Raw genomic sequence first — 144179 nt, 5'->3', positions numbered from 1 at the left:
TCTCTCCATTAACTGCTGGCAACTGCTCATCTTTTTAATACCTCTATAAAAGTAAAAAAAAAGTTTTACCATTTCTAGAACATATATTTGGGATTACACTCTATGTAACCTTTTCAGGTTGGCTTCTTTTACTTACTAATATGCTTTTGAGAGTCCTCCATGTCTTTCATGGCTAGATACTAATTTCATTTTAGCCCTGAATAATATGCCATTGTCTGGATATACCATAGTTTATTTACTCATTTGACTATTGAAAGACATCTTGGTTACTTCCAGTTAGAGAAATTATAAATAAAGCTGCTATAAACATCTGTGTGCAGGTGTTTGTATGGACATAAGTTCTTAACTCCTTTGGGTAAATAGCAAGGGGCATGATTGCTGAATTGTATGGTAGGAGTATGTTTAGTTTTGTAAGAAACCACCAAGCTGTCTTCCACAGTGGCTATATGGTTTTTCATTCCTGTCAGCAATGAATGAGAGTTCCTGTTGCTCTACATCCTTGTCAGCATTTGGCATTGTCAGTGTTCTGGATTTTGGCCATCCTAGTAGGTGTGTGTGGGATCTCTTTGTTGGTTTAATTTGTATTACCCTGATGACATACAATGTTGAATATCTTCTCATATGCTTATTTGCCACCTGTATATCTTGTTTGGTGAGGTATTTGTTAAGATCTTTGGCTCAGTTTTTAATTGGGTTGTTTGTTTTCTTATTGTTGAGTTTTAAGAGTTTTTTCGTGTTTGGAATAAAAGTCCTTCATCAGGTATTTTTTTTTGCGAATATTTTCTCCTAGGCTGTGGCTTGTCTTCTCATTCTCTTGACAGGGTCTTTTGCAGAGCAGAAGTTTTTAGTTTTAATAAAGTCTAGCTTATTATTTCTTTTACGGCTTATGCCATTTGTTATGTATCTGAGAAGTCATCACCATACCCAAGGTTACCTACGTGACCTTGGCTTTCTCCTATGTGGGAGTTTTATAATTTTATATTTTACATTTAGGGCTGTGATCCATTTTGAGTTAATTTTTGTGGTAGGTGTAAGGTCTTAATTTATTTTTGCTTGGAAGTGTTTTAAAAATAATTCTACTTCTAGGCAGATAAAATTGAAAAAAAAGTGTTTCCCCACATATATTTGTAGAGTTTCTTTTCCTTAATTTGAATTAAATTCGACGTACAAAATTGATTTCTTGTCTGATAAAACACAAGCCACACAATTATGACAAAATATTATAGCTAAAGGTCTGTCATTTGGATAAAGGATTCCTGGCTGTCACTTGCTTGAGTTGGATTGGTAACAATCAATGAGACCCACTCCGAAAGGGCAAGTAGCAACAGTCCTGACCCCTGTCTTATACATTGTATTTATGGGTCCTCTGACCAAATTCATTTACTGGGGTTGCATATGGGAGCCAAGTGGTCTGATCACATGCTGTTGATATCATCTTGCATTCCTGTACTCACTCTTATGAGAAGTCACTTGTTTCTTCCAAACTGCTCCAGCTGCCAAGAGAGACTGCCATAAGCAGTCCCAAGGCTTTGGGGCATGAAATGGAGGGAAAATATTTTAATTTGTTTTGAAAATTAAACATGTGATAAATCACAAACTAATCAAAACCTCTGTCCGCCCCAACTTGGAGCCACTCTCTATCTGGAGCCTCTTGCTTAGTGCTTCTTCCTTATTAGACCAGTATTTTCAGAGACTTATCTCCAATCTCAGAAAGAAGCTAGAATGCTAAACATGACAAATGCATTCCTAGAAAACCATATATCTAAGAGACTCTGCAATATACAATTCCAAATATATGCATTACTACCTTGTGGAACTTCTTTATTTGAACTCTGGGGCTGACTAGCAGGAGTGTTCACCCTGCTTTTTAAAAAAATATTGCCTTTTGAAAATCTACTCCAAAATAATTGGTTGATTTCTCCACTTTCAGATTTGCATGGTACTCTCGATTTTTCAGATGAGATCACTGAAGCCCAGAGACAGAGACTTCTAGGGTGTGGGGTGGCCCCAGTTTACCTGCCTAACCTCAGGGCTGTCCTTGTGACACTTTCCTGAGCACTTCAAGAAATGGCTTCCAAATCATGTGTCCCAGGCCTGAGCCAACTCCTTGAATAATGGTGGGGTCAAACTAGTTATTCCTTATTGTTTATTTATTTTAGTTGAGATGTGGCTGCCTATAATAGACCACACTTTTCAGGCTCCCTTGAAACTCCATATGGCTACAAGGTACCATGAGATTTAGCATCCTGAAGGTCATGAGGACCTTAACAATAGTAGTTTCGGTGGAATGGTGGAGGGGAAAGCTGGATTTGCAGAAGATCCATAGAAAGTGAGAGATGAACAATTAGAACAGGAAGTAGAGACAAGTCTTTTCAGGAGATTTTGGAAAATAACTTATTAAGATGAAATTTATATAAGATACAATTAACCATTTTAGAGTGAACAATTCAGTGGCACTTGGTACATTTACAATGTTGTGTAGACGTCTCCAGTTAGTCCCCAAACATTTCAGTCACTTCAGAATAAAACCTCATATACCATTAAGCCATTTTTCCCCAATCCCCACTCCCCTGGCCCCTTGGCAACCACCAATCTACTTCCGTCTCTATGGATTTAACTATTCTGGATATTTCATCTAAATGGAATTGAGGAATAGGTTTGTTTCTCTTAAAGGGAACAGAGCAATGAGGTCGTAGTGGAGAGGAATGTGGGGCACCACAACTAAAACTCAAGTCCTGTGCTCTTTTCATTTGAAGGTGAAATCTCTGCACTTCCCAGAGCAGGAACTGCTTAAATAGGATACTGGGGTGACTTCTAATTTAAGTACTTCCTGCTCTTCCCTAGTTGTACTTCTGAGGTGGCAGACAGGGATGGACATGGGGGAAGAAATCTCTACTCTTTCTGGTTTCCAGAAGCCTTCATCTAGGTGGTTATTGAAATTAAATTTGCAATGCTTTTGAAGACTCTTGTTCTGTCTTTCATAGCCCAAAAATGGATGGAAACAGACCAGTGTAGAGATGAAAGCTGTTAGGCCTAGCTTACTCTTCTTGTCACAGTGACACAGTAAGGGAGCACTTGGGGAGACTCAGGGGTGACGTTGGGCATTCTCAGCTGGAGGAACTGAGATCTTTGAAGGCCATACTGGGATTTGGTTCTTGGCTGGAAAGCAATGCTCACATATTAATTATAGCCACTATATAGCAGGCACTTATTTTTGCTAGTACTACGGCTGAGTGCTCTCTATGCTAATTGTCATATAGCTTCATAATCCCTTTGTGAGATAGGTGCTATTAATACTTGCATTCTCATTTTTACAGACGAGGAAACTGAGGCTCCCAGCAGGAGTAACTGGCTCAAGATAATACAGCTGGAATAGATGGAGGCACATGTCACTTTGATTTGAAAGCCTGGCCTGAGGCTTGAATGTGCAAAATTGCTTAAATTTTAGCTTAACTTTAAAAGCATCTGTGGAATGATGGAGGGACCATGACCACAGGAGAGCCTGGCAAGAGAACCCTGCAAATGTCCCTTGAGGGAGTCACTCATATTTTGTACTCTCCTATTCAAATCAACCTCCGTGACTCAATGTTTCCTTGCATTTTGTGCATTTTGCTTTGCAGTTAGAATTGGCTGAATGTTACCCGTGACACTGAGCCAGTGCCTTTTTATTTTCTCACATTTGCATTCAGCCATTTGAGGGCTGCATTTTGTCCCCGTTTGCTCCCAAGATCTGGTTTGTCTGCCATGGCCCATCCATTGCTGTTGACTTACTATTTCCTCACTTGACATTTCAGCAGCTTCGCTTCTCACTTTCTACCTTCAGCATGAATGTTCAAGGGAAGTTTTTCACACCCCCATTCACACTTGTTCTCTCTCCCCCTGCTTCTTAAAGCTTGTGAGCCCAGCTCAGATGTCAGTTTTAGGCCCAGAGAGCCTTCTCCTGCATGGGCTCCTCAGCCTGAGGCTGTGCCATGCAGATTGTGGTGCACCTGACCACATGTGCCTCTCTGAAGGCCATTCCAAAGGAGGATGAGTGTGTGGTTGCAAAATGTACCTTTTATGGGCATCAGAGACAAACTCAGGGATTTCAAGCAGTGTTCAGTTTACGGTACTGGTGGTGAAGGAGGTTTTGTCCTATTTTGGCAAATTTGGAGACAGGGACAAAACAGATGGGAGACTCTTAACCACAAAGAAATGTCTTACAAAAAAACGGGAGAAGAACTCTCAGAAGTGGTTGAAAAACCTGTGTCTGTATGTATAAGGCACTGTGGATATATAAGGTATCATCATGGTAGGGGGCTAGGAGAAAGGTATAGGGGAAGACTCTTGTACTATTTCTGCAACTTCTTGTGAGCCAACCACTTCAATATAGAAAGTTATAGTAGTCATAGTAATTTAAAATATTTAAAAAACCTGTGTCTACTTTTGTACCTGTATCCATATCTATATCTCAAGAAATTTTACTGCAGATTTACAATTGGAAATTGAGAAGAGCCAACTTTGTTATGCCTCTGCCCTGTGGCTTTGAATTTCTCACATGCCACAGTCCCTCTTTTAAAAATAGGTGTTATAACAGCTTTTTGAGACAGAATTCACATATCATATAATTCACCCAGTTAAAGTGTACAGAGTTGGTCAACCATCAGTCTGAAGTCTCACACCCACTAGCAGTCACTCCTTATTCCTCTCATACACCTCCCTCAAGTCCTAGGTGACTATGAATCTGCCTTCTGTCAATATGGATTTGCCTATTCTAGAAATTTGATGTAAGTGGATCATACAACACGCGGTCTTTAGTGACTGGCTTGTTCACTTAGCAAACTTTCTTCACAGTTAGTCCGCGTTGTAGCATGGATCAGCACTTCAGTCCTCTTTATTGCTGAATTATATTTCGTTATATAAATATATAGAAATTTTGGCCGAGCACGGTGGCTCACACCTGTAATCCCAGCACTTTGGGAGGCTGAGGCAGGTGGATCAGGAGGTCAGGAGATAGAGACCATCCTGGCTAATGCGGTGAAATCCTGTCTCTTCTAAAAATACAAAAAATTAACCGGGTGTGGTGGCGGGCGCCTATAGTCCCAGCTACTCGGGAGGTGGAGGCAGGATAATCGCTTGAATTTGGGAGGTGGAGGTTGCAGTGAGCCGAGGTCACGCCACTGCACTCCAGCCTGGGCAACAGAGTGAGACTCCATCTCAAAAGTAAATAAATAAATAAATAGCATTTATTTAGCCATTCATGAGCTGATAGACATTTGGGTTGTTTCCACTTTTTGACTAATGTGAGTAATGCTTCTATGAACACTCATGAGCAAGTTTTGTGTGTTCATATGTTTCCAACTCTCTTGGGTACATATCTGGATCATATGGTAACTCTATGTTTAACATTTCAAGGAAGTGTAAAACTGTTTACAAAAGCAGCTGCACCATTTGGCATTTCTACCAGTAGGGTTTGAGGGCACTAGTTTTTCCACATCCTCGACAATACTTGTTATTTTCTCTCCTTTTGATTATAGCTCTCCTTGTGGGTATACAGTAGTATCTCACTATGGTTCTAATTTGCATTTCCCTGATAATTAATGACACTGAACATCTTTTCATGTGTTTATTGGCCATTTGCACATGTTCTTTGGAGAAATTTAGAACCTTTGTCCATTTTTAACTTGGATAATTTATCTTTTTATCATTGAGTTGTAAGAGTTCTTTATATATTCTAGATACAAATCACTTATCAGATATATAATTTGCAAATATTTTCTCCAATTTTGTAGATTGTCTTTTTACTCTCGATGGCATCATTTGTAGACACATCTCCTCCTGAAGTCTCAAAATCTTTATGAATATATAGTCATGTACTGCAAAATGATGTTTCAGTTGATGACAGACTGCATAGATGACAGTGGTCTCATAAGTTTATGGTATCATATATTTTACTGTACCTTTTCTATGTTTAGATATGTTTAGATACACAAACACTCACCATTGTGTTACAATTACCTACAGTATTCAGCAGTGACACTCTACAGGTTTGCAGCCTAGGAGCAACAGGCTATACCGTAGTGCCTAGAGTGTGTAGCAGGCTAATCCACCTAGGTTTGGGTAAGTACATTCTATGTGGTTCACACAATGACAAAAATCGCCTCTGGATGCATTTGTCAGAATGTGGTCTCAACCTTACATGATGCATGACCACGTATCACGATACGCTGAATAAAAGTCAACCCCACAATTTTTTTAAGGTACTATGGGTAGAAGCTAAAACATTGCAGTTAAAAGTTGCAGGGCGGGCGTGGTGGCTCACGCCTGTAATCCTAGCTCTTTGGGAGGCTGAGGCAGGCAGATCACGAGGTCAGGAGATTAAGATTATCCTGGTTAACACGGTGAAACCCCATTTCTACTAAAAATACAAAAAAATCAGCCAGGCATGGTGGCAGGTGCCTGTAGTCCTAGCTACTCGGGAGGCTGAGGCAGGAGAACGACATGAACCTGGGAGGCAGATGTTGCAGAGAGCCGAGATCGTGCTCCAGCCTGGGTGACAGAGTGAGACTCTGTCTCAAAAAAAAAAAAAAAAAAAAAAAAAAAAAAAAAATTGCCAGAAGTTGTCTGTCTTGCTAAAAGTGACATTCAGTACTTCTTGGGGACACCCTTGCTCTTGCAGAATCAACTGAATAGGCCCTTTAGCTGCACAAATATAAGCCAAGTCCCAACTTATTGCACTGATCACAGTTTTCTTCATGATGAGGCTTTAAACAGAGAAGGTGCGTTCTTTTGGTTAGTGTAAACTCCTGGGAATGTTTTAGTCAAAGCAACAATTTTGCAGATTTGCTTTTGTTTATTTAGTGGTGGAATGGGTGGGGAAAAAGTGTTTCTTGGCAGTCTGTGCACCGTGCCTGCCCTGTGGCTCATTCTGACAGAGATGGATGGTGTTTGTGTGTTTATCTTACAGTTATGTAGGAGAGATGAGCACAGAGAAAAGAAGTCATAGGGACTGCTTTCCAAAGGAGCCTTCTGCAATTCTGGGCTTACCCAGTGTGACTTTGGGGCCCAGGTTGCAAAGTGTAGCACTGAATTAAACAGAGAGTGATTCTCCCCTCTGTGCAGACTGAAAGTGGTGTGTTGAGGGTGCTGGGGTAGCACCCTTGGAATAGATATAGATGTTTCTGCAAAGGCATCATTGGTATTCGATACAATGAGGCTCTTCACACAGCTTTAAGATTAGCAGCCCAAGAGGAGATAGAGCAGGAGAGGATGGGAAAGAGCAGAAAAGAAGCACATGGTGTCTGAATCACAAAGTTGTGATGCATCCAGGAACAACTGAGGTTCATCTGGACAGGGGAAGTTTGAAGTTTAACCATCAAGCTGAGACATTGTAATGTGGGGTCCTGTAACTGCAGTAGTACCCACAGGTTGCCTTTATAATGAAGTGGGGCTGGATCAGAAGTCACACGCTGGCAGCCTGGTGGCCAAATGTGATTGTGGACATATTTGATTTGATCAACACAACTTTCAATTAGATTTGAATTTAAATATCTATGGTGCACATGTGTTCCTTCTTTAGTTTACCACAGACCCTACCACTCCCTATTATCTCATACCATCCTCATTCGCACATTCATGCTACCCACCAGTCCTCTGTGGCTATCTAAGTTACTGATTCCTTGATTAGTCTCTAAAATGTCCTTTCTTTTTTGACATACTGTGGTTCAGCCTGGCTTTGGTAAGAGGGTTTTGAATATCCCAGCCCAGTCTGTGGACCTACAGACTCGACCAGCAGTCCCCAATATGGGGGTGGGATACCCATTGTGGTCAATCATCAACTGTGATTCTGGGAGGTGATTGCTATTTTACCATCTTTTAATGCCATTTTGAAATGAACTGATGAACCAAGAGTGAGAAACTGTCTGGAGGAAGCCAAACTTCACACGCTTTATGAGACTTGAATACCAAGCAAGCATTGCCTGACTCCGTAACATCCAAATCTGCTCCTAGGATGGGTTCTAGAACCAGTTCTTAATTTTTGCCATACACTTGAATAAATCTATGTCAGCGTGTTTTTCCTTCATGAGGTTTTAGTCACTAACCATTAAATGTATCTTTGGTGATTGATTGTATTTTAAATATCAGTGAGCAGGTGGCAATGTCATCTTTTGGGTCAAGGATGTTTTCCAAATCTCTTGGAATTTCACCACACAGAAACTGTCTATTCTGTTGGATATAGTTTGGATGTTTGTCCCCTCCAAACCTCATGTTGCAATGTGATACCAGTGTTAGAGGCAGGGCCTGGTGGGCAGTGTTCGGGTCATGGGTGTGGACCCCTCATGAATGGCTTGGTGTCATCCTTGTGGTAATGAGGGATTCTCACTCTGTGAGTTCATGTGAGAGCTGGTTGTTTAAAGGGAGCTGGCACCTCATCCTCTCTCTCGGTCCCCTTCTCACCGTGTGACACACTTACTCCCACTTCACCTTCTGCCTTGAGGAAAAGCTTCCTGAGTCCCTCACCAGAAGCCAAGCAGATGCTGGTGCCATGTTTGTTTAGCCTACAGAACTGCAAGCCAAATAAACCTCTTTTCTTTATAAAGTGCCCAATCTCAGGTATTCCTTTATAGCAACACAAAACAGATTAACACGCTGCTTATCAGAAGGCCAATCCTGAGAGTTAAGGGAACTCATTTAGTAAGAAAATGACTTCTTTCTCTAGACATGTTAGTTCTATTCTTCTAGTGACAATATTATCAAATTACAGGTGAGTAATGCCTTATATATTTTAAAATCAACTCATGGGATTATCTCACAGGATCCTGACTTCTAGGAGATGACAGGGCAGACAGGATTGTTCTGACTTTATGCAGAAGGGAGTTGAAACACAGAGAAATTAAGAGCCTGCTCAAAGACATACAAGTAGATAAGTGTTTGAAACATAAAACTCCATGAGTTCTGTTACATAGTACTTTCAAATACTTTTTTATAAAGAAAATAGCATGTACTCTAGATGCTTCTTTGTAAACAATATTTACACAAGACTCCTAATTCCTCATTGTGTGCTTTTTCTCCCTTCCTCTTTCTTCTCCTGATCTGGAAGCCCGCAGACTAGAGCAACAATTGTGATCAAGACAAAGCTGACTGAAGATACCCAAGCTCAGGTCAGTGTGCAATTTTATGATAAATTACTGAAAGGATGTTCTTAGAGAAAAGGTTAAGTGTGGCGGTGTTGAGAACCACTGGCATGTAAAAAGCATAACAAAATCAGTGTAGCATAGAAAGAAAAGACAGTCTACCATGAACTTGATCTAATAGAATCAAATCAAATAATGCCCATGGTCACACAAGCAGGATATAAGAACAGCAATCTCTGATCAAGACATTCCTGTGCAGATAAAACCTGCCCAAGGGGCTGACCATGGTTTGCATTAGCAAGGCTACACTCCCCGGGAAAGAAGTGATTTCAGGAAGTGCATCAGCTAAAAGCGTGTGAAGTTCAGAGCCAAGAGTAAGAAAACAATTAGAAACAGACATCTTCTGCTTTACCACAGCTTGACCAGAGAAAAGTGGAGATGGTTTATATAAGCAACAGGGATCCTCAAAAGAAAGAAATCTAGCTTATGAGAAAATGTTTAGGGAAAATTCAATTTTCCTAGGAAAAAGAGACTGTAGTATTTGAATGAGTCCTGTGGGTAGGCACCTTGGAAGAATCACAGCACTCTTAACAGTCTGCGCAATTACACTGGGGTTTGTCCCTCCTGCAAATGTCTACTTGAGGGAATGCGCATGAGGCAGTAGTTTGTAGACTTGAGCTTGTGTTACTGTTGTGAAACCCAGTCACTAACTCTAAATAAGGCCCTGAGAAACATTGAGAACTTGATTCTGTGGAAATATTAGCTGTTTACAGTCATGAGAGAATTGAATTCTAAGAGATTGTGCAATAAATAAACTGTCCATTACTGACAGTCACTAAGAACTATAATTAAGAGAAAAAGCTCTCATTCAGAAGAAACAAATGGCTGGACAAATAAACAGGATTCTCTTTAGTAAATTTTCTAATTTATTTTCTTAATGGCAGCTCATCGATTGAGAACCACTGTGTTAGGCCATATATATCTAAAGGGTATTGTCAAGAGGTTTCTTTTTCTGGGCAGATGTCCCCATTTTTGGTCACTCGTTTTTGCCTAGGTTTTCTCCTGTACTCTTTAGTGGATTTTTTGGCATAATGGGAGAACTGGCAGGGTAAGCCTGCCAGAGGTCTGTTTACATGAGAGGAGAACTCATTCTAACGAAGGGAGAGCTGAGAAGCAAGGGCTTAACTCAAGAACATTCTGGGTGAGTACAGGAGGGGAAGAGTGATACTAAATGCAGCCCAGGGGTTTATCACTCAGCTGTCCAATGATTCAGCAACTCTGGATTCATATCTGAGTCCTGGGTTCAGGTAGCTCTGGTAAAAAACAGAGAAAAACCAATGAAAGATTGGTTTGCTAAAATCTCCATGGGCTACCGAGAGCTGAAGATGTCAGCAGAATTGGTGCCAGTGGAAATAGGAGAGAGTGCCCTTGTCGCTGACAGCAGTGTCTCTATAGTGGTGTGCGTGTGGTGTGGCATGGAGACTGACAGCAGATGCAGCGGGGACATTGATGGAATCAGCTCTTTCTGCTGGCATCAGCAGTGTCTTCCATGGTCAAGGACAGAGAATGAGGAATCCAGATGAGCCTTGCTCAGTTGGCAGCCTTAGCAGAGGCACTGGCAGGGCTGGCGGGAACCATAGCACAGCTGCTCCTTTGTCATCTGCAGCAACGGAAGTCATTATTACGGTGATCCAGGGCAGAAGAGAAAAGTCGGGGGGACGTGGGGACAGGCATGTGCCAGCCAAAGCATGAGCTTATGCCTTCCCAGAATTATTTGGGAAGAATTTCAAGGGCCTGAGCTTTCTTGAAGACTGTGAGTGAGTAGATTCTAAGAAATTCTGTTTTGTGGCTACATTCCCATTTTAGCCACAGAGAGGTATGTGCTGGGGGACCACAGATGATACAATGAAAAGGAGAGCCTGTGTTCTCTGAGTTACAAGCCTAATTTTAGGGGTAGGATGGACCAATCGGTTCTGCAAAGGGAAGGGATGAGTGGATTTCTTAGGTTCAGGTGGTGAGCAATTTCTCCCTTCTGCTGACTGTAGGAAAGAAACAAGAGAAAAGAAGTCTGGTATAATCATTACACCAAAAAGATACATGAATTCAAATGTTTACTACAATAGCCAAGATATGAAATCAACCTAAGTGCCCATCAATGGATGATTAGATAAAGAAAATGTGGTGTATATATACCGTGAAATAATCTTAAGCCATAAATAAGAAATGAAATCCTGTCTTTGCAGCAACATGGATGAAGCTGGAGGCCACTATTTTAAGTGAAACAACTCAGAAACAGAAAAATACCACATCTTATTACTTATGAGTGAGAGTTAAATAACATATACACATGAACATAGATACACAATAATAAACAAAGGAGACTCAGAAAAGTAGGGGCGTGGGGGGGCATGATAAGACATTACTTAAAGGGTGTATTAGTTATTCGGATGATGGATACACTAAAAGCCTGGACTTCACCACTATGTAGTCTATCTATGTAGCAAAATTACACTTGTAACCCTTACATTTATACAAATAAAAAAATTTTTAAAAGAAGTCTGTAAGATATGGAATATGCAGTAATTTCAAAGCTGGGTAAGAAAAAAAAAAGGAAGGATTTGGAGTTGGGAATGGAAATAGAAATCCAAGTCACCTAAGAGCCCATTAGCTTTAGGTTCATGGAGTCAGCAAAAGGGACATGAGAAGGAGGAAGTCTGATGGGGAAGGGCAGTAAATTAAAGAGAAGACAGTCATGAAGAGAGGAAAGTCAGGCAAAGGACCTGAAGAAGGAAGTTAGGTGAAGGACTGGAAGAAGGTCTGGAGAGGAAGTAGAATGCCACAGGTAACATACTAGGCACAAGAACACATGACCTTTGTAAATTTGAATCAAGTGTGAAGAGCTCCTCAACCTGGCATACAAACTAACTGCAATTACCCAAATAAGAAGTGATTGGCCAGGCGTGGTGGCTCAAGCCTGTAATTCCAGCACTTTCAGAGGCCAAGGTGCTAGATCACTTGAGCCAGGAGTTTGAGACCAGCCTGGCCAACATGGTAAAACCCTGTTTCTCCAAAAAAATTAAATAAATAAATAAATAAATAAATAAAATAATAAAATAAATAAATAAAAATTTTTCTGTTTCTGAGTTGTTTCACTTAAAATAGTGGCCTCCAGTTTCATCCATGTTGCTGCAAAGACAGGATTTCATTTCTTATTTATGGCTTAAGATTATTTCACATGGTGGCATATGCCTGTAATCCCAGCTACTTGGGAGGCTGAGGCACAAGAATCACTGAAACCCAGGAGGCAGAGGTTGCAGTGAACCAAGATCACAGATCACACCACTGCACTCCAGCTTGGGTGACAGAGTGAGACTGTGTCTCCAAAAATACAAATAATACATAAAAGAAATGGTTGAGGCTTAAATGGGAACATAACAGAATATGGGAGGAGGAAGAGTTGAATTTGGGGAATAGGGGAAGAAGTGGCTATTGGCTGTAATGAGAACTAGGAGTCAGGAGAACTGTGTGTAATCATTGCAGGAGCTCGTTGAAGGCAGAGTTCCCATCTCAGTGATCTTTCTCATCTTAGGACTTAGCACAGAGCACATAGTAGGTGCTAAATAAATATTGTTCAACTGAAAGCTTTTTATAAGGTTATATGCTTGAAATAGTATCGCCAAAGGGTGTTTGCATGTTACTTGTTTATTCTTCCTCTTTCTTTCTCTCTCTCTCTCTCTCTCTCTCTTTCTTTCTTTTCTTGCCAGACTCTCGCTCTGTTGCCAGGCTAGAGTGCAGTGGCATGATCTCAGCTCACTGCAACCTCCGCCTCCGGGGTTCAAGCAATTCCCCTGCCTCAGCCTCCCGAGTAGTTGGGACTACAGGCGTGTGCCACCACGCCTGGCTAATTTTTTTGTTTGTTTGTATTTTAGCAGAGACAGGGTTTCACCACATTGGCCAGGATGTTCTCGATCTCCTGACCTCGTGATCCACCTGCCTGGGTCTCCCAAAGAGCTGGGATTACAGGCATGAGCCACCACACCCAGCCGTTTCCTCCTTTTTCTAAATACATTTTTTAAAAACTTTTTAGTTCCAAGGTGTATGTTTCTTATTGTGTCATGAACAGATAAACATTTTGATTCTTCATACTTCTCTAGTTTTTAAAAAATACATGCTGAGGCACTTCAGCTTCCTGGTTAAATAGGCATTCCAAAATATCTGGACCTCATTGCAGAGACTGCGCTATTGGCCGATTAGCTTCCTTTTTGATATATTGTTTAGAGTTGGGGTTGGCGCGTCAATGGAATCGGCTGATGGGGCAGAAGAAATGAGTTTTGTTAATAACCTAAGATCCTTATCAATGGCCCTTCTGATCGTGGTATTGACTTCAAACTTAACCCACTTCATTACTATAGATGGAAAGCTGAGCTGGGTTAAGCACAATGAGAGACTTTTATAGATAGGATCACAACAAATGTTATTTTCCTGAGTTCTGCATGTCCTGACCTGGGGCCTGCATGGGCAAATGCATAAGGAGAGCTTTTGGAAAACTGTCTATACCTAAAATAACTGGATGGGATAGTGGGCATTGTGAAGAGAGTAGCGCTATCATGAGGAAATCTCTGGGGTGGAACTTGAGTTCTAGTTCCAACAATGCCAGTTGACCTTGAGAAAGTCACCTAACTTCCCTAGGTATCAGTTTCCTCCTCTGTCAGTGCAGTTGAAATAGATGAATCCTGAGATTCTGTTCCACTCTAAGCAGCTATTATATTTCTTGCTGCTCTCCAAATTTAGAAGACATAGTGCATTTTTATTGTTGGCTACTTACTGTTGCATTTAGCTTTATTCTAAAATGTGGGTTGACTCTAGTGAGTACTCTCAGTCAGAGGTTAGGAAGCATCAGGAAGGGGCTAGAGATGAAGAGAGAGGCTCTCTATTAAGAAGAACCCTTTCCGCAATCAATATTCTGTGTAGTATGGGAACGGGAAAAAAGATAAATGCTTTCACATGTATTTTTTTACTTATCTACATATTAAAGGATTTTAGCTAATTTAATAAAAAAGCATACATGCATATATTTTTGTTTTATTTTATTTTTAATGGAAAATAATGCTCTTTATGGGGTATAAGGCGATGTTTTGATATATGTATACATTGTGGAATGATCAAATCAGGTGAATTCGCAGATCTATGCAATAATTTATTATTTATTTGTGGTGAGAACGTTTAACATCCTCTCTTTTAGCTATTTTGAAATATACAATATATTATTATTAACTATATAGTCACCTTGCTGTGCAACAGATCACAGAACTTATTCTTCTTGTCCTACTGAAACTTTGTAACCATTGACCAACATCTCTTCTTTCCTGGTCCTCTCCCCTCCCCCAGTGTCTGGTAACCACCAGTCTACTCTCCACTTCTGTGAGTTCAACTTTTTAAGATTCCACGTATAAGTGAGATCATATAGTATTTGTCTATGTCTGGCTCATTTCACTTAACATAATGACCTCTAGGTTCATCTGTGTTATGGCAGATGACAGAATTTTCTGATTTTTAAAGGCTGAATAGTATTGCGTTGTGTATATGTAACCCATTTTAAAAACCCATTTGCTTGTTGATAGACAGGTTGTTTCCAACAGAAGCGAATAATGCTGCAATTAACATGGGCATACAGACATCTCTTCTATTTCAATTTGGGGTGGGGTATACACCCAGTAGTGGCCTTGCTTTATCATATATAATAATTCAATTTTTAGTTTTCTGAGAAAGCGCCATACTGTTTTCCAAAATGGCTGTACTAATTACTAATACCACTGACAGTATACACATACAGGTTTATATGTGTGTTCATATATACATATATATGAGATACATATATATTCCACATATATATGAGATATATATGCCATATATATATATATATTTACTAGGTGGATTATATTTAGATAAAAGAAAGAATCATTTATTCATTAAAAAATATATCCTGAGCATCAACCACATAGCAGATGCTGTGCCAGGTCTTGGGTTATAAAGTTCAAAGAGTTTCTAAAATACAAAAGAGAAAAAGTCTTCATTCTATATTTATAGTATAATAATTATACTGCAGTTGTTACTAGTTGCTAATAACCCTTATAAATAGAAGAATTAAAAAAAAAAGATGACTTTGATTTGGTTAGTGAGTTATCCTGCAAGTCTTCTGCTGAATATAAAGAAGAGAGAATGAGAAGGAGGCTTGAAGAGGGTAGAGAAAGTTTTAAACAGCCATTTATAGAAGAGGAGAGAAAACAGAGGATGTGAAACAATTTAATGAAAAGAATTAATCATACATGTTTATATGTATGTGTGTATATGCGATACATACATTCCATGTGTGTGTGTGTTATAAAGAGTGATTATGAGGTGGTGTTGAGGACAGCAATTAATTTAGAGGACTATGAATTTAGAGCAGGATTTTTATTTAATCATATTAGAAGTGGAGAAGTTAAATGGTAAGACAGGTAGAGGAGAATTAATTAGGACTGGTTGCAAGTAAAAGAAAAGCCAACCCAATTTAGCTTAAATAGGGGATACATTAGCTAAAGAACTGAAACATCCAAGAGTCCAGATGTCTAAATAAAATTTGGTACAGGTGTTCAAATGATGTCATTAGGACTGATTTTGCTCATCTGCCTTTTCTGGATTAGTTCCATTCTGAAACAGGCAGTAATAAGACGCCTTACTCTTCCTGGTCACTCAAGCAAAAGTCCTGGCATTTGCTCTGACTGGGCCTGATGGCTTGAGTTATTCCTGTACCTATCTCTGTGGCAACATATTGATAGTCTTGAGCCCCATCACATGTTCTACCTGTGGCATCATGGACTAGGTGGTAGAAAGAGTGGCTCCAAGGAGAATTTGAAGAACTGTCATTACGGGAAAGGTAAATAGGCACTACGCAGCAAAAACCACAGAGCCTTTCTCCGAGATTTTTCAATGTGACGGTGCTTTAAGGAAAGACCCAGGGGTTAGGGTTTCCAAGAAATGGATAATTCGATGATTAATGTGGGGGGTTATGGGTCTGTCTCGGATGGGAAACAAAGTGAGAGAAGGTGAGGTGACATTGAGATGTGAAGCCAGCTGACCTTCTGGGTCGGGAGGGGACTTTGAGAACTTTTCTGTCTAGCTAAAGGATTATAAATGCACCAATCAGTGCTCTGTGTCTAGCTAAAGGATTGTAAATGCACCAATCAGCGCTCTGTGTCTAGTTAATCTGGTGGAGACTTGGTGAACTTTTCTGTCTAGCTAAAGGATTGTAAATGTACCAATCAGCACTCTGTCTAGCTAAAGGTTTGTAAATGCACTAATCAGCACTCTGTCAAAACGGACCAATCAACACTCTGTAAAACGGACCAATCAGCACTCTGTAAAATGGACCAATCAGCAGGATGTGGGTGGGGCCAAATAAGGGAATAAAAGCAGGCCACCGGAACCAGCAGCGGCAACTGGGTCGCATCCCCTTTGTGGAAGGTTTGTGCTTTTGCTCTTTACATTAAATCTTGCTGCTGCTGCTCACTCTTTGGGTCTACACTACCTTTATGAGCCGAAACACTCACCAGCTAAGGACTGCAGCTTCACTCCTGAAGCCAGCCAGACCACGAACCCACCCTGGAGGAACGAACAACTCCGGACGCCACTTTCCGCCACCTTTAAGAGCTGTAACACTTACTGCGCCAAGGTCTGCAGCTTCACTCTTGAAGTCAGCGAGACCACGAACCCCCCGTGAGGAATGAACAACTCTGGATGCACCACCTTTAAGAACTGTAACACTCACTGCAAAGGTCTGCACCTTCACTCCTGGAGTCAGCCAGACCACGAACATCTGAAGGAAAAAACTCCGAACACACCATCTTTAAGAACTGTAACACTCACCGCGAGGGTCCACGGCTTCATTCTCAAAGTTAGCGAGACCAAGAACCCACTGGAAGGTACCAGTTCTGGACACAATGTCAAGATGGGCGGTCCCTGTGATGCTGAAGAATGCTCATATTGGAATTAAGAGAGTAAGGATGGTGTGACTATTGGAGGTAAAATTATAAAGGAGAGGCAGTTTTTCAAGAATGTGATTGTGGGTGTAGTCTAACCCGTGATGGTTCTAGAAATCAGTGCCTGAAACAAGGGCTTGTGTTTAGATGGTTTATTTGGGGATGTGATCCTAGGGAATTGGAGTGAGAGGCTGGGGAGAGTTAACAGGAGAGGTGGGAAATCAATGCAAGAGTATTTTAGTAAACTAGTTATTACCGTGGTGCTTGAACCTTCTGGGATCTTCTAAGGAGCGTGTACCCTGTGTCTCAAAATAGGTCCAGCTGAAGAACAAAAGAGAGAAGAATTAATCCAAAAGGTACAACTCCTATTTGTCAAGTGGTTGCCAAATGAAGTGTTAACTCCTCTTCATTTCTGGATTGTGCATGAATGGAGCCAGTAGTATTTCCTGAGGTATCCTTCAAAGAAGCCTGTGGTGCTTATTTGAGGGAAGGCATTGTCAATGAAAAGTGGGTTAAAGCCTATCTGGAACTGATTGTTATACCTGTGCCTAGAATCAAAGGTAAGAACAAGAGCAGGTTAAGACCATGAACAAAAGGCAATCGAGAATAGTCTACACCCTTACACTGTTCACCATACAGATTTCTTAGCCTTCCACTAAGCCCAATTCATTGGTGGCCAGTTCACAATCTCTACAAATAATTTAATGTAGGTGAATCAGTGGAACCAGCTTAATTCCAACAAGTGCTAAGGCTGTATTACAGGGTCTCCTCCAATGTCAATCTTACCCCTCAGCCAGTGGTTCAGCTGGGGGAGTTTGCTTGCCAGATGGGACAACCCAGACCTCCATCTCCAAGATGTCTGAGTCCTTAGGTTGCTTTGGCACTTTGGGGCTTTGGATGCTGTAATTGTCTGTTTATTACTATTGCTGGGTATGGAATACTGGGCACGGATTCACCATAAACAGTCTCTTGAGTTCTCTGCCTCTGTTGTGTTGTAGAATCCTAGCTTCTCAAGGTAACCAGAGTTGACGACCTTCACCTCAATATTCTTTACTTTGCATATTGATCCACCAGTATGAGGAGCCCAAAGAGAACAGGTGGGGGTCATAACTTGGGATCTTTAAACATCTGTTAGTGGAAAGGTCCCTTCCCATCTCACCCCCTGACCCCATCAACCAGGACATCTAGTCTAGCAGAATCCAAGTGTGTGGATATAGGAAGCAATCCCCTAAGTGGGTCTATGGCAGCGATGATAGAAAGGGTTAATCTTACATTCGTCTCTTGGTTTTGTCGCATGTGCATTCCAGCTGTTGGGTACTCAGCACCATACACAAACTATTATGCTATACGTACATCATCTTGGAGAAGAGCACTCAAACACCGCCAGTAACCATCCTAGAGCCAATGTCTTAGCTAAGCCTATAATAGGCTATTTCACTATTCTAGGCTAGCTGTGGACTAGTTGTGAACTAGTTGCATTCCTAGTTTCAGGTATTTCTTTATAGCAATGCAAGAATGGCGTAACACAGGATCCGTATTTCTATGTCACCTACCTCTGTTCACTTCATACCTATGTCCTTACAGGGGGTTCTCTATGACCATCTCCTCAAAAATATTAGGGCTTATTATGTAGGTGCTAGCCCAAAGTGAACTGCTACTACAGTTTAGCTGGACTCAGAGGTGACCCACATAGGTAGTACCAGAGGAAAATCCTGTCAAGGGGCATAGTTGCAAGCAGTGAATTTGATCGTTTACTTTGTGTTGAGGGTTAAGTGATCTGAGGTTGGGATGAACACAGAAAACTACTTTTTTTGGGTGATTAGAGTCTGGAAGAAGCAAGATTAAAATATAAAAGACGTGGAATTCTGGGGGTGAGACATGGATGAGCAATGGGAGGGAGAACAAAGCAGGCATGTCTGTGTTGCCTCACATTAATGCCCACCAGAGAAGAGGCACTCAACAACAAGGCAAAGAGGGCAACGTGTCATGCGGATATCAGGCAGGCTCTCTCCTCAGCCACCCCAGTGCTTGAAAAATGAGCCATTTATGGATGGAGGCTATGCCCAACAGCATAGACTCCCTCTTACCAAGGCTGGTCTAGCCACTGCCACAGCTGAGTGCCCAAACTGTCAGCAGGAGAGACTCTACTAAACTCTTCACGTGGCATCATCACATGAGGAAACCAATCAGCCACTGGGAGCAGGTTGATTACATCATAGCCCTTTTACCCTACAAAGGGGTAGTAATTACTCCTTATGGAACTGATAACACCTACTCTGGATATGGGTTCACACTGCCTGCCCTCCATAGCTCTCCCAGCACTACACCTAAGGACTTGCAGGATGCCTAACTTACCAGCATGGGATCTTGCATAACATTGGTTCAGACCAATGGACCTAATTTTTGGCAAAGAGTGTATAACAATGGGTGTGTGATCATGGGATACTGTTTTACCATGAACCGCATCACCATCAAAACAGAATGGTATGAGCATAAGGACAGATATATAAACCAATGGAACAGATGTGTGAGCCCAGAAATAAAATCATCAATATTCAGTAAATGGATTTTCAGCATGGATTTCAAGAATACACAACGAGGAAAGAACAGTCCCTTCAACAAATGATCTGAGGGACACTGTATATATACATGCAAAAGAATAAAACTGTAGCCTTATCTTACACTATACACAAATGTCAACTCAAAATCGATTGAAGACTTAAAGGTAAGACTTGAAACTGGATTGGTGATTACCAGGGGTAATTTATGTAGAAAAGAGGTTTAATTAGCTCATGACTCTGCAGGCTATACAGGAAACATGGCACCGGCATCTGCTCAGTTTATGGGGTGGCTTCAGGGAACTTTTATTCAGGGAGGAAGGTGAAGCAAGAGTATGCGTGGCACATGGTGAGAGAGGGAGCAAGGAGGTTGGTGTTGGGGGGATGCCATACACTTTCAAACCACCAGATCTCATGAGAGCCCACTCGCTATTGCAAGGACAGCAGCAAACCGGGAGGAATCTGCCCCATGACCCAACACCTCCCACCAGGCCCCACCTCCAACATTGGGGATTACATTTCAACCTGAGATATGGGGAGGGACAAATATCTAAACTGTATCAGGTCTACTCGCTTGAAATTCTTAATTTGTGCTTCTTGGACTGCTGCTATGGTTTGGCTGTGTCCCCACCCAAATCTCATCTTGAATTTTAGTTCCTATAATCCCCATGTGTTGTGGGAGGGACCCAGTGGGGGGGTAATTGAATAATGGGGGCAGTTATCTCTATGTTGTTTTCAGGATAGTGAGTTCTCATGAGATCTGATGGTTTTATAAGGAGCTTTCCCCACCTTTTGCTCTGTACTTCTCTCACCTGCTGCCAGGTGAAGAAGGACGTGTTAGTTTCCCATTCCACCATGATTGTAAGTTTCCTGAGGCCTCCCCAGCTGAATTGTGAGTCAATTAAATCTCTTTCCTTTATAAATTACCCAGTCTTGGATATGTTTTTATTAGCAGCATGAAAACAGACTAATACAACTGCCCAGGCCCCATCCTGAGTTGATCATTTCCATTGGGTATGATGTATTACTACTGTCCACACTCACCCTTCTGACATGGTGGATCTGATAATGCCCACATAATGATGTGTAACTCCAAATACACTAGGGCCCTGGAGCCTGGCAGACTCTGCTACTTCTCTGACAGAGAAGGATGGCCTGGTTCCAGACACTGAGGGTTCTGGGATTATTCTAGTTGTGACAGAGGCTAAAACCAGCATCATATGCACCACAGTATCTTTAGCATTGTCAGATCTGCTGGCTCATGGTCCCAAATCATAAGTTTATAACTCCATGAATTTTCACAAGCAAACACAGCCATGAAACAAGCACCAATATCAAGAAATAAAACATCATCAACTGGCAGTACACTTTAAGATTTGTCAGACAGTGTCTTATATGAGGAAACTAGGCAGCAATATTCTCAGTGGAAGTGTTAGAAAAATCATAGAATATCTCTTTATATGACTCTTTTTACATTGAATAAACACCAAGGATGTAGTACTCCATTATGAAGCTATGTTATGGTGAGCAAACAGATATAGCATAGTCCCTGCCTTTACAGAACTTTTATCTAATGGGGGAGAAAAATATTAATCAAGTTATTATGCAAATGACTATAAAATTGCTTCTTCTCCCTCAGCTTCCTGGCCTTCTGCCATTTTGATCTCATCTTCTTAGCCCAGTCATTTAGGACCAATATTCCAGACTTGTTTCCTATCTCTGGTTTCTTTGGTCTTGGCCTCCAGTGTTGATCTTCGTGGTGTATGGTAATTGGACTCCTGCATTCATGTACAGGCTCTGACTAGACCTATCCATGACCCCAGAATCTTTTAAAGTCTTGGGAAGGAACTGCCTGATTCATCCTAGGTCGTGGTAGAGCTCTGTTCCTACCTCAAGCCACTGAGCTCCTGGTGGTGGAATGGAAGCATGGGGCAACAATGCTCCAGTGGCTATCCTGACGCAGAAGGGACCTCTCTGTCAGGCTGAGTCAAGCTATGAACTAGTTGTGCTCCTCTCAAGCTGGTCCTGCCACAGGGAAATCCTCCTGGAAGCTTGGCCTCAAAGCTGTTTCTCAAGCCTCCGCTTAAAGTCTGTGCATTACTGAAGATTTTTCATTAATTCCTTTTTTTTAAAAAAGTATTTTATTATAGTGAGAACATTTAATATGAGATCGATCCTCTTAACAAATTTTTAAGTGTACAATACAGTATTAATTACTATAGGTACAAGGTACAGGTACAGATATATATAGGTACAGATCTCTAGAACTTATTCATCTTATTTAACTGAAATTTTATGCCCATTTCCCTATTTCCCTTCCCCTAGCCCCTGGGAATCACCATTCCAGTTTCAGGTCTTACCTTTAAGTCTTTAATCGATTTTGAGTTTATTTTTGTCTATAGTGTAAGATAAGGCTACAATTTTATCTTTTGCATGTGCATATACAGTGTCCCCCAGACCATTTGTTGAAGAGACTGTTCTTTTTCCATTGTGTATTCTTGAAACCAATGTTGAAGATCAGTTTGTTGAATATTGATGATTTTGTTTCTGGGATTGCAAATCTGTTCCATTGGTTTATACAGCTGTCTTTATGCCAATACCATTCTGTTTTGATTACTGTAGTTTTATAATATATTTTGAAATCAGGAAGTGTCTTAATTGGAAAGTACTCTTATACATTAGATAGACTAACTGCTCTTCACCCAGCTAGCTTTCCTGATCCATTTTAGCTCTTCCCATTCATTTTCTGCAGCATGGACAGAGAGATTTCTTAAAACTTTGAATCAGATCATGTAACTTGTAAATACTGTTTAAAATCCTAGAATAAAATCAAAAGTCTTTAACATGACTACAAAACCTCGTATAATCTAGCCCTGCTGACGTCTTTACCTGTGTTCCCTACCACATGGCAGTCTTCCTTCCTGATACATGAGCATGCCAAACACAGTCCTGCCTCAGTCTTTGACTTTTCTATTCTTTGTAACTGAAATGCTCTTCCCAAAGTCCTTGCATAGCTAATATCTCATTCAAATATCAGCTCTTCAGAATGGCCTCCCCTGACCATCTTTTCTTAAGTAATCCCCTCATTATTCACTAGCTTGTTACCATTTTATATTCTTTATTGCCCTGCCATTTCTTTTTAAAAATATTTTTCATTTCAATAACTTTAGGGGTACAAGTGGCTTTTGGTTACATGAATGAATTGTATAGTGGTGAAGTCTAGGATTATAGTGTACCCATCACCCGAGTAGTATATACTGTACCTAATAGGCAGCCTTTTAATCCCTTATTCCTCTCCCACCCTCCCCATTTTGCAGCTCCAAAGTCCATTGCACCGTGCTATATGTCTGTATACCCGTAGCTTAGCTCTCACTTGTAAGTGAGAACATGCAGGATCTGGTTTTCGATTCCTGAGTTACTTCACTTAGAATAATGGCCTCCAGTTCCATCAAAGTTACTGGAAAATACATTATTTTATTCTTTTTATGGCTGAGTAATGTTCCATGGTATATGTTTATGTGTGTGTGTGTGTGTGTGTATATATATATATATAGAGAGAGAGAGTCACATTTTCTTTATCCACTCATTGGTTGATGGGCACTTAGGTTGATTCTGTATCTTTGCAATTGTGAATTGTGTTGTGACAAACATATGTGTACAGGTGTCTTTTTTAATAAAGTGACTTCTTTTCCTTTGTGTAGGTCCTCAATAGTGGGGTTGCTAAATTGAATGGTAGATCTACTTTTAATTCTTTGAGAAATCTCCATACTGTTTTCCATAAAGGTTGTACTAATTTACTTTCCCATCAGCAGTGTATAAGTATTCCCTCTGTATTGCATTCATGGCAATATCTTTGTTGTTTGACTTTTTAATAATGGCCATTTGGTCTGGGGTAAGGTGGTAACTCATTGTGGTTTTGATTTTCATTTCCCTGATGATTGGTGATGTTGAACATTTTTTCATATGTTTGTTGGCCACTTATATATCTTCTTTTGAGAAATGTTTATCCATGTCGTTTGCCCACTTTTTAATGGGATTATTTGTTTTTTTCTTGCTAATTTGTTTGCATTTCTTGTAGATTCTGAATATTAGTCCTTTGTCAGAAAAATAATTTGCAAATATTTTCTCTCATTCTGTAGGTTGTCTTTTTATTCTATTATTTCTTTTGAGGTGCAGAAACTTCTTAGTTTAGCTGGGTCCAATTTATTATTTTTGTTGTTGTTGCATTTGCTTTCTAGGTCTTAGTTATAAATTCTTCACCTAGGCCAATATCCACAAGAATTTTACTAAGTTTTCTTTTATAATTTTTATGATTTAGCTCTTAGATTTAGGTCTTTAACCTACCTGAAGTTAATTTTTGCACATGGCGAGAGATACGAATGCAGTTTCATTCTTCCACATGTAGCTATTCAATTTTCCCATCACAATTTATTGAAGAGAGTGTCCTTTCTCCAAATTACGTTTTTGTATGCCTTGTCAAAGATCAATTGCTTGCAAATATTTGGGTTTATTTCTGGATTCTGTATTCTGTTCCATTTGGTCTATGCATCTACTTTTATACCAGTACCATGCTGTTCTGGTTAATGTAGCCTTGTAGTATAATTTGAAGTTGGGTAATGTGATGCCTCCAAATTTATTCTTTTTGCTTAGGATTGCTTTGCTACTTGGGCTTTTTGGGTTTTAGAATTGAATTTTATGAATTTTAGAATTGTTTTTTCTAATTATGTGAAAAATTATATTCGTATTTTGATAGAAGTAGCTTTCAATTTGTAGGTTACTTTGAAAAGTATGGCCATTTTTATAATATCAATTCTTGAAATCCATGAGCATGGAATGTATTTCCATTTGTTTCTGTCATCCATGATTTCTTTCATCAGTGTTTTGTAGTTCTCCTTTTAGAGATCTTTCATCTCTTTGGCTAAGTATATTCCTGGATTTTTTTTTTTTTTGTAGCTATTGTAAAAGGGACTGAGTTCTTGATTTGATTCTCAACTTGGTCACTGATGGTATATAGCAGTGCTACTGATTTGTGTATATTGATTTTGTAACCTGAGACTTTACTGAATTCATTCATCAGATCTAGGCGTCTTTTGGAAGAGTCTTCAGGGTTTTCTAGGTACAAGATCATATTATCAGCAAGTAGAAATAGTTTGACTTCTTCTTTTCCAATTTGGGTGTTCTTTATTTCTTTCTCTTACCTGATTGCTCTGGTTAGGACTTCCAGTACTATGTTGAATAGAAGTGGTGAAAGTGTGCATCCTTGTCTGGTTTCAGTTCTTAGGGGGAATGCTTTTGACTTTTCACTGTTCAATATGAAATTAGCTGTGGGTTGGTGATATATGGATTTTATTATTATTATTATTTAACTTTTAAATTCAGGGGTTCATGTACAGGTTTGTCATTGTATTTTCACACTGCTCTAAAGAAACACCTGAGACTTGGTAATTTATGAAGGAAAGAGGTTTAATTGACTCGCAGTTCCACATGGCTGGGGAGGCCTCAGGTAACTTACAATCATGGTGGAAGGGCAAGAGGCATGTATTACATGGCAGTAGGCGGAGAGAGAGAGAAGAGTGAGGAATGATGGAGGAGGAGCCCCTTATAAAACCATCAGATCTCATGAGAGCTCCCCCACTATCATGAAAACAGCATGGGGGAAATGCTCCCATGATCCAATCACCTCCCACCGGATCTCTCCCTAGACACATAGGGATTATAGGGATTATAATTCAAGATAAAATTTGGGTTGGGACACAGCCAAACCATATCAGTTATATAGGTAAACTCATGTCATGGGGATTTGTTGTACAGATTATTTCATCACTTAGGTAGGTATTAAACGTAGCACCAAGTAGTTATTTTTTCTGATCCTCTCCCTTCTTCTACCCTTTGTCCTCCAGTAGGCCCCCAGGTCTATTGTCCTCTGCCTTGTGTCCATGTGTTCTCATCATTGAGCTCCCACTTATAAGTGAGAACATGCAGTATTTGGTTTTCTGTTTGTGTGTTAGTTTGCTAAGGAAAATAGCCTCCAGCTGCATTATGTTCCTGCAAAGGACATTATCTTGTTCTTTTTAATGGCTGCATAGTATTTCATAGTGTATATGTACCACATTTTCTTTATCCAGTCTACCATTGATGGGCATTTAGGTTGATTCCATGTCTTTGCTATTGTGAATAGAGCTGCAATGAACATATGTGTGCATATGTCGTTGTAATAGAATGATTTATATTCCCTTGGATATGTAGCTAGTAATGGGAATTCTGGGTTGAATGGTGTTTATGTTTTTAGGTCTCTGATGAATCACCACACTGTCTTTCACTGTTTTTGAACTAATTTACACTCCAATCAACAGTGTATAAGTGGTCCTTTTTCTCCACAACCTTGCCAGTATCTGTTATTTTTGACTTTTTAATAAAGTATATTCCTTCTATGATATGCCTAGGTTGTTGAGGGTTTTAGTCATTAAATGCTGAATTTTAGTGAATGCTTGTCCTGCATTTATTGAGATGGTAATATGGTTTTTGTTTTTAATTATGTTTGTGTGATGAATCACATTTATTGACTTGTGTATGTTGAACCATCCATGCATACCTAGAATGAAACCCACTTGATCATGGTGATGTTTTTTTTATGTGCTATTGGATTCGGTTTGCTAGTACTTTGTTGAGGATTTTTGCATCTATATTCATACAGGATATTGGTGCATAGTTTTCTTTTTTTATGTCCTTTCCTGGCTTAGGTATCAGGGTGATTCTGGCTTCATAGGATGAGTTTGGCAGGAGTCCCTCCTCAATCTTTTGAAATAGTTTCAGTAAAATTGGTAGCAATTCTTCTTTGAATGTCTGGTAGAATTTATCTGTGAAGTAGTCCAGCACTAGGCTTTTCTTTTTTTTCTTTTTTCTTTTTTTTTTTTTTTTTTTTTGAGTTTTTAAAGGAATTACTTATTCAACCTCACTGCTTGCTATTGGTCTGTTCAAGATTTCTATTTCTTCCTGATTGAAACTAGGGTTGTTATATGTTTCCAGGAATTTATCCATTTCCTCCATATTTTCTAGTTTTTGTGCAGAGCTGTGTTTATAGTAGTCTTAAATGATATTTTGTATTTCTGTGGTTTCAGTTGTAATGTCTCCATTTTCATTTCAGCTTTTTTGGATCTTCTTTCTTCTTTCTTCTTCTTTCTTGGTTAATCTAGCTAGTGATCTGTCAAATTTATTTATGTTTTCAAAGAACCAGCATTTTGCTTCATTGATCTTTAGATTCAATTTCATTTACTTCTGCTCTGATCTTTTCTTATTTTGTTTTATTTTATTTTATTTTTTTGCCAGCTTTGGTTTTGGTGTGTTCTGATTTCCCTTGTTCCTTGAAGTGTGATATAAGGTTGTCAATTTGTGATGTTTCATACTTTTTGATGTAGGCATTTAGCACTATAAACTTTCCTTTTAGCATTGCTTTTGCTATATCCCAGAGGTTTTGATAACTTGTGTCATTGTTATCATTCATTCAGAATAATGTTTAATTTTTATCTTGATTTCATTGTTAACTCAAAAATCATTCAGGAGTAGATTGTTTAATTCCAATGCATTTGTAGTTTTGAGAGTTCCTTTTGGAACTAATTTCTAGTTTTATTCTGCTGTGGTCTGAGAAGGTACTTGACATGATTTTAATTTTTAAAAATGTATTGAGACTCATTTTGTGGCCTATCATGTGGTCTATCTTGGAGAATGTTACATGTGTTGATAAGAAGAGTGTATATTCTGCAACTCTTGGGTAGATTGTTTTGTAAATATCTGTTAGGTCCATTTGTTCTAGAGTGCAGTTTAGGTTCAGTATTTCTTTGTTGACTTTGTTTTGATAGTCTGTTCAGTGCTGTCAGTGGAATGTTGAAGTTCTCCACTATTATTGTATTGCTGTCTATCTCTTTTCTTATTCTAGTAGTAATTGCTTTATGAATCCGGGAGCTATGGCTTTAGGTGCATATATATTTAGGATTATTATATCTTCTTTTTGAATTGATCGTTTTATCATTGTATAATGACCTTCTTTGTCTTTCTTTTGCTGTTTTGCTTTAAAGTCTATCATATCTGATATAAGAATAGCTACTCCTGCTTGCTTTTGGTTTCCATTTGCATGAAATATGTTTTCTCCCTCTTTACCTTGAGTTTGTAAGAATCCTTACATGTTAGGTGTGATCTCCTAAAGACAGCAACTGTTTGGTTTGTGACTTTTTTATCCATTCTGCCAATCTGTATTTTTAAATACACCCTTTAGAACACTTACATTCAACATTAATTTTGTTCCAGTCATTGTGAGATTTTTACCTACTGACTTTGTTTTCTTCATTGTGTTATTGTTTTATAGGCCTTGTGAATATTATGCTTTCAGAAGCTTCTATTCTGGTGCATATTGACCTTTTCTTTCAAGATTTAGAACTCCTTTTAGCATTTCTTATAGAACTGATCTCATATTGACAAATTCCCTCAGCAGTTGCTTGTCTGAGAAAGACTTTATCTCTCCTTCATTTATGAAATAGTTTTGCTGGATACCAAATTCTTGGCTGACAGTTTCTCTGTTTAAAGAGACTAAAGGTAGGACTCCAGTCTCTTCTGGCTTGTAAGATTTCTGCTGAGAAGTCAGCTGTTAGTCTAATAGGTTTTCCTTAATAAGTTAGCTCATTTGTCTCACTGCTCTCAGAATTCTTTTCTTTACATTGACTTTAGATAGCCTGATGACTCTTTGCCTTGGTGATGTCCATTTTGCAATGAGTCTTCTAGAAGTTCTTTGAGCTTCTTAAATTTGGATGTCTAAATCTCTAGCAAAGTCCGGAGAGTCAGGAAGTTTTCCTCAATTATTCCCTCAAATACGTTTTCCAAAATTTTTGCTTTTTCTTCTCCTTTAGGAACACCTGTAATTCTTAGGTTTGGTCATTTCACACAATCCCATATTTCCTGGAGACTTAATTTCTTTTAGTTCTTTTCTCTTTATTTTGTTTGATTAGGTTAACTCAAAAGCCTCGCCTTTGGGTTCTGAAGTTAGTTCTTCTACTTGGTCTAGTCTATTAAAACTTTCCACTGCATTTTGTAATTCCCTAAATGAGTCTGTTCTTTCCAGAAGTTCTGATTGGCATTTTAAAAAAAATATCTATCTCTTCAGAAAATTTTTCATTCACGTCTTAAATTGTTTTTTAAATTTTTAAAAATTTATTTATGTTGGTTTTCTTTCTTTTGTATCTCCTTCAGTAAATTGATAATAAACTTTACTAATTATTTGAGATTTCAAAGATTTCATCTTGGTTTGGATCCACTGCTGGAAAGCTGGTGTGATATTTGGTGGTACTATGGAACCCTGTTTTTTCCATATTGCCAGAATTAGTTTTCTGGTTCCTTTTCCTATGAGTACACTACTTCTTCTAATTATTTTTAAGTTAATTTTGATTCAACTGGGTTTAAATTTTTTTTCCTTTTGAGTATGTGAGTTTAATGTGTCTAGTTTATTGTCTCCTTGCTTCAGCTCTGGATGCTTTCAGTGGCAAAGACTCTGTATGGTTCCTGGGTTATAGACAATCTTTGTGGGATAGGTTTCTCAGATACTGGTGGTAGTAGCAATGTGCTGGGTGTGTGAGCAGGTTCACTGTCTCCTGTGGAACTGGAAGGGCAGAGGTGTCGTGGAACTGGAAGGGCAGAGGTGTCATGGAACTTATCTCATTCCCTAGTGATGTGCACTTTAAAACTTTGTTTCACTGGTATTTTATTCACTGGATTGGACAGTTCCAGCTTCAGACTAGTAGGAGGTACCCATGAGTAAAAAACAGCTGTCGCTAAAGCCATGGGTAAATGCAATACCCCAGTGGTGGGCAGAAGTCCCAGTCCCAAAAAGGTGGCTGGGGAAGCTCTCAGTGAAATTCACTGAGGTCTTTTGAGGAGGAAGCAAGAGAGCCATCACAGCTCTCCTTACAGGCCAGCAGGCAAGTGATCTGACTCCCAGTCAAACTCCTAATCCAGTGTTCTGACTATTCAGAACAGACAGGCACCTCTCTTCCTCTGCAGAAATGCTGATGTTCCATGTATAGAGAGGTTGGGATCTATTTCTTGTGCAAATCTGAACTAAGGGGGCATTCCTGTGGGGATGCAGTCACCCTGAAGTGTTCCAGAAAGCTGGGTTTCTTTCATGCGAGTTCAGTGTGAGTGTGCCTGTAGAGGGAGAGAGGGAGAAGAAATCCACTTCTCCAAGACCCTTCATGAGCACCAGAGCTGACTGACTGACTGTTAAGGTAGAATCCTTATGATTTCTATTATATAACAATTTGTTCATCTGTGTATCATCTTTCTATGAGAAAGCAACCTTGCTCATCTTTGCCCATTGTTCCCTGTTGTGTATTCCTGGTGTATAGATGAGACCCTGGCAGATGATAAGTGCTCAAATAATATTTGGAGAGTATATGAATAAGTCATCAGGGAAATAGTCATGGAGAGCTTGAGGTGTGATTTGGGCTTCAAAAGGTGGCAAATTATAAGGAAGGAAGTGAGAAGTAGAAGCACTCAAGTGAAAGACATAACACACAGCACTCCTGTCATGCATGCTCAGAGGTGCCAGATTTAAAGAGCACAGTCACACTGCAGATAGCATCATTTGTAGGTTATTACGATAATTTTCTGGAAGATGATAATAAAATGTTTTGTTCTAACAAAATTAGTATATTCTGAACAATCATCTTGATTGTTGATGAAAAAAAATTCAGGAAGAAACACTTGTTTCTAATTTGTACAAAGGTACCATATGGACTAGCAATGACCCTGACATGAAAGGAAATACAGAAGGCTGGGAGGAGCTTGTGTTAAAGAAAACCAGAGCCTGACAGAAGTTAAAATGGTGTTTGCAAATTTTATTCAGGAACTATTGCAATAGGGGGAAAGACACCTCAGCATAGAACTGAACTCCATTCCAAATACAAGGACAAATGGAGACTTAGAGCCAAGAAACAGGGTGGGAGGTCACTGGATAGAAAATTGTTAAGGGAAAATAACAAAGATAGGAGGGAGGTTCAGGCTAAACGGACTTTCGATAGGATTCTTGCGGAAGGTAGGGCAAGATGATAAGATATTGAGCATGGGGGATGGGGAATTTGATCAGATATTAAGGGTGGGCGATGTTCATGAAACTGATTCAGCAGGATTTTTGCTAAAACTGGACTAAATGGGCCAAGGAGAGAACATGAGTTTGGAGTCTTGAGGGCCTAGGGGAGCCCGACTAGAATTAGGTCAAGGAGAGAGTCTGTCACTTGTCACATTTGTGGGGCAAGGGAGGATGGTACTACTGAATGATAAATATCTTGAAAGTCAGGCAAAAATATCTTAATTTTATGTGTTAGTAAATTAGAAGCCATTGTAGATCCTGCTCCCAGTGCACTCAAGGGTTCTTCCTCCAGAGGTGCTGGGAAGAAGTTCAGAATGTTGTAAATGAGCAAAGGGCCACTGGGAAACATAACCTTCTGCCACAAACTTCTGTCTTCCATGGTACTGTTGTGCAGGAGGGGAGGGGAAATAATGCACAGTGCCAGATACATGGTAAACAATTAAGAAATAATTACAAAATGAATGTGTGAAGCCAAAACCTGCATAAGCCATAGCATGGTTGCTAGCTGACTGTAGACTACCATGTCAGCATAGTCTTGGGGAAGATTGGCAGGGGTCATAGAGAAGATGTGCTTGTCCGTGGAAGAATGATGACCCCCACCATCTCCTTGGTAAATTTATGCCCCAGAGGATAGAGTGCAACTCACAGACCCCGTAAAGCACAGTAAGAGTCTTTTCAAAAGAAAATCTCTGTGTTATCCCCATGAAAGCTCCTGAGGTGGGCATAGCTCATGGAGAGAAAGCAAGCCAAGAATTCCTATTGAAAACGCCTCTGGTTAGAGTCAACTCCCAGTCTTCATTTTCCCCTGTTTCTTGGCAGTTTTTCTGAACACAAACCAAGTATTTTTATAACTGTTCTTCATTAAAGTCATCAAGGGTTGAAAGCAGGAGAGCAGGCTGCTGAGGGATCTCACTTCTTTGCCTTGCCAGAAGGTCCAGGAACAGAGACAAGACCAGGCTTTAATCCTTGGTCAGGATTAAAGATGTAGGTCCTTCTCCTGACTCTGTCCCTCTCTCCTCCTTTCTTCTTTTCTTTCTTCCCTCCTCCCTTCCATCTTTCCCACTTTTTTCTTCATCTACTTTAAGTTCTAAGTATGTTACAGGTATCACACTGATGCTGAAAAGAAAGAAATTAATGAGAGATCCCATCTTTGAGCAGTCTACATCTTAGCCTTTCCTTTCATTCTTTGAAGATTTGGATCAAACTCAGGTGTAGGAGTAAAACTTGGTTTGGCTTTCAAGGCTGCTGAAGCTTAAATATTGCTGAGTTCCTATCTGAATTACTAAGAGGCGAGCAGTAAATTGAGTCATGGGAGCTTGAGAGGGACCTGTTCTCCATCTGTCTTGGTATTGGCTAGGTTGGGCAGACAAATAGGACTGAAGGAGTCTGTGCCATGGTGTAGGTTTTAGGAAGAATAATTGGCTGTTCATCGAAGACCTTAAGTATCTGTGAAAAGAAAGCACAGCTTATATCACAGAAATGTTATTTGTACCCCTTTTGCTTCATTCAAAGGAAGAGGGTGATGGAACATGTATGTAGGTATTCTTAGGTTTTCAAACACAAGTTATTAGAAGAGTCTTCTCTAATTTTTGAAGCTATTCTTGATGTTATATCCAATATACTAATAAAGACTGCTAAAATTGCTAGAATAATTTCTTTGTAGAAAATATCTCAGAATGTAAATGTCTTTGTTGATAATGAGGATAGAAAAGTAGTTGATAGTTAAATTCAAAAGTTGAAGCCAACAGATCGAAGTTCTAGCAGTCATGGTTTAGCCACTAATAAGTTGAGTGACCTTGGGTAATTGATTAGTCAACAAATTTGTTTGAATCTTGGCCTTCTTACTATCAAATAGGTTTCATAACATTACCTACCCCACTCACATCACAAGGGTGTTGTGGGCATTCATTGAAACAAGGATATAAAAGTCCTTTGAACAATGGGAATTAGTGCTAAATTAGATTTGAGCATAATGAACTGAGTGTCTCAGAATACGTGAGAATACACATGAATACACTCAGAATACACGTGAGATACTTAGCCCAGATGCCAGTGACTATCATGTGGTAGACTAAGATTTGTTCTGCTTTTCTTTGCATGTGCTGACTATGTTAACCTTTCTTCCTCTCTCACCTCTTTCACTTAAGGTTGGCCCTTGAAATGAGAGTTCCTGATGTTTCTTTCCATAGTAATCTGATCTGTACTAAACAAGGAAGCAGGAGTTCTCTGACTTTTAGCCCCTATTCCCCTTTGCTGCTGCTGCTTTTTTTTCTTTTTTTCTTTTTTTGTGGATGCTTGCTCTGTTGCCCAGGCTGGAGTGCTGTGGCACAATATCAGCTCACTGCAACCTCTGCCTCCCAAGTTCAAGTGATTCTCCTGCCTCAGCCTCCCAACTATCTGGGATTACAGCTCCCCACCACCATGCCTGGCTAATTTTTGAGTTTTTAGTAGTGACAGGGTTTCGCCCTGTTGGCCAGGCTGGTCTTGAAATCCTGACCTCAAGTGATCCACCCACTTCAGCCTCCCAAAGTGCTGGGATTATAGGCATGAGCCACCGCACCCAGCCTCCCCTTTGCTTCTCAGAAGCTTAATTCAAGTTCTTCTTGGCCACACCTAAGCTTGTCCTCCCGTGGCTTTTACAGCTTCCCCTCGCTGTGGTCCTCCTACCTCCATGTTATCCTTCCCCTCAGAAGGACAGAGTCTCTTCCTTCAAAAGTGACCTCCTCTTTTCAATGGCTTTCTAGGCATATTTTTCCAATGTCTGATGTTTAGGATTTGATGATGTCTTTCTAGTCAATTCAGAAACCTCGTGAGAAGGATCATCAGTCTCGTATTTTGAATAGTGATCTGGTATCAGACCAAAGCCCACATTTCCCAGTTTAATCATTCATCTTAGTCAACAACTTTGTTTTTCTATTTCCAAAAATTAAACCCCTCATCCCAAATGTGAATCTGCCATCATTTTAAAGATGGGAAAATGGTATCATAGATATTAGTGGCAATTCCTGAGAAGGAGCCATTCAAGATTTTTGGAATATTTATCATTGAGATGTATGTTTAGGCTCTGGAGGTTTAAGTCATCATTTGAATTCAAGCATTCTAGTATGTTTGACTTTTTAAAAAAGTAACTGTTTTTAAATTAGGGCTGTGTCCATCCAACAGCTAGTAGCCAGCCCATTTACAGACCCTGGATTTGTAGTTTATCTGCTTTCAGAAGGTTATTAAATTGATTCCAACAAACGTTGCTGTAATAGAGGTTCTAAAATAGGAAATTGAAAACCATGAAAAAATTGGGGGAATAAAATATTCATGAAACAGAGTTACTGTTAATGAATGTTAAGTTGAAATGCCCAAGAGGCAAAAGGAAAAAAAAAAAAAAAAGCATGAGAGGCCAACACTCAGTCTTTCTGTCATTCAAAAGGGAAGATTTCAGGTTTTTAAGAGAAGCAGGAAAATGTAGCTGATGATCCTTTGTCATCCATTCAGCAACTCCTAAGAGCTTTCACCTACATCACCTTTGCGCCCCCCCCCCTCCCCAATTAGCTGGTAGATTCCAGGTAATTTACTTAATGCAATGCAGGTGATCCCTTATCTGTACACTTGGAAAGCAAATGGGGTGGGGATAATAATCCCTGGCTCATAAGTTCACTGTAAGAATTTAGTGAGGTGCTTATAAAGCTCTAGCAGGGTGCATTGCACATTGTAAACATCCAGTGAATTCTGCAATTCCTGTGATACCCTTCCAGGAAGATGTTACTATCTCCATTAAGAAACACGATTCCTCCATTTGTCAGAGTGTCACTAGTTTATGGAAAGCCAGGAATCCAATCCAGGTCCCTAGTCACAAAACCTATGGCCTTTCTACTGTATCTGTTAACTCTAAAAGGCATTTGCCAGATGAGAGTTGTTTTACTTTTTTAAAAGAATATTAAATGACGTAATGATCAGTGTAGGAAGCAGACTCTCTGGGGTTTTTCTTAGGCTCTTAGTAAGAGCCTTGAGATTAACATTGGACCATAACTCAGGAAAATTGGTTCTGTAAGGGGCCAGGCTATGAAGTCCAGCTTTGCAAGGAGCTAACTTAACGTAGATAGAGGATGAGCCCCTCCACCTATTCAAATGCACCTAACCCTGGCTGATCATATAAGGTACTTTGTAATATTCATGATAGCTTAATGGGCCTGATTATGATGACATGAGAGGTGCTTCTCTAACAGAAACAGCCCTCAGCAACCTCCTTCCTCTGCTTGATCTGCTTCTGGATAAGCTAAAAAAAAGCATTTTCTTGACTCCATAGCGGCCCATCCCCTGGCTGTCTCTTTGTTTTGGTTCTAGTTTTCACGCCTTTGGCAACAGGCTCCTGCTAGGTATTATGGACCCTCAGCCTACCAGGATTCCAGGACATGTTTCTGGAAGGTACCATGAGAGGCATGGTGTCCGCTGGCCTGCCTCTTTGACTAGTTTACTTTGTCTACATTCTCAGCTGGAGCTGGCACATGGTCAGCTGTGAATCAGAGGTTCCACCCCTGCCCTGGCTCCTTAGGCCTTAGGTTCTGGGGCTGATGGAATGGAGAACATGAATGAACCAAGGTGCCAGTCTAACTTCTGCTCACTTCTGACTTTCACCAACTTCTGCTTTAGTCTATTGCTGATCACAATGGCTCTTGATCAGACAGCTGGGTCTATTAATATTTGCCCTAACCAAGGTTTCTCATTTCCTACTGAATTATCATGACTTTGATTAAAACAAATATAATTGATTGAGTGTGTAGGTTTAAGCCACTATTGATAACATAGGCTATTTTGTTGGAGTCTCACAATAAAACCTATGGAGTATGAAAATCAAAGCTCAGACAGTAGAAATAAGTTGCCAAGGGTCATACAGCTTGTCAACAGGAAGGCAGGGTTTAAACCCGGCCTGACTGCAAAGCCAGTGCTCTCTTTTACTATAATATACTCCTCTTTCTGATTATGTCTGTGGGTGTCTGGGAAGAAACGGTGCTTAGAAAATTTCTTTGTAGCTATTACCTTTGTTTTCCTGGTCCTTAAATTTAGAGAAGACTATTTCCCAAGAAACAAGTGATAGTCAGCTCCTGGTCCCTGGATATCTTACCACAGCAATCAGTATTATCCTCTGTCTGTGCATGAGAAAAAATCTCTTTCTTCTCCAATAATACTGAATGATGAAAATGGGCTCTGATGCCTGATAGATGTGCAGTCTCCTGTCTCATTGCCAGATGTGCCAATTCAATTGGCCATTTTCAGCATGGATGCACAGGGACTTTTGACTCTGAGTGTTGAATTGTGATGCTGGAATCTTTATTTTTTTTTTTTTTCCAAATCAAGGCAATTGCAGGGAGGTGAATTTTGGACTTAAGGGAAGAAAAGATAAAATGCAATTTCCGGCTCGAAATTATTTTTTAAACTTCTCAGCCGGATGGATTTTCACTCTTGGCAGGTTTCGTCTTATCAAACATGTAGGGCTGGCAGCTCTACTTAGAGCCTATCCTAAGGCAACACTGTGAAGAAGCTGCCTTCCCATTTTTATTTCCTCTTCTACTCCCAGCTCTCTCTCCTCTCCTCCTCCAGAAACCCTGCACTCTCATGCCTGGCAGCACAGCGTGGGTCAAAGAGCAATGACTCGGGACTGTCAGGATCTGGTTATTGGTCCTAGCCCTGCCAACCTCTAGCTGTGTGACTTTAGAGAGGTCTCTTATCCCACTAGGCTTTCATTATCTCATTATAAGATGGGCAGGCTAAGCACACAACTTCCAGCAATGTCCAGTGACTCAAAGGAGATGATGTAATCGAAGTGCTTTGCTAACTATATAAGACTTTCACAAACGTTGGTTACATTTTTATAAACTTTTGATTCTCTCAAGTTCCCCACCCATCTATTGAGGCCTAATGCCATGTAAAACTCAATTTTTTTTCTCTCCATCTTTAGCAAAGTTTACAATTCCTCAGGCCACTTGAACTGGAGAGAGGCTGGAGGAAGAGAAGATCTTTAGCCAATGCCCCTCCCATCTCCCCACAGGAGACATCTCATCAGGGCGGAGGAGAGGGCAGCACGTATCATCGATGTCTATTCAGGGAAGCCATACAGTGCATGGTCACTGTGTGACATGCAGTTCTTCGTTACAATTGTAGGGAGCACCAGACTCACCAGGAAAAGAGGATATTGGCTTTCGATCTTGTCTCTGAGAGGTGCAGGCTTTCTATCTATGCTGTCTGTATTTTGCCTGTGGATCACTCACAGCAGAAAGCTAGCTAGGACCCTACAACATGGCCAAGCCCCAGTGAAACTTCCCCTTGTGAATGCCCTTCACCATTCAAAAACCAAGGATGCTTGTAAGTCGTCTGTCTCCAAAAAGAGAGTTTTGTAGCCAGCAGGGCAAAGACAATGAGGAAGGAAAGGCCTCAGTGCCAGTGTTTAGGTGGGAAACCCTCCAAAGAGATTCACCATAAATTTATTAAATGCTCTGGGTGGTATTATAAAGAAGAGAGCTATTCAATTTCATCTAATGTAACACTTCCCAAATATGTCTGACAATGTGACCCTCTTTAATTTTCTCCCCATAAAGACTAGTAACATTCCACAAACACTCTGGGAAACCACAGTACAGTGAAATTGCAAATCAAGAATCTAAATCTTGGCTGGGTGCAGTGGCTCACACCTGTAATCCCAGCACTTTGGGAGGCGAGGCAGGCGGATCACTTGAAGCCAGGAATTCAAGACCAACCTGGCCAACATGGTGAAATCCCGTCTCTACTAAAAATATAAAATTAGCCGACTGTGGTGGCACATGCCTGTAATCCCAGCTACTCAGGGGGCTGAGGCAGGAGAATCGCTGGAACCTGGGAGGTAGAGGTTGCAATGAGCCGAGATTGTGCCACTGCACTCCAGTCTGAGCAGCAGAGTGGGTGAGACTCTGTCTCAAAACAAAACAAAACAAAACAAAAAGAATCTAAACCTCTAGGTTCAGAGTAAGACCTCACAATTTCATAATACTTCCTATGTACCAGGAGCTGTGTTCCAAGTACTTCTCATCTATTAACTCATTTAGTCCTCACGATAACTCCATAAAGTATCATCATCTCATTTTTATATGTACAGAAACTCAGGCACAGAGAAGTTAAGCAACTTGCTCAAGGTTACACAGTTATTAAGTGGCAAAACTGGGAATGGAACCTAGGCATTTTGGCTCGTCTTGCTCCTAACCAATACTATTAGCAAAAATCCTGATCTATGAAAGAAAATAACAACTGCTTTACACAGGTTTACGTGGTTTAAATGAAATAAGGTAGGTTCCTTAATCCTTTACTTGGAATTATCTATCAGTTGGAGAATACTATTGATACCTAGTTTATAGGCATTATGTCTGTCAAATAAGATATCATTTCTGAGAGTGTTCTGTGAACTTAAACTCTTATTATTCAGGCGGAAATGGTCTTGGCCTGTCAATCAGTGATAGATTTTTCAAAGAATAACGTATCAGCTCCTAAGTCCTCTTTGGTAAGTAACCTTGATTCCTATATGTTGGGTGCAGGATACCTTGATCTGAGAGTGCAGGAAGAATCTAATCCTAAAATTTTTCATGAAGGGTAGAGAGGAAATTCCCCTTCTGAAAAAAGAAAAAGAAAAAGAAAAAAAGCTATGCAATGTTTTCTTTTCTTTTTTGTTTTTGTTTGTTTTTTTCCATGAAATACGCCGTGCTTGGAAAGAAATTCTATGGAGAGGGATCATGGGTTATGTTAGCAAAATAAAGACTGGGCCTCTCTCTGCCCTTATTTCAGCTTCTGATGAGAAGCATTGGTGGGTGAGAGAGAATAGTTCATCCCAGTCCCATATGGTGAGCTAAGGAGCTCTGATTCTACTTTGTATAACATTTCTCGCTTTGAGAAGTTCTCCTGTAAGTGTCAGCTATAGTAACACTTACCGAATCATTTTTAAATTGTTTCTCGTCTTTTCCTACCAGCCTTAGAATTGCTTGTGGAGAGAGAATGTGTTTTATTGTTCTCATAGCCCCAGAACCTAGCACAATTTGGCTGAGGATGGAAGTACATTCAAATTGGTCTTGGGATTTTTTAATGGCGACCTTGAGTATTCAATCCTAATGCAAGATATAAATTGATTTCCCCAAGTAATTTTTGAGTAAAAAAAGTCAAGCTGCTAATTTTTATAGCTTCATAAACTGTAAAGTGCCTTCCTCACTCCTGCCCTCTGTCTATGGGCCCCTCTCCCAAACTTCTTCAGTTTATGTCCAGCAAAATTATTGTTGCTGTCAAATGAGCCAAGTGAGATGAAAATGTGTGGTGTCAATGGCCCTCTAGGGAATAGAAAGAGTGATAGAGTGCTGTACTAGCTGGAATGTATATAAAAACATTGTTCTCTTCCATAAAATTAATTTCTTTTTACTCCATCTTTTGATTATGGAAGTTATTTAATTATAAAATTGACACACATGGCACTTTTCCTTTTGTGCAAAGTGTGGGTCTTCTTTTCCTCAGCCCACTTACCAAAAGTGAACATTAGAAATGGTTTCATGTATAATTTTCCAGAAACTTCTGTGCATATGCAAGCATATAAATAAAAGATATAGTATATATTCTTTATCATTGTACTCAAATGAGTTCATTTTATTCATGCTGTTCTGCAACTCCTTTTTTGAAACTAACAATCAATCTAAGAGATATTTACACATCAGCACTTCATTTTTTTAACTGCCATATGAAACTCTTTTGTCTGAGTTTATCATAATGTAACCAGTCTTCTTTTATTGCACATTTAGGTTGCCTGCAAAATGTTGCTATTAAAAAGAGTGCTGAACACAGCATTTGTATGTTTGTAATTTTATCCTGTTAATATTGCCAAATTCCTCTGTCACGTTCCCCGCTAGCATACAGTGGTGTAGCACCCATTTACAACCTTGCTAATGGTGGGTATTGTCTGATGCTTTAATCTTTCCCAATCTGATAGGTAAAAATGATATCTCATCATAATGAAAATTTCATTCAATTATGAGCAATATAATCATCCTTTCATGTTTTAAAGGGGTATTCTTTTGCTTTTTCTGTATGAATTGCCTGTTCATATCCTTCCTCATTTTTCTATTGAGTTGTCTTGCTAACATGTAAATTAATATGTTAATATATAAAACTCTAGATATTAAGGAAATTCACCTTTTGCCAGTGATCTGTGTCTTCTGAGTCTATTTGTAGTGGATTTTGCCATATGAAAGTTTAAATTTTGTATTAAGTGAAATTCATAGATTTGGATTTTCATGTCATACTCAGAATGTCACTGCTGCCAGATTATATTTTAAATATTTTATCGTCTCCCCGAGTTACTTCATAGTTTCATTTTTGAAATTTAAATCTTTGACCAATCAGTAATTTATTTTCGGTGAAAGAAATGAGGTAGGAAGAGGAATTCAGCGTTACATTTTCTACATAGCCAGTCAGTTATCTCAACTCCATTAATGGGCTTCCTTCACGAGTGTCTTTGTGTCTGCTTCTAGACTCTATTCCGTTCCACTGATCTGCTTATCTACACTTGTGACAGCATCAAATTTTACAAATTACTGGAGACATTTTAGTAATTTAGAACCGTTTCCCCCATTTTTTGTGCTGCTTTTTTTAAAATAAATTTTCTGGCTATATCCCCATGATAAGTTTTTCTTTTGAATGTTAAGATCAGCTAGCAAGTTCTAAAAAAATGCCTGTTAGTATTTTGATTGTGATAAAATTGTAGTTATACACTAATTTAGGAAGCATTATGATCCTTAAAATAGGGAGTGAATCTTATAAAAATATATCTTTTTCTTTATTTAAAGTTTTTATTGATTTTCAGCAAAGATTTTTTCCTATAGGTTTTTTTCATATATCTTGCACATTTTCTTTTTAAGTTTATTTCTAGATATATTTCTTAATATAAATTAAAAATGAAATCTTTTCTGTATTTTTCTGCTCATTTTATGTATTGATTATTTTATATCAGTTTTGAACCACCATTTAGTTATACCTTGTTTATACAAAAGGACACATAGACGTTTTGTTCCTGATCTCTTGCATACTCAAAAAATTCTATATGCTGTCTTTACACTTGAAAGAAAATCTGAGTCACTCATTATTTTCTATTACTGAATATGGAGGAAGCATCAGTTTTCCCCATAGGTGAATTTTTGTACGTGGGAGATGAGAAATGCTGAATTTCATTGAATTCTTTTATTATACTTGAAGTCTGAGAACTTCATTGGGCTATATCTTAGAGCTGTTTTTTCTGTATCACTATTTTTTCTGAGCTGTAATATGCTATTTTAATCTGTATAAATTCTAGATTTCTGTTATTTATTTCATGGTAATTTTATTTTCAGGTATTTTTGATTTTTTTTGTTCTAATTGTCCTGTTCTTACTTTTTCCTAACTCTAATTCAAAATTTGATCTCTTTAGTCTGTCTTCTGCTGGCACACCAGTACTTTACTTCTAATTACTTTTATCTCATAATTTGATAATATTTGTATTTGTATGTTTTTGTTTCAAGCCAGTCCTCCATGTCTTTATGTTTTTCAATTAGTGTCTATTCTAATATTTTGCTGTTTTGAACGTTTGATGGCTTGCTTTCTTTCTTTCTTTTCTTCTGAACTTTTCTTGCTCACTATCCACTAACTATCTTGCTCTACTTTCTCATCCTTATTCTTTCTTTTTAAGTTTATTTTTTCAAATCTTTCTTCAAAAGCGTATATTTCCTTCTACTTAGTTGATGATGCCCAATGAAAAGTGAAATTTGCTTGTTTGGTGAGATAGTCGTTTTTGGAAAGTTGTTCTTTATATTTGTGTTTGATCAGTTTCTTTTCTCCTTTTCTGTAAGTAGAGGTCCCATGCTGTTTGTTTCTGATAATCAGTCACTCTTCAATGGGTGCCAGTCCACATGGGAGGGCTATTTACTGGAGAATAACTTTAGGAAGGGTGGGAGGCAGGGAGGTGGGCTGGTTGGCAGCTTCAATTCAGGTGCTTGTCCTCACAATGTCCTCGCACTCAATACGCTGCCTCCTTTGCCTGGGAATACCTCTATGCAGCTTTTGGTGTGGTCCCTTTAGGTAAAAATAAGAAAAGCATGATGTACAGTGAAGCTCTATGTAGTGATTTATCTTGTTTGAACGGGCTTTGATCAAGAGCTGCAAACCTGTTGTCACTTGTTTGCTCTCCTCTTCCTGCCATACTTCCAGTTACCCGTGCAGTGCCTCCTTCTCTGTTCCTTCTGCCATCTTGCAATGTGGAAAGGACTGAACATTATTTCAGAATGGCCAGACTGGGAGGGCAGAGGATGAAGAATCTGGGCCTCCCTTAGGTTGGAGCAGGCAGGAGGGGATGGTTAGAACTGCAGATGTTCAGGGAAGACTGAGCAAAAGCATGGTGTCCAAGAAGTGACACAAAATTAGGGTGCAGTTTCAGCAAGAGCAGCAATCGGGGTCAAAATATGGTTTATATGTGTGTGTGTGTGTTTGTGTGTGCACATTTGTATGCATCGAGTAGGTAGGGAGTGAGCAGGCAATGTCACTCCATTTGGGCAGATCCCCACAGCCATAAATGGGGGTCAAAAACAGGCAGGAAGGCAGTTGCCATCAGAGCAGAGTCCCACTCCAGCAGCATGTGGTTTGAGGATGGGGCTCGCTTTTCCAAATGTTTGCTGACCAGGAGACGCAGGACAGCACAAGCTTGGGTGTTAGACACACATCTGGGTTTCAGTTTCAGCTTCAGAAATTATTTCTTATATGACTTTGGAGAAATTCCCTAACTGCTCAACATTTTGGTTTTCTTAACTGTAAATTGGGGATAATTGTGTCTGCCTCATAGAGTTATTGTGGGGCCAGAGATAAAACATGAAAACGGTCTAAGTGCCCTGTCTGGCAGGTTACAGGAGCTCAATAAAAGATAGTAGTTTTTAGTATTAATGGCTCAATTGAATGATGATGATAAATCTCCTGGTCTCCCACCGTTCCCCACTCCAAGCCAGCCTCTACCATCTGCCAGTGTTCCCACTACACACAGACCTGGCCGTGTCAGTTGCTACCGCACAACCTGTCCACCATCTCGAGATGTCCCTGCCTCCCTTTCCAGCCTCACCACCTACGACCCACCTTTTTTTCTTTTTCACATGAAACTTGCCTTTATTTCTAGAGTCTGTAAAATACTTTCAACTCACCTGGCTCTTCTATATGATGTGCCTTCTGCTTAAATACCTTTTGCTTTTTCCCATGGGATCCACCTCTGCTCCCCAATCTGTAGAGTTAGACACACACCTGGGTTTGAATTCTAGCTTCAGAAATGATCACTCCCTACCCAATATCACACACACACACACACACACACACACACACACACACACACACACACGTACATGCACATGTACGCTCACTGGCCACCTCCTGCCCAAGGCCTTTCCTGTGCCCTGAGACAGACTTAAAGGTACTCTCTTGTGTCTGTAGTACTTTGCACATATCCTTATCGCAGCAATATTTTGGAACATTGAGAAGCAATGCTAATTTCTCTATTAATTGTTCATTCAGAGGATCTATGACTTATTGAGAACCCCCAATATGGTCAGAACTCTGCTTAGGTACTTTCACAGATGTCTTATTTATTTCCACAATAATTCTCTCAGCTGCACAGTTCTCTCTAGTTTTCAACTCATGACACAGAGGCTCAGAGGGATTAAGTACCTTGATCAAGATTACCTGATCAATAAGTGGTGAATCCAGATTCTGTCTGATTCCAAAGCCCATGCTTCAGCCAGCATCTGAGAAGAATGAAATCAGCAATGTTGCCAAAGAGAGATGTTCAGATTTCAGACAGAAGGAAAGAAAAATCAATATTCATTAGTCTGCCCTGGTTCAGGTCCATATATGATTTTCATTATGCTTTTTGAAAATGAATCCCAGACAAATACAATCATGCTGTTGGTTTGCAACGATTGGAGGGAGAAATGAGAATGCACTTACTCATGCCTGAGCCTGTCCAGATCCATTTCTTTCTTAGGAAGTGTTAAAGTCAAATGTGTCTAATGTCCCAGCTATCCTGATGCTGTCCTGTACGATCCTGTCTCTGCCTGTGCTGTAGAAAATGCAGATTGTCCATATCCATATGGAATCATTTCTGCTATACTTTCCTACTGGTGTATTATTAAAACACCTGCTGTGGTGGAACTTACTCAGTGAATGGGGCCGTCCATTCCTTCAATCCTCCATTCACTCCGTGATTTTATTTTATTTTATTATTTTATTTTATTTTTTGAGATGGAGTCTTATTCACTCTGTCGCCAGAGTGCAGTGGTGCAATCTCAGCTCACCGCAACCTCTGCCTCCCGGGTGCAAGCAATCCTCCTGCCTTAGCCTCCTGAGTAGATGAGATTATAGGTGCCTACCACACCCGGCTAATTTTTGTATTTTTAGTGGAGACAGAGTTTCGCTATGTTGGCCAGGCTGGTCTTGAACTCCTGACCTCAAGTGATCCACCTACCTCGGCCTCCCAGAGTGCTGGGATTACTGGCGTGAGCCACCGTGCCTGGCCCTCAATCTGTATTTATTGAGCATCTACTATGTGCTGAGCTTTATAGGCTGCTCAGAACCTCTGCCAAGGGGACGCAGGAATGTGCTCCTGGTAACTTTGGTCTATAAAGCACATAAACAGACTCTCAAGTAAATGTCTCCCTCCTCTGAGGCTGACTTGTCTGAGTGTCTTGTGCTATTATCTCCTTCACCTGCGGGCACTGATGACATTATTACCTAGATGACTGCAATGTTTGCCAAATTATCTGTCTCCTAGAACCTTTCCCTGTGGAGACACCACATTTATATTCAGGACAATGTATAATAAACTCATATAAAGGATTTCTTTTTTTTTTTTTTTTTTTTAAACAGCAGAATGGACCCACCATTTGCCTGGCTTTATAGGTTAAAACTGGACCTTTATTTCCTCCATGAGAATAGAAATAAGCTATTAGTAGTAACAGGTGCAGTTGCAGTCAGAGGAAGATGGGGTTTTGTTCAGTGAAGCTCCTTTCATTCTGATGTGCATGTGAATGGGCTTCGATCTACAAAAATGGACCTGGAGGTTGTGAGTTGGAGCTGGAGAGAACTGAATTGCTCTTCACAGTAGAGGGAGAAAAAAATTTGAGTTCCTAAGGGGGGTGAAAAGGGAGGTGGGAAGAGAAAGAAATTGTAGAGAATGAGGGAAGGGAGAGAGAAGACAGAAGTATGAAAAGAAGGCAGAGTTGTTCATGGGATTAAATTGGTTCATAAAATCTCCCCAGAGGTGAGTGGCCAAAAGCACTTACAAACAGGGATGTCTGATGTTCAGTGTATGAGTTCATTATACATTGTCCTGAATATAAAAATTGTTTGCCCTGTTGTATTGCAAACCATGATGACATCCATCTTCCCTGAAACTTGAGTGAACTTTCTTATACAGAAAAATGCCTTGTGTGACTGGCTTAATGAGCTAAAAAAAGAGAAAGGGACAGAGTTTCAGTCTCTGAGTCATTGTGATGTGTTTTAGGGTCCCCATATGCATGACAGTGAGATAAACTGGAAACCGAGCCAGTTTGGCAGGCTGCCATTTTAGAATTGGATTTGCCATTCTAAGTCACTTAAAAGTAAGGTGACAACTGGACAGACACTCAAAGACAGTAGGTGAGCCAGACGGGTATCTGAGGGAAGAGAGTTCAAGCAAAGAGAATTGCAGGTACAAAGGTCCTGAGGGGTGGGGCTCAGAGGGCAGAAGAGGGAGTACAAACCATATTGTGGGGAACAGAGGGGTCTCTATTTCCAGAGAAGCAGCCTGGAAGAGAGGGTGCAGCCTGGAAGGGAGGGTGCAGCCTGGAAGGGAGGGTGCAGCCTGGTGCCTGGCTCATATCTCAGGCGGCAAGAAGGGCCATGTGTTGGATGGATTTCATCCCCCAGTCAGAGAAGCCACATTATCTGAGTGTCAGTAGCAAATCCTGAAGGCCTGAAAATCACTTTATTCTTCCCGAAAATGCTGTTGAATTTTCCCCAGTGCACTATTACCACTTAAGTGTATGCAGTGTTATTACTCTGCAGGTCATCAACTGCAGGAGCTTCCTCCTTAGCAGAGACAGTAAACAATTGTTAACAAAAGGCGTGCTCATCAGCTTATACTTGGGCAGTTATCCTCATCCTTAACCAACAAAGGGTTGGTTTTGATACCTACACTACCATCCATCTCCTCAAAATCCACAGCCCACTTCTGCTTAAGTTTCTTTCCTGAAGGTCAAATTGCACAGATCATGAAATTAGACATCACTTCACTCTTGTGAGGGGAGATAACCATATATGACATATGACCACCTGTCCAAGGAGAAGTTCAGAGAATCCCACCCAGCCTCCCTCTCATGGCCCTGGGTGCCATGGCTTATATGCAGGGTGGGCTGAGTGTTACAGAATCAGGACCTGCCTGCAGGTGCTGGCTTCCTGCTGATGAGTGTGGATCTCAGGCTCATCCCTAAAAATACCTTGATTCTGGCTCTATTCAGAGCCGAAGCATATCCAGATAACTTGAATCGATCCCCTCCAGACTTGAATCTGAAATTGCCTCAAGGAGAACTTGCTAGAAGGAGATGGTTCTCTGTCCCAGGGATTAATGATGATTCCACCTGTGTCATAAACTAAACAACAAATGTCTTTCTCCAGGTGAAATGTCCCACCTCTCTTTTTCTAGGAGTGTATGGCGTTGCACAGCCTTCTCCCCCCATCCCTCAATCCACCCTGGGCTAGAGGGATAATGCCCAGTTACCTAATCTCCCCCCACCACTCCCCATGTTTCACCTCTCCCTTGTCCCTACCTGGACATTCCCTTCTTACAACTCAGTTATTTTATTTCTCTCTCTCTCTCTCTCAATCTCTCTCGACATTGTTTCGAGCTTCGCTGTTGTTGACTCCCTTTCTTCCATGTGTTCCTGAAATATTGGTTTCCTGGAGTTCATTGCTGGTCCCATTTCCTCACTGGTGGTCTTGCCTATACTCATGATTTCAATGAATAGGTAATAAGCTGAGGCTTTCAAATATGTCTTCCACACAGACCTACCTCTGGGGCTTTTGTACATCTAACTCCCTGTTGGAAATCTCCACTTCAACTTCTGAACAGCATCTCAAACTGAATGTGACCAATGTGGAATCCATAATTTCTCCCACCCCAAGTCGATCCCTCCTCCTGGTTGCCATGAGTCTGTCCAGTTGACCAGGCCGCACGCCTGCCTCCCTGCATTTAGTCAGTTGGCCGTCGAGCCCCGCCTCCACCTGCAGTGTCCAGTGTCATGTTGTTTCCCATCTCCTCCTCTTGTGTCTCACTCTGTCTGGGCACTATTCCGACAGTCTTCTCACTGGTCTCCATGCTTCCAGCCTGGCTCTCTCAAATGTCCTCAACACCATAGGCAGATCTGTTTCTATTAGTTCTTTACTTCAAATGTTGATGGTTCTGCTTTGTCTTAGAGCACAATCCTCTCTCCACACTCACTTTCGGTAATCCCTCTCCCTGTACATCAATTGGGCTCCTGCCACACGAACACTCAGGTCTTGGCCCTAGCCTCAGGCTCCCATGTTGGCAAATTCCTGTCCATCTTTCAAGACCTGAGGCCCCTTCTGGGAATCTTCTCTATTTTTTCCCAGCCCACCTTAACCAAGGCGGGTTAGTTACCCTTGGACCTGTTCCCAAGCCAGGGTCTCCTCCCTCTCTTGTGAGTCTTTCCGGCCCTCTGAAGTCACACAGTCCCAGAATTTTTGTTGTTGTTGAGTTGTCTAAACCAATCAACTCATTCTGTAAATATTGAGAGTAAAACCAGACATGAAGTGACTTGATGAGGTCACACAGCTAGAATCGGCAGAACGGGGACTTGAACCAGGCAGGTCTCCTGGCTCCTGACGTGGTAAGTGTTCATGGCTGGGAACTGTGATTCTATTATAACTGTAGAGACCAGCAATAGGACATTGTCCAGTCAGATCACACTGGCAGTTTCCCTTAGACACATCGTGGGAGAAATCAGAAAGGCAGAATCAGTCTGGAGTGCTCCTTCCCATGTGTCTAAAATCCGGAGTTTCACCCTGCAGACTGGTTTAAATCCTTCTATGTGCTCTGTCACAACTAAATTTTTCTTCTGTAATAATTCCCATACTTGCATAGTTATTTGCTTACTATCTGTTTTCTCTAGTAAATGAAAAACTACATGAGGATGGGAGGCCACGTTAATCTCATTGCTGGCTAGATACTTGTATAGTGTCAAACATGGTTTACACATCAATGTTTGGCAAATGAATGACGGATGGACATTCTTTAAAAATATCAAGTCACTCCCCTCTTGCTGTGTGCCTATTAACTTGTGTGTATCTTCAGTCTTGGTCCATTTGCATATGATCATTAGGGACTAGGAGAAAGAAAAAAAGGTCCTATACTGACTAGAGAGAGAACCTTTCTCTGTGGATTTAACTTTTATTACATAAATAATGCACACTTGTAGAAAATTTTTAAAATATAAATAAGTAAAAAGAAGAAAATGAAAATCACTTGTGATCCCACAACTATTATTTGGTTACAAAGTCTCTCAAACTTTTTTCTTAAAAACGTATAAAAATGTAAATCATTCTCTGCATAATGTTTTGCAATTTGATTGTTTCACTTAACAATGTATTGTGAACATATTTCAACATCATGTAATATAATCTCCAGCATATTTTTAATGACTTCATTGAATACCATTAAACAGAATAAATGATGCATTTAACCAGTTCCTTATTGGTGAACATTTATATTTTTCTAGTTTTTTTTAAACCATAGTATGGGCCATGTTGTAGCAAACTGTCTTATTACTAAACCTCTGTGCATATCCATAATTATTTCCTTAGGATAAATTCCTAGAAATTGAATGACTAGATCAAAGAACATGCTCGTTCCAAACTTTTTAAAAACACATTGTCAAATTGGCCCCAAAAGTTTTAGGAATGCGTATTCCCTCCAGCAGGGTATGATGGGAGTCTTGGAGAGAAATGTTTAATCTAGAGTCCTTCCCCTGGCTCACCTACTTGCCAATGAGATTGGCTGGACCGTTCCGTCCTTTTACTGTCTTCAACCAAATAGGTGCAGTGCTCAGTTCTCAGCCATCTATCCTTACATGCCTGTTTCTTTCTGATTTTTTTTTTTTTTTTTTTTTTGAGACGGAGTTTCCCTCTGTCGCCCAGGCTGGAGTGCAGTGGCACCATCTCGGCTCACTGCAAGCTCCGCCTCCCGGGTTCACGCCATTCTCCTGCCTCAGTCTCCCGAGTAGCTGGGACTACAGGCGCCCGCCACCACGCCTGTCTAATTTTTTGTATTTTTAGTAGAGACAGGGTTTCACCGTGTTAGCCAGGATGGTCTCAATCTACTGACCTCGTGATCCGCCCGCCTCGGCCTCCCAAAGTACTGGGATTACAGGCATGAGACACCGCACCCGGCCCCAACAGATTTCAATTATTTTCAAATGGTTGCACCTATATTGGAGGACCTATTTAATGAACCAACTCAATGTGCTGATGGCTCTTCAACCCAGATGCCTCGCCCTTCCCCTCACTGGAAGGAAGCCCCACAATTTCATCAGCAAACAACATACTTTCACATCTTTCAACGTATCAAAATTTAATATCCAATTTAGGAAAATGACAGTTCCCATCTTTAGAGGAATGAGAGGAAATCTTTTCATAAGGGCAAGGGGTGATTACTTACCTTTCACTGAAGGTTCAGCATTGAAGGAAGCTGCAGAGTTTTTGCAGGTAAATATCTCCTCTCAAAATGTAGCAAACTTCCTTTGCTTAATATATAATTTAGCACCTACTCTGCAAAATTCTTTGCCTATAGTACATCAGTCCCCACAACAAATGCCAAAGGTAGATATTATTATCTCATTTTACATATGAAGAAAATGAGGTTTAGAGTGACTCATTCATCATTCAAGGATATCTACCGAGTGCTTATCATTGCATTTAGAAACATGGAAGTTATTGGTTGTCTTAATAAGAATGCTTTCATTGGAGCAAAACCCTGATTTGAATGTGTTCAAGAAAGAGTTGGGAGAAACTAGGGATAGTGACTATTGTATAGAGTGCTCTTTCAAAGAGTCTTGCTATAAAGGGAAAGGGAGAAAGGGGGCTATAGCCACAGAGGAAAGTGGAGTCAAAAGAAAGATTTTTAGTAAAACGGAATAACAGCATGCTAGTATGGGAAGGGTTTGAATACAGAAAAAAAATCCTATGATGCTGGAGAGAAAGAAGTGGCAAGGTTTGCTCAGCTGAGAGCACAGTATGTTCATCCACATTAACAGAAATGAGATCTAGGGAGATGGGTAGAGGCAGAAGTGGGATTTGTGGAAATTCTCTCTTCTGATTCCTTCATTTTTCTCAGGAAAGCAGGAAGCAGAGCCAGTAATTGAGAGGGAGAGTTGGTGGGGGGCTGGTTAGGAGAACAGAGGATGTATGAGATCCTCAGCTAGGAAAATGAGACGGTGAACTGGCTAGGGAGGCAGAGTGGTTGCCAGGCAGCAGAAGGCACAGTTGAAGATGGTAGTCATAAACTTAATGAGACTAGTCAGTAAGATTATGTGTTTTTCTCCAAACATATCTAACTGTACAGGCTCAGGTGAGGAAGAGGCAAAGAGGTGTATGTAATGAGGTTTGTCATTTAGCCAAGCCAATATGCCAAAGGAGAAGGACAAGGAAATTAAAAATATACTCAAGAGAGGAATTACTGAATGGTCGTGGAATTTTTAAATAGATAACGAGTAAAAAGAGGCCATGCAAGAGGTAAGGGATGGTGAACCACTTGTATAGATCAATAGAACAAGATCTTGATAGGAGTCAAAGTGTTGTTGAACTACTGGTGGTGGCAGGGAATTGGCAGGTAAAAGGCAGTGGTGAGAGAATGGGATAGTTGAAATTGGGAAATGGAAGTCAGCTGCATTTCTCAAGGTCATACCATGTTATGTTGCAGAGCTGGGAGTCAAACTAAGGTCTCTCTGATCAAAGAGCCCACCCCAGTATTTAAGCTGTGCACTCAGGACAAGGTGAGAGATGCCTTAGTTCACAGAGGCACAGTTGGCTTTTGTGGTATCATTCATGCAAATGAGACCTCATGGCTTTCTGTGGCAAATATTTATAGCACCGCATGAGAATGGTAATGTAAAATTTCTTCTCCCTTTCTCCTCCCCCTCCTACTTCTTACAGAAATAGTAACTGGTTCAGATGGGCTGGGCTGGTTCCATGGAGAGCATATGTTTGCTGATGAGGAGAAACAGACAAAGCCAGCTAATGTGAAAACGCGGGGTCCCTTATGAGTTAGGGGTTTAAATATCAGTTTCTGGTGTTTGTGCCTGTGTGGTTTTCTCCATGAAACTGATCATTATCTTTCTAGCTTGAGATCTCCCCTGGGGGTGCTTGGTAAGGGCACCCACCCTCTTTAGATATTAACCATTCTCTAACAGCAAAACCACGGACAGGTCTTGTGGTGTTATATGTGGGGCAGAGTTAAATACAAAACAGACACTGAGGCACACTGAAATCCTGAAGCTGACAACAGCCCAGGAATGCTGAGATTGAGGCCCAGTCTCCTATGTGACTGCTGACTGTAAGAATGTTAACTCTAAATTTCCTGAATGTTGTCAGATCACAGCAGGGAGTCATGCATACTCCCTGTAACATTCTCTCTCTCTTTTTGTCTCCGTCTCTCTCTCTGTTCTCTCTTTCTCTCAAATACACACACACACAAACACACACACACACAGACACACACATACACACCCACATCATAAAGCCTTGAGGAATGTGTTCAGGATTTATGCAAGCGGTGTGCCTGGAGACCACATACTCTGTGAGAAAAATAAAATCTCTAGTCCTGAGAGATGATAATGATCATTTAGATTAGAATCATAAAAAGGAGAGCCATAAGATTTACTCTTACCATGAATCTTGGATATTTCTGAATTGCCACCTTTCAAATGATGACATAATTTGGTCAGTTCTACTTCGTTCCCCCTGGTTTTCTTGAGTGACTTAAGCAAAGGGCCAACTGTGTGTTTCCAGCATAGAGCCTGGCACATGGAAACTGCTTAAACAAATGCTATTGGATAAACTTAATGGTGGTTTAAGGTCATTACTCAGGGGTGGTTGGTGATCTTAGACTCCCCTATAAGTTCCATCAACCCTCCTCTTCAAGTCACTCAACCAAGTGAGTTTTTTAAAATATGAGTTTGCAATGTAACCATAGCTTCCAAGTGAATTTTCTGGAAAAAACACAAAAAACCAAAAAACAAACCACCTCCACCTTGCCCCAACCAGATTGTCATCCTTAAAACCCCCATATGCAGAATGCTGAAGCTGGCCCCATCTCTCATATGACCATTTCTTCCTCCCTACTAGGTAATGATGGCTTGCCTGAGATAATCCACACCAGTGTACAGGAGTGATGACTCTTATACCTAATAGCTCTATGACATCTTGGGGGCAAGTTTCTTAACCTTACTGGTGCCTCAGTTTTCTTATCTGCAGAAAGGAATAAGAATATCAACATCCTATAGTAGTTTTCACAAATTATTATAATGGATGCATACTACTCAATTAATGAGCAGTTATAAGCAATATCCCTCATATGAAATATAGGTCCAGTGGTAATTCTGGATGAATGTTGCCTCTTTCAAGGAAAGTATCTTCATTGTATCAGGGACCTAGTCATTGTAACAGACTCACAGTGATTTCCAGGAGGGAAATCTCTGCTTTAATTGAGAGTGCTAACAACATAGGGATAGTGGGAGAGAAAGTTTTAATTATAGTTTTTAGGTGAAGCTCTTCTTTCACACTATCTTGGGACTGATCACTTCTGGTGGGGTTTCAGTGAGTGGAACTTTCTGGGAGCCTCAGAGCCATAACCAGTGGGATCTGCACAATGAGGGGCTTGACCTTCATCGACGCTACTGGCTCCGTGCCTTCCTGAGCAATACATGATACCCCTATTGGGAAGGCAGTCCTGATATGTCCGGAGCACCTCTTGCCAACAGGAGGTCACTCCACCCAGGGATAAGCAGAGAGAAGAACCTATGCTTTCTTTACATGTGCACAGCATCCTTATTCCAGAGGTTGTTGCTCAGTGACATATCAGACCAGAACTCCCTGAATCAGGCACCAGGCTGTAAGCAGACTCGTAGTTTGAAGAAGTTATCCGGGTGATTCTGGCATGTTTTATCACTATAGTTCCCCTGCCCACAACTTTACTGACACTCACATCTTCCATACCACTTGAGAATCAATGTTCTATAGCTGACCCGTGAACTACATGGACTGAATGCACAGGTCTACTAATATGTGGATTTTCCTCCATCTCTGCCAACACTGAGACAGCAAGACCAGCCCCTTCTCTTCCTCCTCCTCCTCAGCCTACTCAATGTGAAGGTGATGAGAATGAAGACCTTTATGATGATGCATTTCCACTTAATGAATAGTAAATATATTTTCTCCTCTTTGTGATTTTCTTAGTAACATTTTCTTTTCTCTAGCTTATTTTATTGTAAGAATACAGTGTATAATACATATGACATACTACCTACTAAATATGGGTTAATCTACTGTTTATGTTGTCAACAAGGCTCTTGGTTGAAAGAAGGCTAGTAGTGTTTAAGTAGTAGTTAAATTAGTAGTAGTTAAGTCAAAAGTTATATGCGGATTTTCAACTGTGTGGTGGGCCAGTGTCCATAACCCCTATGTTGTTCAAGGGTCAGCTGTTTTATTTGGCTCTATTCTGAATGTGCACACTCTTCTTGAACAATTGTACAAAATAATAATCAACAATGTCATCAATGTGGATTGATTTTGTATAGTTTCTCTTGAGTAACTGAATCTGAATATAATTGCTATGTATTTAATAATTTTCTGTGCGATTATAGTTTAACCCTAATAAAATCACATTAAGAAGGTCTCCCCAAAGAGAAAATCAATTTCACAAAAAAATTCTATAAGCCAAGGGTCAATATCGAACATTATGGCTACCTAGGGCTTGAAGTGGCATTATGTCTAGCCCAGCTTGTTGCCATTTAGAGTCTTTCCCTGCTCAGGAAAACATACTGGACCTAAAAAAGAAAATCCCTTCTTAGACACCTAATGTTCAAGGAATTAGTGGTTTCCCACCCCATTTAACTTGTTTCTACATATCATCATCTAGACTGTTCTTTTATGAGCCCCCGATTCCACCTCTAATGATAAACTGAGTCAAAGAGGGAGGAGAGAAAGGCAGGAAGAGAAATGTGGAGCAAATATACAATTGTTAAGCACTTATGATGTGCCAAGCAGCAAAGAATGAGTAATGGGACTCATCAAGCACCTACTGTCTACAGGCAGATTCTAAGTGCTGGCAATATTGCCCTTGTTCTTTAGGAGATTATAGTCAGTTTCCATCGGGTAACTGAGTGCTGCCAGTTGTCATAGCAGCAGGATTGGATCAATTAGTAATTGAAACTCAATGTAAATAATTACATAACATAATTTTCTGCTATTCTAGTAAAAAAAATTACTATAAACATATATCACTATGCTTGGACATTAGAAGGGATTCTCACCAAAGGAAACATTGGCATGACTGAAGCATTCACATGCACTGGGCTCTTGCTTGAGTCACATCCAATCCTCATATGACTCACCAGTGTTAGCAATCAAAAAATGAAGGCAGCCTACTCACATCTGGATTCTGATCATGGGCTCACTATGGGAAGTGCTTAAATGTCCTCGCTTTGGAATAAAGAAACACAAGCCAAGCATAAGGGGACGAAGGCCCATTGTCAACTTCAAAAGACACTGTAAGTATCCTTAGAATTCTTTTGCTTTGGACATCCTTTGTGTCCAAAGGATGATACATCCTTTAACTCAGGAACTAGACATGAGCAGCAGGAAGTGAAGGCCCATTTGGGGGACTTTAGGATTTGCTTCAGAGGATGAGCAGTTATCATAAGGGAGAGAAAGTTTGTGTTGCTGGTCGGCAAATACCAAGTGCTTCCTCTCTATTCTGTGGGACTAAATCATCATTGTACCTTTCCTTGGAAGCATGCTGTGGCTGGTACTGCTGGTACCCTTCACATATCCCCCTGGGTCTTACATTTCAGTGCTTATAGCACTAATTTACAATTTGGGGCACATTTGCCTGAGAGCTTTCTCTGACTTCTAGGGACAATCTGTGCACAGACATGGGAAACTAGAAATGCTAATTTGCTGCTTCTGAGAGCCATCAACCAATACCTGATGGAAATGGCAAACAAATTGTCCTGCTTTCTTGCCCCTTGCTGGGGTGACTCTGAGGCTCCTACTTTACACTATCTCCTACAATCCTCCAGGAGGATGAAGCTTCAGGTGACCACGGCAGTTACTTGCTTGACATTACATTCTTTATGGTTGCCTTCTCTTCTCCAGCTCCACTCCATTTCCCTGCCAATGTTTCCTAGGTTCACTTCCCAAATAAACTACTGGCACTTGAATCCTTCTCTCAAGGTCTACTTTTGAAGAAACCCAGACTGAAACTTATCATACTCTTCTTTTCTCATCATACTTTTTCTTACTCGGTCTAACTGGAAGCTTAGGTAATTAAGTTCTCTTGATCCTTCATCTCTTAATCTTGATAAACCAGTGTTGAAAATCCAAACACTCACAGAGATGCAGCAAGTTACATAAATGGGAGAAGTGAGCTGGATAGATATTATGCTAACCAGATGGTACATACTCTGTCTCAAAGAGCCAGCTGCAACTCAGCCCCAGCCAATTGTTGCCACATGGAAAAGTGGGCCCAATGTGGTCACATTGAGTTTCTCATGAGAAGACAGAAATCTAGATTTTTGTGTAGAATCTCTTAATATGTAAATATTGGCGACAAATTCAGATGCTTTTATAACACTGAGCTGGCCAAATAAAACACATCTGCGAGCCATATTTGGCCCAGGGGCCACCAGTTTGCAATCACTATTACAGAAATGCAAACCTTAGCAGGAAATTCACAGATAACATTTAAAGTAACAAGGGTTGCAGCACTTAAATGGATTTTCACAGCCATTATCACATCTCTTTTAACAGAACCCATCCTCCGCCCACCCACAAATGGCTGTATCCAGCACCGCATATCTGCTCAAAAAACAAAAGAGACCCAAGTGGAAAGAGAAAGCTAATCATGGACTTGGCATCTGACTGTGGTCTGGCTTAATACAATATTCTTAGAGCCAACTGGAAAGGAAACCACCGCCCAAATCCGTCACGACGTGTGCTATCACAGTGAGTTTAAATTGGGTGGAAATGTTGTGAGTTTAATAAAATAGAACTGCTGAGATGTACATATATATCTAGGTTTAGCTGATAGCTTTTCCAAGGGCATTGTGATGTCAAGTATGTTTGGCAGGTTCAATTCTCTCAGCACCCACATTTGCACTGTTTGTAAGATGGGGGTGATTGGAAGCACATGTGCTAATAGTAACTATGCATAATGTGTGAAATTAAGGAAGTGTGGAAGTTTCACTCATGGTCCTAAGCTAACCCTTTCCAGTTGTGTTGGGGGAGAGGAGCAGAGAGTGACATCATTTTTTTCTTCTTTTAGGAAACAACCTGAAGCTTTTAGCCTACCTTTCCTTTTGCATTTAGAAACCAAAATGCACAAATAATAATTAAGACCCTGGAATCCCATCTCCGCCGTAAGAAAGATCAGCATCAAGTGGTGCTTTTAGGTCGGCCGCAGTGGCTCATGCCGGTAATCCCAGCACTTTGGGAGGCCAAGATGGGTGGATCACTTGATGCCAGGAATTCGAGACTGGCCTGGCCAGCATGGTGAAAGCCCTCTCTACTAAAAATGCAAAAATTAGCTGAGTGTGGTGGTGCATGCCTGTAGTCCCAGCTACTCAGGAGGCTGAGGTGGGAGAATTACTTGAACTCAGGGGGTGGAGGTTGCAGGGAGAGGAGATTGCAATACTGCACACAGCCTGGATGACAGAGTGAGACTCTGTCTCAAAAAAAAAAAAAAAAAAAAAAAAAGAAGTGGTCCTTTTAGTTCTATGTGTCTACCAGCCACACCCATATGTAGGAAGGAATAAGTTCTAGAGACCTAATGTACAGCGTGGGGAGCATAGTAATAAATACTGTCTTATATACTTGAAATTTGTGGAGAGAATAGATTTAAATGTTCTCACATGCACAAATGGTAACCAGGTGAGGTGATGAATATATAAAATTTCAATTTGTCAATTATATTTTAATAAAGCTGTTGGAAAGAAAACAAAATGGAACCCAATGATATGCTTTTGATTTAAAAAAATAACTATTTTGAGAGAAAAGGGCTATTATCAAAATAACTGAGCAGTACTCTTCAAAAGTGTCAAGGTCATAAAGAACAAGGAAAGACTAAGAAACTGTCATGGACTGGAGAACACTAAGGAGACACGACAAGTAACTGCAGTATGAGATCCTGAATCAGATCATGGAATTGTAATGGACCTTAGTGGAAAAATATGGTGGCATCTTAATAAAGTATATAGTTTAGACATTAGTATTGTACTAATTTTACTAATGCTACTTAGTACAATACTAGTTGGGTTACTTCGTTCTGATAATTGTCCTATGCTTACATAGGACGTTACCGTAAGAAGCTGAGTGGAAGATATATTGGAACTCTCTGTACCATTTTTATACCTCTTCTGTAAATCCAAAACTATCTCAAAATTCAAAAGTTTTTTTTTTTTTAAAGATTGTTATAAACAAGATTTTGGTGCTTGGAAGGGCTAAACAAGGTAATCATAACTTCTTACAAAATTTTGCCTTAGTAGGCTTTTGAAGGAAGAGGATCTCAGTATGCTACATATAATAAGTAGAATTGTATTTTAGCTCTATTTTATAGGTAAATTGAGGTTCAGATACCTCTACTTGTCAAAGGTTACCCAGCTAGTGAGTTCATGGATAGCAAGACAGGTGACTGGTAATTCTCACTGGGAACATTTTCTTGGCCCTAAATGCCTTATGGTAGTGATTCTTACACACAGAGATAAATAAAAATGTAAAACAGACAGATATAAAAGACCAAATATGCACAGTATAAGTAAATGTAAGAATTTTTTGAATGATCAGATGCTATCTCAAATTGGTGATAAAAGCACATGAACATTTTTTCATATACTTATTTGCCATTTGTATATATCCTTCATTGAAATGTCTTTTACACATTATCCAACTGAATAATTTTTTTCACTGTTTAGTTTTAAGAATTCTTTATATATTCCAGATTCTAGTCTTTTGTTAGATATAGGTGGTTTGCAAATATTTTCTCCCATTCTATTGGAGTATTAGAAGAGCTAAGTCTATATTTGAAAAAAAAAAAAATCAAATAGAATCCCACCTCCCATCATATCTACTATCCCCAGTGTACAAAGGGATTGAGTTAAGAGTGAAAAGCAAAACCATAAAAGTGATAGAAGAAAATAGAAGGTGGCTTTTACTATATAATCTCGGTGTGTGCTATATATTTATTTAAGGAGAACTCTAAAGGCAGAAATCATACAAGACTGCATGGATTTACTTAAATTGAAAGCAAATTTTTATCTCCCAGGACACCCCCACAGCACACATAAACCATCAAGCTGTCTGTTCCTTTATAGTCACTTTCACTTCCCTTCTGCTGCCCCCGTCTTCTCCTTAACCCCTGGTAATCACTAATTTGTTTACCACTACTATAATTTTGTCATTTCAAGAATGTTATATACATAGGATTATACTATATATAGTCTTTGAAATTGGCTTTTTTCACTCAACATAATTCTCTAGAGATTCATCCAGGTCATTGTGTTGTATCACTAATTCATTTTTATTGCTGAATACTGTTCCATGGCATGGACGTACCACAATTTGTTCAACTGTTCACTTATTGAAGGACATCTGGGTTGTTTCCAGTTCTGGGGTATTACAAATAAACCTGCTTCAAACATTTATTCACAGGGTTTTGCACACATAAATCTTTACATCTCTGGGATAAATTCCCAGGAGTGCAAATTACTGGGTTGTGTAGTAGTTGCATGTTTAGTTTTTAAAGAAATCATGAGACTGTTTTCCAGAATGTCTATACCATTTAAATTCCCAGTAGCAACCTATGAGTAATCTAGTTTACTTGTACTCCCTCCAGATTTGGTGTTGTCTATATGTATATTATAAATACATATATATATATGTTTGTTTATTTCAGCCATTCTTCTAGATGTGTGGAGATTGTGTGGTTGTGTGCAGTGATTGTGGTTTTACTTTGCATATTTCTGATGGCTAATGATGTTGAACATCTTTTCACATGCTTATTTGCCGTTTTCATTGGCAAATATTCTTCACTGAAATATCGTTTGACCATTATCCAACTGGATTTTTTTTCACTGTTTATTTTTGAGAATTATTTATATGTTCTAGATACAAGTCCTTTGTTAGATATGTGGTTTGCAAATGTTTTCTCCCATTCTGTATTGTCTTTACATAATCTTAACAGGTTCTTTTGCGGAGCAAATATTTTACTTTTGATGAAATCTAATTTATCCATTTTTCCTGTATGGGTCATGGTTTTGGAGTCAAATCTAGGAAATCTTTGCCTAGCCTTAAACCTTCAAGATTTTATCCTGCCTTTTCTAAAAGCTTTATAGTTTTACATTTTGCATTTAAGTTTGGGATCCATTTTGAGTAATGTTTTGTGTAAAGTGTGAGACTAAGTAGAGTTTTCACAATTGTTTTTTTTTTTTCCTTCATCACTTGAAAAATATGGTGCCATTTACTTCTGATCTTCATGGTTTCTAATGAGAAATTCACTGACATTTGAATTATTTTTCCTATATAGGTAAGGTTTTTGTTTTTTCATTGGCTGTTTTTGAGATTTCTCTTTTAGTTTTCAAAAGTTTAATTATGATGTGTCTAGGCATTGATTTATTTAGGTTTACCCTATTTGGAGTTTGCTCAGCTTCTTGAATCTGTACATTTATGTGTCTTGCCAAATTTGAGAAATTTCTGCAATTATTTCTTGGAGTCCTTTTTAGACACTCTCTTTCTCCTCCCTTTCTGGAACTCCACTGACATGGGTGTTAAAGCTTTTGTTATAGTCCCACGGGTCTCTGAGGCTTCGTTCACTTTTTTCAGTCTATTTTCTTCCTATTGTTCAGATTAGATGATTTTTATTGTTCTATCATACCGTTCACGAATTCTTCCCTATGTCTCATTTATTATAGTGTTAAGCCCATCCACTGAGCTTTTTGCTTCCATTGCAGTTTGTTTCAATTTCAAAATTTTCACTTGGTTCCTCTTTGTATCTTCTATTTCTTTGATAAGACTTTCTATTTACTTGCTGAGGTTTTCTACTTTTTTCCTTTCTCTATTCTAAGTGCGTTTATAATTGTTTTTTGAACCATTTTTATAATATCTTTTTTAATATCTTTGTCAGGTAATTCTGACATCCCTGCCAATCTGTTGGCATGTATTGATTCATTTTCCTCATTAGTTTGAGATGTTCTTGATTCTTGGTATGATGAACTTTTTTTTAATTGAAATCTAGACATTATGACATGAGACTATGGATGTTATTTAAATATGTTTTAGCTGATTTTTTCTGATACTGCTCTAGTAGAGGAGGGGCGATATCATTTCATTACTGCTGGTGGGGGGTGGGAGTTCCAGTTCCCAGGTAGTCTACACCACCACTGCAATTTGAGTGGCCTCATTGTTGAGTAATGGTGAAAGTCTTGGTTCTTTTCCTGGCCTTTTCTGATATCATCCTGGAAGGGGTAATGGGGTGGCTCATTACAGCCTTGTAAGGGAAGTCTAGGCTCCCCACTCAATCTTTAAAAGTCTTATTATGTTTGTTTTACCCAGGGGTTTTAGTTGTACTTAGTAGGAGGAATATTGAATGTACTTCATATTCTCAGATGTGAAACTTCCAATAGTATTTTTATTTATATCTATTTTTAGAAAGTGACCTTGGAAGGCTGGGAATTTTTTAGAAACTTGTATTGCATTATCTCATTTATTGTCACAGCAATCCTATAATAGAGGTAATGTATTTTAAGTTAGACAAGAGTACTCATCAGGATTAAGCAAATTGCCTAGGATCAAGCAACTAAATAATAGACCAGAATTCTAACCCAGGTCTCTTTAACAGAGGAGCCCAAAAAATGTCTGTAATCTCTGGGCCCTGACCTGGCCGTGGCACTTTCATTATCTTCACTAAACTTTATGAAAATTACAAATATGTGGAGTGAGTGTGTGTGTGTGTGTGTGTGTAAAGCAAAGGTGGGGATGAAATTTCCATCAGCTGGTAAGGTGAGGGTCAGTACTAGCATGTGAGAGAACAAAGTGCCTGGAAGGTAAGGACACCAGGAGAATCTAAGTCCCTCAAGAATTCAGAGACTCTGGATTTCCACAGGCTTGGAAATTGGAAGCAGGGTAGGTGTGCCACCGGTTAAAGGCATTTTTTGTTTGTTTGTTTGTTCGTTTTTTTACCTAGATCTTAAGGACAATCATTTTTACTTGGGTGAACTCTGATTCTTTGAAGTATGAGAATGAGACTGGAGGACTAGATCTGTGAATTAGGGGAACTAAACAATCTGATGATCATTTCACTCTGAAAAACAGAGCAACTTGGCTTAGGTCACACCCAGTAATGTTGAAAGCCAAGAAAATAACTCATGTCCTCTGTCTCCTTATTCAATGATATTTCCAGTATAAAAGGATAGACTCTGGATTTCTTTTGTTGCTCAAGGGTAAAGATACTGGAACTATTATTTGACCTGAATAAATAGAAGAAAATGCACTCTACCTATTCGTCATTTACTCATCTCTTTTTAACTTGGAATAACATGATTATATCTGATGACCTAAGCTTCTCTACAATAGATGCATTCTGTATGTTCAGGATGAAATTTGGGTCAGGATAGATTCATTTAGATTTCCCATTCATCATTTCATTTGTATATGATTTCTCCAAGAGTCTTTCCAGTGTTTCAAGAGCACAACTTTGGAGTCTGCCCAATCCTAACCTACTGGGAGCAAGTTACCTTTCTGCAATACTTTAGATAATCTGGTTCATCAACTTTTCCAGTGCAATGGTGAGTCCATGAACCAGAGTCCCATGACTTCCATGGTGGGTTCCAAAGGCAAAGGCTAAAAAAACTTTGCTCAAAAAAGCCATCATCTGAGGATCTTTGCTCTTTTTGAACAGAGAGTGACCTTTGATTTCATGCTGTGCTCAGCCCTTTCACAAGATCATCGGATTTAACAGTGGCTTGAAGAAACCCAGTGTTACTTCATAAAACACATGTTGCAAATAACAAATTCATAAGGAGGTAAGAAGAGATTTTATTAATTGGGTTCGTAAATGAAGCATTGTAATAAGGTTGTTCTAAATATTTTGATTTGAAAGAAGCATCAGAGCTGACAGACCCAGGCTTCTGGAATCTATTTAAAAGTTTTAATGATCTTGTTTCACGAATAAGTTTGCCCCCTGGTTCCCAGCTTTTGTCCCTTTCTAAAGTGACCAGATCTGAAGGGAAATATCAGATGGCATAGGCCCTGCAGCTGTACTCTGTAAGTCACAGCTGAAAGTATCACTCTTAGGATGAAGGACATGTCCTCTTAGGATGAAACTCAAAGAAAACGGACAAAAAGACCTGTGCTAGGCCCAGTGTAGGAGGAATAAATTTCCCTTTATCTATATTCTTTTAGAATATTTTTTCAGTTTTGACTTCCTTCCTTAGCTTCGGCCTGTCACCTCTGCTGAACAGTCAGCTATGTGCTGGAGACTTGTTCTTCATTGCCATACACTTGCAGTGAAAAGAAAATGTCAGTTTGACTTAAAAATGATCTTGATGAAGCAGTAAAATTATTCAGTTTATTAAATCTCAACTCTCGATTATGTATCTTTTTACCATTCTGCATGGTGAAACCGGACGTGTACATAAAGTATTGTATGCATACTGGTGCACAATAGATCTTGCAAGGTAAAGCACTGTGTGATTGGTTTTTCATAGTGAGCTGAACTGGCCTCTCTTCATGAAACATAATTTTTATTGGGAAAAATGATTGATAGACAAACCATAATTATTCAGACTTGGGTGTTTGCTCAAAATGAACCATGTGAGATGGTCATTTCAAGGAAAACTATTGATAGCATACATTGGCAATGGTAAAATATTGAGCTTCCAAGAAAAAATTAGAAACTGAGCTTGACAGCCTCCCAAAGACTCTTCTGATGAGGTTGTTGGTAATACTGACAAATGGCACTTTATATATTGAATAATACAATGTATTATTTTACGGGTCTGTATGACTCAGTGAACCAATGTTTTCCAAAAGATCAATGCATAATGTTAAAAACATCATTCATGGTAAAAGATCCATTTCAAATGCAAGATTGGCCAATGGATTAAATATAACAGTACAGAGTTTCATTGATATATTTCAGATTCTACATGGCAACTAACCTTTAAGAAGCTGCCCTTGTTGAGTCCTTCTTTTTCCTTTTTTTTTTTTTTTTTTTGAGACGGAGTCTCGCTCTGTTGCCCAGGCTGGAGTGCAGTGGCGCGATCTCGGCTCACTGCAAGCTCCGCCTCCTGGGTTCACGCCATTCTCCTGCCTCAGCCTCCCGAGTAGCTGGGACTACAGGCGCCCGCCACCTCGCCCGGCTAATTTTTTTGTATCTTTTTAGTAGAGACGGGGTTTCACCGTGTTAGCCAGGATGGTCGCGATCTCCTGACCTCATGATCCGCCCGTCTCGGCCTCCCAAAGTGCTGGGATTACAGGCTTGAGCCACCGCGCCTGGCTGAGTCCTTCTTTTTCTAATGACTTATCTGTATAAAGTCAATTTTCTTCATATACATTAACCAAAACAACAGTCACAACCAATTAGATGCAAAACCAGAAATACATATCTACCTGTCTTCTATAAAACCAGATATTAAAGAGATTTGCACACACATACACACACACGCTAATCTCACTAATTTTTTGGTTTGTTTTTAAAAGTGTAGTTATTGTTCATAAAATATGTACGTTAACATATGCTTATTGCTGTCTTTAAAATAAATTGATAAATATTTTAAAATCATGTTTCAGTTCCTAATAGGATGAACTATAGCTAGACAGAACTCACATAAGCACAGCTCTTTAAGGTCCTCAATACTTTTTAAAAATCTTTAAGGTCCTCAACAATTTTTTAAAATGTAAAGGGATCCTGAGACCAAACATTTGAGACCCACTGCTCTAGATCATCTCTTTGCAATTTTTTTCTTTCTTAGTTTTAGAGAAAAAAAATAGTACAGTTATCTTTAGTGGGGCTACCTGGGACTTGTTAACTCTATCATTTTTCTTAGTTGTGATAGGGAAGGGGTGGATAACTCCAGGAAACAGGCTGGTGTTTGCCTACTCTCCAGGCAGCTGGAGCAGAAGCAGAGTGTGGTTCCCTCAGGAACTCTGCCTGGAGGCCTTGACAGTGGGCTTGAACCAAACCAACTGTTGAAGGAGTCTGGCGCAGAGACCTCACTCATTTGCATTGTTTGGTGTGATTTTGCTGGCTTCATACTGTGAATCTACTCAACAAACATCTTAATTCAAGAAAAAGTCATTTAGCACCTACTGGGTGGGAATCACAGTGCTTTTGGGAATACCTGTCAAAAAATAAGCTATGGCCCCAAATCAGCACAGCATATCAAGAGAAACAAATAATAATAGCAAACTTGTCGGTGGTGCCAGGCGTGATCGGAAATGCTTTCCTTCTGATATTTTCTGATTTAATCCTCACAACTACCCTATTTTAGAATAATTCCTGTTTATCAGAGGAGAAAGTGGAGGTTTAGGGAAGATTAGCATCTTGCTCAACATCACACTTAGCAAGCTGCAGAGCTGGGAGAAGAACCCAGGTGTCTTCGTTGTAAGCATCTGAACTTTAAATTGTCCCTGAAAATGATGAGATTAGACAAGCTAGAATAGAGTGGAAACAGAGTGAGAAGAGAAAACTAATTCTGAGAGGGAAAGCCTGTCACTGAGCTAGACCTTGAGGGAAAAGTGGATCTTCAACTGGAGGACATCTGGGGGTGGGAAGTGCATTCCAGGCAGAGGTCACTGCTTGCACAAAGGCCTGCAGCTAATAGGATACCTGGCACATTTGGAATAGTGTGGCTTGAGATTGGAAAAGCACATAGAGCAAAACTGGGGAGAGCTTTGAAAGGGATATTGAAGATGTTGGACTTTGTTCAAGGAGGGTGGTAGCCTTAAAGGATTTTGAAAAGGGAAGTGACATGCTCCAAGCCGTGCCTCAGGGAGACAACAACATGCACAATTAGACATCTGCATTTGCTTAGCAACAGAGAGCTCTAGGGCTGTAACTCTTACTCCAAAGGAATTCCTGATGATTTCATTTGCAACAGGCCAGAGCTCCTGCCCGTTTGGCACTAGGATGTGGTGTGTGGCTTTGTTTTAACAAACCTTGGCCATGACTCCCTAACACAAAGCAGAGCTTAGGGTTGTGACCCTCTGCAGCAGAGAACTCCCTGCCAACTGTCAAACCAAGTTCTCAAAGAGAAGCCTTCTTTCTGCTCCGACCTCCTTCTCTCTCACCTTCTCCCTTCAAGTGGTGGATGTTAGCATATTGAAAGCTCCTTTAAATGCTTACAGGAAGTTAGTTTTTAACCAAGGGAGGTCTCCAGCAAAGCCCTATCAGGGCCAGAAACCAAGAAGCAGGAAATCATGTGGCATCCACCTGCAACCACTCCGGCTCTCACGTAAGCCTCCCCAGAGAGAGCTACAGACTCCATTTGGGAACTTCCTTGGAGGTCGCTGAGTGAGATGCTAGTATTTTCCAACATCCCAATATGCACATATGACTTATGGATAATGTATAACCCTAATATTTCCCACAAGGAGTTGAGGTGGTTTGCAATAACAAAATTCACATTAAATTCTTTAAATTCTAATATTTAAAAATAAAAACACCACCCCCCAACAAAGAAAAAATACATGTGCAGGCACATCTGCTAATCTTTGAGAAGCTAGGGAAGGGTGGTGACATATTGTTTAATTTATAAACCATTTTTTTTCTTTTTTTGAGATGGAGTCTCACTCTGTTGCCAGGCTGGAGTGCAGTGGCACGATCTCTGCTCACTGCAACCTCCACCTCCTGGGTTCAAGCGGTTTTCCTACCTCAGCCTCCTTAGTAGCTGGGAGTACAGGCACGTGCCAAGACGCCCAGTTAATTTTTGTATTTTAAGTAGAGACAGGGTTTCACCATGTTGGTCAGGATGGTCTCAATCTCTCACCTTGTGATCTGCCTGCCTCGGCCTCCCAAAGTGCTGGGATTACAGGTGTGCTCCACCGCGCCCTGCCATTTGTAAACCATTTTAAAATATCACAATCCCAGGAAGTCTTCCCATGCAGGAGCCACATGTGCAAACCTGTTTATAGGAACTCCACCGAGATTCTATTAAACAACCCACTATTTGGGTGGGAGGGGGAGTGGGGAAGTCAGAAACTGTAAACCGTTAGACTAAATTTAAGCGTTGCATTTTTTCTTAACTTTTTAAAAAGTGTTGTATTTAACAGCCCAATGATGCCTACAAAGAAGTAAGATAACTTTTCCCTGGGTGGGGTAATTGAAGCAAAGAGACAAGAAAAAGTTCCTAGCTCTTGCATGAGAAGGCAAGGCATTGTTTCCCTTCTCTGTTGAGTTATGACAGATAACTCTGATATGTGAAAAGAGAAGACAAGCCGGGAAGAGCAATTGGAAATTCTGAAGTAATTACAAATCACATGGCATGAGTAAAATACATCCATTTAAGCTGAATTTCTTTCCAGAGATGTTTACTTGAACTCTAAAACAATTTGGATCTCTTGAAAGCAGTTCTCTTAATTGAAAAGTTTTTATTTTTCTTTTATAGAACATCAGATCTTTTTGTATCTATTTAATGCATGTGTACTCATTTAATGCCCTTGTTACTGTATTAAATAGTTTTTGATTATTTTGTCAATTGGAAGTTACTGGCTTCCATTTATCACAGTATAATGCAATGACTGCAAGAACAAGTGATTTTCAAGTTTAAGCTAACTTTTCCAAGTTATTTTACTTTTATCTTTCAACCCTCCTATTCTTCCATTTACAGAAACTACAAGTAAAGATGACATAGATGGACTAGAAAGATTGCCTGATTTTCTTAAATCACTGAGGTGTTGAGTAAACCTGCTTTTGTTCGGATTTTCATTTTCAGCATGAAGCTGGTTTGCAGATGGCTGATTAGGAAATCTTGGCAGATGTCATGAATGTGGCAACCTGAGAAATCAAAGCTGATACAAGAAGGGCCTGATGATGTAAGAAGCACTTCTATCTGTTTATCTGGATTGCTGTGTCCAACAGAAGTTTACAGCTGGCCAGCAGTGTGGCAAGCAGAACACCATGCTAGGAGTGTAAATATCAGATAGGAGGAAAAAAATGGGAATATCTGGTATCCTCCAGGAAACCTGGAGCTGGTGACTTTTCCTTATAATTGGCTAGTATGTGAATATCAACATTTCCTGGTCCTTGGGACTGTTAGTTTATTTTAACTTGTTCACTGAACACTGCTTTTCATGTACCATCTGTCTACTCAGAATCTGTTGCTTTGAGATAAAGTTCAGCTGCCTTGGGCTAATACTTAGAGGGCTGCACTAGCTTAGAGTCCCCATTAGCTTTTCCAGCACTAAAGATACTGGAATACTGAGTGTTGAAGAATGAGTAAAGTTGCATTAGGCAAAGATGGTTAAGGAAGAAGGAAATTCAGGTACAATGGAGAGATAGGGGAAAATATGGATTCTTGAAAGGACAAGAAGTGTTTAGAGAATTGTAAGTTATACAGTGTGACTAGAATGTAAAATATATGGAGGGACCTGGGAAAGACAAAATCCCAAAGGGAGGTGGGGTCATGTAATATAGCGTCATGCAAGCCAAGCAAATGATGTTGGGTTTTATTTCTGTAGCCACTGTAGTAGCCAACAAAGGGTTTTGTGAGCCGAGGTGTTATAATCAGTGCTGGATTTTAGAAAACTAACTGGCAGCAGATGGATGTTCTGATTGGAATTCTCAGAAAGGGTCAGATAACTGCAAAAGACCTTCTTAAACACTGTAATTACACAAAAACATCTTACATTTGTTAGAAATTGCAGAGATTACCAACTGGCCCAAGACATCATGGTGAAAATATTCAGACAACTGGCAAACTTCTCTTTCTCTATATGTTATTTCCAAATGAGATAATCTTCGATCTTTTCTTCCATCCAAATTATTCCCTGTCTTGAAAAAAATGTTAAAAATGTTGGGAAAATGCACTCCACCCGTTTTTTTGGAAGGGCTAGTTTCTTAGTTCCTATGTGAGCCAAATCATAATCCACAGGAATTTTCTTAGAAAAAGGGGATTGCCAAAATATTCTTCCAATATGATTCCTGTGGGAATCTATGGAAGGTAAATCCTAGTTACAGTTATAGAATGTAAGAGAGGAAGAAAAACATTAACCACAGTCAAAACGTATTGTAAAGTATCCAAGACTTTGTTAGTTCTTGGTGAAAATTTACATCTCATAAAAAGGCATGGAGAGCTCAGAGGTTACATAATCTATATTTTAGTCTTCTACAGATACTTTATTCCTATTATTATCATCATTGTCAGAGGCAGGGTCTCACTCTGTCACCCAGGCTGAAGTGTAGTGGTGTGATCATAGCTCATGGCAGCCTCAACCTCCTGGGCTCAAACGATCCTTCCACCTCGGCCTCCTGAGTATCTGGGACTGCAGGTTTACACCACCACAACTGGCTGATTTTTAAATATTTTGTTGAAATGAAGTCTCACTGTGTTGCCCAGGCTGGTCTCAAACTCCTGAGCTTAAGCGATCCTCCCACCTTGACTTCTCAAAGTGCTGGGATTACAGGCCTAAGCCACTATGCCCAGCCAAATGCTTAATTGTTGATAGGGATTTTTCAAGAACATTCTATAAACATTTTTGGGCATTGTGCAGGGCGCTGTGGGTATACTGGTGAACAACGTAAACACAGTCTCAGCCCGCATGTGGCTTATATCTAAAATAAAAGTACAAAAAAATAGATAAGCAATTATAATATAACAATAGTTTTAGTGTGAAATGTTTTGATACAGGAAGTACAGAGTGTAACATGACCATACAGGCTAAATTTGGAGGTCAGGAAACACATCTTTGAAGAAATTACAAAGAAGGCAGGATGTGGTGGTTCGCTCCTGTAATCCCAGCACTTTGGGAGGCTGGGTGGATCACTTGAGGTCGGGAGTTTGAGATCAGCCTGGCCAACACGGTGAAACTCCATCTCTACCAAAAAATACAAAAACTTAGCTGGGCGTGGTGTTGTATGCCTGTAATCCCAGCTACTCAGGAGGCTGAGGTGGGAGAGTCCCTTGAACTCAGGAGACGGAGGTTGCAGTGATCCAAAATTGTGTCACTGCACTCCAGCCTGGGTGACAGAGTGAGATACTGTCTCCAAAAAATAATTAATAAATAAATAAAAACAAAGAAAAGAAAAGAAATTACAAAGAAGCTGACATCTTCAGATGTCATAAACATAAGAAGAACCTAGACCAGCAAAATGTGTAAGCAGGGAGAAGGAGGGTGGGTGAGAGTATGAGCAGAGCTCTCTGCGAAAACTCAGAGTAAAGAGAAAGCCTGTGCATTCAGGAAACCAAGTATCTCATCCCAGGAATTCATATATATACTGTGTGTATGTGGAGGGTAGGGATGGAACAGGTGGAAGGGCAGAGTATCCACAGATGAAGCTGGAGAGGCAAGCAGCGACCAGATCTACCGAGTCTGGTAATACTCAGGACAGAATTTGGGATTTATCCTTAGAGCAGGGGCAAAGCATTGGCAGCTTTTAAGCAAAGGAATGACCATGATGATATTTGCATCTCAGAAAGATCCCTCTGAATGTAGATTGGAGAATGAATGGGTGGATGTGGATAAGTTGGAGGCAGGAAGCTCAGTACAGGAGGATGTTATAATCTTCAGGAGTGATGATGGAAGCCTGAGTAAGGCCAATGGAAATGGAGACAGAAAGGAGGGGATGGATTTGAACAATATTAACAAGAGACAATAGACAAGACTTTGTAATTGTTGTTTAGAATGAGGGTTAAAAAGCACTCCAGCCTGGGTGCAAGAATGAGTGCTGTATTTGTGGCTGACCTGGTATTTAATAACTGTTTACTGAGATGGGGCATTGAGGTGGAGAGGAGGAGCAGATGAAGGGATGAAGATAAGGAGTTCACTTTTGTTTTTACTAAGTTTAGGATGTCTGATGGGCATTCAAACAGAAAATCTGATTGATGGGCATTCAATCAGAAAATTGGACATGTGGACCTGGAGCTCTGGACTGAGATTTGAGAGACTTTAGCACATAGATGGTCTAGGGAGACAATGTGTGTAAGGCATCCTTAAGTCTTCTTGGTAGCAGAACTCAAAGCATCCAGTAATATGACTTAAAATGGGAAGAGCTACCCCATTTCTGAATCGGCTTCACCACAGCTCTGTAATACACAAAATTCTCTTTCAATCCATCTCTAGGATCCTAAGAACCTCTGTGTCTCTTCTACCTTCTCCTTCTCTCAAAGAAGTCACAGATTTTCAATCAATTACTTTAAATATCCCTGGTCTGTTTGGGCTTACCTTGGTTCCATCATGTCTTCCTCTATAGTTCTGGTCTGAACGAACTGTACGAGTTTTATAACATTATATACCCACATAAAAGCATAAGAAGAGAATCCAAAAGAGTAAAATCAGGACATGCAGTTTCAGGCAAAATAACTGAGTTGGGTTTTAAGGGGAATTATTTAGGTCATTCGATATTTAATTTAAACTGTATGCTTCCTATTCCACTTTTAATTAATTCATCTTTTGCTTGCGCTGACACGGTCACAGCTTATTTCGGATCCCTTGTTCCCAAAGATCAAATTGCTTTTCTAAAGTAGATTTGGTTTCTAAAACTTGGCATCTCTGAGCTTCTGATGCCGATACAAAGAGCACATACATATTTCAACAATCCACGGATTGTTGTTAGTGAGAGGCATCCGTTCCTGGCCTTTGAGAGGAAGGGCACAGCAAGTTTCTGCATAGGGGGAAGTGATGGAGCTATTATTACATTCAAGACATCACTGGTTTGTCCATTCAGAAACAGACAAGTTAGGCTCTGTGGTCCACTCTAAAGAGGAGACTGTGAAAGTGGGTCCCCTGTTGACACTTTGACTGCTAGCCCTTCCCTCACATCCAGCCTGCAGCAGAAGGTTCCCAGAACCCTGGTTTGCTAACCTTGACCTCTCCCATCACCATGGAAATGCAACATTGCCAAGGGAACTTCCTCTGTGATTATCATTCAGACTATAAAAGAATAGAATAGGAAAAAAGAAAAAGAAAAATTCAATGCCCATTTCATCTCACCATTCAGCCTTTTTCTTTAGAACAAAGGACCTCCCGGCAATTTATTTGAAAGTTTGGTGTCTGGGGCGGGGCCTGGGGTGGGGAGGAGGAGGAGTCAGGCCAAGAACTGCAGCAGCTGCTTAACATGTTGTCAGACTCCTGCTCTGTGGAGCGTTACTGTTTGACTTGAGGCTTACCTGTGGCATATTAAAATATTTGGAATAATGATTGTATCCTTAATGCTACTTGACATTCATTTCGTTTCTCACCTGCACGTTGCTAAGCAAACAACCAAACTATCAATTTTATTATTTTCCCACCACCCCCTTTGAATTAGAAATTTGATAGCAATAAAAGAGGCTCGATTTCAATTTATGGTGGGTTTGTTCCCACAGAGTTGGAAGAAACCATACAGATATAGTCTAAAGGTCTTTAACCTGAAGTCCATGAACTTTTTGGAACTCTGTGCAAAATATACTATGTGTATTAAAGACAGTTCATAGCTTTTCTCAGATTCTCATAGGTTCTAACATCCAGAAACATTAAGAATAACATATACCTGGTCTAATACCCTCCTTTAACAGATCAGCGAAATGAAACCCAAAGAAGTGATGTCCTTTTGCTTCCTTTCTTCCTCCTGCTCCTTTTTTCTTCTCCTTCTCTTACTCTTTTCTTTTCCTCTTCCTCCTCCCTCTTTCCTCTTCCTCCTCCCTCTTTCCTCTTCCCAAAGTGACACAGCTATATATCTTGAATTTTGCTTAGGGTTGGAGTGAATGTTAAACAAAATTGGAAGAGTTCCACATTGGGGCACAATAAAGACAAAAAGTGGGAATGCAGTTAAAAGTGCACCTGGAATCACAGTGAAGATTATCAACGTGTAGGCCGGTTATTGCAGAAAAACATTCTGGGGTTTTGGTCATTAATTAATGCAGGATCCCTGGTAACCCAGCAATCAGGACCTGGCATGTGTTCAATATGTGTTTCTTGGTCCACTAGTTGCCTTGGTAATTGAGTCTCCCTTCCTGTCTCCAGGAGTGGGGATCAGAAGCTGTTGAGGCCCAGTATCCCCAGAGTTACCAGGGAAAGAATGATACAGGAGGCTTCTGAAAGTCCTAGGAGTTCCTGTCTGACTTTGACTCTGCCCCCAGAGAGTAGGAAAGGTGAACCCTACGTACCTTGATGAGGTACACGTATTGTGCTTTCATTTGTGATGTCGTACCATCTAGCTGTTACTCATTCTGAACCTTGAAGTCCTCATCAACACTGATAGAGCAAAGACATCCCTTATGAACGTTAGAATCAGACTTGTAAGTTTGGTTGCTGGCTTCAACACTACCAGCCTTGAGCAAGTCCCATAACCTGTTTAGCTCCTGGTTTCTGCATGTGCAAAATGGCAACCACCAAAATACCTACGTTAGTGATGGCTGTAAGAATTAAATAAACTGAGATATATAATGTGTCCGACATGGGGTCTAGCACCCAGTAAGACCCTCAGTATAATAAAGCCTTCCTATTAACTTTCACCCAGCTCCGGCCTTTCTGTATCCACCACGTAAACTGACTCCGAGTGTAGGAATGCTGGATGTATTTTCTTGTGCTGTTTGTTCTGCACTTAAGAATAAATAACAATAATCAAGCCTCAGTTACTCTTTTGCTTTCTCTTGAGCTCCTTAACTGAAATGAATAAGATGGTCTGGAAAAACATTTCGTGTGTCTCTCCACCCACAGTTAAAAAGCACTTTAAGTCTTCTGTGAACCCTGTAAGGCAGTATCACTCAAAGTGTTCAGATTTGTCAATGCTTTTTCGAATTCCTGAGTTCAGGCAATCCACCCGCCTCTGCCTCCCAAAGTGCTGGGATTATAGGCGTGAGCCACCATGCCCAGTGTTAATGCTTTTTATAATAAAACCTTGCAAACTCTCGTAGGAATTAAAGTTATATGTTTTACCCTTTTTATATATTATGTTATGTATGAAAGAGTGATTTCAAGTTAAAAATATACATATTTTAGGTCTGTGTTATAAAATCTTAAGCCAAGTGATGAGAATATAGACATTCATTACATTATTATCTATGCTTTTTTGTATTCCCAAAATATCCCAATATAAAAAGATAATATTGTACCAATATTTCATTTTTAATTGTCTATTATTTTAATAGAGGAAAAATTTCAACAGTATTTTTATTTATCAAGTGATATGTACTACTTGATATTTTTCTATTTCCTTTTTTCTTTATTTCTTAAAAAAAAAACCAGGATACCTATTTGATTTATATTAACTTAATTCTAGATGTAAAAGAATGATTCATGGCCAAATAAATTTTAACATTTCTTTGTGTCATATTTTTACTTTGGGACTAAAACTATGTTAAAGTAAATTGGAGTCTAACTACAAGTTCTAGAATCAACAATTGCTTTCATAACTTGCTTAAAATTTCTCTTTTGAACTTAAAAAATCAACTGGTATTGTTTTTAGATGTGTCTAATTTTTAGGTTTTGTTTCCAAATCACAAGATGAGAATGAAGGTTTTAGGATTTGATTTGCACAAATAACACACTGAGGTTGTTGACAGGCCTTATTCTCAACAGCTGGAAAGTTAAATTATATATAATCATCATGTATTTTACATTTTAAATATTGTTAAAGTACAAGAAACACCCTGATGTGAAATATGAGAACTTCAAATGCTATCCATGGATCCAATGCAAGCACCTTGAGGCAAATTTGCGGATTCATTGCTTTTGTGTTTCCCTTTCACTTTCTGTATTTCAACAACAGAATTCCTTACAAATTAAACAGAATAAAACAACACGAAATGGTATATAGGTCAAAAATATTGTGGCAGCTATAGGGGTTTGGTGTATGGTAAAAAGACTATGTGATTGAATCATGAAGACCCTCGTCAGATGTCCACTAAGTCCTGAGGGCTCGGTGCCATGAACACAGGGGACCCATAAGGACAACAATGCTTGATGTTGTTAAGCCCCAAATGGGAAAGTTGCTGTGTAACGATAACTTGACTGACAAAACAATGAACTAATTAATTCCATTGCTTGGTCACACTTGGATTGGAATACTTGGGACTGATAGCATTTTCCAGGAAGGAATAGAGTTCAACAGAACCCTGACCACTCTGGCTTATAGATTGTCAAGTTGGTGAGAAAATCAATTATTTTGGTCACAAAATCAGGGGGTTCCAGGAGTTAAGAAAAGTCAGCACTATTTTCCACTGTTCAGGCAGTTGTTATATAACAGATAACTCACAGCAGTTGTTTCAAATCCTCTCTATTTTTCATAAATGCCAGACCATCCAGCCTTACTCTCAGCTGACAGCTGTTTCCTCAACCAAGAACATCAAGACCAAAGAGCTCAAGGTCTCTCATCTCCAAACACTCTGAATCTCTACTACCTCTCTGCCCTGCATTCCAGGCCCCCTCCTGGCCCACATAACCCCTGGAACAATGGCCTTAGTTTCCTGTCTTACCCCTCTAGTGATTCTCACTCTTTTCCATCTTTAAGTGTCTCCATCTCTTCTGGGTTTTGCCCTAAACCTATGACAAGCTGGTTCTCCTTTATTCCAAAAACTTCCCCCCACTTTGTTTCATTATCAAAGTACTGGCTGGCTCTTTCTTTCTCTTCATTGTCAAACATTGAGTCTCCACGTGTGTGTACCTTTCACATTCTTTCTGTCCATCCTTCCCTGACCATTGCACATTAGCTTCTGCCTTCAACACTATCCTGGAGTCACATGCAGCCTCCTGAAGGTCTCATCCAAAGGCCTCTTCTGTATCAGCACAGTTGGATGTTACAGACCCAGCCTCCTTTGCCATCCTCTCTTCCCTTGGCTTCCATGTTGCTGCCCAATGCTCATTCCAGCCACTTTTTCTCCTGCTTTCCCCCGTGCCTCTTTCACCAGTTCTTTACCTCCACACCCTATGAATTTAGATCTTCAGTTAAATTTTATCTTTGGCCGTCTTCTCTTTTCTCTTTCTCTCAGTCATTTAATTCACATCACTACTATGGTAAAGTACAAGTTCTAGGGAGATGACTCCAGAATTGAGTTTTCCGACTCATGCCTCTCCATCATCTCAGGCTTAGCATATTTGTGCCTGCCTCTTCTGCCTCCTTCTTGCCCCCAGGTCTGAAACCTCAGCATCAGTTTTGACGTTTTGTTGATCACTCACCACATCCTAGTCCATTTCTATAGCTTACTGATAACCTCTGCAATATTCTTCCCATTTCTCCCACCATTATTCAAACTGTCTGTTGCCCACTGCTGCCATCAGAGATCAAGACTTCATTACCTCTTATTGGGACTGAGCAAAGCAAATGTATTCCTCAAATCTATTCCTCACCTTATTCACCCACAACCATGCCCCAATCTAACTTTCTATCATTATCTATATATTGTTCTCATAAAAATACCTACCTTAAGTTTTCAAAAAATCTAGTTTTAGTCTTATTAAAGCCCTCCCTTGCTTTTTATCTTTACCCTTTCACCAATGTTGTTCCCCATGGCTGGAGTGCCCTTTCTTCCTCCTTTAAATCTTAAACACCCCATATTAAATGCGAATCCCTCCTTGAAGCTTTTCTTAGTTTCCTCCCTTAAAATGCCAGCACTTCCTCCATTAACTCTCCCTGCACTTTATTTTTACCTTACTTATAGCACTTTTACTCTGGCTCATAATGTAATCAAAGAGATCATGTGTACAATATATGCAGAGAAATTCTGCTCTTTTTCTTTTTTCTTTTTTTTTTTGACAGAGTTTTGCTCTTGTTGCCCAGACTGGAGTGCAGTGGTGCTATCTCAGCTCACTGCAACCTCTGCCTCCCGGGTTCAAGCAATTCTCCTGCCTCAGCCTCCCAAGTAGCTGGGATTATAGGCTCCCACCACCACACCCAGCTAATTTGTATTTTTAGTAGAGATGGAGTTTCACCATGTTGTACAGGCTGGTCTTGAACTCCTAACTTCAAGTAATCTGCCCACCTCGGCCTCCCAAAGTGCTGGGATTAGAGGCGTGAGCCACCGCGCCTGGCCAAAATTCTGCTTTCTATCATTTCTGTCCTTGGGATTCTTTGGCCTAGATACAACATGCCAGCATCCAGTAGACAACTTTCAGGCTGCTGCTTTGCAACGGACATCTGCTGAGGATCCTCCACAGCTACCCCTCTCCTTCTGGTAATAGCACCTCTCTCTTACTTTAGGAATTATCTCTGCCCTACTTCATGTGTTTTTCTGTGGTGTTGTCAAAGCGCCCCCAGCATCTCCTAGCCAAAAAAGTGGGCACATTAGAATATCTGTCCCTGGATAACTTGAATGTTATACAAAGTAACAAAAGAAAAGTAAAAAAATATAGCTCACTGGTATCTCCTGAAGAGAATGAACTTAATTTCTGCCACAAAGGTCCCAGGTGCTGCCTAAATTCCTATTCTTTTCAAAGTTCTTTCTTTGATTCTGAGCCAGCCAATTTTTAACCAATACATTTCTTTCTTTGCTTAAATTAGCCAGCATTTTCTCTGTTGTTTACAACCCAAGAAGTCTGACTTATATACTATTGCATCCTCAAGTGTAATAAATTCTCATATAGCATGCGTCCAGATTTGCAGTCATGGTAAATATGTTCTTCTGTGCCCTGGTCTATTTTAGAGACTTGCATTGAAAGAGGTTTTATTTATCTTTTATATCAAGTGGCATCTAGGTCAAGCTTGGAGTGGGACATACATTCCATAAGTGTTAGGAATTTAATGAACTTGAATGATTTTTCACGGAGCAGATCAGACAATAGATGTGGAAAGGTAAGAATTACAAATCAGAGTCAGTGAAAGTCTGAAACCGGGGGTAGAGACCTAGGGCTACAGCTATCAAGCATGGGAATCAGCAAACACACTCAGGTACCTGGCAGGGACCTGGCACTAGATCTACACCTACGTGAACAGGACAGAAGCCAGGGCATCTGACTCAGCTACAGTGCTGACAGAGACAGCTGTTTCTGTCCAAGTACATTTCTAAGGGTCATGGTTGTAACTTTTCACCGATTAGTCAGTAGTGAAGCTGAAGTATGGGCTGTCTTGTTTGGCAGGTGGGGCATACTGACTAGAGGTCAGAGATTGCTCTGAAGTCCAGCAGTTAACTACTGACTAGTTATTGAAAGCGTAATTCAGGGATCAAGATTAAGGGCTTTGGAAGGAGGTTGGTAAGAGGCAAAGGGGTGGAGAAACAGAAATTTACAAGCAGCAAGGATAACAATGCTGAACTAACATGCTGTTTGACCAGAGAAGTTCACCAATTTCTGTCTGAGTTTGATTTAATCCTGTAAGTATGAAGGAGGCTGGACCTACAGGTGGCCTCAGCTGTGAGCAAGAAAAGAGGAAGGGAGAGGCTGGGAGCAAGGCCGGGTCAAATGAGGGCTTCATTGTGGTGGTTCTTTTCTTGTTTCCTGAGGTCAGTTGTTTTAATTGACGTGTGAATAACTTTTGAAGTTAGTCTGTATTTTAAGGCCTATTTAGGGAGCATGTTATAGACTTAATACTAAGTGTTATTGTAACAGAAGTTTCTACTGAGAATAAAATATTTCTAAGACCCAGGCAAATGGTACATTTACATTAATTCATATTCTGAAGCAACCAGACTTCAAAACGTATCTTTTGTTTTATATATTTTGAGGCTATGTTGTTAGGTGCATACAAGTTTATAATTACTGTGTCTTACTGGCAAATTGTTCCATTTTTTATTAATTATGAGCTTTTTTCATCCCTTAAAATTATTTTTGCCTTAACATTCTTTTTTTTCAGTTGCTAATGTAGTTGTGGAACTTTCTTTTGATTCGTGACTCTTTAGTGTAATTTATTATGTTATCTTACTGTCAGCCTGTCTGTATCATTATGTTTTAAGCATGTATTTTATAAATAGCATGCAGCTGATTTTTAAAATTCCAAACTGTCATTCTCAATTGACATTTATCAACAAGTATGTATTTCATTTACACCGAATGTGACAACTGATATATATGAATTTATCTCCATCATCTTATTTTGTGCTTATATTCAGCTAGCTTAGTATATTTTTCTACCTTTCTAACTTAATTTTCATTGATTTTTAGATCATTTTGTTCCTCTACAGTTTGAAAGTTATTTTTATTTCCTTAGAATGCTACCCTTAATATTTGTACATGCATATATGATCAAAAATGTGTTTACCTTCCGGACAGAAAAATACAAAGATCTTAGAAAGTTCTAATTCTAGTAACTCTCCTCTGTCTTATATTATTGTCCAATATTTACTTTTTTATTTTAAAAATTTTGTTTTTAATTGACACATAAATATCCTAACACTTAGGATACAGTGTGATGTTGCCATGTATGTATAGTATACACTGTGTAATAATCAGTAATCAAATCAAGGTATATAGCATATTCATCTCCTTGTACATTTATCATTTCTTTGTGGTAAGAACATTCAAAATTTTCTCTTCTACCTATTTGGAAATTTACAAACTAATATTGTTAATTATTGTCAATCTACTGTGCAATAAAACACCAGAACTTATTTCTCCTATCTTACTGTAACTTTGTACCTGTGGACCAATTTTGCCCACTCCCTTCTTCCCTCCACCACTCCCCAACCTCTGGCAATCACTATTCTACTCTCTATTCCTAAGAGATCAACTATTTTAGATTTCACAAAAAGTGGGGCATTTATCTTTCTGTGGCTGGCTTATTTTACTTAACATCGTTCAGGTTCATCCATGTTGCCACAAATAACAGAATTTCATTATTTTTATGGCTGAATAGTATTCCACTATATATACATACCACATTTTATTTGTTTATATGTTGATGGACACTTAGGTTGATTTAATATCCTGACTATGGTAAATAGTTCTGTAGTAAACATGGCAGTGCAGCTATCTTTTTGATATACAGATTTTGTTTCCTTTAAATATATACCCAGTAGTGAGGTTGCTGAATCGTACAGTAGTTGTATTTTTAGTTTTTTAAGAAACCTCCGTATAGTGTTACATAATGGCTGTACTAATTCACTTTCGACTGACGGTGTATAAGAGTTCTCTTTCTCCACATCCACATCAGCACTTGTTATTTTTTTGTCTTTTTGGTAATAGCCATTCTAATTAGAGTGCAATGATATCTCGTTGTGGTTTTGATTTGCATTACCTTAATGATTAGTGATATTGAGCATTTTTTTTACATACCTGTTGGCCATTTGTACATCATCTTTTAAGAAATGTCATTTCAGTTCTTTTGCCTATATTTAGATTATTTGTTTTTATTCCTATTGAGTTGTTTGGATTTCTTATATATTCTGGTTATTAGCCCTTTTTGAAATGCATAGGCTGTAAATATTTTCTCTCATTCTGTAGATTGTTTCCTTGCTTGGCTGATTGTTTCCTTTGCTGTGCAGAAACTTTTTAGTTTGATGTACTGCAATTTGTCTACTTTTGCTTTTGTTGCTTATGCTTTTGAAGTCTTATCCAAAAACTCCTTGCCTGTACCAATGTTGTGAAGCATTTCGTTATGCTTTCTTCTAGTAGTTTTATAATTTTTGATCTTACATTTAAGCCTTTAATCCATTTTGAGGGTTTTCTTTATGTGGTGACAGGTAAGGATCTAGTGTTTTTCTTCTGCATGTAGATATCCAATTTTCTTGGCATTACTTATTGGAGAGATTATTCTTTAATTTGCGTTTTTAACACTTTTGTTGAAAATAAGTTGGATATAAGTGTGTGGATTTATTTCTATGTTCTCTTTTCTGTTCCATGGGGCTATATGTCTATTTTTGTGTCAATACTATGCTGTTTTTTTTTTTTTTTTTTTTTTTTTTTTTTTTTTGGTTACAATAGATTTATAGTATATTTTGAAGTCAGGTAATGTGATGCCTCAAAAGAACTGTCATGGATCACGAGGTCAGGAAATCAAGACAATCCTGGCTAACATGGTGAAACCCCGTCTCTACTAAAAACACAAAAAATCAGCTGGGCGTGGTGGCGGGCGCCTGTAGTCCCAGCTACTCTGGAGGCTGAGGCAGGAGAATGGTGTGAACCCAGGAGGTGGAGCTTGCAGTGAGCCGAAATCGTGCAGCTGTATTCCAGCCAGGGCCACAGAGCGAGACTCCGGAGGAGGGGGAGGGGGAGGGGGAGGGGGAGGGGGGGGAGGGAAGAAGAAGAAGAAAAAGTAAAGTTTTGTTCTTTTTGTTCAAATTGCTTTGGCTATTTGGGTACTTCTGTGGTCTCACACAAATTCTAGAGTGGTTTTTTCTATTTCTGTGAAGAATGTCATTGATATTTTTGATAGCAATTGCATTGCATCTATAGATGACCTTGTGCAGTATGGACATTTTAACAATATTATTTCTTCCAATCCTTTAACACAGGATATCTTTTCATTTATTTATGTCCTCTTCAATTTCTTTTACCGGTGTTTTATGCTTTTCCTCATAGAGATATTTCACTTTTTGGTTAAATTTATTCCTAGGTATCTTACATTTTTTCATAGCTACTGTAGATGAGATTGCTTTCTCTTTTGGACACTTTGCTATTGGTGTATGGAAATACTACTGATTTCCATATGTTGATTTTGTATCCTGAAACAACTGAATTTGTTTATTGGTGCTAACAGTTATTTTAATGGAATCTAAATGGTGTATATTTATTGTAATTCTTAAACAAGTGATTAGAAACAGCAGAAAATTCGTTATTTAAATAAATACAAGTTGAACATTGACATAATAATTCTGTACTTTTTCTTATATACTTTCCATTTTATACTTTTTTTTATTATGCCAGATGGGAGGAATTCACCCAGACTTTCTCTCTTTGCAAATGTTCTTTCTGTTACCTGACCATAATTGGTAAATAACAAATGAAACTCAGTCAAATTGTGTATTTGATTTATTAGTCCAGGTGGCTTCTTTTTAAAGGAAAATAGACATGTTGTCAGTGATCTATGGGGGTAAAAAGCACATTTCAGTGGTTACTTTAAGGTTCACTCTCTTCTTTTCTCCTTCCTGCCCTCCTTCCTGCCCTCCTTCCTTGCTTCCTTCCTTTTTTCCTTCCTTTCTTCCCCACTCCCTCTTTCTCTCTCTCTCTCTCTTTTGGTTGTCTTTGATTGTAGATGTGGTTTACCTTTTGTTTAAAAATACAAAACAATAAACCCTTGTGCATGTTGGGCTGGTTGATTTTCCATTTTACTCTTTAATTTGGTAAAACTACTTTAAATCTACTACAATACTTAGTATTCTAACTGCTACAAAGAAGAATATAGCAATGAAATGTTCAGATAAAAGTTCAGGAAAATGGAAAAGATATCACAAAGTATGCCAATTATACAGGAAGTGTATCATATGGTAATTGAGTGAGGAGACCCTGCTCTCTTCTTCTCTATATTTATTCCATTACTGAGACTCCATCACATAACCTCATAAATCCATTTTTGACTCGTTTTTCCCTTTTTATGTCCATGATCAGTATCTTGCTTAAGATCATCATCATTTCTCTTCTGGATCCACATTTGCCGCCTTTTCACCTCCTCTCACATTGTCATCAGTGTGACCTGACCCAAAACACACCTGACCAAGTCTCACTCCTGCCTAAAATCTCTCGTTACCTTAGCCATTTTTATATATTGAATATTTGTCACATAGTGATTGCTAAATGTGTGTTTTTAAAAATGAGACAAAGAAGAGAAAGGAAAATGAGAAACAATGGAAACATCAGTATATTGATTCATTTGATAAATATTTAAACTCTCACTATGTGCCAGGCACTGGGCTTGGTGTTCACAGTTGTGAATAAAACATACCAGGCTCCTGTCTGCAAAGATTTTTCAGTGTCATTAATTCAGCCCACATAATTAAATAGCTAAAATTTTACCCGGCATTTACTATTTATCAGGTATTATGCTAAGTCCTTTACTGAAAGGATCTCATTTAGTCTTCACAACCATGCCAACGAACTTGGCACTCTTAATTATTCTCATTTTATTCAAGAGAAAATGGAGGTTTGTCAAAGTTAAGACTAATAAGAGATGGAGCCAGGATTAGAAGCTAGATTGACTTCAGAGCTCTTTCCTAATTGAATCTTCAACGTACAGCCATTATCCTGTTAGGGAAACAGACCAACCATTCCTGAAGTGATGGAGTAACAACATAAAGCAGAGGTATCACCAAATAGCTAGCTGCCTAGAACTGTCCAGAGTCAGCCATGACCACCACCTGCACTGGACTTTTGGAGGACTCCAAACTCCTGGTACATAGTAATAGGGTGATTCATTTCTCTGCCCCTCAGCTCTCTGCCTAAAGCATGTTGACAAAATTTGTTCTCATTCTAGGATTTTCAGATCAGGAATTTATCCCACTACCTATTTTCTATGCTTTTAAAAAATCATTTTAGTTTCTGGTCTTAAAAGCCTCATTATATTTGTTGTAAGTTTGTACTCTTCAAAAGTAACACTATGATCTTTAATATTTTCACGGTTTTTAAAATGTTTTAATAGTCATTATTCATCATTTTTACTTATTGTTAATGAAAGTTTTTTAATAATCTTTTAATTAAACTTTTAAAGGTATTTTGACTTTCTACTTTTCCATTTTTCCGAGTTTATTTTCACTCTCTTCAACTATCCCTAACTTCACTTAATTGTGTTCTCTTAATTGAGGTAACCGATTAAATCTGGTTAAATTGTGTGCCTTTGTAAGACTTGTAATATCAACTGTTGCATAAATAAGGAGGCATGAGTTCTGGGACCATGAGTCCCAGAACATGCTTTGGGAGATGGTTTATGGTGAGCCAATTCAGAAGGCAGAGAGCAGTGTAGGCTGGCCTGAACAGGACTTTGTGTGCAAGGTAGGGAAATGTTGATTCCTGAGAAGGTGTAACAGGAAGCCAGGCTGTAGACTAAGTTCTTTCCCCAACTGCCTTTGTGACCTTTGGCAGATCTCTTCTCTGCTCTTCTTAGCAGCAGCAGGAAGGGGCTAAAATAAATCATTTCCAAATGGATCCTTCCAGCTCTTGTATTGTATGTGCCCTCTGATTCAGATGGTAGTGGATTAGGAGAACAAAGCAGTGCCTTTTGATGGAGCCATATTAAACTGGCGTATCGAATTATCAAAACACTGCTTTTTATTACTTAGTGATGTCTACAGAAGAAATCCCTGACATATCCTCTATGCTATGAGTAAGCCCTGCCCTGTCTCTCATCCTGTGAGCCCCATCATTTTGGGGCCTTGGCACCAAAATGTCAATATCAAAATAGTATGAGCCCTTTGGAAAATGCCAAGGCTTATAGTTCTATAGAACTGGGTTTGGATTCCAGGCTCAGTTGTTTACTTATCACTTGGCCATGTGGCCTTGGGAATAAAAGTTTGCAGCCTCCATTTCCTTATCTGTAAAACTAAATTATAATATGAACTCTGAAGATGTTGTTAGATTTAGAAATGAAATGTATAAAGAGCCAATGTATGCCTTATCTTATAGGGAAAGGAAGTAAAGCTTAAAGTAGTCTAATGCTCTCAAAATAATTTCCTAAAATAGAAAATAAGCTGTGTTTCACTATAAAGATTTTACAAAATGTTTTACATGTTGGGAGAATCTTGAGTTTCCGATGGGCTAATGGCCCGATGGACTGGGAAGAGATCAAGGGCTCAAGTGGGAAGAAAAAGCAGAGATTAGACATTCAGACAGTCTGAACATGTACTGTACCACTTACCAGATGTACAAACAGCAGGGAATGTTTATGAAAAACAAGCCCCCATGTCTCTCATACTCCTATCCCTAGACCAGAGCCTTCGGTTCTGAGTCAGAGCATTTAGCAGTGATATTGCTCAACAGAGACATGTACTACTGTGATGCAGCAAAATTGCTCTCTGAGCTCTGTGGCATCTTGGCCTTGTGTGGCTGAGAGAAGTCTCAGAAAGTCTTATTTGTTGTTCTAAGTAGTAATCAAATTGGCTAAAAGGCCCAAAGATGAAGTATATGTTGTTCCAACAGGAAGTTTTGAAACACTTGGTAAACTTTTTGAGGAATAAGACAATCTTGCAAAATTGGGCTGTCTGGTTGCTGATTCCCAAGGCAGAACAAAGAAAGAGAGTGCTGGGATATGTATGTATGTTGTAGAGAGGGTGGGTGAAAACTGGCTGGATGATGATAATGGTAATGGTGATAATGATGGTGATGGTAATGATGGCGATAATGAAAATTTTTGCAGAATCACAAGGGGAAAGAATGCATTTAAGTTCTAGAAAATTGTCTCAATTTTCTTGCTACTATTTGATATATTCTTTACTCTCAGGAGAAAGTTTCGCCTAGGCGATTATCTCACTTTGAGTTTTCAAAGTGGAAATTGAATTGGGAAAAGTGCTGTGGCTCACAGAGGATGGATCAGCCAACTCTGCTGTTACAATTATTTAAAAATCTTCATAGAATACGTAATACTTCAACTGGTTCCTTAAAAATGAAGGTAATTTAGGAAGTAAAGAGGGGAGAGATTTTATTTTGTGCAAACTTGTAAAAAAGGCATAGAACCATAAATTGAAATGGAATAGAGTCATAGGCCTAATCTGAACTGGAATTTCACAAGAAGACAATGAAGGCAGGAAATTAAGATATGGGATAGAGTGAAAGTAGACAGGTAAATCTAGAAAGGCACTTAGATGCCAGCTGTGATGCCGAGCTGGAGAGTTTGGATTTTATCTGTAAAATCTAGGATGGTCAAGAAGAAGTGTAGTTTGCATTTCGTTTTACTTTATTAACCTGGGATAGGACGTAGTGACTTTGTTTTTAAAATATAACTTTGATGGAAGAAAGATGTTTAATCAATTGCACTGGGGACTAGTGGCCGGAAGACCATTTTGTAAGCTATTGCATCCCTTCAAGTTAACAGTCTGGTCCTAAAAGAAGAGAGAAGCAATGGAGTCAGACAAAAGGAGCTAGAGTCCAGTCTTCTTGCTGAGATGGAATAGTGTACACTAGATGACAGATCAGACCTAAGGATTTGGAATAAAATAGAGAATCTGTTGATGGCACCCAAGCTTCTCCTTTTGAAGGCAGGATACATGGCGACACCATGAATAGATGCAAAAACTAACCTCATTTCTTTCTACATAAGTATTCTATTTACATGCTTTTGCTTATTCAAGCAGAAAAGAGACTTATATGCCTGCTTTTTAAATGTGGGCCAAGATGTTTTGCTTCAAGAGGATAAGGTAAGATCTGGTTCCAGCCTGCTCAGCTCATGTGCCACAGACCACTCGCTGCTTATCAAAATTCATGGCCTCCTCTACTTCCTGGGCACACAACTAGACTGCATGTTCTGGCTTCTGTTACAGTAAGGACTGGCCCTGTGGTTGAGTTCCAGTCACTGGAATGTGAGCAGAAACGATGTGCACTGATTGGAAGCTTGACCATAAACTCCATGAGGCATTCCTCCATGCTCTACTTTCTCCTCTGGCTTCTTGGAATGGAGATAACCTCTGGGACATTAATCAAAGCCACAAAGTAAAGATGACAGAACCTCCAATAGTCTGAATCTCTGCGTGACTATGCAGAGGAGGCTTTCAGCTGACACGTATTCTTACGCAAATGAAAAATAAGCATCAATTTGAGTCTGTTTATTACAGAGATTATCCTAACTATACATCAGTTTCTCCCATTTATTTGTTAATGTAATGAACATTTATTGAGCACTTATTATGCTCCTGGCACTACATTAGATGCTGAGAATGTAGTGTGGAACAAAACATATAAGCTTCTTGCCCTCATAGAGCTTATAGCTTAAGGGATAGCATAAATTTTATGTTTCTGCTCAGTGTGCCTCAATGTACTATTTTATTACATTAAAGTACTATTTGTGTGCTTAAAACTTTCCCTTACTTCATACAATATTGGTTTTTAAAAACATGGCAATTATTACCACCACTTTGAGATAATTCTTATAATCACCAAGAACTAGCAAGGTGCAGAGAGCTGATGTGTGAGCTTTTTCCAAGTTACCTTAGAATTTTATATTTTATTAGTGTAATTGCATAGCTTATAGTTGTCTACAAATATAATTTATGTTATCAACATCACCAGCATGATACTTGAGCTTATTTTTCATGAATAGAAAAAGCACTATTTTATGATAATAATAATGAGAATTAACAGTCACTTGTATGAACTTTTGCTTGTAAGAAAATATCTTAAAACTAGATATGTTTCTACATTAGTAGATGAGTATATCAGAGTGGAACAAGTTTGTGGAAGGGGGATGTGAAATGGGTAAGTTGCATATAATGAGTTCTGTTTTGGACAGGTTACATTTGTGGTACCCACAAGATAAACATTAAGGAGGATCCATGCCTAGTCTCAAGCTGAGTTTTTCAGTTTGGGGTCTATTCATAGGCTGAGAAAGAAAAAAAAAGAATTTGTAGTGAGGAACAGATTAAAAACATAAAACGAAGGGACTGCTGAAATGGGATGACTTTGAAAGGGATGTGAGAATTAAGCAATAGCGCTTCAGGGAAGGAATTAATGGCAGGGGAGGGTTGGGGGGTGGGGGAAGAGAGATAACCTTTTCTTTGAGACAGGACAGAAGAGGGAAGAATTGTGTTCGTGCTAATGAATCTAAACGTGGAGCCAGTAAAGCCAAGAGTGTTCTCATTGTGAGGCAGAAAATATAGTACCTCAGAGTTAAGACTCTGGAGTCAGACAGACCTAGGCTCAAATCATGTCAATAGGTGTGTGACTTTTAGCAAGTCTCATTTTCAATATCTGCAAAGTGGTACCAATAATAATATTTAATATCCTGTTGTGAGTATTAAAAGACACAATGCAAAATTCCTGATAAGATAGTGTTCAACATTAGCCATTAATAGTACAATATTAGCAAATGGCTAGTAGAAGCTAACTACCAAACGTTTGGAGTTTTACCAGTCCATGCTAATTGAATTTCTTCAGAAACAGCAGCATTGGTAGTCTGTTGGGTGGTGCCATCAGAAGACAAGAGAATGAAGGAATTGCCAGGTCCCAGTGATAATGTGGTTGAAGAAATCATTTGCTTTGGGGTTGGTGTTAAGTCATTCCATGCAGGGGCTGATGGATTGAAAGAATAAGCCAATATCTCAATGAAGATAAAACACTGGTTAAGTGGAGACAGTAAAGGAAGGAAAAAGGTAGGAGACTTAGAGGTTGTAGATGGAGCACTGATGAACAAATGTACCAAGACAGAGATGTCTCAGAGCACCTAAAGTGATGCTCTCTGAAACACAGCAATCTGGAGATTGGGGCAGGGGGCTGGCTGGGAAATACTTAGGGGACTTCACCACATATGAGGTTTCCACAGTGGAAGAAGCATGGGATTTGTGAAACAGCCAAGTGGGAGGCAGCAGATCTGAAAGAAAAACAAGTGAGGCAGAAGCTCATGAGATGGTGAACAGCCACCACCCCGCAAAATAATTCCCTTTTGTGTCAGCCTCAAACCTACAGCAAATGTACCAAAATTATAGTAAGCTTAGCAGGTTTGATTTCTTGTAAGGGCCAAAGAAGAGATAAAAGTGGCCCACATCAGAGACTCTCTACCTGGGTACAGTTAAGAACATCCCAGGGAGCTTTTACAAAATGTCTATGTGTGGACCCCATCATTGACCAATGGAGTCACAATCTATGGGGATCAAGATCCTTTCTCAGTGTCTTTGAGAAGTTCCTCAGGGATTCTGTTTTGTAGCAAAGGTTACAAACTGTCACTGTAAGGGACTGCAGGGACCCAGGGAACTGAGAAGTAAGGTGGAAACCCTCAGAGGCCACAGGGAGGGAGGAGCAGTCAAATGTGAAGTAAAATTGGAGATCTCACCAGATTTACATATATTTCTGAAGGCAGAAAGCATGTGTCCTCTAAGCTATATAAATTTAAATTTTTAGAGGACTGCAGGGGTAGAGTGGAGGTAAAGGCCATTGGCATAGAGGGCCCACGACATGGGATGGTACCTAAGGAGACATCAGAGGGCAAGGAGAAGTTTTCTCTCTCACCAGGAAGAAAAGTCTTGTGGGTTTCTTGGTTAATCTTGCCCCTTTCTTCAACACTTGGTGAGTTCATAGCTGTATTATGAGTGCTATACTCTTGCATAACAAATGACCACAAATTTAATAGCTTAAAACAACACTCATCTATGATCTAACAGTTCCTGTGGGGCAGGAGTCCATATATATATATATATATATATGTGTGTGTGTGTGTGTATATATATATATATATATTTTTTTTTTTTTTTTTTGAAACGGAGTCTCGCTCTGTCGCCCAGGCTGGAGTGCAGTGGCGTGATCTCGGCTCACTGCAAGCTCCGCCTCCCAGGTTCACACCATTCTCCTGCCTCAGCCTCCCGAGTAGCTGGGACTACAGGTGCCTGCTACCATGCCCGGCTAGTTTTTTGTATTTTTTCAGTAGAGACGGGGTTTCACCATGTTAGCCAGGATGGTCTCGATCTCCTGACCTCGTGATCCGCCCATCTCGGCCTCCCAAAAGGAGTCCATCTTTGTACAGTGTCATTGGGCCTCTCTACTCAGGGTCTCAGAAGACTGCAGTCGAGGTGTTAGCTTGGGCTGCAGTCTTATCTGAGTCTCCATCTCCTGATCCCACTAGTCATTGGCAGAATTCAGTTCCTGATTAGGTCAGGCCCACCCAGGATAACTTCTCTTTATTAACTTAGGGACTTTAGTCACATCTGTAAACTACCATCACTTTTGCCACATAACACAGCCTAACATGGGAGGAGGGCGTGGTGCCCCATCATTTTCACAGGTCTTGCTCACTCTCAAGTGGAGTTAATTATACAGGTGTGTACACCAAGAAATGAGGATCCTGGAGATCATCTAAGAATTTTGCCTACCACAATAGCCATGGGTATATTCATTCATTTAACAAGTGTTTATTGAGCACCTACTATCTACAAGGCATTATGATGATATATTTGAAGGCAGTAAATGCTGTGAAAAAATAGAGCAGAGTAGGCAGGATTTGGATGGTAGGGGGTGACATGGGAAGTTGCTGTTTTAAGTGGGGTGTCAAGTGTTGGCTTCATGGAGAAGGTAACATGTAGGAAAGACTCCATACGATAACCGCAGCTTTCCCTTTTCCTGTATCCAGAATTCTTTCGATGTTTTTCTCAGTTGATTGTCGCTTAATGTTTAACTTTGTTTTTGCAGAAATAATGAAGCAAAGGAAATTCTACATTGGATCTATTACATGTGAATTAAGACTCTCTAAATCATAATGATCCAGAAGGCAAAATCTTACAACCAAAAGAAAACCAGAGAAACTGCGGATATTTCACAGTAGCCCCTGCGGATATTTCACAGAAAGCCCAGGTGCAGTAGCTCACGCCTATAATCCCAACATTTTGAGAAGCCAAGATGGGAGGATTTCTTGAGCCCAGGACATTGAGACTAGCCAGAGCAACATAGTGAGATCCCATCTCTACAAAAAATAGAAAATTAGCCAGTCATGGTGGTGCACACCTGTAGTCCCAGCTACGAAGGAGGCTGAGGTGGGAGGATTGCTTGAGCCCAGGAGGTTGAGACTTCAGTAGCTGTGATCACGCCAGTGCACTCCAACCTGGGTGATAGAGTAAGACCCTGTCTCAAACATAAATAAAAACAAAAAGCAACCACTACCAAAATGCAGAAGTCTGCTAAGCAAAAAAGAATACAACACTCTCATACTGTGATCCTATAAATAAATCAGTATGGTACTGGGCCTGTCCAAAGCACATGGCTTATTGATTGATTTCATTTATTCACTCACTCATTTCATATGACAGACTCTGAACTTATGTGTTAGGCTTTGCAGTAAGCATGGAGATTTCAAAGACAAATAACATATGGTCTCTGATTTTGAAGAATTTATACTTGATTGGGACAGATGGACTCATGTATAGATAATTTGAAATATGGCATCCTATCAGGAACATCAACAGCCAGTTCTTATGGTGAATGAAAATAACCTCCCTAGGGTATCTTAGTGAAGACATTAAATCAAACTCTTTACGAATGTCTAGAAAAGCCTTCTGATATGTGGCCTAAGATAATTTTGACAGTTGTATAGTATTCTACAGACCCACGTTGGTGCTGATGAAATAATCATCTGTTTGGCCACAAGTGACTCCCTTGAGCTGAGCCAGGGAGAGTAAAGGGTAAGCCAATGTTGAGACTTGATCAGAGGACACAGGAGAGAAAAGCAGTCAGAGCATTAAATATTGATAGGGTATGGATTTACCTAGCTGTGAAAAACACGGCTGTACAAAAGATTCTACTGGTGGAAAGCCAGGAAAACAGCAGCCTCATATGCTGGCCGGGGGGTCATCTGCCAAAGGTACTACATCGTAATGGTACTGTTGCAGCTCTTCTCTGCCCTTGATCTTTATGCACCAATCCCTGAAGATTGACATGGCTGATGTGGCTGCATAGATTCAGGGATTATGCTGCTCAAGTGACCTCTGTATCCATTAGCTATTGCTGGGGAACAAACCATCCTAAACTTTAGCATCTTAAAACAATAACCCTTTGCTTGGCTCACAGTTCTGCAGATTGAGCTTAGTGTGATCATTCTTGTCTTGGTCAGGCTTGGAGGGCCTCAACTGGCCTTATTCATAGACTGGCAGTGAACTGATGGGACAGCTGGGGCCAGCTGGCTTATGATAACTTTGTCTGGGACAGCTAGGATGACTAAGCCTTCCTTCACATGGTCTCTCATTTTCCAAGGGGTTATTCTGGGCTTATTTGCATGATAGTAAAAGGATCCCAGCTGCAACAGCAGGCAAGCCCCATGCCACAAGCACTTATGGCACAATCGTTAATGTTCCATTGGCCCAAAGGAAGTCATACAACTAGGCAGTGTTTTCCACATATGTTGGTGTTGTGCACCCTTTCCCTGCTGATATGATTTGTGTATTCGCCTCCTCCAAATCTCATGTTGAAATGTGATCTCCAGTGTTAGAAGTGGGGCGTGGTGGGAGGTGTTTGGGTCATGGGGGTAGATCCCTCATGAATGGGTTGGTACCCTCCCTATGGTAATGAGTGAGTTCTCACTCTGAGTTAATGTGAGGGCTGGGTTTTAAAAACAACCTGGCACCTCCCCCTCTCTTTCTCCCTCTCTCACCATGTGACATGCTTGTGCCCCCTTCATTTTCCACTATGAGTAAAAGCTTCCTGAGGCCTCACCAGAAACTGAGTAAATGCTGATGCCATGCTTTTACAGCCTGCAGAACCATGAGTCAGATAAACCTCCTTTCTTTATAAATTATCCAGTATCAGGTATTCCTTTATAGCAATACAAAATGGACTAATACATCAGCCCAAAGAGTTTTGAAAGTCTCTATCTTTAGCTTTCCCTTTGACTGATGCTCCCCTACCATCCCCACCAGCCCTTGTGAGATTTACTTATACAGGTTGAGTAATAATCTCATATAAAAGGTCAATCTCCATAAAAGTCACAGGTCAATCTTAGACAGCAGACATTGTTCATCTTATCAATAGCTGGGGTATTTAAAAGCAGAAAGATTCTTGGTGGTGTCAATTGATAGAAGCACAGAACTGACTAAAACCAACATTGTAGATTAAGTGAATATAGAAAATTTCCTTCTATCCCCAGGAGTCTAAGTTCCACGGAAACTAGGGGAAAGGCATTTTTTTTAAGAGACACTACTATACCAGGCAAAGGAATCTAGATTTTAGAGAAGAGAATAAATATTTCTAGAAGAAAGGTTTCCTTGACTAGACAGCACGTTCCATGTTTTCTTGGCCTTCATCTTCACCCACTAATCCAGTCTGCTGAGAAAAATATCCACCAAACCTTGGATACCACTGGGTGTTGCCAGGTTTGTGAGCATTTCTCCTGGGACTCACCTACCTCTACGGTGCACCTCTCTCCCTTCGTGGCCACTTGGCCCACATTGGCAGAGTGCTGAGGAGCTTTTAGCCGGACGAGGCATTTACTGTGGGGTTTCTCTGGGGATTTTTCATTTTTCCTTAATTTAAAAAACTTCAAGAATAATGTAATCATGCTCATGATACTTTAAAAAATAGAGAAATGGCAACAAAAAAATTATCCAACTTTCTGTGTTAACGATTCATTTATTTGCTTCCTGTAACATTATATATGCATGTGCCCTCAGTTTTTTCCTAAAGCTCTGGAGACCCCATTTGGAAGGTTCCAGCTCAGCTATAGGATTGCCGTATGACCTAATGGACCTCAGGGGCCACAATTTTCTGTGTGGTCTGAGTTAAAGCCCTTTAAAGAGTAGAGGCTCCAGAATAAGAAGTCTTCTGCATGGAGCCAGCTTTGCAGTGGGTCAAGTGGGAGATGCTTGGAGGATATAAAGCTTAGTGCTATCCAACCCGCCAGACATCTAGTCAATAAGTTGATTCTAAAGCACGCAACTGTTGCAGAATCCTTGCTTCCTCTTAGTCTGCCTTGTGTTTTCTACTCTTCTACCCTCAGTTTTGGCCTAGACTAGAGGGTGGTAAAGACAGGCAGAGAAGCTTCTACACTTCCTGTGACAGAAGGAGAAATGAACACATAAATCAATGGATAAATCAATAAATCATGAATGATTAAAGAGAAGAAACCCCAAGAATCAAATTAGATCCTTTCTACCAGTTTATTAAAAAAAAAAAAAAGATGTGGAAGAATTCTTGGGGATAAATGGGACTATAATGATTATGTATTACACATATAATTTAAAATTATATATAGAAAGTGTTATAATATTATTATCAGTAGATTTTAACTCTGGATTACTTGAGATAAATGAGAATTTGATGTAATGTTTGGCAATTTCAAGGAGCTCCTAAATTATACCCCCTTTCCCTATAAAGCAAAATACTGTATTTACCAGAAAATACCATCCAGATGTTGTTTTGTTCAATGGTAATTTGTTCAACAAGTGTTTACTGAATACCCCTGTGGTGGGCACTGTGTTGTGAGTTTGGGAGACAGACATAGTCTCTGACCTCATAGAATTGATAGTCTCCTAGAAGATCCATTGAACAAGAATAAAATTATCATGATTGTCATGAAAACCTAAGTGGCTGTGAGAACATAAGACAGGGGGATGTCACTGATTCTCAGGAAATTGGGGAAGGCTCCCTGAGGAACCGTTGTTTCATGTGAGACTTCGTCAGGTGAAGGGGCAGGGGCAGTGGGAAGCAGTGTTCCCTGCAGAAGGAGCATATACAAACACCAGTCAGGATGAAGTCAAAGTACTAAAAGAAACTTGGTTGGAGTGAAGAGAAAGCCAGGAGGGCAATACATAGAGATGGGTGGCAGCCCATAATCCATAGGGAGGGTTTTAGTGAAGTTACTACTATTATTGTCATTGTTAATAAATTATTTTTTCATCATTGGCAAATAAGTCATTTTTCAAAGAGGTTTTCAATCTTTTTCTGTTTCTAACACACCTAGGTGTATCTGTGTGTCCTCAGGTACACCTATTTCCCTGTCTCTGGCCCCAGTCCCTGTCACCTCTCGATGTAGCACCATAAATGTATTTCTTGATAGCACAGCCTCCTCCCCCTTTTTGAGTATCTTATAAGAGCTCTGGATTCCACATTGGATCCTGGGAAACCTCACCCTGCACTCAATTTGTTGCCTCTTTCAGCAGCTTTCAATTCATATGACTATTTTTTTTCTGAAGCTATTTGAATTAATTGTGAAAGCAAAATTTCAAGAGATGATACATTGAATGTTTCACTCAGATACAAACATCTAAAATTTATAGCATCCTATTAAAAAAAGCCAAAGCAAAGAAAAGCTGAACTAACCTAAACAGATCCCTCTGGCTGGTTTTCACTATTCATTCCCATTAAATGCAAAACGTGTGTTACTCCAGATGGCCATAGCTCTCCTCTCCCCGGGTAAAGGAACTATAAACAAAAGAAAGCAGATGATTGACTTCCATGGTGGTTTTCATTTTCTGAAGCATTTAGTTGGCTTCCTGTTGTTATTTCTGATGCTGCTAGTTTCTAGTAATAGTTCCTGGTATTTGCTAAAGAGTATCATATAGTAGAAATGACCTGGGCTTAGAAGCCTTGGTTCCACATCCTGGTTTTACTCCTCTGTTTGCTGGTTTGTGATCTTCCTCTGCTACAGTGTACCCATCACCCATAGATGGTTGATGGTTCTGGATAGAACTATCACAGTGGTTCCATACAGCTTTAGGGGATTAAAAAAAGTTTTTCTTTCTGTTCTCCTAGACTCCCTGGCTGGGGCCTTTTAAAACTAATCTGACAAAAGGCAGACTGACAAGAGAAAAACAAACAGAAGTTTATTAGCATGTGCATCACACATACCCATGAGAGTGCTCAACGATGAGTAACTCGAAGAACTGGTTAGAATTTGGGGTGTAGATACCTAACAGTAGGGGAAAGGGACGTGGAGAAAGGGCACTTATGGAACAGCAAATGGCTTTTCAGAAAGATAAATGGGCCCTTGGGAGAATAGGTGGGTGATGGTTTAAGACACTTTCTGTCTGGGTGTGCTGTGGACTTCTAGAGAGATTACAGTTGTTCCTGGGGAGGGGATTTATGACAATTGAGTTGTTTTGGGAGCCTCTGCTTCCTGGCAGATGAAGGATTTCAAGAACTCACATGCCTTCAGCTCAAAATAATTCTTATGTCAAAGTGGCATATTTTGGAGTAGCATACCCTGCTTCCCTTCATAGCCCTAAAATAATAGCTACTTTATGATCTAATCCACTGGCTCACTTAAATTTATCCCCTTCTATATTGAAGGCTCTGTCTGAGTGTTGAGCACTCTGATTAGCTTTGTTGATGAATAACGATGACCAGTTTGACATCGACACTTTAGGTTGCCTAATATCTGTCCACAAATAAATGTTCACCTCTGTCAGGATCTATGAAAAGCTTTACCTGTAAAGAGTGTACACTTCAGTGCTATGGACTAAGAGGGAATAGGAACTTTGCTTTTCTCTGGTTTGAATCAAATTGTGTGTTGAAAGATGATGCCAGTCACTCAATTTACCTCGAATGGCGCAATCCAGCCAGTACCAGGAGATAGACTTTACTAGGAAGGCACAGGATTATTCAGAAAATAATTTACTAACTGGAAGCAAAAGGAGAAGAAATGATGATGGAAGTCAAACAACTTTCTTTCTTTCTCTTTCTTTCTTTCTTTTTTTTTCTTTCCTCCTTTCTTCCTTCCTTCCTTCCTTCCTTCCTTCCTTCCCTTCTTTCCTTCTTTCCTCCTTTCTTTTTCTTTCTCTCTCTCTCTTTTCTTTTCTTTTCTTTCTTGAGACAAGAGTCTTACTCTCTTGCCCAGGATGAAGTGCAGTGAGATCTTGGTTCTCTGCAACCTCTGCCTCCTGGGTTCAAGCAATTCTCATGCCTCAGCCTCCCGAGTAGCTGGGATTACAGGTGTATGCCACCACACCCAGCTATTTTTTATATTTTTTAGTAGAAACAAGGTTTCACTGTGTTGGCCAGGCTGGTCTCGAACTCCAGGCCTCAGAAAAGGTGCCTGTAATCCCACCTTCCAAAGTGCTGGGATTACAGGCATGAGCCACTGCACCCAGTCATAAATTTCTTTTTTGTCTTTTAGTATCCAAGTGAATGTTCATCCAAACCATAATAATGTTTACCACAGAACTATTCAGAGCCATTTTGCCTGTTTCGATGCTGGCTTCTTTGAGATAGAAAGTTAGTCCTGAAGAAGAGGGAAGGCTATCTTGTTACAACTGAAGCTGGAAAAACCTCTTTGTATCCAGATACAGTGCTGCATAATTGTTCTTATTAAAGTTCACTATGAAATATATTTCATTGTATTCTTCAACTATGAATAAAAGTAATTAAACTATTTTAAAAGGCAAAGGAAACTAGACAGAACCAAAAATATCTTTATATTTGAGAGTGATTTCATTCTTCTTAGGAGACATAAGGTGATATATTTTGATGTATGCAATTTACATTCAAATGGTTCAATTAAAATATGTAAATATATTATGTATGTGTGTATATACATGCGTATATATGTGTATGTGTGTGCATATGGTGGGCACCTAGATCTGTTTGGGAAATTTTAGGGACGGGCGTTGTTTGCAATGCCTCTGTCTCAAGCATGTTAACTAGAAAGAAGCTGTCATCACAGGCCGGGTATGGTGGCTCCACCTGTAATCTCAGCACTTTGGGAGGCTGAGGTGGGTGAATCACTGGAGGCCAGGAGTTCAAGACCAGCCGGCCAACATGGTGAAACCTTGTCTCTACTAAAAATACAAAAATTATCTGGGTGTGGTGGTGGCAGATGCCTGTAGTCCCAGCTACTCAGAAGGCTGAGGCAAAGAATAGCTTCAACCCAGGAGGCAGAAGTTGCAGTGAGTGGAGATTGCGCCACTGCACTGCAATTTGGGCAACAGAGAGAGAGAGACTGAAAAAAAAAAAAGAACGAAGAAGCAGCAGCTATCATCATCTTGCATACATCAGCAATTCACAGAAAGTGAATCTTAAAAATAAGAATTGACACAGCAACAGGATTAATAGATCAGCTAATTTAAGGGACTCCTTTAGTCACAGACTTTGAACAGAATTAAATACATGTTAAGAACCATTCGGGGAAGAAATATGAAAGCTATCTAGTTAGAAAATGTTTCTTCTGAGTTCAGCAAAATAAGGATTAGAAAGAGACTGGTAGGCTTTAGTGTATACCTAGTGGAGATTTCTTTCCAGCCTAAGACAAGTCAAACTTTGTAATGAGCTCTGGGGTGGGTCCAGGTTTAGTGAACTTTACAGTTAGTACTACAGAATAGAAAGCAGGGAGACTGCTGAGCTTCCACCCACTGACCTTGACCAGAGGAGACAAATAGAGTAGAAGGTACTATATGGCTAAGTTCTTTACATTCTTTTGAACGACATCTCTCTGCAGAAAAATAGGGGCAAGAAACTTCAAGGTAGAATATGCTTTTAAAAAATCTTTGCTGTTTTGTACCCACACTGATTTCTCTCTTATTTAATTAAATAATTTGGCATTCTAAGGTGTTTATTGGCATATACACACTTCCGTTTCTGATCAGCTGGAAAATAGGATATTCTCAGAAGATCTGGCACAACTTTGGGTAGATTGCTTGCATGCTTTTAATTGAATTCTCATTTTATTTTTAACTTCTGGAACAGATGGAGGCTGGGTCTAAAATAACTTTTCAGTAAGTATTTGAAAATGAGTGGTTGACCAATCCCATCAGTCATTCGATCAGTTTACATCACCTACTGTGTGCCACGTGTCTGGGTTGGGGGATGTTTCTGTGTAACTGTTGTGGGATTAGCGCTTTAAAAGTTTCACCGGACATCAATGATGGTCAGTCGTAAATTATAAATAGGTAAATTATAAATTGGCTTAGGTATGGGATATGATGTTCAGGTCGAGAGGAAGGGAAAAGTACTCAAGGAAAACAGTAGAGAATGATGAATTGACCACAGCTGAATAAGATTTACTAAGGCCACTTAATGAATTCAGTAGAGAAGAGTACCCTTATCTATTAGAGATATTGTCGGGGCATGATAGGAAGGAACTACAGAAGGAACGCATTGTGGTGTTTCCTGCTGTGAAGCAAATGGAATGGAGAGAGGGAGAGATAGAAAGTTACAGGCAGAAGACAGGCTCTATAGAAGAGGTGGAAAGGGGAACTAAGAAGGTGGATCCAAAGTTATTTCATCTGAGTAACAGCTCCAATACCAACAACAGCAGATGACAAGTAACAAGGATTCTTCCGGTTTTTAAATTGAAATTTAAAACTTTGTATTTGTAATTGACAAGTAATAATTGCATATATTTATGGAGTACAATATGATGTTTTGATATATGTTTACAAGGTGAAATTATTAAATTGGGCTTTTCTTTGTTTTGAGATGATGTCTCGCTCTGTCGCCCAGGGTGGAGTGCAGTGGCGTGATCTTAGCTCACTTCAGCCTCTGCCTCCCGGTTTCAAGTGATTATCGGACCTCAGCCTCCTGAGTAGCTGGGACCACAGGTGTGTGCCACCTCATCTGGCTAATTTTTGTATGTTTGGTACAGACAGGGTTTCGCCGTGTTGACCAGGTTGCTTCTTGAACTCCTGACCTCAGGTGATACGCCTGCCTTGGCCTCCCAAAGTGTTAGGATTACAGGTGTCAGCTACCACACCTGACCTAAATCAGGCTATTAACGAATCCATTACCTCACATGCCTGTCACTTTTTGTGGTAAAAACATTTAAAATCCACTGTTTTTGAGGTTTGAAATATATAACGCATTGTTACTTATTACAGTCACCATTCTGTGCAATAGATCAGTAAAGGTTATTCCTCCTGTCTAACTGAAACTTTGCATGCTTTGATCAACATCTCCCCTTTCCCTCTCCATCCCCTCCCCTCCCCCAGCCTCTGGTAACCATCGATCTACTCTCTACTTCTATGAGTTCAAATTTCAGATTCCACATGTAAGTGAGATAGTGTGGTATTTGTCTTTCTATGCCTCATTTCACTTAGCCTAATGTCCTCTAGGTTTGTTCATCTGTTACTGCAGATGACAGAATTTTCTGATATTTCAATGCTGAATGGCATTCCACTGTGTATATATACCACTTTTTCTTCATCCATTCATCTGATGATGGACACCTAGGTTGTTTCTGTATCTTGGCTATTGTGAATAATGTTGCAGTGAACGTGGGAGTGAAAGTAGCTCTTTGGCATATTGATTTCAATTCCTTTGGATGCATACCCAGAAATGAGGTAACTGGATAATATGGTAATTCTACTTTTAGTTTTCTGAGGAATCGATATCCTGTTTTCCATAAAGGTTGCACTAATTTCCATTCCTAACAGTGCGCATGAATTCCCTTTTCTCCACACTCTGGCCGACACTTAGTTTCTTTCACCTTTTTGTTAATATCCACTCTCACAGGTGTAAGGTGATATTTCACTGTGGTTTTAATTTGCATTTCCCTGATGATCAGTGGTAATGAGCATTTTTTTGTGTATCTGTTGACATTTGCATGTCTTCTTTTGAGAAAGCACAGTTTTTGATTAGGTTGTTTGTTTGCTGCTATTGAGTCGTCTGTGTTCCTTACACATTTTGGATATTAACTCCTTATCAGATGTATAGTTTGCAAATATTTTCTCCCAATCTGTGGATGTCTTTTCTGTAACCAGGATTCTTATAGCAGGAACAGCCATTCAGCAAGTATTTATTGGACACCTATCTGGTTGACAAAGAAAGTGACTACAAAAGTAGAAGAGTATTTATGGAGCTCAAACAGATTAGAACGTCTCTCACATGGACAATAAAAAGAATGGCTCAGGCTTGCTCTAGGAGTAGCTTAGGGGCCAAGGGATGATCTGAGAACTGGAGGGATTTATCAACTTGGGCTGCTTAAAATCACCTTAGAATCTCAGTCTTGCAAACTGAGTAATAAGGTGTGCAGCCCTCTAAGCCCTTACCTACCCAGTTTATGGTCTTTTACTGTGATATATGCCATCCCCCTCCTCATCGCACATTGCCTTATGGGCCATTGCTTCAGATAGTGCTGGCTATGGGCAGGTCTGGGGGTCCTCAACACCCAACTCAGCTGCCCTCTGCTGTACCTCACGGCTCTGCGTGAGAGTGACTTCAGCACATTGAATGGGCCTACTTTTGAACAAGCACTCCTCAGCACTCTATGTGCCAAGCACTGATGGTTCTAAACATTTTACAAATAATAACTCATTTAATTGGTTTTCTTAAAAATTCTATGAGGTAGGTTTATTATCCCAATTATACAAAGGAGGAAACTGAGGCACAGTGAGGTTAAATAGCTTGTCTAAGATCCACAAATGGCCCACTACCTTCTATAGAATGGGCTTGGCCTCATAGATCCTGGCAGCCCCTCAAGGCAGTGCAGCCCCTACTCTGGCTTCCAGAGGAAGTGGCAGACTTCTAGGCAGACACTCCTCATTAGCAGCTTGTGCTAGGTCAGCATGGCCTCCAAAATTCACATGCTCCTGCCTCAGACGTCTCCTACCATCTTTCTTTTTGACCGTGACCAATTTTCCCTTCCCTTCCTCCTCCTCTACTTTCTTTTAAAATGAGATTTTTGTTGGTGGTTATTATTTGTAGGAGAAGGATCCCTTGGAACAGAAAATTGTCACCAAGAGAACGATCCTGGGAGCAGCAAGCACTTTGCCCTGTGTTTTGGGAGGCCGTGGTAGTAGGTGCTATTAATATTTTGACTTAGTTATCTTAGATATTGCTATCAATGCTAATAGATATGCAGAAGCTTGATGCAAAACTTGTTTGTTCTTCGATGAAATTATTCAGTTAAGCTCAGTGTGGAAAGGAGAATCTGTCCTTTCCCTTACCCATGGGGCAAAAGAGTCACCATCAATATGTGTCTTAGAGTCTAGGTTATTCATCTGGTATAATCTGTGAAAACGGGGGTTGCAGGGTCATGGAGTTGGAGAATGAGGGCTTCAGCAGAACAGTTCATGTAACATTCCCTTGAGATCGCTCCACTACGTTAAATGCAAGAGACACCTTCTCCTTCTGCCTGCAGTATTCTGGGCTTCTGTGGGTATCTCCAGAGAGGATATGTACGCACTGCCACCAGGCACACACACTTGCATGGACTCTCACACTCAGGAATTTTGATGGAATAGGAAAGAGAAACACAACATTACCCCCATGGCCCACCCCATCCCCTTAGAGGGAACATTCTAAGAAGCAAAAAAAGTGTTTACTTTCCACCCCCAAGGGCCTAACAGCCCAGTACAAAGTCCCACCTAGCAGTGATATCTCCTTTCACTACAGAAACACTAAGAAAAAATAGAAAACATGAAACTAAAGAATATTTTTAAAAATCTCAGGTCAGAGCTAATTCTTAGGCAAAACACCCATCTCATTGAATTTCTATATGAGAATGGCTTTTGGTATAAGAGTTATCATCCTCTCTCCAGAGCAAACCCCCAAAAGGGCAGAGGAAAGGAAGGAGGATTTATTTTTCTAAGTATACTTGTTTCTCTCCTGTTCTAACTAACGTATGAAATAATGGAGGGCAGGGGCTGTGCTTATCTCACCCACAGCTGAATCTCTAGTTCCCGGTGCATTTCAGGCACTTGATCGATGTCTGCTGATGTTTTTCATATAAATAACCAGGGAAACCCACAGGTATCCTGGTACAACAGCCAGATATATTCCCTCCCTTCTCAAATTCCTTTATAAAGAGGCAGCTCAGAATTGCCTGGGTAACTCCCTTAAGAGTGGTTCCTCCTAACCTGTGTAGGTAGGGATTGCCACTGGGGCTCAAAGAGAACCACAAGACAAGGAAGTCATCATTACAACAAATCACAGATTCAGGTCAAAGACATACCCAGAAACTGCAACCACCAAATAAATGCCCTATAACCAATAAATTGAGAAGCCAGTCCCAGGTCACAAGCAGAAAGCATAAAGTAGTTAGTCAATTCAGGACACAGAATTCAAAGCTGAGATGTGGGGCCTAAGCAGAGATCAAAGGTATGTAGGGTACATGGAAGGTGTCCAAAGTTAATCTTATCGCATCAAATATATTTAAAACATAACTCATCTATGGGTGAGTGGGTGCACCTAGTTTATGGTCTTTTATTGTGATATATGCCATTCCCCTCCTCATCACACATTGTTTAAACATTTCTAAACTTTATCCAGTAAAAATAAAAAATTTCCCTTTATGGGAAAAGAGAAAAAAATGTTAGTTTTTATTCTCAAAACATGCTCCTCAGCCTCAACAACTCGCCATCTCAGCAGCTCCCTCATACATTCAATTACTTGCATGAGAAGCCGGGAACCATTCTTGACTCCTCACCAAGTTCCATTGATTTTCCCTATGAAATGTTCCTAGAATATGTCACTTACTCTACACTTGCTAAGTGTTTCTGGAACATGCCCCTTCTTTTGGACTTGCTAAATGTTTTTTGGAATATGCCTGATATAGTTTGGATGTGTGTCCCTGCCTAAATCTCATATTGAAATATAATTCTCAATGTTAGAGGTGGGACCTGGTGGGAAGCGATTGGATCATGGGGGATAATTTCTCATGAATGGTTTAGCACCATCCTCCTTGTTACTGTCCTCAAGATAGTGAATTCTTGTGAGATCTGGTCACTTAAAAGTGTGTAGCACCCCCCTACCTGTCTCACTCTCTTGCTTCTGCTTTAGCCATGTGACATGCCTGCTACCCCTTTGCCTTCCGCCACGATTGGAAAATTCCTGAGGCCTCCCCATTATGCTTCCTGTATAGCCTGCAGAATTGTGAGCCAATTAAAACTCTTTTCCTTGTATATTACTCAGTCTCGGGCATTTATTTACAGCAATGTGAGAACAGACTAATACAATGCCTCTTCTTCTAGACTTGCTAAATGTTTCTGGAATCTGTTCCTTCTTCTGTACTTACTGCTGTATTCTGTGCCCTAGTTAAAGACAATTTTCTCTCATCTGGGTTATAGCAACAACTTCCTAATTGGTCTCCCATCCTCCAGGCCTGCCCTACCCACCTAGGCTCGCCTGTCTAGACAGGATGATCTTTCTGACATGTATTTTCCTCTCTCCCTTAAATAGAACCCAATCATATAGAGACCACAGCCTGTACTGTGCTAACCTTCCCAGCCCCATCTTACATCTGCATCCTCGATGCTCTAATAATGCTTCACAATTTGTAGTCGCAGCAGATGTGTGGCCATTCACGCGTCTGTGACTTTGCTCTTCTTCTCTCCTCCAGCCTTCTCACATTCTTCTTTTAAATATTTTTGTACATTTAATTTTTATATTTACTAAAGTGCTAAGTGAACAGAGTTTTAAAAATAAAACAACCAACTTCTGTTTCTGGCAAAATGTTAAGCTCTGGATCCCAGAAAACTGTGTGATGAAAAACAACTAGAGACAGAGTGAAAGCTAACTTTGTTTTCTTCTTTGGCCATAAAGGGAAAATTTTTAATTTTTACTGCATAAAGTTGAGAAATGTTTAAACAGCAAGAATAATATCCTGAACAAACTAACAAAAGTGAGAAAAAGATTGTGAATTAAGAAACAAAGGATTGCTCTAAAGTGATCTATGAAGTTAGGTAGGGCTAAACACATAAAAGTTTACTGCATTTAGCTGAGATGCTGTTATTGTTGTTTAGGGGTGTGTGTGTGTGATTAAACCAATCAAAATTTATTCAGGTGAGTGATGGTGAAGTAGGAGATACTAGCCTTCATCCCCTCCACAAAAAAATAAATGTAGATCACTATTCACAAAACAAAATATCTCAGAGAAGGCTCAGAGGCTCATTAAAGAATAGCAGCAACACAGTGGTGGAAAAAAATGAAGAATTGCCACATAGAAAGGGTTTCTGGTGAGACCGGCATACCTGAGATGCCAGGGCATCCTAAGAACAAAGAAGAAAGGAGGAGGCTATTGGCCAAGTGAGAGGAATCAACATGGTCCCAGGGCCTATTACCCAGAGGACAGTGGCATCTCTCGACACTGAGGTAACCAACAGTCATTCCCACAAGGTAACCCCTTCCTTCCATAAGAAGTGGATGCTGTTGAGTTGCTTTGAGAAAGAAGCCACTACCTCTCCCAACCCAATGCATGCCACGACCCTGGAGCTGTAGTCACGCCACAAGAACCCACATTTCAGACTCAGGCTCTGTGGCTGTAATGGGTCTCTACCCACATCTGAGACACTAAAGCCATTGCCATGGTGAGCTAGTTCTCACTTTGGACCTGGGAGCCAAGCTCTTGCTGTGTCTGCCTGTGCTCCAAGCTCCAGCTCAGCCAATATAGAGAGGTGGACCCCACCACAACCCTTCAGTGATGGTTTAAGTGAGGGTGAGTGAGGGGTGGACTTCTTTCTTCAGCCAGAATACACTACTTTTAAGCTATCTAACTTTATAATTCCAATGAAATGTAAATAATATATTCATAAGAATTATATCAAAACTGTATTCTGAAAACACTGTTAGGAATTATAATTCTATCAAACTTCAGTAAGAGCAAATGTAGCATCAACTAAGTAACAGCAGTTAAACTAAAAAGAGAGAAATCGAAATCACTTCTAAGGAGAGAAAACACAGGAGAATGTTCTGCTGTGAGGATGGAAGCTGAATCAAACCTACATGTGAACCTGGATTCTTGAGCCCTCATACGTAACCCTCCTCCTTCCTCCCTCCTGCAGGCCTGGTTGGCCCAGGAGCTGCCCTCATCCTCTCAGCCTCTGCCCAGCACTGTTTGTTGAATAGTAGCAGCAAAAACACCCTTTGTGAACAGCTGGTCTAGGAGTCCAGCAAGACAGGCCAGGAGGAAATGGTGGAGCCTGCATGTGCAATGATTACACAAGCAACCTGGAGCAGTGCAGTGACCAGTGGCCTCAGAGACATTCATGAGGTTGAGATGGTTATGTTTCCTCCATCTGTTTTAGTTGTAAGCTCTAGTTGTGACCTCCCCATCAGTACTCATGTCTTTCCAACTGGAATGTTTTCCAGGGCTTGCTTATGCCTCCGAGCCTGTTGTAACCACCATTCCCACAAGGGTGTCTGGGCTCTGGGCAGATGCAACCTAGAACCTTTGCATCTGAAAATTAAGCTCCCATTTTCTGACCAGACTTGTGGTGAGAATTGTGCAAACTTTTACAAGGTTAAACAGTTCCGTTTGTTCAATGGCCCTGGACTGCAGAGTGTTCTCTAGACTTTTCCAAACCCACGAGACTTATCTAAATTATCTAACTTGTGAGAACAAGATCGCTCATGAGAGAAAAGTGCTTTCTCTTTCAGAATGAGCTTTAGAATCAAGAACTCACTTTCTAAGGGCAAGTTTGTGCTTTAACTTTTGGCTGCAGACTCAACCAAGGAATGAAGAGAAACAAAAATTTGTCAATGTTGGAAGCTCAGTAAATGTTTCGAGTTGGGATTAATTCATTGGTTAAATGAGTCTGACAGAGATGACATATCTCAGTAGATGTGGAAGTGAGGTTCTTTCTGTTAACTGGGGCATGAGCTTTCAGTGTACTGGTACTAACTTTTCAAGGCCTATTGTACATCGTGGGCCTTGAAAAGGCACCTGGGTTATAGCAGCCAGGGTTTTGCCTTGGGGTCTTGGGATTTGGGGAGCACTGTTTGGAAACATCTGTATGGGATCTTATGTTTGGAAATTGCCTCCCTGTCACTTTTCCTTTACTACAGCACTGGAAATATGAGCTCCACAGTTTAGCTCAATGACAGGAACCCTCTATAGAAATCTGCAGCTGCTCAGACCTCTCTCATGGTGTCTCATGGAGTGCAAATTTGGCAAAAGTTCCCCAGAGCACTTATCTCAGAATCTACTAGGGCCAGTTGTGACGTTTCAGCCTCTGTTCTTCCCCTTCCCTAGTACTTCAGGCATAAAGTACCAGTGAGTCAAAGAAAGAGGCGTGTAATTAAAACCACCTTATTGAAAAGCTGTAATGGGTTCTGCCACCTCCCCTCATCCCAGAGCTTTCTAACATCCTTCCTGCCACCCTCCCTCCATGCATTCACTTTCATTCATTCAGTGAGCATTTATGGACCGCATATTAGGGACAAGTCTCTGTGGTCAGTTCTGTGGGACACACCCCTCTCTGGGCCTTCCTGTATTGTCCCTAGAATCTTCTTTACCTCCACTTTTCCCCTCTTTGGTTAATCACACAGATTTTGCTGAGAATTGTGCCTTTACACAAACAAAGATTGAGCCACCTTGGAGAGGGTAGAACTGTGTGAAAGATCCCAAGCTGTGCTCAGTAGAAATGTTCCATTAAATATCTCAGTCTTTATCATGAGGACATCACAAGCTGTTCTCATCATACACTGTCCAACCAGGCTGAATGGTGGCAGAAGCATGGGGCCCGTCTGACACCCCCTGCCTGCTTCCTCCATTTGGAGCTAGACCTTAAGGAGTGAACAATGTCACTCTCACCTCACAGTGGATTTGCCCTGCAGCAGGGGACTGGTGTTTCTGCTTTCCAACAAGTAAAACATGCTTTAGAGCCCTGTTCATCCATTTTGTTCCAGGGAGGACAATAATTTTTACAGGTGCTAAAAAATGCAAAAATGTGAAAGCTAGTGTTCTTAATAATACTTAGATTAAGTTTTGTGATGTTGTCTCAGAATACATAATTCAAATGCCCATGACCTCTGTTTTTTTTTTATTTTTAAATCAAAGTGAAGATATTAATTTACATTAGGAATTATCTAAACTTGCTTGATACAATACTTGGCACTTTATGGATGCTCAAAGAATATATTTATTGTATGAATAATTTGATCGGGACATGAAATATGATACCTGAGAGGAGGAATGTATGCTGGAGGTGAGAGCATGGCTTCACTTTTAACTCTGGACATAGATTAGAAATGCCTAAGGAACAGCCAGCATAGGTGACCAGTTGATCATTAGAAACATGAGACTACCAATCAAGAGAAGAATCAAGAGCATTCCCTCCTCTGGGGAGCCATCTTGTGGTTCAGCCTCCCAAGCCCAGTATGATGTACTTGTGCGTTTCTCTCACAGTTGTTACCTGTGATGATTTTTATTTAGCTCCATCATTAGAGTATTGGCTCCGTGAGGCCATAGACTATATGTTGTTGATCAGTTTTATCCCCAGAACCTAGTGTGGTCCCTGGCACAAAGCAGACACTTAATGTTTGTTGACTGAATTATCAAACGAGTGATAATTTTTTAAAAAAGCAAATTGACTTTCTCAAATCTTCAACACTGTTCTTGACCCACCCTTTCCCTTGACAGCCCAAGTGTAACAGAGTCATTCCATTCTGCCTCTTTCTCCAGGGCTCATGAAGCTCACCCGGACTATGACAGTAGCCTTCTTTTATTTATTATTTTTTGAGATGGAGTTTCGCTCTTTCACCCAGACTGGACTTAAGTGGTGCAATCTCAGCTCACTGCAACTCCACCCCCTGGGTTCAAGTGATTCTCCTGCCTCAGCCTCCTGAGTAGCTGGGATTACAAGAGTGCACCACCACACCCAGCTAATTTTTGTATTTTTAGTAGAGACAAGGTTTTTCCATGTTGGCCAGCTAGTCTAGAACTCCTGACCTTAGGTGACCCATCTGCCTCGGCCTCCAAAAGTGTTAGGATTACAGGCGTGAGCCACCGTGCCTGGCTGACAGTAGCTTTCTAATGGAGCCATCTGCTTCCAGTCTTACCTCTCAACCCCCAATTCATCCTGGACTCCTTGCCATAAGTGACCTTGCTAAATGGAGATCTGCCTCAGGTAACTTCTCTGCTTAGAAGCCTAGAGTAGCTCCTCATTTCTTTCAAGATAAAACTCAACCCCTTTCCTAAGGCATGTAAGACCCTCTAGAATCCTGCTTCTGCTTGCTGCCCCAACCTTCTTTCTTGCACGTCTCCATTATCGAGGCTCTGGAGCCAGAGAAACTTAGGTTTCCAGATCAACTGCTTATTCACAAAAGTTCAAGGGCAAGTGTTTTCATCTGTACTTCAATATTACCAACTACACAATGGGTAAGCTATTGCTACCTATTTCTGTGATTATTTCTGAGGATCAGACTAAAAACAAACGTGAGGTGCTTATCTTGGTAACTGCTATATAGTGAGGGCTAAATAAATGTTAGCCGTTACTTTTGTTATTATGAGCATCCTTTTTCAAATGTTACTTGCTCACTCTCTCTTTTTTGTGTCCTATTCAAATACTATTTCTTATGTCTTCTCTTCTTTGTCCAATTAATTCCTCAATATTAAAGACTCAGCTCTGATTTCATTTAACCAAGGAGGTCTTTCTTGAGCCTACTGTTGTCTACCTCTATTTATCTCAGTGTTTTATGGATACTTATTTTATACATGGTTATTTCAGAAACAGCTTTTAAATGAATGGAAATGAATTACTGAACTCATCTACTTGTTCCACTATAGTATGAGCTCCTCAAAGGCAAAAGGTCATTTAATATGGTCTCTAGAAAACAGCAAGTATTCAATTAATGCTTCATGGAGGAAAGAAGGACGGAAGGAGGGAAGGAAGGAAGGAAGCTTTAAGAGAGGTAGGAAATTCAAGAGTTAAGTAGGTCTTAGCAAGAAGATAATGCTCAATTTTAGAGACTGATATGGTTTGACTGTATCCCCACCTAAATCTCATCTTGCATTGCCATGTGTTGTGGGAGGGACCCAGTAAGAGGTAATTGAATCATGGGGATGGTCTTTCCCATGCTGTTCTTGTGATAGTGAATAAGTCTCACAAGATCTGATGGTTTTGAAGAATGGGAGTCTCCCTGCACAAGCTCTCTGCCTGCTGCAATCCATGTAAGACATGACTTGCTCCTCCTTGCCTTCCACCATGATTGTGAGGCTTCCCCAGCCATGTGGAACTGTAAGTCCAATTCAACCTCTTTCCTTTGTAAATTGCCCGGTCTCAGATATGTCTTTATCAGCAGCATGAAAATGAACTGAAACAGAGATACTGAAGTGACTAGAAAACACTTCCGAAAGTATCTTGGTCTAGAGCCCAAGAGAAAGACTAGGGGCAAAGACGTAGACTTGGCAGATGCAGCATATGAGTGGTGGTTTAAGGCATGGGAGTAGATGTAATTATCTTGGTAGGATGTTCAGAAAGAGGAGAAGTCAAGGAAGGATTGACTCCTGAGAGACACCAATATTTAAAGGGCAAGCAAAAGTACACCTAGCAAATGACAATCTGTTTCCTTCCTTGAACCTAGGTATGGTTTCAAAATCCCTCACTTGTGACCCAAATTGCTATTTCAAGATGCAGAACATTCCATCTCTCCTTCAAGAGGCAAGGAACTAGGTTAAGTAAATGTTATTGGGTCATATGCCAAACAGCTGTGTCCTTCTCCAGCCCTATTTCTCACCACTGTTCTGCAAGAAACTTTGGCTTTTGCCAAGTCTCTCCTCCCTCCCCAATTACATACTCCGTTTTCCACCTCCTCCTCCACCCCTACACTTCCATCCTGCAGCCTTTGCTTATGCTGATCCTCCTATCTGTACTGTCCTCTCCCTTCTTTATCTACCTGAGGTCCATTTGGTCTCCAATGCTTCTTCTAAGATCCATCACTTGCATGCAGTCTTCCTCAGTTATTCCAATCCACACTGACATCCCTGTCCTCTGATGTCTATGAATTTGTGGCACCCTCACTTATATTGCCTCTTGGTTTGCTTGGTTATTCTCAAATTGACCTCCCAGCAAGAGGGGTGCTCCTTGAGCAAAGGAATTATGGACTGAGAAGCTATGGCCTAAACACTGGTGTCTTAGCTCCCAAAATTCATAATGAGTTTATGCATACTCTTATGTCCCCTCCCCTGAGCACCTCTTCCCCACTCTCTTCTTAGAGACTTCCTGGCTGGTGGAAGAGCCAAGCTTTAGCTTTGGCCTGGGTGGTCCGGCTTTATCTAGATGAGCAGGACAGCTACTAAACACTGAAGGGTCTCCTGTGGCTTGAAAGAGTTAAAATACCTCCTGGAGGGTCCAATTTCCAGAGAGCTAACTCTTTCAAAGCCAAAATTGGCAAAGATAATCTACTCCCAAGCTGGAAAATTTAGTTAAAAAGTCAGTGGAGGATAGGGCAAGGAAAAGATATTGGTAAAGAAAATGCCTTTTCTTTCAAATGGGTTGAGTTGGTAACTTGAAGACACAGACTTAGACAACAGGACTCTTAATCCTGAAAACTTTGGAATGTGATTGTAGCGTCTGGGGTATTTGGGACGAAGGTGCTTCTGGGCTAGGGAAGGGCAGGCTGGGGAAGGGCCAGGCGAGGCCATTGTATCTGGTCATTGAGAAGACTGGTGTGTGAGAAATGAGGCCTCTTGGCTGCAGCTGTCCCCCTGGGGCCCATTAGGGCATTCATACTATGTGACGACTGAGAACAGGCAGGTCCCTATGCCAAGACCCAGGCCCAGGCCCAGGTTCATAGAATTCTGGGTGTTCCTAGAGTTTGATAGAAGCCAAATGTTTTCATTTCTTATGAAAATTCCTTTCAGAATAACCTATTTAAGACAAACTCAGTCGGTGCTAGTTCTGCTTTGCATAGAAAAGTCTTTAATGCCAAACAGGATGTTTTCAAGAAAGAGGGGATAATAGCAATATTACTAAATAGACCGTTTAGAGTCACTTCCATGTGCCAGGCAAAGCGTGAAGGCATTTATAAACACTACCACTCCCATGGAAGATGGGTGCCTTTATCTCCATGTTGCAGATTAGCTAACTAGAGTTGAGGAAGGTGAAATAGAATAGTGGTTAAAAACCTTGATGCCACATAGATTTGTTTTCAGATCCCAACTCCATCATGCCTTTCATTGAAATCTTTCCTGAGGGCCTATTGTGTGTGCATGGATCTGAGGATGTCACATCACTGAAGACAGACAAGGTGCCTGCCATCATTGAGTTTACATTTTGTCTTGGAGTGGGAAGGGAAGAGAGGAGTGGAACTGATAGAGCAAACACTCAACAAGATTATTTCAAATGGAGATACTGTGAATAAAAACAAAGTAATGTGAGCAGGAGGGGAGTGGATAGCCAGATGCAATTTCAGATAGTGATGTATCCTAGGTCACATGGCACTTATGTGCTGGTTAAAAACTACTTAACCTCTCTGGGCCTCCGTTTTTTCATCCATAGAGTGAGTATGCCAGTAGCCCTCACCTCATAATCACCCCCAGGATTATGTAAACTGTGAAGTTCCCGGCACACAGTAGGTGCTTAATAAGTGCCAGCTCATTGGTATTATCAGGCAAATTACTCCCATTTACAGGCCACCACCCTCCTGTGAACACACTTGTCCTTCATTATACATTATCTTGTTTGTTTCCAAGTTACTGCTGTAGAGGTTTGGATAGTTGCAGAGCTTTCTCTTATTTTTACAAACTCATCTGTATTCCCTCCCCCTCTGCCTCCTGGGCCCCTGGGTTGACAGGGACTGAACAAAAAGCTTGAGAAAGTGCTGCTGACTGGGGTGATGTTCTAAGGGAAGAGAGATGGAGAGAGACAGGGAGGGAGGGAAAGGGAGCATTCAGTGAACACCCACTAATGAGGTAAGTTTATAGGTCCCTTTGTCCTAGATTCTCTCTTTTCTTCCTCCACCCCAACCTGCCACCTGGAATTCTCACTAACTACTACATCCATTCTGCACAGATTTTCGGTCTCCAGGGAACAGAGCTTTATTAAATATAAGCATCTCAACTAAGAAAAGTGGGGGCATCTATTACTCAATCCACAGAGGTGAGTCCATCAGGTTACTTCACCAAGTGTTGAATCTGAAGGAATGAACCACAGGTAGGTTTGCTTAGTCCAGGGCTGAGGATACCAGGCAAGTGGAAGCAAGCCTGTGCGGGTCAGGGGGTATGGAAGAAGGAGCCAGAAGTTCTAAAAAAAAAAATGTGGTCTCTCTCTCTCTCTGAACTCCCCAAAACCCACTGAGAAGCCCCTGAAGAACAGTGCCTAGGAACAGAGGAGAGACTGCTGGTGGTGGTAGCCCGAGGCTCTCACCTCAGCATTTGCTGGCAACAAAGGCTGCCTTTTTCTTTTTACTTTTAGGCTTGAAAAAAAAAAACACACAGGCTTTGGGGCCAAATAGATTTGAGTTTAAATCTAGCTCCCCTGCTTACTACTATTTTGGCCTTAGGAGGTTACTAAGCATTACAGAACCTCTTTTTCTTATCTTTGAGAGGGTATTACTACTACCTATCTTCCAAAACTATTATATGGATTATTCATTCATTAACATTTATTGAGTGCTCACCAGGTACTATGCAATTCAGTGTTCTATAAATACGTTTCCTCATTCCTTTAGATATGGAGGCCGCAAGACTAGCATAGCCCAGATTTAAATAATTTGGCCTCCTGTGAATTCAAAACACGGATATCGTACCAATGGCCTGTGAGACATTTAAAGAGCAGGATGGCAAGGCTGGATAATGCCACTGAGCATGATGTTCATTCATTTGATATACATTTGCCAAGTGTCCTTTGTGTCTGTATCTGGGGATGCCAAGATGACCAGAGCTCAGTCCTTGCCCTGTAAACCTCATGGTCTAGTGAATAAAGCAGACTTAAGAACAACGGTGACAACAACTGAATCAGGGCTATGTTAGAGATGTAAGAGAGATACCATGGGTGCACAGAAGAAACCTATGCTGAATTCTGTCTAGAGAGGCAAGGGAAGGATTTTTGGAGGGGGTTACATTTGAGCTGAAAGATAAAGTTTTCCAAGCTGAATGGAGTGCTGCAGAAAGGAGATACTCTAGGAAGAAACAGCATGTACCAAGGCCATGAGACAAGTAAAAGCAGTTCAGCATGTTCCAACCCAGGGCAAGGTAGAAGAGTGATAATGAAGGGAGATGGGGCTGAAAATACACGTCATCTGTGATGGTTAATACTGAGTGTTAACTTGATTGGACTGAAGGATGGAAAGTACTGATCCTGGGTGTGTCTGTGAGGGTGTTGCCAAAGGAGACTAACATTTGAGTCAGTGGGCTGGGAAAGGCAGACCTACCCTTAACCTGGATGGGCACCATCTAATCAGCTGCCAGTGCAGCTAGAATATAAAGCAAGCAGAAAAACCATGAAAAGACTAGACTGGCCTAGCCTCCCAGCCTACATCTCTCTCCCATGTCAGATGCTTCCTGCCCTCGAACATTGGACTCCACCTTCTTCAGTTTTGGGAATCAGACTGGCTCTCCTTGCTCCTCAGCTTGCAAATGGCCTATATATATATATACACACACATATATATATATCTTATTAGTTTTGTCCTTCTAGAGAACTCTAATACATCACCCAAGGAACAGGGTCTTCACCCATGGTGAAGCCGCTGTGTGACCTGAAGGGCTCCCCACACTATCATGAGAACCACTATACTATGAAGAATAAATGTGAATAAATGATGAATGAGTAAATGAATGAATAATCTATATGATGCCTGACAGTTCACAAAGTGCTCTTATAATATATTGCTTCACTTAAAAGATAGGGGAAATTATTGTGCTTCACTAAGTCAGTTTTAAAAATTCTTTGCACATGACATCACCTATGGATCATGGCACCACAGTCCTATGGCACACTGTGAGGTTGGTACCCAGGTGCATGAGGGCATCTGATTGACTGTCCACAAAATCCTGCCTGTATCTTGTTCATGAAAAGCCCCCATCTTCATTGGTAGTTAGGACCTATGAGGTTTGTGGTCTCCAAATCTGGATCACAACAGAGAATCCATATATGCCTGCACAGTGGCTGAATTTCCTCCTCTGGAGTCAGCCTCTTTTCGGTCTAAATCCACAGACACCACTTATCAGCTGTGTGACTTTGGGCAAATTACCTAAACTCTCTGAATCTTTCTTTCCATATGTGCAGAGTGCTCTCATGTCCCAAGTTGCCAAGGATAGCCCAGAATTATGCCTCTTGCTCTGATGTTATCACTGACAAGGCCTCCTTTTACTCTCCGAAGAATTCCAGTCTAGATGATAAATTATGTGACCACTCTACTCATGTGCCCTCACCTCTCTTCCAGGGTTGCTGTTCAGCTGAAATGCCTTAATGTGGCTTTAGTTAGGACAATTGATATGGCAAGTATCATAAAATGCAACTAACTAATGTAAACAGTACAGGAAGTATGTGGCTCACATAACTGGAAATAATTATTTTAAATTCAAATCCAGGGCTATGGAGCTCGTTTTACTATTATTATTATTGGTAGTAGGCATAGTACTGTTATTAGTATTAGTATTAGTATTAGTATTATTCCTCTTCCTTTTGAAGGCTGGTGGAATCAAAGGAACATAAGACTTGGAACCAGAGACTTACTAACCGACACTAAACTTCCTTGGACATAAGCTCCTTTGACACACACACATTGCTGCACTTCTTTAAGGAGCAGATGAGATTCCATATGTGGAAATGCTCTGTAAATACAGGAGGGTGAACAAGGGTAAAGGACTTCTTCAGCAGCTCATAACAAAAGATGACTTTGTTTCAAGCATGCTTAAGACTGACCTCTGATCTTAGTCTCCTATAGGGGCCAGAAGAATAAATACAACTGGAGTTCAGAAATGGGAAGAGTTGTAGAGCATGATAGGATACTCCCAGAAGGTGAACTTGGAGGGGAAGAGAGAAGATCAACATATATCTTAGGATTACTGAAACAATATATGTGGTAATCATGATGATAAAGAATTCTCAATTATTAGGTGCCTGGAGTGGTAGTAGAGAAGAGTATTTAAGGAATGTGGACTTTAGATTGCAATAGCTTGGATTTGAGAATTAAATAGGATAATGAAATAAGGTGCTTAACACGATGCCTGGCATATAGAAAGTGATCGGCTAATGGAAGCTATTATTGTGATTACTATTAGTGTCTGATATATCAGACACCATCCTGGGGGTGCCTCCACCAACTTCTCATTTCCCAAATGCTAAGTGACCGGGGATTGGGTCCTCATCTTCATTCCTCAGTTATTGATCCGAACAAGTGAGGATCTGAACACCTAAGCAACAAGTGATGGCAACAGAGGATTCAGTAAGAGCCAGGGTCAGATTATTAGACCAGACACAGTTGGTTTGCCTTGTATATTGCTCATATGGAAAAACCTTTTACCATGATGAGAGATTTTTCTTTGGAATCTCAAGGTATTAGGAGCATAAAGGTCTCTGGATGAAAGGGGCAAGGGAGGAAGTCCTGCTACTTCCTGTGCTGCCAGAGGTGCTACTCAGGGTTTTTGACATCTGTTCTCTTATTCAAACTGCTAATGTCAGAGGAGTGCTGAACATGTTCACTAGACACACTTTGGGAGGCAAAATCTGCCCCAGAACCCCAGTGATGGCTGTGCAATACTGTGGGTGATGTCCAGATGACACAATGGGTGTTGGTGGCTGTCACTTGAGGATTTGCTGCAGCTGCCAATTGCCCTTTCAAAAATGGGCCAGTCCCTTGGCCGGGCACGGTGGCTCAAGCCTGTAATCCCAGCACTTTTGGAGGCCGAGACGGGCGGATCACAAGGTCAGGAGATCAAGACCATCCTGGCTAACACGGTGAAACCCCGTCTCTACTAAAAAAATACAAAAAACTAGCTGGGTGAGGTGTCGGGCGCCTGTAGTCCCAGCTACTCAGGAGGCTGAGGCAGGAGAATGGCCTAAACCTGGGAGGCGGAGCTTGCAGTGAGCTGAGATCCGGCCACTGCACTCCAGCCTGGGCGACAGAGCGAGACTCCGTCTCAAAAAAAAAAAAAAAAAAAAAGGGCCAGTCCCACAAAGGGGCAGCACGAGGGAGTTCCTTGGTGGTGATGAACAGTTCCACCTGTGGGATGGTGGTGGTTACATGACTCTATACATGTCATTAAATTGCACAAAGCTATCATACACACACACAGATACAGTTGACCTTTGAACAACATGGGTTTGAACTTCGTGGGTTCACTTACATGCAAATTTTCTTCTACCTCTGCCACCCCTGAGAAAACAAAACCAACTCCCTCTCTTCCTCCTCCTTCTTAGCCTACTCAACATGAAGATGACGAGGATGAAGATCTTTATGATGACCTATACCCACTTATTAAACAGTAAATACATTTTCTCTTCTTTATTATTTTCTTAATAACATTTTCTTTTCTCTGGCATACTTTATTGTAAGAATACAGTGTATAATACATTAGCATACAAAATACATGCCAATCAACTGCTTATGTCATTGGCAAGGCTTCCAGACATCAAGGAGTGCAGTTAAGTTTTTGATGAGTTAGAAGTTCTATGAGAATTTTTGACTGCCTAGGGGTGGACAATCCTAATCCCCACATTGTTCAAGGGTCAACTGTATGCATACAAATTGGTGACACCTGAGTAAGATCTACAGCTTGTACCAATGTCAACTTCCTGGTTTGGTATTGTCCTACATTTCTGTAAAATGCTGCCATTGAGGAAAGCTGGGAGAAGGGCGCATGGGACCTCTCTGTACTGTTTTTGCAACTCTCTGTGAGTCTATAATTATGTCAAAATTAAAATTCTTTTTTAAAATGGGTTAGCCTCAAAATGAGGTAATTTCCTTATGTGTTCCATTGTTTACATTTGGGTGAGTTGATGGGAGAATTAAATTAGTTAATACATATAAGAGCACCTTAGAACAATGCCTGGCAGAATAAAAAACAATACATGTTGCCTACTTCTAGTACCCTCAGACTCACTTAGCCTATTTCTTAGATGTTTCTTTGTAACAACCAGCATGGTTCTTCTACTGAAGTCTTTGGAGGTCTGCCCCATCTCATAATGACCTAGCCACCCCTAATGTGCCTGAGAACAGTGTTTCTCCATCTTTTTTTTGCATGCACCTATGTGTCCTGTTAAAAACTGTAGGTTCTGCTGTGCTTAGTCAGTTGGTCAATATATAAGAGTTTCTGGCCTAGTGCAATGGCTCACATCTATAATCCCAACACTTTGGGAGGCCGAGGTGGATGGATCACTTGAGTCCAGGAGTTTGAGACCAGCCTGGCCAACGTGATGAAACCTTGTCTCTACTAAAAATACAAAAATTAGCTGGGTATGGTGGCACAAGCCTGTCGTCCCAGCTGCTCAGGAGGCTGAAGCAGAGAATGGCTTGAACTCAGGAGTGCAGTAAACCAAGATTGTGCCACTGCACTCCAGCCTGGGTGACAGAGTGAGACCCTGTCACAAAAAAAAAGAAAAAAGAAATTAGAGTTTGTGGCCACAGGAGCTTTAGTCAACAAGAAATGATATGATGACGACGATGATGATGATGATGATTACGCAGGCCTCTTTCATAAATGCTTCCACAGCCCAGATGGAGAGGTAGGGTTTGGGGAGCCCCATGGAAGATGGCAAAACACCAGGTGAGTGAGGCAATGCCCACTTTCCCAAGCAGAAAAGGCATGGAAGAGGTGGGCTCCATTGCTTCGCTCATATTTCCCCATTAATTCTCATTTATGCACTCCATTATTGTATATGTTGACACGACGCTGGACTCCGAGAAATTAAAAAAGAGTAAGATTATTTACCCTGCCCTCAACAAGCATGATGAGTGGTATGTAATTCCTGGCATATAATTAAAATACAGCGTCCTGTGCACTGAGAGGAATGCAGATGTGCTCTGGAAGCATGGGAAAAGAGGGCTTCAATCAAGGAAGGTGACTTTCACATGGAATCTTAAAGAAATAATAGGAATGAGCAAGGTAGGCAGGGAGGAGCGGGTGCAGCCTCCTGTGGAGCAGGGGAAACACACAGGCACGAGCCATGACAACTTGTCCTCAGAACTACCCAGAATTAGGTGTGGCCAGCCCAGGTCTATTTTTTGGAGAGTGGCAACAGATGGTTAATAAGTTAGTGGTCTAATTGGGTTGGGAAATTCTAGGCTAAGTAAAATTGGACAAATTTTTTGCTGCAAGGCATGTCAGAGCCTTGGGTATGTTCCCCCATATTGTCAGTCTCCCAGAAGGGTTATCATGGACAGCATTTCCCAGCCTCATGGTACAGAAACCCTTTGTTTCAAGACATCTTGTGGGGCATGATTTCTCTTGCACATACTCAAGAAACATTGGGCTGTTCAGACAGGTTCTGACCAATGTTGATGCTTAACAGACAATAAAGATATTTTGAGGGGGATCCAGAATAATGGGCAATTCTTACTTTTTCTAGAACTTCATGGCTAGCTATTGGATCATGTCCTGTTAGACTAAATTAGTTCTTCCCAGGAAGTGGGTGGCTGTGAGAAGGAATCTAGAGGTCAGCAGTTTAGCATTATGCTAGCACGAGGGCTCTGCCTGGCCTCCAGGCTGGCTTAGTGCTCAGCCTCTTCCTTGGCCACCAACTGACCTTCCAGGATATTTTGCAAAATTAGAGACAGATAAAGCATCTTGTGCTGTAAGAGAAAAAGTTGCAGTGGATAATTTTACAGTGATTACACAAAAAGAGAACAATGAAGAATCAAAAATTAATCAAACCTTGAAATATAACAAAAGCTAAGGAATTTGTGAAAATGTATTTCATTTTCACAGGCTAAGTGCAAGACTGATAATTATATTTTATATATATATAAAATGCTGGAGTGGGCAGAGGACGCTCTGAAGTAAATTAAAGTCCTAAAAACAAGTATCATAATAAATCATGCACTCAATCCTTCACTCCTCATCTCCTCTACCCCTACAGTACTCATAAATTCTTTCAACCAAGAAAAATATTTCTCATATGCCTTAGAGGAGAATTTACTGCCTCTGTTCTCCATCAGCCTTTCCTCGATTATCAGCTCACTAAATATTTATGGGGCTTTTTCAAGGTACAAGTGCTCTGAGTTCAGTCCCCAGGGCCACTGCACCAATGAAGTGTGTGACATTCAGACTCCATGTCACTTGCTTCCTCGCTACCATTTATGAGCCATCTTTTCCTATATGGACTTAGGCTTTTTATAAGGTCTTCATTCTTTCAAAGAAATGATGAATGCTGATGAGTTCTAGCAAAGTATTGATAGCACCTGGAATATAGAAAAAGGAGATTCCTCAAAGAATTCAGAATGTGCCCTAAGTTTTAAAGTACTAAATCATAGGCGATGGGCTCTAAGTGGTCATTAGAACTTTAAAAGTCCACAAGCATGAACACTGATAAGATGGATAAAGTGGGGAAGGGTCACCCCTGCAATCGACCTGGCTGAGAGGAGGTTGTATTCTTTGATTTCCTTAACTTGAAAATGGAAATAATTTCTGTTCTCTACCCTCTCATAAATTGGGCAGTCACCTGATACGCTGGGCTCCAGCCATCTTTGAAGAACTTTGAGTTTGGGAAAGTAACGAGCCAATAGAGTGTGACCGTAAAGTTGAGGCCTAAAAAACCCTTTTCCACTGCAGTGGGTGCGGTGGAAGTGACCAGAGGCTCGACACCTGCCACGCTGTCTTTGAGGCCTTCTGGATCTCTGTTATTTGTCAGGCCCTTCATCTCCTTCAGCCACTGCCATGAAATTCTCCAAATCTGAATTATCTTTGGGACCACTAGATAGAAACAGGCAAGATCATCTTTATGTGTTTAGAAAGCCCCCACCTTTCCTTTCATTATTTAAGGATAATATTTGTGGCAAAAGAATAAGAACACACATTCTTTCTCTTTCTCTCTCTCTCCCCCAACGCACACACACACGCACACACACACACATACACATACACACACTGCCTCTAAGCCTTTTCTTTTTATAAGCTGTAGCACATCTGCTCACTGAAAGTCTGCAGAAACCTAATACCTGAAATGTTGATGAAAACAGATATGTTTTACTCTATATGCTAAAAGAGAAATTAACAAGACAAATATTGTTTCTACAGCCAACTTGGGATGGAGAAAGTGACAGCCTCCATCCATTTCATGAGACAAGAAGTGAGGCTGGAGAACAAAGACGTCTAATTTTAAATTCCTTTGAGAGAAAAATTGCAGTTGTATTTGGTTAGCAGCTCTTTGGAGGGCTGTGGTAAAGGATTCCAGAAATAAATGTGATTCCTCTGTGAATGAATGTGAGTGTACGTGCTCACCCGAGGTCTAGGCCCTTCCCCGGGCCCTGTCCCCAAGTGCTGGGTCAGAGAGTGGTGCATAAGGCCAATGAGGCAGTTTCCACAGGATACCTGCAACAAAGTCATCAGGTTCATTAGTTAAGGAAGACCCAGGGTGGGAAGAGGCTGGGCAGACATCCAGGTAGGAGCTTTATAGGGTTAAACTTCTGATCGTTGCCTGGAAGTCAGGTCAAGTAGTAGTGTGAAGGTATGAAGTTTCCTTACGCCATAGAAAATTAGCCTTTGACCTCTAACATCTGGACTAAGCCTGTGGACTGGTGATAGGGGAAAGAAACAAGCTACGTAGCCTGCCAAGCATGGGGTCACAGCAGAAAAGGGAAAGAGAATCCAGATCTGGATGGATGAAGCACTTGGGGGTCTGACTCCAGGTCCATGGAAGACCATTGCTCCAGGAATGGGAATGTGACTGTTCTCCCAGGAAAGACCTCCTGTTCCTACCTCTCTAAGCCCCCCATGTGTGTGAGTGGCCCTACAGAGAATGACTCCAGCTTGGAGGAAATGGGCAGGCAGGGGTGACAATGCTGCAGCTGCAGATGTGAACATGTTACTGCAAGCAGGAGAGAAGGAGCTGGGCTTGGGCCATCACATTGTGGGAGTGGGCGCTGGGGGAATGCTGATGGGTGATGGTGGGTGCCAGAGACTAACTTAACAGCATTCAACATTTAGCATGAGAACACCAGGGGTAAGAGGCATTGTTTGGGTGGAGTCGTCCATTTATTTATTAACTATGTACTGATGATGGGAACTGCAAAGAGACTGCAGCTCTGGGCGGAAGCCCTCCCCCAAAACTTTCAAACAACAGAGGGGCTAGTGGGTCTTTGAGGACTAGAATACTTATCTCCTGACACTTTTCCCCCAGTTTCTTCCAGCCACTCCCCTTTGTAACCAGGGAACATCTGTGCCCTAATGCAAGGCCAGAACTGAACTGATTAATTTACTGAGTCTTTAAAATCAGCTCCAGCTCCCAGAGTAAGAAATCAAACAATAACAAATCACCTCTTTTTTTTTTAATGGAAGGATGAAGGGGGAAAAAATGTCCTGAGCACTATTATATTTGTCCTTCATCTTACAGAGAGTCCTTACCTTCTTAAACCAAACTTCCCCAAATGCTTTGATGCTCTTTGGAATTCTGCCCGTTCTAAGTCTAAGGATCACCTACCTAAATGCCTTGTCATTCTCTTGAACGTCACTGGAAGTTCTCCCAGGGAGTTTAAAAATCCTCCACTGGTTCAAGTCAAGCCTACATCTGGCTGAAGAGTCTTCGTCATGACAACATGAGCCACCAAGACATCTGTCATGCCAACGACTGCAGCACCAAAGCGTGCAGGACCTGCTGAGTTATTGGGGCATTTCCCCCAAGAATAGCCCAGTTAAATAAGAAAGAACCAAATCTATAAAATGCATTCAATACTCAATTGCTCCTACTCTTGAGAATTGGAGAAAGTACAGCCCGAGACAATTTCAAAGGGTCTCCTGGCACTATGGAGCTTGTTAAATTCATAGATCATAGAGCTAGAGGGCTTAAGGGGATTTTCAGCCATACTCCCATTATTCTCTCTGTCCCCCTAAGTAAGGTAGTCACTTTAATTAATCTTTGCACAAAAGATAAGACCATGGGAGAGGAGATTGTGCAGCCAATGTGACCCTGATCTCACCCGGTCATCCTGCTTCCTCCCTCACCATTCCTATCCACATGACCCCAGGTTTCATGGGTTTCCTGTCCTCAGTGAGGATTCCTGTGCTTCACTCAAACCCTCCAGGTATTGGGAAAGCCTGCAATAAGTCTTATGTCTCCTCTTTTCCTTTGCCACCACCTCTCTCCCTTTCTAGAGGAGAAACAATTCTATTATCATTATTTTCCTCATAATTCCACTCTACTAGTCTTTTGCTTCGTCTATGCTGAGCTTAGAATCAGGCAACTGAGCAGGAAACCTGGCTCGGTCTTTCACTGGCTGTTTCACCTTGAGCAAATTCCCACTGATCCCTCATTAATTGCCCCAGGGTCTGGGAACAACTGTCTCAAGCTCATAATAAAGGAAGAGCTGCCCTAGGACTCATGAGACCTGGGTTCTAGTTTCAGTGCTAGACTAGCAGATGGTAGAGGCTTAGGAAAATTCCTTAATTCCTATGACCCTCACCTCCCTCAACTCTAAGGGGAAATAAGTATCCATGTTACAGGGTGGTCAGGAAGGTTAAAAATGATCATGGAAATGTTTTGATTTTGTAAAGCACTAAAGCCATGCAAAGTATTAACTTTAGTATCATTCTACTCTCTTGTTGAGATCCCTAACATAGACCCTGGGTAAGTTGTCCTGCATGAGACAATGCCCAATTTATGACCTCCTTTTCTGAGGATTGTCCTCCTTTAAAGAGTAGGTCTGGAGAACAATATTTGTCTTGAACAATCCTTTACTCTCAGTAATAATTTATTGGACAGGCACAGTCATCTGACCTAAACAGGTGGATCATATTCTGTCTCCAAGGAATTTAGAGTTAAAATTTAGAGACTGTTATTAATTTTTAGTGCTCACTTAAACTGAGAACACAAAAGTTTGGGAGATAATAAGTGGTTATATTTGGTTCATACACAAAGCAGCAGAAAAAGAGAGCTGTAAAAAGTAGCCACTGACATTCATTTCCTTTACCATTTGAGATATGGCGATAGAACAACAAATGCTATAGCAGAAGATAAACCAATGGGCCGCACATATGCTACTCAGATCAAATGTGGGCCTGTGCTCTCAGGGAAGGAAGAGCACACATCATGACAGCCAGGCTGGCCTGGTACTGTTAGTGAGACCTTGGGGTTCTCCTAGACTACACCATAAACAATTTCATAGAACATTGATATCAGACAAGGTCACCCTGTGACCACAACAGATGAAGACAGAAACAAGATCACAGACCACTCCATAGTCATGCCTGAATACAGACAAAACATGAACATTGTCCAACCACAGAAATGACCAAACATCCTCCCATTCTGCTAGTATGAGTGACTGCTACTTCTTTCCCAATGACAGCTTTAGCCTGGATCTAGTCTTCCCTTCCCTATTCCTAAATAAGGTTTATTAAGATGGCTACTCATTAAAATACTCACATCCCTTGACAGTATCTAATTGAAGCAAAGCTCCACTCCTTAAACTCCCCAAAATTACCTAACGCTAGCCTGAATTCTACAATAAGTTCTAAGAACTTCTTATTGAGATGTGCCGTAGTTTCCGATGATATCCGTTGTTCCTCTCTACAGTGAGTAGCAAACACTACATGCAACTATGATTGTGCCCCTTCCTGATGCTCTTTGGCTGGAAGTTATTGACACGGGCCACGGTGTCTCTCATACCTTTCAATTGCTGCCACACCTTACTGCCTGTGCCCCTCATTTGAGATTCCGGTGACAGATGCCAATAGCCAGCCACTACGTATTTATTGAAAGCCTATCATTGGTAAGGCTTTGTGCAGGTCACCCGGCCTGCCCATCAACACATTACAGAATGCTAACATCAGAAGGCACCCAAAAGACAGTGTAGGCTTCCATTTTACAGCTTAAGAACTAGAGCACCCAAAAGGTAAAGTGACTTGTCTGAGGTCACACAGCAGTACAGCAATTTTTTTTTCAGAGTTAGGACTAGAACCTTGGTCTTCTGACTCCTGTTCCAGTCCACTTTCTACATTGTGCTGTTCTTAAACCTTGTTAATCACGTGTTTTTAAATGTGTTCATTTAGTACATATGTAGACTAGACCATAAGATCCTGAAGGGATGATTTTACAAGTATCATAGTGGTGAGCATGACGCTGCCTCGCTATGTGTTGACTTTTTTTTTTTCAGACAGAGTCTCACTCTGATCGCCCAGGCTAGAGTGCAGTGGTGCAGTATCAGCTCACTGCAACCTCCACCTCCCAGGCTCAAGTGATCCTCCCACCTCAGCCTCCCAAGTAGCTGGGACCACAGACATGCACCACCACGCCCAGCGAATTTTTTTTTTTTTTGGTAAAGATGGGGTTTTGCCATGTTGCCCAGGCTGATCTTGAACTCCTGAGCTCAAGCAATCTGCCCATCTCGGCTTCCCAAAGTGCTATGCGTTGATTTTTTGATAGAGAATAGAAATGACTGTACCTGAGTATATCCCACAGTCCATGTATTTCAAACAGCTTTTAAATGGTGGCAGGTTCTCCCCACAGATGACTCTGAGCATTTTCTGGAATATCACTGAGAAGGATTTGAAGGGCACAAGGGGAGCCATTTCTATACTCTCCATACTCCTCGGCCTTTATCTTTCTGCATAGTAGCCTCTCTGCTTAAATGTCTGTAACGAAGTATCCATTCATATGTCTCGAAGTTTCTAAGTAGAACAGTAATGAGAGTCCTGGTGCCCTGCTTATTGTCACAAGAGAATATTTGGGTCTTTTGGGATACTCAAAACATTCTTCTCACTGTTACAATATATTCCCTTTTGTACCTTGATGAAAAAAATAATTTTTGTATAAAAATCAATATTGATCCTTTTTCTGCATATCCAAACAACAGTATTCCCTTTGGCAAAAGAAAGAAAAATCTTTCTTCAAAACAATGAAAGAATTTAATAATGGTTGATGTGTTTGACTTTATCAAACTCAGAAGAGTTTTCTAGAATCAGGTACTTTTTAATTGAAATCTGTCTTCTGTTCAAGTTGGCATTCATCAATTTTGATGACAACAAATTCTTTCTATTTAAGATTTAAGCAAACCTTCTCTAATCTCTGGAGCGCAATAATGGGACCCTCATTTTTAGGTTTTGGGATGTTGGTATCTTTTCTGAAATAAGAAAGATACAGTTTAAGGGGCAGAATTTATTCATTGTCTCACTTCTTCTGTGTTGGAATCCTAGAGAGAGAGGCAGACTCTGAGCTCCCAGCCCCAAATCAAAAGCTGCTTTTGTTTTACTTTTTTTTTTTACTTTTGTTTTACTGTTTTACTTTTGGGGGATCATAAGATTTTATTTTAAAAGATGCTTTCTTATCCATAGCAATGAGCATACCTAGTCCCCGGATCCTGGATTTTAAATATCATTTCCCTCAAAAAGAAATCAAGTCTCTTTAAAAATATATATAACTATATGACTGATTCACAGACTGAGAAGTGAAAGTAGAAGGTAAGCCTATAATATTTTGTTGTATCAGAAAGCAAGGAAGTGCTTGAAGACTAATAGGTTCATGCCAAAACACACACACACACACACACACACACACACACACACACACGTTTGCAAAAACCCACATCAGCCAAATAAAAGAAAAAATCCTTATGTCCAGGGTGATATTCAACACAGAGAAAAAGAGAGAGAGAGTCAGTGGATGGGCAGGAAAGCCTTTCTTTCTAGAAGAATGCCAGCTAAAATAAAAGTGGAATGACAGATAGAATTAGAAATGTGCTATTTTATAACTTTCAACATGCAGCTGTTTTAGGCAAAGAACATGGACACTAAAATGCTGTACTGAGAGACTGCTGGGGAGCAGAATATTTGCTCACTACTAAAGCACCAATCCACATTTTAATTACTAATTACAAAAAGGAGCATAGGTCTTTGTAATTGAATGATTTGGTAGCCACCACCTTAACCAAGGGACCAGACATGGCATCATTTGCAGTAGGACAGTCTGACACCATGTGCCTAGTGATGGTACACAACACGAAATACAAAACAGCACCTAGGAAATGTTCTTGTCAGAAGTGCTGGCTCTGAATCTAATCAAGCCTTCAGAAGGTGCTTTAGATCTCAGGAAATACAGACCATATATGAAAAAGTAAAGTGGCACGTAAGAAGCAGTCAGACAATCTAGGATGGAACATTCTACAAGAAAACTGGCCTGACTTCTCAAAAACTTGCCCCCCTCCCCAAAAAATTCTAGATTAAAAGAAACTGAAGACTCATAACAACCCAACACAGTTTATGAACCTTGATTGAATCCTGGCTCAAAAGTAAACAGCTGTAGAACACATTTTTGGACTATTGTGTAAATTTGAACATGAATTAATGCCAGAGAGTTATTGTTAATCTCCTTAGATATGATCATGATAATGATGGTATGATTTTGAGGAAAATGTCCTTATTCTTAGGAAATACACATACCAGTATTTAGAGGTAAAGTGTCATGCCCTTTGCAACTTACTTTTAAAATGGAAGGAGGGGAAAGAAGGAGATTGAGAGAGAGGAGGCAACACCTCTGGCAAAATGTTAAGAATTGTCAAATCTAGGTGGCGGGCTTATGAGTGCTCACTGTATTATTCTCTCCACTTTTCTATTGCTGAAAGTCACTTTCTCCAGGAAGCCAATTCGGAGATGGTGATTAATTTGCAGGTTTATTAGGGAATGCTCTCAGGATCAATATGGTTGGGGGAAGAAGGGGATCAGGATTGGGCAGAGGAAGAAGTTGGACTGTGCTGCAAATACAGGGGCTCAGCTGGGCTGTTCCATGGAGGCTTTTGGGCTGGGCGGGCCCTTCTTTGTTGGCCTATGTTAGGGTGAGAGGATAGGTTCCCTGCAACTTCCAGTCCTGGGTGTCAAACATCACTGGATAGGGACTGCCCTGGGAAGACAGTATGACCTTGAGTAAGGCAATGGTGACAACACCCAGCAGCTGGGAGAAGAAACCCTTCAGTTTTCAATGGGCAATCTGGGTGACACAGCACAACACCCATTGCAGCCTTAAAATTTTTCACAATAAAAATTAGGGGTTGGGAAATGTAAAATGAGATTGTTTTGCCCTGAAAATATTGACTAGTGGCCTACATGCATTTCAACCTTATAAAACGGTGTAAATACTGTAAGTTTAATTGACATCTCCTTTTTAGAGATGAGGAAATTGAGGTAAAGCAAAGTCAAGTAACCAGTCCAACATCACTGGTAGGGCTGGAATTCAAATCCAGTCTGTCTACGGCAGGTTTCTTTAAGCCCCTATGCTATGCTATGCTATGCTATGCTATGCTATGCTATGCTATGCTATGCTATGCTATGCTATGCTATGCTATACTTCCCTTTGAAAATCTTTTCTTCAGGGCTCCCCTTCTTCCTGTCTGGTCCACCTGCCTTGTTGCCCGAGTTGCGTGAGGAATGGTTCCCATTCAGTTCCCCGCTCCATTAATAATGATTTCATATCTTCCTCCACAGAAATCAATGTCTTCCCCATTTCAAATCTGTTCCCATCTCATGTAATAAGGAAGGGGCCTAATGGTGCCATTTTGCCTCCATGTGTCTTTTCTTAGACCAAGGAGAGAAAGGGTGAGTGGCCAATAGATGTGTTTTTAAACACTGAGTGTCACTGGCACAAAATAGCAGTAGTCCTTGCAGAGGCTTTTTGGGTTCTTTTGAATGGAAGTTCTTGAAATTAAACAAAAACATCTTCACCTTTCCTGCAGAGACCAGTGGTGCTAAGAACTTCATAACTGTTTACTATCAATTTTATTCATGGCTATATATATATATAAATATAAATATATATATATAGTCTGGCTCTGTCACCCAGGTTAGAGTGCAGTCGCGCGATCTCAGCTCACTGCAACCTCTGCCTCCTGTGTTCAAGCAATTCTCCTGCCTCAGCCTCCCGAGTAGCTGGGATTACAGGCACCTGCCACCATGCCCAGATAATTTTTGTATTTTAGTAGAGATGGGGCTTCACCATGTTGGCCAGGCTGGTCTCGAACTCTTGACCTCAAGCAATCCACCCACCTCGGCCTCCCAAAATGCTAGGATTACAGGTGTGACATGACATAATGTTTGAAAGCTGCTTTCTTTTATTGTCCCTCAAGTGCACGTGTGTGTGTGTATCTTTTTATCTACTCATTCTAGCTTGTAAGCTGTTTGGAGAGAGGACTGGTCAATCTTTAATGATACAATTCCAGCATATGGCCATGTTTAATCAACATTAAATTGAAGTTGCCGTAGCTGTCAGCTTAGAAAACTGCTCAGGGAGCAACCATTAGCTAATGAGCAAACAGCTCAGGGATCAACTACATGCCATTATCTACGGCTGTGTCTCCAAACAACCTGGCATTTTAATTATTTGGCAGAGTTGGTTTTTGGAGTGGTAACAGAACTCAGTGGTTGGTCCTAAAATTTTTTAGCCTGATAGCTTTTAATGTAAGCAGTATGCCCAAGGATCTTGGCTACACAAGCAGTCCTTCCCCTCTCCTCCACCCCTTCAGGACTCTGTCACTTTCTCCTGGTATCTTTGTCTCTGGCTGCGTGCCGTGGTCTCCTATGAGCTTTGGTTTGCACCTTGCTGTATGACATCAGAGGAGAGATGAGTGGCTTCAACCTTAGAAAAGATGGGGAGCAAAGGGATCTGATTCCTAGGTAGTGGCAGGCAGACAAGTTGGGGGGGTGGGGAGGAGAGAGACAGATGGAATTATTACTGTTGACTGCTCACCATGTGCCAGGCATTACATACATTATTTCACTTACCATCCTGCCCCCCATAACCTGATGTATTGTCCTCAGTTTACAGAGAAGGAACTGAGGTTCCAGTTTCCAAGGTCACACAACTAAGATGTGGCAGAACACAAGGTCCACACTCTTTCTATGATACCAGGATGGGTGCCCTGATTCTTCTGATGACTCAATTCTCACAGGAGGTACAGCCTCAAATAAGTTCATTAAATAAAACGTGTTGAGTTTTTCTTCTCAATCTCTTAGAAAAAAATTTATTGAAAACAGACACTCATTAATTTTCACACTATGGGGATATATCCAATATGATAATCATTCTTCTATTAATAAATCACACAATTTATATCTCTCTCTACACAGAAAGAAAGTAGGCTATCACATCTCCAAGTAAGATAGCTATGCTATCTCTATTTCATCTCAAATTTGGTGAGAGAATAATTTTCCCTCAACCCCACTCCTGGCCAAAAGTTTTAGTTAAGAATCACTTGGTTGCAAGTTACTAAAAACAAACCAAACAATCAAAGATTTTTAAAAAATCACTCAAACCTATTTATACAAAAGGAAGTTCTTAGAAGTGTCTTATGGAATTCATAGTTAGAAAGTTTCATCAGTCCTCATAAGGAACTGGAGCCAGGAATTGAAGAATTGAAGAGGCAATGGGAAGTGAAGAAGGATTCTCTCTCTCTCTCTCTCTCTCTCTCTCTCTCTCTCTCTCTCTCTCTCTCTCTCTCTCCCCCCCCCCCTTTCTCTCTTTCTCTCTTTCTCTCTCTCTCTCTCCCTCTCTCTTTCTCTCTCTCCCTCTCTCTCTCTTTCTCTCTTTCTCTCTCTCTCTCTCTTTCTGTCTCTTTCTCCCCTGACTTGGCTTCATTCTCTGTACTCTCTGTGCAGTCTGACCTTCACTGTTTCTCTGTTTTGGTAAGTATTTGGCTCACATACAAGGCCCTTCCTCAGCTGCACACTGCTTATCAGTTTCAGCACTTCACATGGTCCTCATCCCACCTCAAGGTCCCAATTCTCATTCTCAGAAGGAAAAATCTGATTGGTCAGCTTGGATCACGTGTCCACTACAATTCAATCAGTGGTGACTACAGGGATAGGTAACTTGTTCCATTGATCTCTGCTGTCTGAGAAAGTGGTATGTACAGATCCTTAACAGGGTGTGAGAATAAGGAGACATACTTAGAAGAGGGAATGATGGGTCTCTGGTATAGCATGAAATACAAGGAGGCCTATGAGAATTGTCAGTGATAGCTGAAAAGCCCAGAAACCATGGGGGAACAACAAGAGGGTCCCTATTAGCACAGCAACAAACAACCCATGACTGTAGAGAAACTATTGGGACAATGACCACTTTAAGCCAAAGTTATGTTTCTTTGCCTTTTTGACTCTTTGATTCCATCCCTTCCTGTCAAAATTCAACTCATTATGTAATAAAATCCTGGGAATGATCTGAATGTCTATCACTATGGAAATGGTACACCAAATCCTGGAAGATTCATTCTAAGCAACACTGTGAATCTATTAGAAGGAATGAATTGAATCAGTGTGTATTAAGCTGAGAAAATATTCGGGATTCTACAAAATGAAAAATAAATTGCAGAATAGTATATATGATATACCATTTGGGTTAAAAAATACCCACAAGCAGTAACAGCAGCAGCAGAGTTCGAGACAGTGGTATATGTATGAGGGAGGAAGGATATACCTGACAATTGACATTGATTATTTTGGTTTGGGAGAGGTAGACTTGGAGAGAGGAAAAGGTAGACAGTCAATATTTTCTTTATATACTTCTGTATTAGTCAGGGTTCTCTAGAGGAACAGAACTAATAGGATAGATAGATAGATAGATAGATAGATAGATAGATAGATAGATAGATATAGATACAGATACAGATACAGATACAGATATAGATATAGATATAGATATAGATATAGATATATATGGGGAGTTTATTAAGTATTAATTCACATGATCACAAGGTCCCACAATAGGCTGTCTGCCAGCTGAGGAACAAGGAGAGCCAGTCTGAGTCCCAAAACTGAAGAACTTGAAGTCCAATGTTTGAGGGCAGGAAGCATCCAGCATGGGATAAAGATGTAGGCTGGGAGGCTAGGCCCGTCTAGTCTTTTCACGGTTTTCTGCCTGCTTTATATTCTAGCCATGCTGGCAGCTGATGAGATAGATGGTGCCCATCCATCTAAGGGTGGGTCTGTCTTTTTCAGCCCACTGACTCAGATGTTAATTTCCTTTGGCAACACCCTCACAGACACACCCAGGATCAACACTTTGCATCCTTCAATCCAATCTAGTTGATTCTCAGTATTAACCATCACAACTTCTGACTGATTTAACTTACCAGGAAACGTGCATGTTATAGTTGTGATTTTTTAGGTTTATAAATAAAGTGGAAAGCTGTTACACAGTCTATATTTAAAAAGCTCTTCTTGAACACTAACACTTCTGGCCTTTCACTTACAGTTGAACTCTGTGGACAAACCCCCATAGAATGTAGACCTCTCATGATTCTGATATTCTGCCTGAAATTATAGATGTTGACTGTTTCTTTTATCCTTATCCTTATGCTTACACTATAAACTCCATAAGAGAGCTATTTTTGGACTCCCTACAACATCTAAAACAATGCCTTATACAGAAGAGGTACCAATTAAATCTTTATTGAATAGGTTGAACTCAATACTCAGCAGTTTTTCCAACAAGTCCTGTACGCTGTCTTCAAAAAGGCAGATTTTCTCTAAGAATTTGCCTTGCCTTGTAAATACAACAATATCCATTCATTTTATTTTTCTATTATAATGGCATATTATTTTCTGGCCATTTCAAGGTAATTTATATTTTTTTCCTAATTTGAGGGGAAATAAACTGAGTAATTAAAAATATATATTGTGAGCTAACTCGGTGAACTCCAAGCAGCCATGTGTCTTTAAAATTAATTTGGGACACCCTAACTGACCTTGGCAGGCACAGTCCAGCAAGTCCGGGTCTTGGAAAACTAAAGCTGTGATTAACCCTGTCAGAGATGAAATAGCTGATGTCAAACTCTTCCAAATTACACCCATGGTTGACCTGCCCTTCTTCTGAATGCACCTCATTACTGAGAAACCATCATTCAGGGGACATATACTTAAACATTTAATAAATCTGTGATCAAAATCCTGGTGCATAATTAAGCCTTTGATAAAAGTGAAAGAGAACAAGAGAGATTGGGAGCAGAAGCAAGGTGGAACACAGAACAAAGGGAAGAGTAGGATGGGGAAGATGTTTGTGCTGAGTCTGAGGTCAGAAATTCTGAGCCATTCAATTGTCTTTTAGACCATGATTTCACTTGGATCTGGTGACAGCAAATTTATAAAGGACTAAAGACCAATTGCAACAAACACTTAAAAAGCTTCCAAGGAGTTAGACCAAAGCACTTTCAATAATGCTAGCAATGGCTGCTGACCTTGAATTCACCCATCACCATATAGCAAAAATAATTTGTCTCAGTGCAATAAAGGCATAATGAATAAAATACATACCTGTAAAAATTACTGAAATGGAGAAGGCTTGGCAGGAGGTACCACATAGTATATACGAAATAGGGTAAATAGCTGGGTGATGTAGTGACAGGCAGCAAGACCTAGTGAGAAAACAAGGGGTCGGGGGTTAAAAGACTTGCTTTCTGGTCCAATTTTTACCACTAAAATGGCTATGTGGTCTTGAACTCATCATTTTGCCTCTTAAGAGTTGTGGATTCCCCATCTTAATACTATAAATCACAGGAATGTCTTTTGCTTCTCAAGCTGCAATGTGCAAAAGAATCACCTGGGAATCTTGTTAGAATGCAAATTCTGATTTATTAGATTTATGGTAAAACTGGAGATTCTGAATTTTTTACAAGCCCTGGGTGATCCACAGACCACACTTTGAGAAGCAAGGAATTCGATAATTTCCAAATTCCCTTCCAGTTCAGAGGTTCTGATTGCTAAATCAGAATCTCTACTTGCTCATGTAAGCCCTTCTGAGTTTCCCTCCTCTTCTGGCTTAGGCTGGCCTCTGTCTTTAGACACAGCCTGCCTGCCTTCCCAATTTAACGGTGCCACAATTCCTGTGTCACCTGGGATTTTCCTCCTCAACTAGGTGAAGGAAAATGGAAGCTGGAAAACCTGTCCTTTCCCATCTTCTGAGCTTGGAGGCAAACATAGAGGCTCTTTTCTCTTTAAAAGGTTTTACTGCTTATCATTTGGAAAATAGACAAGAGGAAGTTATAAAAGCTTCAGAAAATGTGTTAATATCCTGGACATTTCTTGCCAAGGCTTCTTGCTATACATATACACAGAAATATGTTTTATGGAAATGGGAATTACAGTAAGATATATATGTTTTATATATATTAAGTAATATAAGTTTTGTTCACTACAAAATTATAATTTTTCTCATTTCATTAAAAATTCTTTAAAAATGTGATTTTAATGTCTTCATAGGTACTCCATACAGATATTGTTCATTATTTATATAGCAATTGGAGGACATTTGTTTGTTGCCATTTTAAACAATACTAAGATAAACATCCTCATGACCTTTTTAGCTACCATTTATTAAGCATTTACTATATGCCAGACATTATAGTAATATACTATACCAACACCATCATCTTATTTCATCCTCACAGTCATCATATTTCAAGCTGAGCATCATTGTGATTTTCCTTCTATTGAGAAGGAAACTGAGATGCAGAAAAATCAAACAACTTACTCAGGATCACACAGCTGAGTCCGTGGCAGAGAAGAAACCACACTCGGCTCTTAACTCCAAAGTCACGCTCATAACCACTACCTGACAGTGTCTCCTTGTACGTAAGTCCCCAGGTACCTCTCTGATTTTTTCATTAGGATACAGGTTTTGTTTTGTTTTGTTTTGTTTTTTTATCTGCCTGTGTGTGAATTTTAAAATTTAATGACAAAAGTCATACAGCTTCTTGGAAACAATTCAAGCCATGTGGGAATGTAAAAGAAAAGTGAGAATTCTTCCTTTCTTTCCTTCTATAATTTCTTGAGGTATATTTTCTTTCTATGCATTTTCTTAGCTTAAATAGTACATAGGAAAATGAGAATCATATGTTCTTTACTACTTAATCTCTAGTGCCTGGCACAGAGCTAGCTAGGCCTTAATAAACATTTCCCATTACTGGGTATATACCCAAAGGATTATAAGTCATGCTGCTATAAAGACACATGCACACATATGTTTATTGCGGCACTATTCACAATAGCAAAGACTTGGAATCAACCCAAATGTCCATTAGTGACAGACTGGATTAAGAAAATGTGGCACATATACACAATGGAATACTATGCAGCCATAAAAAAGGATGAGTTTGTGTCCTTTGTAGGGACATGGATGCAGCTGGAAACCATCATTCTTAGCAAACTATCACAAGAACAGAAAACCAAACACCGCATGTTCTCACTCATAGGTGGGAACTGAACAATGAGATCACTTGGACTCAGGAAGGGGAACATCACACACCGGGGCCTATCATGGGGAGGGGGGAGTGGGGAGGGATTGCATTGGGAGTTATACCTGATGTAAATGACGAGTTGATGGGTGCTGACGAGTTGATGGGTGCAGCACACCAACATGGCACAAGTATACATATGTAACAAACCTGCACATTATGCACATGTACCCTAGAACTTAAAGTATAAAAAAAAAAAAAAAAAAAAAAGTGAAACATTGAATGGTTTTTATTTTTAGCAAAAATGTAGTCTTAACAATACTAGTTTCTCTGAAATTATTTTCACTGAAGATATATCAAGCAATGTTCCAGGGCAAAAGATATAGCACTAATTCTTTTTAAATAACTGTGTAATAGTTCATAATATGAATGTACCATAATTTGTTAAGTTGTATCCCATAAATAGAAATACATGTTTATAAGTTTGGGGAGTTTCTAAGTTTCTAATAATGTTGCATTAAACATCCACATGTGCCTTTATGTGCTGATGTTTTTTAATTCTTTAAGGTAGTCCTGAGAATTGGGATTATTTGTCCAAAGGGGAGGTATATTTTTAATTTTAATATATTATGCCAGGTGATTTTCCTGAAATGCTGGGCCAGTTCACATTCAAAGAAGCAGTATGTTAAAATGCCCATATCCCCACACCCTTAACCACCTTATCAGCCTTTTACATTTCTCCCAATCCAGTGCTTTAAAAAAATATCTTGGTGTTTTGATTTGCATTTTCTTTACTACTAGCGAGGTTGAGTGCCTTTTAAAATTTCTTTCTTTTTTCCCCTGTGAATTGCAGGAAACTTGCTCTAAAGAAAAATTGCTGGATTAAGGGATGTGAATATTTTAGCAGTGCTTGACACTTAGCCAAATTGCCTTCCAGAGGTGATGAAACAACTTACCCTCCCACAGGCAGCTCATGAAACCTCCTGTCTCACCAAACTAGGTATTGGAATTCTAAAAAGAAAATAAAGCTCTTTGCCAATTTGAGAGTCTCTGTTGATTTACTTGGGCATTTCTCACCTTCCTGTCAGAGGGCCAGGTGGGAGCTCCTGGTTAGGAGGAAGGAGGGGCTTCAGGCACCAGGCCTTGGAAGGGCAGCCAGGAGCTATAGTGGGAGGAGGCAAAACACATTTCCAAGACTACAGCTGAACAGAAGAATGAGCACTCCTCTGTGTCCAAAAGAATTGAGTGAGCTGGCCCAGGGGTAGGGGTGAGTTTATATGGGAGTCTGCTGCCAGGACATGGCCAGGGTGCTGGGGGGCTGTGGGAAGGGAGGGGTGAACGTTGCACTATTGCATGAGCTCAGTTTCTCCTGTCACATTCCAGAAGAGCTGGCCACAAATGGGCACAACCAAACTGAACAGAACTGAAGTGAAATGAACAACTACTGCTCAACAATGGCCATAAGCAGAGCTTCAGCCTAGTGAATGGATTCTTGCGCTGTGAACTATATAATCAAGTAGAGGATATGTAGAGGCTGTTCTCACAAATCCTAAAGCAGAGTAAGGCATGAGTTGCTTGAGAGGCACATTGAGCTATGGTGAGTTGAAATAGAAAGAGGCGACCTGCAAGTAGTAGAAATAGGAAATTCTTTCTGGATAGGGGTCAGGAGGTTCAAGAGGTCCTCAGTCCTACAGAAAGAGGTGTCCAATACCCTGGCACTCCCCACACCCCAGAACTTCAGGCAGCCAGTTGGAAGCCCTCACCAATCCATACGTAGCCCTCACAGATCCACTGGTGGCTCTCATACCAGTTCAAGATCTATAGGCTGATCAGAGTGAAACAGGTGATTTAGACCACCCCTCTTCTCCACACTAAAGTTCAGAGGCTCAGTTCAAATTGTCTTTGGGTGCCCCCAGCTAGGTCAAGCTGGGATTCAATGTAGCTGTTTAAGAAAACTCTAGTTGGTGACCTCGCTGGATTTAGATATGCCTGGGTCTTTGTGGTTTTCTGCTGAAGAAAGGGGAAGGGATTTTACGCAAGAGAGGGTGAGTGAAAGAGAAAAAGCAGTAAGAAATGGGTGGTTTGGTTGTGACGTGATCCCTGCGCCCTTGGACCTCAGGGTCCTGAGGGATTGGTTTTGAGGCCCGTAGGAGAGAGCCATCCAAACCAAAGCAGAAGGATTTGCCGATCCTGAAAATCTGTGTCTGGACTAAGGCAGGGTGGCCTCAGACTGAGGTGAGCCCTCCAGACTTGAGAAGCCAGTTTTCCTCCCTGGCCCCTAGACTCTTAGGGTCATTAACCTGAGGGCAGCTTTGCTGCTCTGACAGCCCAGGACAGTGAGAGCAAAGGAGGCAGTCTTCAAGAGATTTGCCTCCTCATGAAGGCCATCGGTGAAAGCAGCTGGACTGTACCAGTGAGAACTGGGGAATAATTGGGGAAGACTAGGGGAGGGCGGATGTGGAAGTCCTTCATGGGGCAATGTGGCCTAAAAGTCACCAGGATCCGGGTATTATTGTCAACAAAATTCATTTGTACTATACTTTCCTGGCACCTGGGGACAATTGAGTTGCACAAAGAATGGTATATGAGATCCTGGCTGGTGTGCCGTAAAGCTAACCAGTGCTCATCGCTTTGGAGAAAATGCACTTAAAACTTCTTCATAAAAAAAGGTGCCCAGTCACTTTAGATGAAGCCCTCCAGACAAAGCTGAAAGAGCATCTTAGAATCCCATAGCCTATTCTGACGTGTTGTTCACTAGGTTCCGTGGAATTCCCAAAATTAGAATGTGGATTTTTTGATGACTTCTAGGGAGGCCAGAGTTGCTTTAATTGATTTAAGTTCCCATTACATAGTATTTATTATCTATATATTAGCCCTGAACATGGGAGATGTTTAACACTTATTAATTTGGTTTGATACATCAATCTAATGCATATAGTTTATTTTTCAAAGTTATATTAAACCTGGAAGTTTGCATTAACTATGGTCCCATTATAATATATTCAACCCTGAAGTTTGCATTAGCTGGTCCCATAAGGACCAGTGACATCCTCTCTCTCTAAACACTTTGATACCTCTCCAACTATTTACAGCATCAAGAGAACCTCTCGCCTGTTTACCTACGATGAGGCCCCATGATTCACCTATAAAGGCTTTGAGTAGGGAGGAGGGATAAAGGGCATGAAACTCCCTCTGAAGTCCATAAAACTACAAGAAATAGAAGCCCTTTGCTTCTCTAGGGGCTCTACTCCAAATTTCTCGTTTGGCAAATGCCATGTTTCTGTGACTGACTTCCCATTTGAAAAGACAAACTGGTTTCAGGACAAAATTAACATAGGCTCTTTATTCATAAACTTGCAGCAAGGGAATCCATCTGCTATCACTTTCATTTCAGCAGGGCTTCGAGGGTGTACAGAAGAGGAAGTTTTGGACTGTAAGGAGAAATGCTGGGCCAAGAATTTGATTGTCCGGCTTTCTGCTAAGGTGGGATGGAGAAGCAGGGGAGACTTATTGATCTTGGGGTACTTTTAGCAATTCTTGGTCTGCTGCAAAGGAGCAAGCAAGCATTTCATTTCAAACAAGGAATGAACTTTGTTTGGTGTCAGGAGCAGAGGTTTTTCTGTGGCTGGCCACTTTGCAGAACAAGTAGAGATCAATCAGGTGCTTTTTTCAGGGGTTTTATGTGAAGCTGACCACCATGGCAGGAAGTTTCTCACATCGAAAGCCAGTAATGGTAGAGTAATTTTTAAAAAACCTTTTGCTGGAAGATAATTAACTACCATCTTGATTCTAGACTGGAGTTAATACTTGGGAAATCAATTAAAAGTAGCTTATACTTGCTTCCATCCACTTGATTACATAAAGCCCAGTGTTTATCAGAATGTCCTTCCTATCTTTTGGGCTCCCTGGAGCAGGTGAACATGTCCCTTTCAGTCCACCCAGTTGTCAGTTGTCATGAGCTGCTCAGGCTCTGGAATGCTGCCCTCTGCTTCCCACGAACATCTATGCACTCCCCTCCTGCCTCTGGAGACCAGCTTCTCTCTGGCCTCAGTTACTTTCACCTGTTTCCCTTGGGCCTTCCCTTAGACTCATTTACCCACAAGGAAAGTGGAGAGTAGGCTGCAATTCTTTGAAAACCTTCACCGAAAGTCAGGGATGGCAGAAGGAAAGCACAAAACAGACTAACTGTAGTGTGATGTTCACAGCTGCTGGGCCCAGGAGGTCCTGAGCAAGTTCTTCCTGACTTTCAGCTGACCACCATCTTGAAGGAATCGTCTTTCTTCTCTCCAGGGAAAATACCCAACAGTGTGTCTCCTAAAGAAAGGCTTAAGACCAACCTCCACCTCCACAAAGGAAGAAGTACCGCCTGCAATCCTTGCCCAGCTCCACAGTCTTGATTTCCTGTCCCAGGATTGACCTAGCTTTCACCAAGAGTAGACGTCAGCTGTGATTTCCATTTCCCTCAGAGAAGCTCCACCTCCACTCTCAGGGGTGTGGTCTTACCCTCTGGCTTCCATCAAGACAACTAAATTACCCAAGAACCCAGCAGCGTAGCTCAGAACATTCCAGGCTAATCAGTCTTAAGAAAGACAAAGGGTTTGTTCTCAGCCAAGATACCATGGTATAGGAACTGTAATGAGCAATGATTTATACACATTATTTTGATCCTGCTAACTGCATGGCAAGGTTGAAGACAGTAAAACGCATTTTACACACGAGGGAACCAAAGTTCAGAAAGGTTAAAGAACAGGCCCAGGATCGCTCAGCTGGAAAGAAGTGGAATCAGAATGTGAACTCAACTCAGCTTGAGATGTGACTTAAAATAGCCATTGTCTCTCCCTACTGTTACCTACCAGATACTCCACTGTCTGGTTCCTTTGACTGTCCATTCTACATTGATACTTCTTTCCTTTCACCTCTATCTCCCTTTATCTAGCTGGAGTTTTCATTGTCAGAATCCTTCTCTTCTCTCCTTTCCACCTCCTCCCTCTTTATCATCTTTCCTTCTCCTCTCCCTTGTCCTCCTTCATCTCCTAAATTTAGAACAAAGATGGTATTTTCCTATCCATTTAGCAGTCTTACTTGTGAGAAGTGACTGGCAGTTTGATTAACAAGTAAGTGACTTGACTTTTCCCGGGAGCATTTTTGCTTTCCAAGGAGACCATTGTGGTTGTCACTGATCCCAGATCTCTAGCACAGCGTAATTTCTTCTAAAAATGTCAGAGTGCAAGGGCTGTGTCCATATAAATACTAAAATTGAGCAGAAGTTACAGGTCCTTGGAGAAGAAAAGTTGCCTAATTGTGTGGCTGGTTTCCAAAATTCCCCTTGGTAATCCTTCCTCATGACTGTTTCTCTTTTACAAAAATACTTTCCAGAAGAGTTTGGAATTTGCCTTAAGAGGTGTCAGAGCACCTATCCCAAAACACACTCCAATAGCAAAGTTATCTGAAGCAAATTATTACTGGAAGCAGTGAGTGCAGGGCCTGTATTCAAATGCTAAGAATGTGCTAACTTTGGTGGTCCTTCAAAGCCTCACAGGAGAATGTTAACTTTCCATATCTTTCAAAGTTACATTATGTTTTTTTGTTGTTGTTTTCAAATCAACTTGAAGACTAATTGTACAAGTAAAACAAAACAAAGAGTTGAAAAAAATATATCCGGATAATTGGGTTAAAAACCCTACTACTGGAAGAAAAAAGGACCGGCACAGCCTCCACCAGACTGGCTCTTACTACAGATAAAATTTGAGAAAGATAACTTATTTTTTCCCTATCCTGTTACATCTGGCACATTACTTAACCCTTCTGTGTCCTTCCTGTGCCCAAAATGATACCACTTAAAATTCAGTGAGACAAGAATGCTTGGCAAATATCCTGAAAGGAAAGGCTCCTCCTGCTAGGACTTGCAAGTCTGGCCCCACTGCTTCTTTGTTCTGGCACCCTGGGAAGAGGTAGAGGAGAGAGGGTTTCTGTTTTGATTTCTAGAGTATTTGCCACTGATTTGGACCCATTGTTGACAGGTTGCTTATGGCTTCTTTTGCTTGAAGTTGAGGCCTGGACATTCTGAAATGAGGAGACAAAGAAGGATGTATGCAGAAAGTAAGGAGTTAGGTGATTTGTAGGAATTATTATCATTGATTCTCTGAGCATGAGTCCTGTACCAGTAGGTGACTTGTGGTTTTATACTCAAGTATTTGTATATCCCTTGGCCACAGAGAAATTGTTATCCATTTGCCCCAGCTACACTCTAGTCTTACATCTAGATTGATCTTTACATTTGCAGAGACAGGTCTTGATTGTGACAGTATAGGCCTTAACAGAAAGAAAAAATGCCTGGATTGTAAGAAATTCTCACTATAAAGGCAAATAGAATCAATTTTTTTTCAACTGTATTGAGGTATAATTGAAAAACAAAAATTGTATATATTCAAGGTAAACAACATAATGTTTTGATATATGTATACATTGTGAAATGATTTCCACACTCAAGCTATTTAGCATACACAAAACCTTACATAGTTACCTTTTGTGTGTGTAGTGAAAATACTTAAGATCTACTCTCTTAGTATACAATAGATTATTATTGACTATAGGCACCATGCTGAGCATTAGGTCTCTAGAACTTACTTATTTTATTTTATTTTACTTTATTTTGAGACAGAGTCTAGCTCTGCCACCCAGACTAGAGTGCAGTAGCATGATCTTGGCTCATTGCAACCTCTGCCTCCCAGGTTCAAGGGATCCTCATGCCTCAGCCTCCTAAGTAGCTGGGACTTCATGTGTGTGCCACTACATCCAGCTAATTTTTTGTATTTTTTTTTTTTTTTTTTTTAGTAGAGACAGGGTTTTACCATGTTGGCCAGGATGGTCTTGAACTCCTGGTCTCAAGTGATCCACCCACCTTGACCTCCCAAAGTGCTGGGATTACAGGCATGAGCCACTGCACCCAGCTGAACTTACTCATTTCATAACTGCAAGTTTGTACCCTTTGAACAACATCTGCCCATTTCCCCCAACCCCAACCCCTGGTAACTACCCTTCTACTTTCTATTTCTATTCAACTTTTTTTTTTTTTTTTTTTTTTTTGAGAAAAAGTCTCACTCTGTCACCCAGGCTGGAGTGCAGTGTCACGATCTTGACTCACTACAACCTCCGCCTCCCAGGTTCAAGCAATTCTCCTTTCTCAGCCTCCCAAGTAACTGGGACTACAGGCATGTGCTACCATGCCCAGCTAATTTTTGTATTTTTAGTAGAGACGGGGTTTCACTGTGTTGGCCAGGATGGTCTTGATCTCTTGACCACATGATCTGCCTGCCTCGGCCTCCCAAAGTGCTGGGATTACAGGCATGAGCCACAGCACCCAGCCTCCTATGAGTTCAACTTTTTAAGATTCCATATGCAAGTGAGATCATGCAGTGTTTGTCTCTTCTGTGTCTAGCTTATTTCACTTAGCTTAATGTCCTCCAGTTTTATCCACGTTGTTGCCAATGGCAGAATTTCCTTCTTGTTTTAAGGTTGAATAATATTCTATTGCATATATTTATATACACAACATTTTTAAAAAAATTTATTTTGGATTCTGGGGGAGAATCTAAATGTGCATGCTTGTTACATGGATATACTGCATATTGGTGAAGATTGGTCTTCTAGTCTACCCATTAACCAAATGGTAAACATTGTACCTGATAAAAAATATTCAACCCTGGTCCCCCTTTAAGCCCCCCCCACTTTTTGGAATCCCCAGTGTCTCTTATCTCCATCTTTTTGTCATGTATACTCATTGTTTAGCCCTGATTTATAAGTGAGAACATGCAATATTTGGTTTTCTGCTTCTGAGTTACTTCACTTAGGATACTGACCTCCAGCTTCATCCATCTTGCTACAAAGCTCATTATTTCATTCTTTTTTATGGCTGTGCAGTATTCCTGTATACCACAATTTCTTTATTCATCTGTTGACAGACACTTAGATTGTTTATATATCTTAGAAACTGTAAATAACACTGCAGTAAACATGGGAGTGCAGCTAGCTCTTCAACATACTGATCTCATATCCTTTGGAAATATACCCAGTTGGGATTGCCGAATCATATGGTAGCTTTATTTTTATTTTTTGAGGAACCTCCATATTGTTTTCCATAATTGCCATACCAATTTACATTCCCACCAGCAATGCATGAGGATTACCTTCCCTTACATCCTCACTAACACTTGTTGCCTTTTGACTTCTTGATAATAGCTGTCTTAATAAGTGTGAGGTGATATAATTTTGTGATTTTAATTTGCATTTCTCTGATGATTAGTGATGTTGAGCACCTGTTTATATACCTGCTTGCCATTTTTATGAAATACAGCCATCTTAATTGCAGGGGTAGAAATAAAATTCCACCTCTAAAAACTGATCCCTAATTAGAAAGATAAAGTTTGCCAGATACAAGATCAACTCACAAAAAATCAATAGCATTTCTCTTTAGCAGAAAAATCTGATCATAAAATATATCAGAAATTGGCATTCACCATAACAACAAAAGTTATAAAGTATATAGCACAAAATGAAGAATGACTAAGGCCTCTCTATTCTGTTAAAGGATATAAAAAATTTCTGATCTAATGGAGAGATAGTTCCTTCTCTTGCATGGGACAACTTTGTTTTATAAAAATGGTCAATTCTTGCCAAAATTAAGCCTAAACTTAATGCAATACCATTAAAATTCTAGTTGTATTTCTATGAGAAAGTGTGACAAAGTTATTTTACAATGCATATGGAAGAATATATTCTTCCAGGAATAGCTAAGACAACTTGGTGAAAAAGAAGATTAAGAGAAGAAAGAGGAATCACCATACTGTTTTCCACAATGGTTGAACCAGTTTACAATCCCACCAACAGTATAAAAGCATTCCTATTTCTCCATATCCTCCTTTAGCTCTGAGAAGTTTGAAAACCAAACACCACATGTTCTCACTCATGGGTGGGAATTGAACAATGAGATCACTCGGACTCTGGATGGGGAACATCACATACCGGGGCCTATTATGGGGAGTGGGGAGGAGGGAGGAATGGCACTGGGAGTTATACCTGATGTAAATGACGAGTTGATGGGTGCTGACAAGTTGGTGGGTGCAGCACACCAACATGGCACAGGTATACATATGTAACAAACCTGCACGTTGTACACATGTACCCTAGAACTTAAAGTATAATAATAAAAAAAAAGACTAAAAAAAAAAAAAAAAAAAAAAAAGAAGAAAGAAAACTTGTCCTGTCAGCTATGATCATACTACAAAGCCTAGTAACAAAAACAGTATAGTACTGGAGCAAAGGCAAACAAATAGACCAACGAAATAATTATAGTGCTTGGAGATGCACCTATATATGTATATGAACCTAATAGATGATAAATGTGTTATCACAAAACAATGGGGCTAACAAACACCAATTAGTGAAGCAATGGTGTTGAGAAAGAACTATTGGGAGTGAGGGGAGAGAGATGCTTAGCAGATAAAGACCAGAGAGAAAAGGAAAAACTATGAATACTGCCACATTTGTGGTTTTTGCCCCATCTATGTAAAATGAGACAGTTTTTTTTTTTTTTTTTTTGAGTATGTGACATTTCTTTGAAGAGGATTAAGTGTTGTGCTTTCCTTGGTGTGTTCGTAGTGTGAGGGAACCAGTGTAGTGGTATTGCTGGCTGTTTGGGTGGATAGAGAAAAAAAACTTATGTATGGCCTGACGTGTTGCTGTTTCTGGCATGTGGTTAGGATATACCTACATAAGCTGGCGTGATGTTCCTACCTTCGAGCTGGACACTGCCCAGAAGAGAAAGAGTGAATTCAAAGGGCAGGGGGAGGGCAGAGTTGACCTAAAAGCAGACATTGAGTTTATTGGCATATGCTGAACATGTGGATGAAGCTGGCCTGAAGGTACTTGGGTCAGTGTAGATTTTCCCTATTCCAATTAAGTTTTAGGCATTGTTTTTAAACAGGGCTTCTGGGATTGGCCATTTTAACAGAATTGATTTGTCAGTGTGTTCAAAAAGTTGGGCCAACTTTTGTCCTTGAGTTGATTAAACTCTCCAGCTGTTTTGGTCCAGCTGCCAATGCCTCAAATCACATTGCACAGGCCCAGTGCATTCTGGCAGGATGGAAAGGGCCTTGGGACCACAGGCCAGCAGAAGGCATTTGCCCCCCATGGCCCCTGAAGCTCCACTGGCCCAGATGGAGGGTTCAGAGTTGTTCTTTCTGACACGGATGCAACAGCAATACTTCGAACTCTAGACATTGTCAACTTCTGTTGCACTGAAGGGCTATTAGGTTGAAAATGGAAAAGAAGTTGGTTAATGAGTACAAAAATACAGTTAGAAGGAATAGAACAATAGGGAAATTATAGTTAACAATAATTTATTGTATATTTCAAA

Source organism: Macaca thibetana, chromosome 14 (assembly GCF_024542745.1).
Source record: "Macaca thibetana thibetana isolate TM-01 chromosome 14, ASM2454274v1, whole genome shotgun sequence".
In the NCBI taxonomy this organism is placed as follows: domain Eukaryota; kingdom Metazoa; phylum Chordata; class Mammalia; order Primates; family Cercopithecidae; genus Macaca; species Macaca thibetana.
The sequence above is the reverse complement of the archived record's forward strand: the minus strand, read 5'-3'. Positions refer to the sequence as shown.